This window comes from Hyaena hyaena, unplaced genomic scaffold (assembly GCF_003009895.1).
Source record: "Hyaena hyaena isolate Hyena2069 unplaced genomic scaffold, ASM300989v1 scaffold_33, whole genome shotgun sequence".
NCBI lineage: Eukaryota > Metazoa > Chordata > Mammalia > Carnivora > Hyaenidae > Hyaena > Hyaena hyaena.
The window spans coordinates 4386839-4516536 of record NW_024080666.1 but is presented as its reverse complement, the minus strand read 5'-3'; the positions used below and the strand labels follow the sequence as shown (position 1 = coordinate 4516536).

The following is a 129698-nucleotide window of genomic DNA, read 5'->3' as shown; positions in this document are numbered from 1 at the left end:
AGTCTGTGACTCCCTCTCTCTCTGACCCTCCCCTGCTCACGCTGTCTCTCTCTCTCTCTCTCCTAGAAATAAAAACATTAAAAAAAATTTAAAAAAAAAAAAAAGCAAATTGTTATCAAAGGGTTTCCTACAAAGAAAACTCTAGGCCCAGATGATTTCAATAGTAAACTCTATCAAACAGTCAAGGAAGAATTAATAGCAATCTTACAAAAACTCTTTTAAAAAACAGAAGAGGAGGAAATGCTTCCCAATGCATGTGATGAGGACAACATAATCCTAAAAAAGATACAACAAAAAATAATACATCAATATCCCTCATAAATATATATGTAAAAATCCTCAACAAAAAACATTACCAAAATAAATCTATCGATATATATAAAGAATAATACACAATGATCAAGTGGCTTGAAAGGGAAGAATAACAGTTCAACATTTGAAAACTAGGCCAGTTTAGACCCACAGACCATTCCTAGGCTCTGGGGCTAGGTCTAATTCCTGATTACCCCAAGGTGACAGCAAAAATATCAAAGCCATCCTACTCATCTGAAGGCATAAAGGGTTTGAACAAGTTCCTCCAAAAACATCAGCAAGTTCACAAAGCACAAAGGAACTACAGGTATAAACAGAGAACAGAGGCACCTTTTAGAAGATATGTTCTAAAAAACATTATGGTTCCAATTTTTATACTTAAAGTCAAGCATACCGCTGGGCCAGTTTACCAGAAGTATTATGACTAAGTTTAAAATGTAAGTGTTCGTCTGTTAGCCAACTTGACAACAAACTATATTAAAAATAAATAAGTAAATAAATAAAATTCATCCATATGGGAAAATTAAATAAAATTAAAATTAAGATAAAAATAAAGATAAAATGTAAGTGTGGCCAAAACCAAGAAGCCACTCAAGAGAAAATGGTGATGAGCTCAACCAAAGGGAGAGAATCTTGTGACCCACTGACTATTTCTTTGAACTCATTCCATTAGATAATCACTCAAAAATGAGCAACTAAAAATACGCTCCCATATACTGAATATAAAAGCCCTTTCATCTCAATATAATCATATCATATATCATGGTGGGATACAATGTTTTTCTTGAAAAGAAAAAGTATTACTGCCACTATGAAAACCCTATGGTGCTGCCTCAAAAATGAAAAATGGAATTACCCTATGTTCCAGCATTCTACTTCTGGTTATATACTCAAAACAATGGAAAGCAGGGTCTCAAAAAGACAGCTATACATTCGTGTTCACAGCAGCATTATTCACAACAGCCAAAAGGTAGAAGCAATCTGAGTGTCCATCAACAGATGAAGGGGTAAACAAAACGTGTTCTATACATGCACTAGAATATCATGCTGGCTTAAAAAAGAAGGAAATTCTGACACATGCTACGACATGTGTAAACACGGACAACAATATGTCAAATGAAATAGGCTAATCACAAAAGGACAAATGCTGCATTGATTCACTTATATGAGGTACCTAAAGTAGTCAAACTCTAGAGAGAGAAAGTAGAATGTTGGTTACCAGGGACTGGAGGGTGGAGGATGGAGGGACTATCTGCCATTAGCACACTCACACATTATAGCAGTATTACAGATGATGAAGAAAATCTTCATTAAGTGTATGTTTTTTAAAATGGTACATCCCCTGGGTGGCTCAACACATTGAATGTCTGACTTCAGCTCAGGTCATGATCTCACAGTGCATGAGTTTGAGCCCTGCATCAGGCTCTGTGCTGACAACTCAGAGCCTAGAGCCTGCTTCTGATTTTGTGTCTCTCTCTCTATCTGTCCCTCCCCCACTGATGCTCTGTCTCTCTCTCCCTCAAGAATAAACAAACATTTTTAAAAATTTTAATGGTACATCCATACAATAGAGTATTATTCAGCCATTAAAAGTCACGAAGTGCTGACTCCTGCTACAACATGGATGAACCTGAAAAATATTATACTAAGTAAAAGAGGCCACTCACAGACCACATATTGTATGATTCCATTTATATGAAACATCCAGAACAGTCATATTTATAGAGACAGAAAGTAGATTAGTGGTGGCTTATGTCTAGAGGGGATGGAAGGACAGAGTGTGATACCTAAAGGGTATGTGGTTTCATTCTGAGGTGATGAAACCATTCTAAAATTGAGGGTGGCGATAGTTGCACAACTGTGAAAAAATGAAAAACACCGCCTTATATCCTTTAAATAGATGAGCTATATGCTATGTGAATTATATCACAATACAGCTGATTTTAGCATCAACAGACTACAAAAGGGCTTGTAAATGACAGAAATAAACTATATGGGTCATTTGACTTAAACTACGACTTTTATTTTCACTTTTCACCTATGTAAGTAGGGCCTTCTTTCTTAATCATAGTTGTTTCTTCCAAGTATAAAATATAAAAATTATGAAAGCCAAACAAACTTTGAAACACAAACTGTTATTAACTATAGACTGTAATTAAAAGAAAAGCCTGTTAATGAGGGATGTCTGGGTGGCTCAGTCGACTGGTTAAACATCCCGACTCTTGATTTCAGCTCAGGTCATGATCTCAGGGTCATGGGATTAAGCCCTGCAATGGGCCCCACACTGAGTGAGCAGACTTCTTTAAAATTCTTTCTCTCCCTCTCCCTCTGCCCCTCCGCCATGCATGCATGTGTGCATGCATGCTCTCTCTCAAAGAAAGAAAAAAGAAAAGATATCTAAAACCTGTTATTAAGGGAGGTACAAAGTCACTTTGAGGAGACCGAAGAGAAACAATCACAGCTTTTTGTAAGAAGCTGCTAACCCCAAGCAGGCATGGTGAATGGCAGGGCCCGGGACACTGTACATGTTCTCTTCACCCTGCTGCACCCATCACTCAGTCATTACCAACAATCCGATTATTTTTCTCATTGTATTTCCATTACTCCAGGATTTAAGAGAACAAAAAAAAGCAAAACATACAAACAAAATCAGTGCTCTTACCATTCCAACCTGGTCAATGGTATCTTGAACTCTATCCAAAAGGATAGAAATTATCTCAGGGTGAACAGCTGTGATGGCCCCTAAGAGCTCTCGGCCAACCTTTGAAAAAGTCTCTCTGGTGGACAGGGTGACATAAGATACCTAAAAGTGGGAGGAGGTGGAGAAGGCACTTTTAATACCCATCAATTATCAGTCAAAACATAGTTCCATAATTTAGAAGGTTTTCAAGTAAAAGAGAAAGAGTCTCACACTGAGCCTCAGTTCACACCATGTTCAAAAAGATGTCAGAGAGCTAACTGCCTACCCCGAGGCTGAGAGTCAGGAGGAGAGGCAAAGGCACCTAGGTAATAACTTCAAGCACTGGGATCAGGAAGTATATCCCAAAGTCTGTCTAGCTACGTACCTTTGGTGTAAAAACTTTAAATTTCAGAAAATTGCTAAAATGATGAAAACCAGAATGCATTTCATAGAAATACCTATTTGCTCCCATAAAATAAGATCCCAACTACAAGAGCTTCTAAAATACCAATGTTTATTAACTCCTCTTAACATATTCCAAAGGACAGGTTATAGTCTACTGAAGCCAATGGCAAGCACTTTTTTTAAAAAAATACAATGTAACAGAACAGGAAAATAACAGAATAGAATAGAAAATTGTGAGAGTACATCTCATTTAGATTAAGCATTACTTCAATAGCACACATGCACATACACATACACACACACACACACACACACACACACACACACACACATACACACACACAAACACAATCAGAATGTAATACACAGTGTAATTTTTACTGTGAGTACTGACCAAATCCTTGAAACATTCAAGAGCATAAATGTTACTATTACATTCACAATAGACTTTAAGAATGCCACTTACTGTATGTGAAAATAGACCTTCCCTACACACCCACAATATTCTCATACCATGAAAATAGTTTGGAATTCCAGATCCGTTTAGGCCTTAACTTCACAAGTAAGGATAAAATACAAGTACAGGACTAGGCTGGTACTGGGACCTGGAAGAGAGCTTTGGATCATCCAGTTTTATCACTCTCAAACCAGAGTACTGAGGAAAAAGCATTAAACACAGAGAATCTTCTTCAAACATAATTTTACTTAAATGTACTTGACTAGTTTGGAAGGAATATTTTTTAATGAAGATAAACAGATAAATGACAACCTAAATCGAAAATAATACATATTTTAAAATATATAAAACTGCAATAAAAATCTTGATTAACCACTTTGGGTTCTGTCTCTAGATACTTAGGGTTCCAAAGTCCACTCTCTTCCTCCATTAGGGATGGCTCAATGAAGGATCTCATCCCAGCCTGTCATTTTACAGATGAGGCAGCTGAGCCCAGAGTGGTGAGGGGTCTTTCCTGCTGTGAGATGGGCAATTACTAGCAGAGTTTAGCAGAGTTCATTCAAACAACCCCAGGTCTTCTGGCTGTAGCACCGGTATTCTTCCCACCATCTCACTGACATTGGCTTGGAAGCCAGGCTTCCGCATAATTGGCAGTGTTGCAGGGCAGAAGGACAGCACACCATGAAAACCACAAGTGTCAGGCTGTGCCAGACTGCCTATTCCTCACCAAAACTCATGCATCAAATGTCAAGAGACAGTAGGAGGAAATAGAATGAGTATGATTCATATTTTCAATATTCCTTAGAGCAAAATGATAATCTGTGGATTTTCTATCTCCTTGCATAAATACAGACAATACAAGTCAGTCACTTTTTTTAAAGCAATCCCCAAAGAATCAATGCATGGATAATCCAAAAGAAAACATTTTTTAGCTGATTTCTAAAACTTAAAATATTCTAACCTCATATATCTCCAGAACAATAATTTTTATGAAGTCTTCATCCACATTGGTTCTTCTGGCCTGAGCCATCTGAGCAAATGTTGTCAGAAGGCAAATCTCTTCTGAGCTATTCATGGAAGAAAGACACTTCTCAAAGTTCACAAAATGTTCTGGGTCTGCAAGTTCATGGCAAGAAAATTAAAAATGGGTAAAGAATGAACATACAACATGTTTAATTATTCTTTCAGAGAGAAAGAAGATATAAAATTAAAGATATGTAGAAATATTTAAGCATCTTTGTTCCAGCATAGATTTCTACAGGCATTGGGAAACAGCCAGAGACCAGATAAAATTCCAACTCTACACACAATGCAGCCTCAGAGGGGACATTTAACATCTCCAATTCTCAGTTTCTTCATCTGCCTTAAACAGCTGTTGAAGATTAAATGACAGTAGTCACTAGTCACGGGTTCTGTCAACTGCAAAATGCTACTACTGCCACTAGGTGAGACATTTTCAAAGGCACACTTAAAACTACTCGCTGTCAGCCAAAGGAATGACCTAATGAAAGCTGCTAAGATTAGCCAAGCGCCCCACACAAACACAGCACTCAAACAAAAGAGATTTCCTTATAAATGAAAATCTGGGGCAAAAAATGAGTTATAACCATGACTGCAATATTGATACATGTGATAAATAGTACACAGTCTGTTTCACCAACTTCTCAGAGGATGCAGTATAAGCAATATTATATTTTGTCACTAGGGAGCACTATTGACAAACAGCTCTGTGACCCATGACAGAAAACTGAATGCCACAAAGACAAAGTTACAGAGGAATGATTTAAAAAAAAGAGCCTGTTCAAAAAAATGTATTCCCCTGATGGAATTTTCACAGTAAGAAGGCAGTAAGCCTACAAGTCTCTCCATATGTTTACACCTTTGAGAAATCAAAAGCAGTCTATCAAATGCCCTGTATTTTCAAAATAACTCCATGGGGGCATTTACAACCCACTTTTCATTTCCCATCCCCAAACTGGGATTATACCAAGTTACCACGCAGAGCATTTCAAGAATAGTGAAAACTGAAATTACCATTCTAGTATGTCAAAACAATAAAGCCGTCTTTCAAATTTCAAAATGTTTACTTATGAGTGCACAGAGTAAAATATTCTTAGTCCTTCTAAAAGACAAAAGGAATAAAGCCACAAGGAGAAAAGCGCACAGGTGGGAAAAGACCCACCGTGGCCCAGCCGTACCTTGGAGCTGCTTCTTGCACTCCGCAGGCAGGAGACTGAGGCAGAGCCTCTCCAGGTTCCCGCTCTCCACCTGGTGCATGAGGTAGAAGAGCTTCCAGAGCATCTGCACGGACAGCGTCCCAAAGGGCATCTCTGACATAAACAGCCAAATGCCAAGTCTGCATGTGTTAAAGAGTAGGAATAATTTCATACATCAGTCAGCTTCACCACACTGAGAAAGCAGGCAAACCTGCTTGGTAGAAAAAAAATTCTGAAATCACAGTACAGCAGTTTCTCTAACATGCTTTGGTCAACGCCTCAAGGATGGGTAACAATAACAGCAACACTCACAAAGCACTTACGCTGTGCCAGGTACAGTTCTAATCACCCTACGTCATCTCGTTCCATCCCCACAAGACCCAGGCAAGAACTAGTATTGATGCTATTCCCAGTTTACACATAAGGCTACCAAGGCACAGAAAGGGTAGCGAGAGCAGACCTGTGTTTTAAACCAAAGATCTTGTTAAGACCTAGGTGACAGGCTGCTGAGACGTGGATGTATGTGTGTAAGCATACATACAGGTACGTGTGTTCACACAGACACATGTGCCATGGGTGGGAGGAGAATCAAAAGCCCTCCAGTGACTCCCCATTCATCACTGAATGAAATGCAAACCCTTCAGCCCTGCACTCAAAGGCCTGCACTATACAGTTCAGACCCATGTTTCGAATCAGAGCCCTTGTTGTGTTCAGACCATTCCTGGACAAGACTGGTGAGAACCTCTTCCCTCCAAGTGGCTATCAATCCATTTGTGAAGCCCTCCTCTGATGTCCTCCTCAGCACCATCACAGAATTCTGCCCACACCTGACTTTGGCAATACCATACTGGAGTGGGCAGAACAATCACATTTTCCACTTTGGAAAATACAAATTCCAAGGACTGCCTACAGAGATCCTGATTTTGTAGATCACAGTTGGGGCTCAAGGATTTGCACGTTCTAGTTACCGCAGGTGACTCAGACTCAAGTGCTCCTCAAACCACACAGTGAGATATGCCTCAAGTTACTGTAGTTTACATACACATACAAACCACAATTTGAGAACAGAAACCAGGTTTTGTTTATCTTTGAATAAACCACAATGTAACCCAGAGTCTTGTATTTTAATTATCCACTACCTAAACCAGTATTTTGAAAACAATCAGCACTCAACAAATGCTCATTAAACTTTTGTGGTGTGAATTTTATTATCAAAAAAATCTTTGAAAAAACAGGAAGGCACTTAAAACTATTGCTTTATTTTGGGCAAAACTATAAACTGTCCAATTACAAACAAAACTTATTAAGAGAATAAGAAAAAAGTATTTAATTTTGCATGCCTGACCCACACCTATGCCCAAGAACCACCACTGACCTAAATTCTGAAAAGCAATAGCTAGACTTTTGAGCACAGGTAGAAGAAACTGTAACTTCAGGTGGGCCAAGCTCCTGTCTTATTAATTATCCTAACACCTCACATGGGACTGGACACTCTTGTATGACTTCTCCCAAAACAATGAGAGGAAACTACAGAGGTCTTAAAAGTAAAGTCACAGGACGCTGTATTTTAGGCTACAAAATTCCGCAGACGGCATATATGCAGTAAGTGCTTAGGCTTCTGTGGTCTTTTGGGTTTGTTTTGCTTTAGGTTGGAGGATAACCACTGTCAGAAATTTCTACGAGAGTGCCAAATAAATTTAAATTTCATGACTTTAAATACCTGATTCTCCTATATTTCTTTTCTAAAATAAATTCTACTCAAGAATAACAGTTCTTGATATTTTAAAGTTTAAAATGATTATCATCCGTGAATTACATATATAATCCTAGAGGAGAGTTCACCGCTCAGAATCTAAGAGCTAGCAGCTATGGTGAGAACTTTCTATCTCAGCTAAGCAGGTCCAAGAACAAGTGATGGGAGAGCAGAGATAGGACACTATTCCTTTCTCCCCGCCGGGTTCTGCTCAGGATCTGCTGCACCTCATGAGACCACTGAATTTACAGACAACACAGAGTGTATAACATGTAAGCTAAAGACTTCTAAGCCCAAGTTCTATTTATCTTAGAACCATGCCTTCTGAGTGCTTAAAAGTGCTTAAGACTTAGTCAAGGAGTTGATACTTCTCTAAGCAAGCAGTTATTCTATTCTTCATATGAAACCACAAAAGAACCACCACCACTTACACCTAAAAAGTCCTCCAGGGTTTAGAAAGTATTCCATGTATTACCGCTTCTTATCTTGGTAACTTGTCCATGAGGTCAACACAACAGGCAGTGTCATCATCTCCATTTTATAAATGAAGCAAGTGATAACACAAGCACTAGGTGACTTGCCCAAGGTGACAGTAAAGAGCATGGAAGACTCAAACCCACTCCACAACATATAACACATACAGGGCTGCAGCTAACAGGCCCAGGCCAAGAGGGAATATAGCTCACAAGAAGGCAGAGGTGGGGAAGAGAGGGCAGTTAATGAGAGAAGCTGAAGGCCAGCAAACATCTCCTAGCAACGGGCACAGTGCTGTCAGCAGAACTTGCTCCTTCCTTGGCCAGCTCAGGGAAGACAGTGCAGGAAGTACCAGTCTGGGGCGCCTGGGTGGCTTAGTCGGTTAAGCGTCCGACTTTCGCTTAGGTCATGATCTCGCGGTTCGTGGGTTCGGGCCCCGCGTCGGGCTCTGTGCTGGCTGCCAGCTCAGAGCCTGGAGCCTGTTTCGGTCTGTGACTCCCTCTCTCTCTGACCCTCCCCTGCTCACACTGTCTCTCTNGAAAAAAATAAAAACATAAAAAAAAAAAAAAAAAAAAAAAAAAAGGAAGTACCAGTGTGCCCCTGCCTCCACCTCAAGTGCATCCCAGGGTTATAAGCAACAAAGACAACATGATCAGAAAACAGCATTTACACAGCCAAGATAGGGGACCAGGACATATAAGAATCCTAGACCTTGAAACCCTCAGAGTAAGGCAACTTAAACAATAAAACTGGCAAATCATTTGCACTGTGCACTTTTCTTCCACAATCAGGCACTAAGATGGTGTGAAACAGAATTCATGCCTTGTTCTGGGCTACCCCAAAAGTTCAGGGATGGCAAAACTGAGATATCAGAAGTGGGTTATTTTAAGATTTAAAAAAAAAAAGCTTAAAAAAAGAGCATTTCAATCACCACTATAAATAAGGAAACTAAAGCCATGAACTTCCCCAAGATAAGAAATGGGTGAAATACACCTAGACATTATTATAAGACATTTACTATAGTCAATGACTTTCACGCCAATCTTTCTCACTAGCCAGAGAGTCACTTCTTCACAACTATCGTCATACTGCTTACCTTTTGGCTTTCAGCACATGTAGGACAGCTCTCAAAAACAGCTCATCAAATTCAACCTGTAGTTTCTCCACGGAGTAAGGCTGCTGGGCCAAACCCAAGCCTTGGTTGTGGCTCACAAACTGTGCCCAATGGTCACTCACATAACCAAGGGTCATCCTGAGCGTGAAGAAAGGCAATGTGGCACTTTTTGTTAATGCACTCAATCCTAGCACCTTTATATTATATTTGAAACACAAATTTATTCAGTATATATTTATCGAATGCCTACTAACTTCTAAATGCTGAAGAGAGTTCAAAGGGGAGGGGGGGACAAACACTACCCTCATGAGACTGACATTTAATGGAGGGCAAACAGACAATAAACAAAATAAAGTGAAAAATATAGTCTGCCACATGGTGATAAGTGACATTGAGAAAAATACGTAGGAGAGAGGAATAAAGTTTCTCTGGAGTTGGCCAGAGTAAGGGGGTTGGCTGGGAACAGGAAAGGTCTTACTAAAGAGGGACATGCAAGAAACACTGAAGGAAGTCACAGGGATATCTAAGAGAAGAGCATCCAGGTGGAAGAAAAAACACCAGGGGCGCCTGGGTAGCTCGGTCGGTTAAACATCCGACTTTAGCTGAGGTCATGATCTTAAAGTTTGTGAGCCGGAGCCCCACGTGGGCCCTGTGCTGACAGCTCGGAGCCGGGAGCCTGCTTCAGATTCTGTGTCTCCCTCTCTCTCTACCTTCCCCCACTCATTCTCTTTCTCTCTCTCTCAAAAATAAACAAACATTAAAAATTAAAAAAAAAAAAAGAAAGAAAGAAAAAGAAGAAGAAGAAACACCATGAAGGATCCAAGGCATGGTCAGCATGTTGGAGGAACAGCAAGGCAGCCACTGTGCAAAAGCAAGGTGAGTGAGAGAGAGACTGGCTGGGCAGGACATGAGAAAAGTGACAGGAAACCAAACCATAGAGACTGCTGGAGGTCACTGTAGAGACTCTGGCTTTTACCCTGAATGTAACTGGGAACAAAGGAATGACATGAGCTAACTCACCACTTACAGGGGACACTGGTTCTTGTGAGAATAAGCTGGGGGGAGAGCAAGGCAAAGCAGGAAGGTAAGTCAGGAGGCGATTATAATTATAATCAGGGAGAAGTATCTAAGAATGAACTAGAGTGGTAGCAGTGAAGGTGAGTAGAATTCCAGCTGGATTCTGGAAATTACATATATCATTGGTTCAAAAGGATGCACATTTCACATTTTCATGCCTGAGATTGGAATGTATGTTATATTGCTAACGTGACATACATTGGTAGCATTTTTTTCTTGCTTAGAGGCACATAAATTCATCTTCAGATTTGGTGGCATCTGAGATTTGATGACAGATGGTCTCTTGAAGGTAGAAATGACAGAACTGGCCTTGAGACCGGATGTGGGGTGTGAAAGGTCAGGGACAACACCAAATGTTCCGGCCCGAGGGACCAGAAGAATGAAGCTACCGTTTATTGAAATGGGAAGGCTGCAGAGAGCAGTGTGGGGAGCAGGAAGAGGGAGGCCCACTGGGTGTATTCAACTACAATGTTCATGAGTCATCCAAGCAGAGGTGCTGACTTGGCAGCTGGACTTACAAGCTTAACAGTTAAGAGAGAGGCATGGGCTGGAAATAGAACTCTGACAATCCTTACAGTATTTAGATGATATTTAAAGACATGAGAACAGATAAGGACCCAGGTGCAAGTTTAGAAGGTAGAGAAGAGGTCCAGGAACTGAGTCCTGAGGCATTCCGACGTCAAGAAGTTTGGGAGGTGAGGATGAAAACAACTGAAGAGTCAGAAAATGAGCAGCCAGTGGAATGGAAGAGAAACCAGGAGGATGTGGAATCCTAGAAACCAAGCAAAGAAGCATTTTAAGGAGAAAGTGAGCAATTCTGAGAGATCCATGTAAACTATGGGAGAGATGTAAAGGAGAAGGGAGACTCAGAACCGGCCACTGGATTAGTACAACAAAGTTCCACAGCAACAGCATTCCTAAGAGCTGTTTGGGCAGTACTGAGGGAAAGCCTGATTGTGGAGAGTTCAGGCAAGAACAGAGGGAAAAACCTGGAACCAACAGAGGACCTGAGGAGAGGGACCTTGTAGAAAGTGTTCTACAACTGGAAGATGTGAGAAGAATCTGTGATAGATACAAAGAAAAATAAGCAGATGGAACACAAAGAAAGAATAGTCATAATATGCTACAAGAATCAGCTGTAAATATTTACACAAAAACAATATAAAGAGGGAATAGAGACCTTAAAGTAATAACAACAACACCTTTCCTATAGAGTCACTGAGAGAATAAAATGAGGGCGTATATTCCTGGCACATAACGAGCACTGAATCCTACTTCATGTATATGAGCCCAAGGACAGATTTGACCTTATTTACACCAAGCAGAATCAGCAAATAAATGTCTGGACTTCTGATAATAAGTAGATAGGCTTTTAGCTTTTAAGACATTACTCTCCAAGTCACCAGCCATCCCTCCTCCCCCCATCTCATGTTCATTATCTTTCGTAAGCCCTTAAAAATCACCCTCCAGCCTTTCAGCGCATCCTATAATCATTTACCTGGCTTTACAAAGCAGATGGATACACATCTAAAATAAACTAATTAAAATCTATTTTGTTTTGGAAACAAAACTGGAGAGGGGAAGAAGTTTCAGAGGCTTTTTTTTTTTTTTTGGAGGGAAGGGTGGTGGGAAGAAATAAGAGCGTATTTATACGCCGTAGGGAATGACCTAGTAAATACAGAAAAATCAATGATGCAAAAGACAGGATCCGAAATTAATTCAATGAAAAGCAGTGCATATTGTCAAAATTTATTCGTACTTAATAATAAAAACATAAACTCATTTTTCAAATAAATGATAACGCTCTCCCTAGTTCAAATATAGTGGCCACTGAAGAAGTCTTTGCAACTTTCTTTAAAAGGTATTTAACATAAAATCAGAATAAGAGTAAAGAGAGAAAACAGGGAAACAAGGACACAAAAACACTGCTGCCACTCTTCACATCTAAGTGGCAATTCCAAGGCAAAGGTTAGGAGGTAGAAGGAAAGAGCAAGTAAAGGAAAAGGAAAGAGGCTTCATTTTCCTTGACCAAGTTCAGTTTCTCTGACCAAGTTCAATCCAGCAACTGCTTTAAGGATCTTGACTCTAAGGACAATTATCTAGCAAACCAGTTAAATCTGAGATAACTGACCAAATACCCTGACAGGAAGCATTTATAAAATTTCCATCTGCTAGGTGGTGGAAAAAAGAAATTCTTACTTTTATAAGTCAGATGTGAAGTATACACTAAAATGTCCATCATCCCAATTTTGCAGAATCTGCATCTGACCAAGATGACAGCAAATAGAAACAGATGTACTAACAGTGGTATTACCTGATCATATAACCAATTCGCTTCACAAACTGCCTATAGCGTGCTCTATTGAAGGTTTCTAACCCCACAGCCAGAAGTTCCACTAGTGAGTTAGCAAAGGCAAACATTTTCATCATCTCTTGAGGTCTTGTTGTTTCAGGTAAATAATCACCTAGAAGTTAATCAGAGGGGAAAAAAATTATAAATGCTATGAAAAAACACTGAAGAACACAGTTGTAAATATCTCAATGAGGAAACAAAGCCAAGACAGAAAAATTAACAATCCCCCTGTCAGCAAGAGATGGAAAATCTGAGACAAAGTGTAAAATGGAAACAATTCATTAAAGCCGGGTAATGTGCAAGCTTAGGTGACCTCTGCATTTCAGCACTAAGTGGGAAATTACAAGCACCAGAGAGAAAGGAAGGAAATCTCACTGAGGTCTGATGCAACCATCTCTGTACAGTACAGCCAGGCACAGAGGAACCTGAATCAGGAACCTGAATGAGCTGGAAGGCTGGATCCTGAGTGCCTGGGTTTGAACTTGCCACTATCATGTTTTACACAGGACAAAAGAAATCGGGTCTACCTTTTGCTTTAAACCCAAGAAGATGTTGAAAGAGCTCATGAAATGGAAACTGTGATAAAAGGATAACCAAGTCATCTTCGTTAAGGAGAAGCCAACTGGTCTCAGGGTCTTCATCCTAAGGGAAAAGATGCAAAGTCATGTCAACTGATTTGATGAGAATGCACCGGGCTTTAAAGTTAACAGGAGCTAAACTATCAGACATGAGTGGTACATCATGGACCATGTGTCTTCATGGACTTCTCCTCTCAGTATCAGTTCCATAGATGGGCTGTAAATCCCCCAAAATGGCAAGCACAATTTTATGTGTATCTGGGTCATGTCCATCCTTCAGTGGCCAAAACTGCTCTAATTAAATCTCCATCCCAAAGAAGATTTAAACAAAAAAATTCTTCTAGAGTAGGAAATCTTACTATGAAGCTCACTGCTTTGACAACATCAATTAAAGAACCACATACTGAGTCCAAGTTATTTTAGCTACAGGTCTCTTGCCCCAAAAGCAAGGCCTACTATAGTACTTAACTGTCTTAACAGCAAAACAATCTTTGCATCTGCCATAGATAACTGCAGCTCCATTGTCAACTGGTGCTGCTGAAGCAGGAGAGAGTAGCAGGCCATACGTAACAATTATATAGAGGAAATCTTTTGAGGTTTTTGTTTGATACACAAGTTTAGAAATCAAGTTGATCTGTGTCCTAAGATATCCTACATTCAAAAGGGAATGCTATAAAAAATTCAGAGATCCTGGGGCGCCTGGGTGGCTTAGTCGGTTAAGCTTCTGACTTTCGCTTAGGTCATGATCTCGCGGTTCGTGGGTTCAAGCCCCGCGTCGGGCTCTGTGCTGACTGCCAGCTCAGAGCCTGGAGTCTGTTTCAGAGTCTGTATCTCCCTCTCTCTCTTACCCTCTCCTGCTCACGCTGTCTCTCTCTCTCCTAAAAATAAAAAAAAAAAAATTTTTTTAAAAATTAAAAAAATTAAAAAAATTAAAAAAAAAATAAAAATTCAGAGATCCTGAGAAATGTATCGTCTCAACTTCAACAAGGGACTAATGTAATTCATTCATAATTTCCCAAGCCACTCATTTCCCCCTCCATTTTAGGTCCTAAATGACTAACAAGCAAGCCTCAGCTCTACTTAGAGCAGCAGCTCTCAGCTCTGGCTGTAGGTTAGAATCACCAAGGAGGCTTTTAAACATTTGGATGTCTGGGGATGGGCCTGGGCAAGGGACTTAAGTTCCCCAGGCGGCTGTAATACACAGCCAGCGTCAAACAACCACTGATGTGGCAGATCCGGCATGCCTTCCTCCCCACAGCCTTTTCGGAGCCAACAGCACCTCAACCCTCTCATCTACTCCCCCAGTTCTGAAATTCACTCAACAATCGGTGAGTGCTAACCAGTCAGTCACCACTGCAGGGTCCTCAATCATTATCTCTCTCTGGGAGCAAAGGCAGGGAAGCCTACCCCAGAAAAGACTTTTCTCTCAGGGGAGAACACTCTTGGGGGGAAAAACCTTTTCCACCACAATCTTTAAAAGACCGATTTGCACCAGCTCCTGAGAAACTCTCTTCAAGGTGACTGTTGAGTCTCTAGCAAAGATGTCTAAAGAGTAAGATGAGTGTGAAGGGGCTCCCCATTCCTGAATGAGCACATCAGCAAATACAGACATGATCCCCACACCTGCCATGGCTCTCATTCTGAGAACTGTCTGTTGTGATCTATTAACTCCTCTTAAAAAGGAGTCTTAGAAAAACTGGTCCCTGGCCATCCCGGACAGCACATCAAATCAGGATGTGGACCATAAAAAAGCACCAGGGCTGATAACTAGCCGGAGGGAAAGCTCCTTACAAATACACTAACCCTGTACACAGCAGAAAGAAAAATCAGTAAGTATTATCTTGGGAAACTGGATTTTGACCATTCAATTCTCATCACAAATAAAGAACCATCTTCTACTTTTCAAAAGAGAAAATCCGGATGAGAAGTATTTGTAATAGCTAAAGGGAGAACCTCAGTAAGACCCGGCTCTTTATGATACAGACTCATGTGACCTGTTAGATCTCGAGTCCAGAAACTTGTTACTACATAAAAGAAAATCCTAATATAAATTTTACACAGTATGAAAATATTCCCAGGCTCCAAATTCTCCCAGCTGAACAGGAAGATACTCTACACAAGGGCGTCAACATAGCAAACTGGCTCAGAGCACAGGCTCTAGAGGCTCCACCATTTAATGACCTTATGATCTGGGAAAAATCCTTCACACCCTGCACCTCAGTTTTCTCATCTGTAAAGTGGGGATCACATCAGTACCTGCCTCCTGTGGTCACTGGGAGAAGTCAACGAGATGCTATGTGAAAAGTGCTTAAAACAATGTGCAGCACATAGGAGGAGCTTAAAAATGATTAATCAAAAGACTGCAGACATGACGAGTTACCTCTTCTCCTCCCTCATCTACCAGTGTCCACGTCCCAGATGCAGGCCCCGAGGAGGATGGCTTCTGCTCACTGGGCTTCATGTGGCACAGGAACTCTGCTCGATTTCTACAGGACAAGGGAAATCAACCCATCACATAAATGCAGAAAGCCCACGCGCACGCACTCTGGACCATCTACTCACCCCAGAGAAGAGTCAGCCATCCACCCAGTCGTCAAAGGGATTTAAATTAGTAAATAAGAAGTAAGAACTGGCTAAAACTCAGGGAAGCTAAAAGCTCATGAATTTGGTGTGGAGATCTCCACCATTCTGAATCAGCCATGACGAGTGACTGCAGACATGCAGTTATGCAAGCACAGTCCCCACACTCCCTGGGACCACAACATGTATGGACTGCGGCGGTGCCTTGACTCAAGCCAGGCCTGCCGAGTGTTGCCAGGTACACGACTTTAGGAACCATCCTTTACTCGATAAAAACAGACAATTTGCAGGTAACTCAGAAGCTTCTTTAGGCAGAAGAGTACATCCAAATGCAAAAACATTTTTAAGTCAAAATCATATCTCCCACATGTCAGAGAAGCCCCCCACACCCAAGCATAGAGAGAGAACTGAAGAGAATTCCTGCCGGCCAGACTTCGCCAGGTATTGGCTAGATCTGAGGATCAGGACTAGAGAAGTTTCTCCTCTTGGACCATAATACAGTTCTCAATCCCCTGTTCCTTCCCCTCTGGCCGAGCCCTGAAAAACTCATCCCTTCCTTCCTGTTACAGAAACTCTCTCCCGTGACTTCCTGCTCTATCGGTCCACTGCTACCGTTCCAACCTGAGGAGCTCCAGTCCTGAAGCCCCCAAGTGTCCACTGGCATCTATCACGTGTATGCCCCCGATGACCTCAGACATTCCCCCTTATAAAACAGCTCTCCTTTCTATCTTTTCAGTCTCTCGGCACCAGTGCCCTCACAGTCAGTCACTCAGGCTCAGACATCTACACAGTTATGTCAGAACCACCCCCTTCCTACCATTCCCTTATTTATCCAGCTATTTAATCCCTTCCTCGGAAGATGACTCTAGGTACCCTCCTTCTCCTTCCCACCACCATGATCCCACCTCAGGCCCTGAGGCAGACAGGCTTTCTAGGACCGAGAGTCAGTGGTAGTAACACTGTTGAAGGTCACCTAGATAGACTGTGTCTTCTTCCCCGGTTAAGTGTCGTCCTGCTGGTGAGTTAGGATCCCGAGCCAGAAGAGCCAAAAGTCTGTACCTTAATTAATTAAGCAGAAGCACATCTTCTTCTGCCTTCGGTCAATCCTAACCTTCCTTGATATGACTTTTACCCTTGTTCAAAAGCCCTCAACTGCTGCCAGGCCCAGACCATATCAAATCTAGATGCCCTTGTCTTACTGTCAACACTTTCTATAATCAAGTCACCGTGGTCGTGCATCTGTGTGACCATCCCCCACACAGTCCTCCACTCCAGCCACGCTGATCTCCTGCCTGTCCTCTGCACAGCCATCTGTCCCTGTGCTTGGGGCCACTGCCTGCTCTCCCCACAGCCAGTGCCCTGCCTGCTCCTTCTCTCCTACTGAGACCCACCCCATTCTTGCAATCCAGCTCATGCAACTGGAATCTTCTCATGCTCCACCCTCCTCTCTTCAGCCTCTTCAGTGCTAGTGTGCCTATCGCAGCTTGGCAATTTGTGCTTTTTCCCCTCTGCCTCTAAATCTCTTCTTCTAAGGAAAAGATGATCTTTCTTATCTCCCCACAGCACCTTTCACTATGACATATGTGACAGGAGAGGCAAACCCACTGAAAAGGGGGACCCAGAAGAGCTTAATTGTTTATACATAAGCATTTAATAAGGTCACCTGGGGACAAAGGGTATCCAACCCAAAGAAAATCCACAATATTAAATTCTGGAATGCTGACTCTTCCCTTAGCAGTTCTTTGGATCTGGGCAGTTTAGGAAGCCAAGCCTTTGGTAGAAAGAAGCATTTCAATTTCTACTTCATAAAGCTCTTCCACACTTACTTGACAGGAGACATTAGCAGGGCAAGGGACTGCATAAAATGAAAGACCCCTGATGGGTTATTCAACACTTTGATCTGAAATCAGAAAAGAAAAAAGCATACTGTAGAAAGCCAACAACCCAAGTATCCACATTCTTAGTTCGCCAGCATTCTGACAAGGGGAGCGGTTATGAAAACAAAGATGGACTGGAGCCGAACCCAGAAGAGTGGAGCACTGCTCGCGGGCTACCTGGCAGTAGTGAGTTAGCTGTCCCTCAAGAGCAGAGCTCACGGAGCAACGTCCTTCAACCACCGTGACCATCCAGGAAGAAGGACAATGCTGCTGTTCTAATCCAAAGACAGAACAAAACAAAAAAATCCTCCTTCTACCCAAAAGGATTCAAACATCTCACCACCAGAAAAACTGAAGAAAAGGTAATGTGGAGAAGCTGAATTTGGCATGCACTTGGCTTCTAACCATGAGTGGTTTCTGTGAGTAACAAAACAACCCAAAGGCAAGCAGCAGAAAAGAGAAACTGTGAACCACATAATCAACACTGAAGGTGATTATGTGAGAGTTGATCATCACACAGATGTGGATCTCTGCTCATATTAAAGAACTCTGATATGCTCAAGGTGTGTGTGTCTTCATCTGTACCACTGTGGTGTGAGGTAGATTAATTTATGAAGTCCTAGTGAGCGTTCCTGCACAGAAATTTTACAGAATTAAATACTACTGAACCTACCAACCCAGACTACAAGGGAACTCTTACAATTCTATCTTAACTTCATCAATTAGGGTGGCTCAAGAAGTTTCAAAATAAAAACTCCTATGAATATACAAATATATATAGATATATTTTAAGAATTTTATTTTATTTTATTTTATTTTATTTTTTTAAATGTTTTATTTATTTCTAGGAGACAGAGAGAGACAGCGTGAGCAGTGGAGGGTCAGAGAGAGAGTGAGTCACAGACTGAAACAGGCTCCAGGCTCTGAGCTGGCAGTCAGCACAGAGCCCGACGCGGGGCTCGAACCACGAACCGCGAGATCATGACCCAAGCGAAAGTCGGACGCTTAACCAACTAAGCCACCCAGGCGCCCCAAGAATTTTATTTTAAATATTAATATTTTAAGTAGCTTTTTCATGGAAAAAAAGCAATTTTTTCAGGTAAAAATGTCTTTAAAAATGTCTCTCATCCCACTCAAAATCAGACAGCCTCATCATACCTGGATGAAAGGAACAGCCCATTTACTAACACCAGCCGGGCATCGAAGAATATGGTTTAAAAGGAAGAAGTGATCTCCAGGACAGCCAACTCGTTGTAACACTGATACCTGAACAGGAAAGAACATAGAGTTTCACTATTTATGAAGACGAAAAATGTACCTAAGGGCCTAGTAAGTCACTTAGCCAATGTTTAAACATGTGAATCTTTCAGAAGAATAACCAGAGATAGATCTACCACACACATACATATATAGCATACATGTAATATATAACCAAAGATATACTATGAACAGGTGAGTTTCTATCGCAGAGACACACAGAGGCCTATAAACCCATAAGTACTACAATCAAAACAGCCTAAGTACTTTCCTGCAAACTCAATTTTTATTATCTGGCAAAATACATATTAATATGTTCCTGGTCACATGTGAATAGATAGAAGTCAAGTAGTTTAATCTACTCTCAGTTTGTAATAGATTCTCAAATCCAAGTAAATATGCTTGGGATCTTATCACATATGTAAGAACTCTCATATGAAAATTAAAAAAACACCCAAGGCAGCCCTACTGAAAACCACAAGACAGACAAGCCTCCTTCTCTAATATTCTTAACATCGTTCTTAAATTTCCCAAATCCTGACACCTGTCTTTTTTCTCTTAATTTTTTAATGCAACATTAAATATAAGATAATAAAAATAAATTATACAGAAGATTTTAGAGCAGCAACTTATATTAAATACATACCTAATCTTTACTTTAGCATGTTTCCCCCATTTCCATTTCTTCCCAAGCTGAAGCCCTGAGATTATTTAGCTTAAACTTTATCAGAAAGAAAAATACTTTGTGCTTAATAACACACTAGGTAAGTGTAACTTATTTCCATGTGTCATGAACAAAGAAAATGTCACTAATTAACATATTAAATGAATTAGCTGAAGAAGCTGTTGAAAAAAAAAATTAATAAGAGATAATTCTTCAAGTATCTGTTTCCTTACCAATTTCTGCAGCCAGAGAAGAATATCATCATAGAACTGAGTATCTTCATTAACCCTCCTGGTGAACATGAATAAGACACTAATGCACTCCTTTAGTTGACACAGATCAGAGGAAAAGCTTTCGGTCTGTTTACAAGCTATAAGTTAAAAAGAGGATTAAATGAGCCCCATATAGGTGGTATTTTGGGGAGAACTTTTAGTGTCTCTACCAATAAATAAATAACTTCTCAAAATATTTAGTTCAGATAAAAATCCAAAGGAGAAAAAATTGCATCGAAAATATCGCAATTTGGGGCACATGGGTGGCTCAGTTGGTTAAGCATCCGACTTCAGCTCAGGTCATGATCTCACGATCATGAGATCAAGTCCCGTGTCAGACTCTCTCTGCTGTCAGCACAAAGCCCATTTCAAATATCTGTCCCCCTCTCTCTCTCTGCCCCTTCCCCGCCTGTGCTCTGATTCTTTAAAAATACATAAATAAACTTAAGAAGATAAATAAAAGTTTTAGAGTGTATATATATATATACACTCATGCGACTCATGAGACTTGGGTTTATGAGTTCGACTCCACGCTGGGTATAGAGATTACTTAAATCAACAAAACTTTTTAAAACATCTGAATTTCTACTAAATATGTAATCCAAAAATGTACTTAATCTTTTGAAGTATTAGAAGGGAAAATTAACTTCATCAAAATCGATTTTTCATTTAAAAATCAGCAGACCTCTGGTCTAACCCCGCTCTTAGATCACTTAACAAAATCAATGAGGGGGTAGGATTTTTTTCTTTAATATTCCTAATATCTCCCCCAGAAATAAAAACTGCATAATTCAATTAGCTAATTCATACTTAACACATCACACAATCAAAGCTAGTTTTGTAAAACCCAAATATGATGGAAAATGCAGAACATTATAGATTCTCTGAAGAAAGTTATATAAAACAGCCCAATAAACCAAACAAGCAAAAACAAAGTAAAACAGACGGGATGAAAAAGTATGCTGAGTATCAGCTCTACAGTCAAAATCTGCATTTGAACTCGATGTGGTTAACAAGCACATAAATAGGACAGTGGGGGCATTAACGATAGAAAGCAAGGTCTCTGGCTTCCCAGAGAAGCACAGACTGACAGCCCCAGGCAAGGGGGACCTGGTACAACTCCCAGGAACTGGTAGGAAGGCAGATCTCAATCCTACTTTGGGCAAGACAAGCACAAAACAGCACAAATGTTCTCTTCTCATACCAATTAGCACACAATCAATTCAACCAACCCCTCAATTCTTTTTTCACTGCAGACCACAAGAAAGAGTGAGACTTTCATTATTCACATACCTCGGCCTTGAACTGCTAAAGATCTCAGAACAGCTGAACTATTGAGTAAGGCATAAATGTAAGACTCCACCTGCAACTTTGAGAGCACAGAGGTATACGAATGCAGAGCGAGGGTCTGGTGGAGGTGCTCAGATTTGGCATCAAATAGCTTCTTTAGCTCCCCCAGTGCATTTTCATTCATCTCTACTCTTTGGTAGCGATGATAGCCTGAAACCTTCACTTGATCTGCACAGATACCCTAGCGGTGGACAAAAAGGTAAAATAAGAAACCAGTTAACTCTTTGCGCTTGAAATAACGAGACTGCAGGTATATGATGCATTGGCTCAGTACCACCTTCAAAGAGCTTATAAATCACGGTGAGGGGACAGTACTACCACACAGGGAAGAATAAATCAAATATATAATTAGGTGCTTAGAAGTATAATGCCAATCACAAGGTCAAAGGAGGAAAAACAAACAGTCAGGAAAAAATGATAAAACTTGCCCCAAAGACTCCAGCTTCCTTTCACTGCCAAACTTGCCAAGAGTGGCCTTCTCTTCCTTTCCATCCTTCCCAGGCCACTATGAAATGGCTTTCCTAATGGTCACCTTGGCCTCCATAGGGTCACATCTAATTGCCCTCCCTGTTTCCTCATCATCTCTCAAGCTTATTCCATGGATCATGGTCTCCTTGACACTCTCTACCTATTGGATGTTCCTGGCATTATGTCCAAGGTTACAAACTAAATGGTCCACAGGCTGGATGTGACCTGGAGACATGACTTGCTTGGCCTCTACTCTGTATTTTGTTGCCAATATTTACTATCAGGATCCCTCCCACAAAAATCTGCATTTCCAGATCTTCTTAGGAAGAAGCTGGACCAACATAGCCTCAAAGGAATAATCAGGTAGGACGTAAAAGCGGCTGCCCTCGCTGGGCCAGGCATGAGCTTACCCAGTGACCACTGTCCCACTCAGCCCACTTCACTTCTTTAGGTCACCTGCTTGGCCCCTGCAGGCATCTGACTTTGTGACTCCTCCACTGTACTACTCTGGGCTAGGTCGGGGCCAAGCGTGAGTATCAGCACACTCCAGACCTGGACAGCCTCACAAGAACAGCACCTCCACTACAAATCCGCCAGGCTCCTTAAATAGTCAAAATACCTGCACAGCCAACTGTTCCTCCTTAAAGTGCCACAGTCGACTTTTCGCATTTTGGCAATCAGATGTCAGGGCAAGCAGCCCAGCTTCAGCCAGCAGCAGCTGCTTCCTACAGCGGGAGTAGTTCAACAGCAGCTCGTAAAATTCGTGCCTGTCCTGATGAGCCATGCTGTCAAACTCTTCTAAATATGACTCCACATTTTCCAGCCACGAGCCAGGCTCAAAGATTTTTAGCTGTTCCTTAGTAAATGGTACCAGTTCTGGTTGAGATGGAAGCTCGGGGTAGAGTCGCTCGCTGCGGAACAAGGGTTTCGCCGCCACCAAAGCTGGTACTGCTCCAGCAATTTCCACTGGTAGCTGGGGATACAGTGTTTTCACTCTAGGTGGCTGAAAAATGTCTTTGGCTTCACAAGAACTCTGCAAGCCAACATTTTGTAGCACCTCTGAAGAATGACCCAAGGCTTGTTTGTCTTCTTTCTTTTTCAGAGTTTCTCTGACCTGTAAATTTTCCATTTCCTGCTGAGTATGAGAAACATCAGGTGGCAAGGTGCTTTCTGAAGGTCCACATTGTATCAATTTATTTCCCTCTGCTTCTGTAAAGTTCTTGGGGGTTTCTACTTTGGTTCCAGCATTGTCTCCAGGGCCGGCCTTCGGCTTTACCACATCGTCCCTCACACAGGCTCTGACCTCCTCCCCTTCCTTTGGGGTCTCTGTGTTCCGTGTCAGGGACCCTTCGTTGCTAATAGTTAAGGAGGTGAGTGGTACATCAAACATCTCACTCTCGTTGGGTCCACTGACAGCATTCTGGAGCTGAGAATCAGTTAACACCTTCAGATAGTCTCCTCTAAATTCACAAGCTGGAGCAGGGATTTCCGGCTCTCTGGAGGTTTTCAGAAGGGAGACTTCATCAGATTCTTCCCTCTGAAAGGGTTCCGATTTTTTCTTTTCCTAAAAACAAGATTTGTAATGTGAATTCATCTGTAATATAGCAATAATTGATTATTTCAACATAAGAAATTGTTAACTTGTATATAAAATCTAAATTTTATAATTTAGCAAATGGAATCTAAATAAACTTCATGAGCAATGTGTTTCATGTTTCCTATTATTCAGTTTTGACTACAGTAAATTTGGGAGATTCACTAGTATAATTCCAAAAAAGAAAGACATCAAAGTAAGCAGCAAATTATGATATGAGAACAGAGGAAAGTTTTAATTAGGTTGTTCTCCATTCTGCTAGAGGTCAAGTGAAACAGAACAGTCTCCAAGTAGTGTAAGCCTGAATAGATTTATCTTCATCTTCACAAACATAGTCCCTGAAAATTCATACAGAAAAAACCAAATAACTTCAGCAATAAGTAACTACAGTATTAGATTATAACCCACGGGATAAAATAAATATAAATGAGCAAATAATGCCATTCCTTCTTAAAGAATTTCAATCAATACATGCAGATGAAATGAGGAAAACAGAAAACTCATTATCACAACACCATGGTAATTACTGCCACAGGCAAGATCTACTAATGGATGCTAAACTGAGTGAGTGAAAATGTAAGTGGAAACAAGACGGCTGCAGAGAATCAAGGTATGTCCTAAATATTTAGTAATTACACAAGGGGAAATAGTAAGGTTTGGTGGAGAATTCTGGCAGGTAATACCTTAACCTGTGATCAAGGTTAGTATCACCAGCAGCACATCCCCATGTGTTCTGAGAAGGCCTATCACCTCTTCAGTAGCCTTTCCAATAACGTATAACCTCAACCTAATCATAAAAACACCAGACAAAAACTCAAGGAAGAATCTACAAAACAACAGAATTGTTATGGTCATCAAAACAAGACTGAGGAACTATCAAGAAGCCGGAGGAAATAACACATACAGGACAACTAAATGCCACATAGGACCCTGGATTGGATCCTGGGACAGAAAAAGAACGTTAGTAGGAAAACTGTTGAAATCCAAATAAGTTCTGTATTTTAGTTAAAAGCATTGTACCAACATTAATTCCTTGGTTGTGATAGGCATTCTAGACCACAGAATTTATGATTATGTGAGATGGTAACATAAAACTGCATGAAGGGCATATGGAACTCTCTGTATTATATTTACAACTTTTCGTGAAATCCCAAGTTATCTCCAAAAAACAAAGACAAAAAACCCCAGAAAATTAACCATTAAAAAATACAAGAAATGAGTTACGGTTATGAAAAAATCTCTGGCACTAACACACAAACTAGACACATAGGAAAACACGATAATAAAGAAGACAAAATTACAGGAAAATTACTTCAATAAAACTGTTATACACAAACTGAAAAAAACGATGAAATCAAATACTCCCCTTTCACTATGAAATTGTAAGGAAGACACACCTGACAAGTTATCAGTGATTCTGGACTGTGCCGTCTAGCAAATGTGCAGGGAAAAAAAAAAAAAGTTGATGAGTAAATAACCAAAAATGTAAGATGTTTATATGTACCTAATATTAGGAAGAAAAGATAAATGTTTTTGAAATGGAATTTGAGGTCATCTTGCTGGTAACGAATATGGCTACCAAACAGTTACAAATGGTGATTAAAGAAGCAATGCACTCCTCCAGAATTGCCTTAATCTACACTATGAGCCATGGACATCAGATTCAGATATGAGCCACACAATGCATACAAACCAGTCTGTCAAACTGCCTAAAATCAAGAATAAGAAGAAAGCATTGCACAAGTATTTATAAGAAAATGAAAAAGTGGGTCCAATTACACTGCAGTGATGTTCACCATGCCCTATAATAAAGGGAGGTCAGAAAGAGAAAATCAAGAGAGGGAGGCCTCTGGTTACTGCAGTGAGAGAAACTGGTCAGGGGAAAGGCCACACTTTTGCGAGCTGAACAATCAAAACATAAAATTAAGAAAGTTAATTCATTTATAATGAACAAAGAATAAAATATAGAGAGATCAATTTAACCAAAGAATTGTAAAAGTTGTACTCTGAAAATTGCAAAACATTACCAAAAGAAATTAAAGCATTAATATGTGAAAATACATTCTGGGTTCATGGGGGACAGCAATACTCCTCAAATTAATATACAAATCCAACATACTCTCAATCAAAATTTTAGCTGACTTTTTTGCAGAAAATAATAAACTGGATCCTTAAGCTCATAAGGATATGCAAGAGACCCAGAATAGACAAAACAATCTTGAAAAAGAAAAACAAAGGAGATCTCACAGTTTGCAACTTCAATACCTACTACAAAACTACATTGTATGTTTAATACTTGAGGAGGTCCTAGACATTTTTTTCAAAGGGGCCACCACACAATTTTACATCCCCACCAGCAAGATTTGAGGGTTCCAATTTCTGCACATCCTTGTCAACGCTTGTTATTGTTCATCTTTTTTTATTATAGCCATTTTAGTAAGTGTGAAGTGATATCTCATTGTGGTTTTGGTTTTGATTTCCCTAATGATTAATGATGTTGATGTGCTTTTAGCTATTTGCATATCCTCTTTGGGAAAATATCTATTCAATTCCTTTGCCTGCTATTTAAATTGGATTATCTGTTGTTTTTGTAAATAAAGCTTTATAGGAACACAGCAAAAAAAAAAAAAAAACTACATTAATAAAGACAGTGTGGTTCTGGCATACAAATAGATCAATGGAAAGAACTGAGAAGCCAGAAATAAAGCCTTATATTTAAGCTCAACTGATTTTCAACAAGGAGGCCAAGACAATATAACGGCTAATGAGTAGTCTTCAACAAATGGTGCCTAACAAGATATCCAAACACTGAAACTGGACCCTTACCTTCCATCATATACAAAAATTCAAAAAAGGATCATAGACCTAATGTAAGAGCCAAAACTTTAAAACCCTTAAAACACAGGAGTAAATCTTAATGACCTTGGGTTACACGTGACACCAAAAGTACAAATAACAGAAGAAAAATAGATAAATTGGACTTCATAAAAATCAAAAATATTTGTGCTGAAAAGGACACTATGAAGAAAGTGAAAAGATAAACCACGGAATGGGAGAAAATAGTTGCAAATCAATTATCTTATAAGGGACTTATATTCAGAATTTAAAAAGAATTCTTGTAACTTAATAATAAAAAGATGAATAATCCAATTTAAAAATGGGCAAAGGACGTGAACAGACATTTCTCCAAAGAAGACATACAAATGACACACAGAAAGATGTTAACATCATCAGTCATTACAGGAAAGCAAATCAAAACTCCCAGGCACCATGTCACATCCCCTGGGATAGCTATTTAAAGTAAGATAATAAGTGACAGCAAGGATGTGGAGAAATTAGAACCCTTATACATCACTGGCGGGACTGTACCGTGATGCAGCCACCACGGAGAACAGCTTGGCAGTTCCTAACTGGTGATGCCTGCACAACCTTATAATCATACCGAAAACCACTGACTTACACACAATGCATAGATGAATTGTATAGTGTGTGAATTACATCTCAATAAAGCTATTAAAAACAAAAATGAGCGATTTTTAAAATTTATTGAGCTGACAAATAAATGAGAAGGAAGTAAAGATTGGAATGTGAAACAGGGAAGATTTTTATTTCCTCTTCCTTAAGCCGGAAGAGACCTCAAGGGGTGTTAAATGCCAACTGGAGGACAAGACAGGGGGCTGGAAGCAGCCACAAGATGAGCCACATGATCAAGGGCAAGGTAAGCAACCACACCTCCTCCAACAGGTAGGCCTCTGGAGCTTTCCTCCCCAGCCCTGATCAGGCAGTTTTGAACTTCCCCGTGTCCCATCTCACTCCACTCCAACCTTACCTCACTGCTCCCTCTCTCCTCATTCCAGGATTGCCCTTGTCATTTCGAATTCTTCCCCTCCACGAAACAAAATGAAGTCTCCAAGTGCTACTCCCAAACTCCCCTGCCCACTCCCAGCAGCTCTAGCAACAGATAACGTGGCTAGAGAATCAGGTGAATTTTTTAAAAACTTCCTAGCCTCTCTGGGAGGAACACGTAAGACTTTGTTTAGGCTTTTATTCCCCCTTGGGGTGGAATCAGTGCTTCCATGGTGTTCAAAAGTGGAATCAAAGAAAACTCTCCACCTGTACAGTGACGGAAGTTAGGTCCAGAGAGGAATTAGCCTGGAGTTTGCCCAAGGAGGGAGTGGAGGCAGGACAGACAAGCTGGTGCTTTGATTCAAACGGACCATCCAGACCAGAGCAGGTAACCTGGAGGGAAGGACAGACAACTGTTTGAGCCGACAGCAAAGGCCTGATACGGCTCTCTCACAGATTCTCGGCAGGGGCGGGACCTCTAGGGCGAGAATGTGGAGGGAGAGGGGATTTGCTGAGATCATCATCAAAGTCAAGGCCTCAGGAGCAGTGGTGGCTGCCTGGGGCTTATTTCACTTTTCCAAAGCACCAAAGAGGGAAGCAGGTCCTGGTCTCCAAGCTGCCAGCCTCTGCCCCACCACCAATTCATCCCAGAGGCCATTTTAACATTGGCCTCCCTAAAACACCACTGTGAACACCACAGACACAGCCACAGCTCTCCACTTAATGAAAGACTGACTCTTAACTCTGGCACTCAATGCCTCTGATGACTCAGTTATGATGGTGTCCCAAGACAAAATCTCCTTTCAATGGCTCTTCCACACGTGCTTTACTCTGAACTCCTGCTATATATGTACTTGTCACCTGGCTCTGGTTACAGATTTAGACACATGGTTATTTATGTTCTGTTTCCCTCCACATAAACCATAATATCTTAAGGCCAGGGACTATATCTTATGTCTTTAGATCTGATCTGCCTCTGATTTTCGACAGTGTTCAATATATGTTTCTTGAGATGACCTGTAATGATTTACTGAGTCCCAACTGTGCTCTGAGCTCTGTCTTAGGGACTAAAAGAACTTCAGGTAAAGACATTATTTGATTATCCAACAAATATTTACCCTATATTCTGGTACATTCATTTTATTTTTACACACCTCTCAGAAAGCAGCAGGATTTTCCAATGAATGCAGAGGAAACTCAACTTTTAGACCAAAATCTGAATCTATTCTTACACTAAAAATACAAAATCTCACTTAAAAATAAAAAAGCCAGCTTCCAATTACTTTCCCTACTTGAGTTAACTCGAGATAAAGGAGAACATACTGTATATATAATAGTCATTACAGATCACAAAATAAAATCCAAACAGAATTCCAAGTGTATCAAGTCACATGTGCAAAAATTCATACGATTTTATTTTAAACAAAAGACAAGTTTCTTACAACTAACTATGGCCAGGAGATTAGGAATCCGTATTTCTTTATTTTTGATCACATAAGTTACATATGGATAGAGAACAAATTTTATTTTATTTTATTTTTTAAATGTTTTATTTATTTCTAGGAGAGAGAGAGACAGCGTGAGCAGGGGAGGGTCAGAGAGAAAGGGAGTCACAGACTGAAATAGGCTCCAGGCTCTGAGCTGGCAGTCAGCACAGAGCCCGACGCGGGGCTCGAACCCACGAACTGCGAGATCATGACCTAAGCGAAAGTCCGACGCTTAACCGACTAAGCCACCCCGGCGCCCCGAACAAATTTTAAAATAATCCCACATAAAGAAAAATAATCAAGCATTTATACATACATGGAAGAGTCATTAATACAGAAAACCACACTTGACTATAGCTCAAAGTAAATAAATATGCTCTGGAATGTTGTGTACACATGGGGAAAAAACTAAAGAACACACACAAATGCCACTAACAGTTATCTCCAGAAGACAGAATTCAGGGCATTTCATTTCTGCTGCACATTTGTGTGTGTGTGTGTACTCTCAGACATACATTACTTCTTTAAGCAATGAACACTTCTGTAATCAGAAGAAAAACGAGAGTTCAAGTTCTGGGAAACAAATGGAAGTTTCCTCATTTGCAATTCTTTCCTTTTGAGCTGGAGTAAGTAAAAATAATTAGGACTCCTTTCCTTCCATTAAAAATAACAATGAGCTGCTTCTTCATGAATAATGAAGGTTCGATTTTACACATTTCACAGAATACTTTCATGAGATTATTCTGAAGGCATGGTCTGTTTATCAATAATATCTGTATCCACAGCACTTAGCACAATGTCTGGCACAGAACAGATAAAAAGGGCTTGGACACATGGGTTTGTATCAGATCAAGAGCTCTTGGGGCAATTTTACCAGCTCTCCTTGCAGGGGGGGGGGGGGCAGATACAGGGATGCTGCACAAGTAAAAAGACTTGGGAGAAGGATGGGGCCTCTACATTTTGCTTTGAGTACATCGGCTCTTGACGGCCACCTGTTTCCTGTTGGTCATAACAATCTTACTTCACGTATCAGCATTTTTGCAGGCTTGACCTCATCCTCCTCCTTCATACACTTCCTTCACCCAGCTTCTGGGACCCTGCCCTCTCAGTTAAGACCACTGGGGATACGTATTACCTCACTGGTAGCTTCTCACTTCTTGGTTCCACCTATTCTCCCTAAACTCTTAAAATTGGAGTGCCCTGGGTTATTTTCTTATCACCTTTTTATATTATACTCATTCCCAAAGTAACCTAATTCAGTCTCTGGCTTTAATGTTAATGACTCCCAGATCTTAACCTTGAGCCTGGAGCTCTCTCCCAAGCTCTAGATTCCCATACCCAACCCTACTCTACATCTCCATTTGGATGTCTAGCAGACACATGTTTCTAAACTAGCATATTCAAAACTGAACTCTTGATCGGCCCCAAACCTATTGCAGCCACCACCTCCTCCATCTCAGAGTCATCCTTGACTGTTTTCTCTCACACACCACGTCTAAACCATCACCAAATCCTCTTGGCTCTAGCTGCAGAAACTCCCAGACTTCAAACACTTCTCACCACCTTTGCTATATAAGTCTGGTCCAAGCCACTGTCACCTGTTGCCTAGATTACTGCAACAGTCTTAGAAGGTATCTCTGCCTCTACTCTTGCTCCTTTACAATCTATTATCAACACTGAAAGCACAGTGATCCTTTAAAGCATAACTCAGATCATATCACTCCTCTGCTCAAAACCCTGAGGCGCTTACATTTCACTTGAAGTAGAAGTTGCTACAATGGCTGACACAGCACTGCATAACCTAGCCCTGTGTTACCTTTTTGACTTCCTCCCACTACCCTCCCCTCCCTCACTCTACCCTATGCAGACTGCCTCCTTGGAGTTCTTGGGTCAGGCTAGACAGGCCACTCCCTTAGGGCATTAGCCTGGAACACTTCTCCCCCAATATCCATATGGCTAACTCCCTCATCTTTCTGTCTTCACTATTTTAATGTCACCTTGGAAAACTGCAACCCATCCTTATTTCTCACCAGTACTCCCCAACTCTGTACCCTGTTCTTTTTCTGTTTTCCTAACATTTATCATCTCCTAACGTATCATATATTTCATTTCTTTTTTAGGGGGATTATTGGTTTGTTTGTCTTCTCCCTTGAGAATGTAAATTGTGTTAAGACCAGGTTCTTTGATTTTCCTGTTATTTCCCAAGTACCTTGAACAGTTTCTAGGTGACCAATGAGTGTTTGCTCAACAAATGAGTAACTCTTAGGAGACACAAAAGGAACTAAATAATACATAGCACCCCCTACCTTCACTCCTGTAACTATTCATGGGAAGGAAGGACTAGCAGGTAGAAATCATCCAGGTGAGGGGCACTGGGGGATGGCGACCTAAAGGTCTTTCTGTTTCTGTGATCAGCCTTCTGGGCCACATATCAGTCTACCTTTAGCAGTTACCATATATACATTGTTACTATTAATGAGTTGTCGGCATTCAGAATCTGACTAATGTTCATATACGTTCCATGACTATAAAATACACTGCACCTGTAGAATAAATCCAAATCTGAAAATCTACTGTACTTAACTTCTAATCTACCAAGATTACCAAAGTCAGGGTCCTCTGAGGTGGGGATAGTCTAGTAGAAGATGGTACTAAAAGAATGAAAAAGTTATTAGGATGCTCTCTTAGGTATGAGGTGATAACCACAACCTAACAACATGAGGTCATCTACCAGATGATTAATATTGAGGAATGCAGATCAGCTGCTGGGTAAAAAATCCACAAGCCAACCAAACTATCTAAAGGCAACAACACATGACACTACTCACTTCCTGAACTGAGCCTTGGAACTGCTTTATGGTCCATAAATACTTGCCCCAAACTATATTACCGATAATAAAGGTTTCATTAACGTAGAACTTTATAATTATGGCCCAACTACAGCCAGCACTATTTACTCTAAAAGAATAATTTTTTTCAATGACAAATATGAGGCCCTTGCTGGTGTTGTGGACTTTTTCCATTTGTTTTTTTCTCATGCTACTCAGAGGAAATTTACTGAATTCTTCTAAGTGACAAAGCTTGGAAATACTCTTCAACACTAGCATCTATTCCTTTATTCAACAAACACGACCAAGTGCACAGAGGGGGTGAAGGGTCCTGGGAACAAGACAAGGCCTTCCCTCATTGAGAAGGGAGAAGAGCTGTTGACAAAACAACTCCGGTGCAGAGTGCAACTGCAGGGGGGAGGAATGTGAGGGTGATGAGGGAAAGAGGACTGTTTAACTAGAGACCCCATGACTGAGCAGTAGCTAGCTAGATGAAGAGGGGCAGGAAGAGGTGTCAGGGCAGAGGAAAGAGCATGTGCAAAGGTCCCGAAGCAGAAGAAGATATATATAGTTGGGAACCAAAAGAGATAATAGTGGTAAACTTGAGGCTGCAGAGAAAGATAGAAGCCAGACTATTTAGGGCCCTGAGTCCATGCGAAGGGCTCCAGCCTCCAGCCTCTGGGCAACGGGGAACCTCAGAAAGGTTTTAAGGAGGAGAGTTAATCAGTTTTGGTTTTTGTTTCTAAAACTATCGATTGGCTTTAATTTACAGAATGGGCACCAAGAATGAATTTGGAAAAGCCCATTTAGCAGAAATCCAATAACTCTCCCTTGGAGGATAGTGGTGGTAGGACGGAGAGAAATGAGCAGAATTAAGACAACATTTAGGAAGCTACAACTTATTGACTGATTAGATTTGGAGAGTGAGAAAAAGTATGCGGCCCAGATTTCCGGTTTGACCAAATACCTCTAGAATGAAGGTCTCTTCAAATAAATTAACATAGGTCTGTGTAGGAAAACTGCCTAAAATATGTCGATAAAATAAGCAACTGGTTTTTCATGATGGAGTAAAAGTTTAGGGTTTTTAGGTTATTTTAGAAACCCTCTTGCGAACAAAATAACTTGACACAGAATTCTCTTAACTGTTTTTAAGTACTTGTAACATTGTACCATAGACAGAGACATACAGATAAATGAATTTATTAAGTTCCTTGATTGCGACATTTGGCGTTAACTTGAGTTGTCAAACTGCATGACTCTGAACTTAAACACTTAACTTGTCGCTTCATCACTCATTTGAAGAAAAAAAAAAAACAAACCCTACAGATTAAGATTCAGGCTTCTGTTCTCTACATGACTGATGTTTACATGTTACGCACTGCCATATTCTAGATTCAGAACCTTATGCATGGTTAACCAAGCACTGTCTTCTTCCTCCTCTGTCTAGCTAGTTCTTTACCAGCCTAATACATAGCAAAGTTATTTCTCTTAAATATGCTTCTTAAATTAGATGGCAAGATGGCATTCGCCCCAAAGGGTAACTCCTCACAGGCCTGGGTATACTGATGTGCACAACTCCATTACAGCCTTTTTTAAATGCCTCATATTGAAAGACAAGCACACAAATCCTTTATGGGTTACTAGATACAGTACCTTTGAACGCCTGCCTTCTGTCAAACCTTTGTTCCCATGAGAAAATCAGGTTTTGATACCATTTTTAAGTTAACCCTTACTCTGCACATCACCCACTTGTAGGAAAGGAAATTTCCAGTAATTATAATACCATCAACATTATTTCCTTAATGTAAATTCAGTTCTAGGTAAGCCAGAATAATCTAGGTCCAGCCATCCAGGGCCAGCATTTAATCTGTCCGCTGTAAAATAAATGTCATTTCAGAAAACATATGGGAGAAAAACCCAAGCTGCATCTGAAAACACAGCACACTAACATAAGAAACGCAGAAATTTCAAATCTATCTCTACTGTGTGAGCCCTGCCCTAGTTTCATTTCTGAACATTCATCCCCCATCATAAACGACCAGGATAATGAAAAATAAACAGTGGCAGCACCACAATCACACTGAATTTCAAGAGTGAAGAGGTCCATCACTACAATCTACTTTCTATCTGTCGCTATCCATAAAGCTCTGCCTGAGAGTACATGCTACGCGTGGAGGAGAGGTCCCTTTGTGCATGAGGGGACTGAAAATGTTCCTAGGTTTAAAGGAGAAAAGAGACAGAGTCAAAGATGAGGCTGGAAACTGAAAAACTGCTCCACGGCTGGAATCTAGACCCAGGTGAGAAGTCAAGAAAGAAGCAGAAAATGAAGAGCCCACAGAGGTCAGAGGAGGAAAAGGAAAATAGGGGCTCCTGACAAAATCCGGCAGGGGAATGTGGAAATGGAATAGATAAACAGGGCTAGTGTCCGTGGGCAGTGGGATCAAACATTGGGAGCTGCGGGCGGCAGCGGCCGTGGGCTCAGGGGACGGGTAGCCCTGGCTAGAGAGGTCCAAGAGAGGAAAAAGGAGACAGGGCGCAACCTCCAGGGTCTTGGGAGGGTAGCGGGGGAAATCCTCACCTTGGTTTTAGTCCGGGTGGCCTTGGCCTTGGCCCGGCGCGGGGGCCGTACCGCCTCGGCCATAGACCCTGCCGCGGCGCCGTCGCCGTTTGTTTTTGTCAAAACCCTGCGCGTCCACACAACCTGCCCAGTTCCGGCCTCCGGACTTATCACGTGAGGAGACCTCCACCACTCTAGGAGAAGGGGCGGCACCTCAGGGACGCGACGGGCCGCAACGTAGGACAAACTGTTCCAGAAGGCGTTTTCACTGAAAGATGGTAGCCCCGCCCCCTTCCGTCCAGGCTCCACCCCTGGCCCGGCGTGCGGAGTCTCCAGGTGCATCCCGCAGGTGGCTTCCAGAGGGTTGTGTTGCGCCCGGGAGCGGACCCTCCGGTTGACAAGTCGCGTCGGTCTCCCTGTCGCACACTCATTTGGGGCTCGCACGCCTCAGGCCCGCTGGCCTTAAGGAGCCCGGGGAGAGAGGTTTGTCAGTCTTGTTTTGACCTGTACTTAAGTGAGTTAGCCTCAATCTCTGGTTTGCGCTCCTGATGTCCCGTGAGATATGCACCTGAGTTTCCTTTTTGTAAAGGAGACCGATCACGTTTGATGAAGATTAAATGGACTAATCGTAAAAGGTACCTGGTACAGCTACAGGCATTTCAATAAATGGTAATTGTTATCATTACTGTACAAATGATATGATGAATGATATGTCCAAATGAAATGGACACCTGACCCAAAAAGGGCAAAGAAAAAATAAGACCCATAAAAGTATTCTTAGTATAGATTGTATGTATCTTGCTTCATTTTTAAATTCCAGATGTTAAAAGCTTGGCCCCATCTCCCTTCGCCAGCTGTTCCATTTCTTTTTTCCAAAGCACTTAGTGCCTCTTAAACTCTTATATGATTTGCTTTTATGTTTATATCTGTCAGCTCCTCTAGAATCTAAGATCCTAAAGGGCAGAATTCTTTGTTTTGTTCCCTGTTGTATCCCAAGGGCCTGTACAACACTGGTCAGCATATAGTAGATGCTCAAATATTTGATGAATGGAACAAATGATTGTGAGTTGTTTTGTCTGATGGTGGGATAAGACAGTTAAGATGGCGTGTATGGGAGCAAAATAAGGCCATCCACCCACTGGTAGCATATCCCAGAATGAAAAATCCTGGAATTATAATGTGAGAAATGAAAAGCACTTCAAAGATGTACACTGAACAGTGACTTGTTTATGAGCTATTCGATCATATAAAGTACAGATTCATATAGTTGGATCTCAAATCCTCAACAATAACAAAAAAGTTATCAAGCTCAGAATGCACATACATCTTGTATGCCCTGCTGTGTGTGTGTGTGTGTGTGTGTGTGTGTTTGTTTATAATGGATGCGACTTGGCAAATATGAACAAAATATTTATACCACCATTACTACCAATTACTTTTGCTGGTATTTCTTCAGGCCTGGAATACCCTTTCTGGTTTTCTGGTTTCCACCGATTCAAATCCTTTTTGGACTTCAAAGTTCTCTGTGTGTTAGTCACTACTTAGCAAAACAGAACTGACCCTACCTTCACTTCCTGTGGTTTACAACTTATTTGGAAAGCACACACGATGTATAGATAAACTGCCATAAATGTAATATAGCCAATGGGGAAAAGGGGGGAAGCTTTATAAACTTTTTATTAAAAAATATTTTTTTATAAACTGAATTTGTTAGACCTTAGTACTGTAAGTAGTTGGTTTTGTTGGTCAGTTCAGGCAATAGAAGAAATTAATCTATGTTAAATTTAATATTGTAGTTTAAAATATTTGAAGGAATTTAAATCACAAATGATACTGATTCTTTGACAAAATTTGGTTTATTAAATTTGAGTTGACCAAATGTTAAAGTTTGCCCTTGAAAGTGATTATTAAAATTTATTAAATTTATAAATAGAATGTTGAGATTCATATAGATAAAAACTAAATTAAAAAAAAAAAGAAAAAGAGGGGCACCTGGGTGGCTTAGTAGGCTAAGTGTCCAACTTCGGCTCAGGTTATGAGCTTGAAGTCTGTAAGTGTGAACCCTTCATCGGGCTCTAGCTGACAGCTCAGAGTCTGGAGCCTGCTTCCGATTCAGTGTCTCCCTCTCTTTCTGCCCCTCCCCCGCTCTGTCTCTGTCTCTCTCAAAAATAAATTTAAAACTTTTTAAAAAAGAAAAAGACAAATTTAAATTTAAAATGTATATGACAAATAAATTGAGCATTGATTTTAACATAATTAGTTTAAAGGATTCATTTCAAAAAACAAAATAATGGTGGCACCTGGGTGGCTCAGTAGGTTAAGCATTCAACTCTTGATTTGGCTCAGGTCATGATCTCCGGTTCATGAGATGGAGCTCCACGTCTGCCTCGCACAGAGCCTACCTGGGATTCTCTCTCTCTCTCCCTTTCTACCTGTGCACTCATGTGCTCCCTCTCTCTCTCTCTCTCAAAAAATAAATAAATAAGCTTTTAAAATGAAAACCCACAAAATAATGACAAATGTATTTTCTATATATAAATTCTATCTGTAGAAACTCTAAAATATTTACAGCAAGCACAGTTAATCACTGGCCTAACTGAACAGTGAAGGTTTTGCTACTACTGATCTTTCAGCAGTAATAATCTACATTTCCTGAGCACTTACTAAAAGCCAGAAACTATTCTGAGGATTTTTCTTTTTTTTATTAATTTTTAAACTTACATCAAAGTTACTTACCATATAGTGCAACAATGATTTCAAGAGTAGATTCCTTAATGCCCCTGACCCATTTAGCCCATCCCCTTCCCATAACCCCTCCAGTAACCCTCTGTTTCTTCTCCATATTTAAGAGTCTCTTATGTTTTTGTCCCCCTCCCTGTTTTTATACTATTTTTGCTTCCCTTCCCTTATGTTCATCAGTTGTGTATCTTAAAGTCCTCATATGAGTGAAGTCATATGATATTTCTTTCTCTAATGACTAATTTCGCTTAGCACAATACCCTCTAGTCCCATCCATGTAGCTGCAAATGGTAACATTTCATTTTTTTTAATTGCTGAGTAATACTCCAGTGTGTGTGTGTGTGTGTGTGTGTGTGTGTGTGTGTGTACCACATCTTTATCCATTCATCCATCGATGGACATTTGGGCTCTTTCCCTACTTTGGCTATTGTTGATAGCACTGCTATAAACATTGGAGTGCACGTGTCCCTTTGAAACAGCACACCTGTATCCCTTGGATAAATACCTAGTAGTGCAATTGCTGGGTCATAGGGTAGTTCTATTTTTAATTTTTTGAGGAGTCTCCATATTGTTTTCCAGAGTGGCTACACCAGTTTGCATTCCCACCAGCAGTGCAAAGAGATCTTTCTCCACATCCGCACCAGCATCTGTTGTTGCCTGAGTTGTTGATTCTAGCCATTCTGACGAGTGTGAGGTGGTATCTCAGTATCTCAGTGTGGTTCTGATTTGTATTTCCCTGATGATGAGTGACATTGAGCATTGTTTCATGTGTCTGTTGGCCATTTGGATGTCTTCTTTAGAGAAGTGTCTGTTCATGCCTTTAGCCCATTTCTTCACTGGATTATTTGTTTTTGGCATATTTAGTTTGATAAGTTCTTTATAGAGTTTGGATACCAACCCTTTATCTGATATGTCATTTGCAAATATCTTCTCCCATTCCATCGGTTGCCTTTTAATTTTGCTGATTGTTTCCTTTGCTGTGGAGAAGCTTTTTATCTCGATGAGGCCCCAATAGTTCATTTTTGCTTTTGTTCCCTTGCCTCTGGAGATGTGTTGAGTAAGAAGTTGCTGCAGCCAAGGTCATAGAGGTTCTTGCCTGCTTTCTCCTCGAGCATTTTGATGGTTCCTGTCTTACATTTAGGTCTTTCATCCATTTTGAGTTTATTTTTGTGTGTGGTAACAAAGTGATCCGGGTTCATTTTTCTGCATGTCGCTGTCCAGTTTTCCCACCACCACTTGCTGAAGACACTGTCTTTATTCCATTAAATATTCTTTCCTGCTTTGTCAAAGATGAGTTGGTCATATGTTTGTGGGTCCATTTCTGGGTTCTCTATTCTGTTCCATTGATCTGAGTGTCTGTTCTTATGCCAGTGCCATACTGTCTTGATGATTACAGCTTTGTAATACAGCTTGAAATCTGGGATTGTGATGCCTCCTGCTTTGGTTTTCTTTTTCAAGATTGCTTTGGTTTTAGGGGTCTTTTGTGGTTCCATACAAATTTTAGGATTGTTTCCTCTAGCTCTGTGAAGAATGCTGATGTTATATTGATAAGGATTGCATTGAATATGTAGATTGCTTTGGGTAGTAATGACATTTTAACAATATTTGTTCTTCCTATCCAGCAGCATGGAATATTTTTCCTTTTTTGTGTGTGTCTTCTTCAATTTCCTTCATCAGCTTTCTATAGTTTTCAGTGTATAGATTTTTCTCTTTTTTTTCTTTCACAGTTTATTGTCAAGTTCATTTCCATATAACACCCAGTGCTCATCCCAACAAGTGCCCTCCTCCATGCCCATCACCCCCATTCCCCTCTCCCCCTCCCCCATCAGCCCTCAGTTTGTTCTAACTATTCAAGAGTCTCTCATGGTTTGCCTCCCTCCAACTCCCAACTATTTTTTCCCCTTCTCCTCTCCCATGGTCCTCTGTTAAGTTTCTCCTGTTTCACTTAAAGGTGAAAACATATGGTATCCCTCTTTCTCTGCTTGACTTATTTCACTCAGCATAACACCCTTGAGTTCCACCCACATTGCTACACATGGCCAGATGTCATTCTTTCTCATTGCCATGTAGTTTCTATTGTATGCATATACCATCTTCTTGATCCATTCATCAGTTGATGGACATTTAGACTCTTTCCATGATTTCGCTATTGTTGAGAGTGCTGCTATGAACATTGGGGTACATGTGCCCCTATGCATCAGCACTCCTGTATCCCTTGGGTAAATTCCCAGCAGTGCTATTGCTGGGTCATAGGGGAGTTCTAGTGTTAATTTTTTGAGGAACTTCCACACTGGTTTCCAGAGGGGCTGCACCAGTTTACATTCCCACCAACAGTGTAGGAGGGTGCCCATTTCTCCACATCCTTGCCAGCATCTATAGTCTCCTGATTTGTTCATATTAGCCACTCTGACTGGCGTAAGGTGGTATCTCAGTGTGGTTTTGATTTGTATTTCCCAGGTGAGGAGGAATGCTGAGCATCATTTCATGTGTTTGTTGGCCATCTGGATGTCCTCTTTGGAGAAGTGTCTGTTCATGTCTTCTGCCCATTTCTTCACTGGGTTGTTTGTTTTTTCAGTGTGGAGTTTGGTGAGTTCCTTATAGATTTTGGATACTAGCCCTTTATCTGATATGTCACTTGCAACTATCTTCTCCCGTTCCATAGGTAGCCTATTAGTTTTATTGATTGTTTCCTTTGCCATGCAGAAGCTTTTTATCTTGATAAGGTCCCAATAGTTCATTTTTGCTCTTGATTCCCTTGCCTTTGGGGATGTGTCAAGTAAGAAATTGCTGTGGTTGAGGTCAAGGAGGTTGTTTCATGCTTTCTTCTCTAGGGTTTTGATAGTTTCCTGTCTCACATTCAGGTCCTTTATTCATTTTGAGTTTATTTTTGTGTATGGTATGAGAAAGTGATCTAGTTTCATTCTTTTGCATGTTGCTGTCCAGTTCTCCCAGCACCATCTGTTAAAGAGGCTGTCTTTTTTCTATTGGATACTCTTTCCTGCTTTGTCAAAGATTAATTGGCCATACATTTGTGGGTCCAATTCTGAGTTCTCTATTCTATTTCATTGGTCTATGTGTCTGTGCCATTCAGTGTATAGATTTTTCACCTCTTTGGTTATGTTTATTCCTAAATATTTTATTGGTTTTGGTATTGAGGACTTTTCATGTAACTCATTTGATTTTCATAACAACCCTACAAAACCAATCGTTTTATTGTTCTCATTTTATAGACAGAGACTAAAGCTCAGAGAAGTTAAATGATTTGCCTACAGTCACACAGCTAGGATATGGGATAGCTGGGATTTGAACACATGCAATTTTACAGCATAAGTAGACTTTTAAGATAGGAAGCCAGGTTTACTCTCTCTGTATTTGCAATACTCTATACTTATACATTGGAGCCAAGATGAGTATCAGAAATATTTCATTGAAAGATACTGGGTTATTCAGAATAGTCACAGCATTGACTTGGGCATTGATTTTATATTATTTTCTTTCCTTCAAAAATTTCCATGTAATAGTTTTAAATTATAATATTTTTAAAAGAGTCCACAATCATAGAAATACAACATAGAAGAACATGTAATAGAAAGTTAACCTGTCTACCTTGAGTTAATAATTATTAACAGTTCACTATGTATCCTTTCAAACTTTCTACCCATGCACAAATATCAGATTCTAAAATACTCAGTGTCTACATGTATATTGCCTGTGACCTTTTTATTTATAAATCTTGGAGATATTTGCTTCTAAAGAAGATAGCTCGGGGCTCCTGGGTGGCTCAGTCGGTTGAGCATCCGACTTCAGCTCAGGTCATGATTTCACAGTTCGCGGGTTCGAGCCCCACATCGGGCTCTGTGCTGACAGCTAGCTCAGAGCCTGGAGCCTGTTTCAGATTCTGTATCTCCCTCTCTCTCTGATCCTCCCCTGCTCATGCTGTGTGTGTGTGTGTCTCTCTCTCAGAAATAAATAAAAGATATTTTGAAATGTTTTTAAAAAATAAAATAAAGAAGATAACTCTATTTCCCTTTTTTTTTTTTTTTGAGAGAGAGAGAGAGAACACACAAGTGGGGGAGAAGGGCAGAGGAGAGAGAGAGAGAGAGAGAGAGAGAGAGAGAGTATCTTAAGCAGTCTCTACGCTCAGCATGGAGCCCAACATGGGGCTTGATCCCACAACTCTGGATTATGACCTGAGCTGAAATCAAGAGTCAGATGCCCAACCAACTGAGCCACGCAGGCACCCCAATATGTCTATTTCATTTTTCTATTAATTAACTTAATATTCCCTAACTTTATTTAAACAGACTTCTGGGAGCCATTTAATTGTTTCCAAATTTTCACTATAAAAACAATGCTTAGTGGAGCCAGTCTGGCTCAGTTGTACTCATGATCTTGGGGTTGTAAGTTCAAGTTCCCCACTAGGTATAGAGATTAGTTAAAAAGAAATAAAATCTTTTTAAAAATTATTACAAATGACCCTACTTGTATATTTTTGTGCATGTGTACTTCTATAAGATAGATGCCAAGCTACAAAATTGCAAATGAAAAACACATTCTCATTTTTTTCTTGGGTTTTTAAGTTTTATTTATTTTGAGAGAGAAAGAGAGCACACAAGTAGGGAAGGGACAGATCAAGAGGGAGAGAGACAGAATCCCAAGCAGACTCCACACTGATATAGAGCCCAACATGGGGCTTGAACTCACCAACTATGAGATCATGAGCTGAGCTGAAACCAAGAGTCAGACGCTTAACTGACTGAACCACCCAGGTGCCCTGAGACATTCTCGTTTTTAATCTTAATAAATATTTACCGAATTTCCTTCCAATGGCTTATATTAATTTTCATTGCAGCTTTAAGAATTTAAAATAATCTTCTATCTCATGAGAAAAATCCCAACTTAAAACAATTACCAGGCATTCATAAAAGGAGTATAACTCATATAGTACATTAAAATATTCCAAAATTTAATGGGCATGATTCCTAATTCAGCCAGCGTCTGGAACAGTATTTGCCATAACAGGGGTTCAATGAAAGCAGCTGGACTCAGGAATGAGCCCTGGATAAGCCCTTCTTAAACTCCCCTACAAAACTGGATTCCAAAGTCTCTGTTGCCATCTGGCGGCAACTCCCCACTGATGAAACCTCCAGTAACATGATTTCTGAGAAGTCCTTCTTCTACAGTTAATTACTTCCTCACTCTGTAGGAAGCATTAATGATTTCACCATTCACGATTACTAAACAATTTTTTTAATTGTAAATAACTCAGGTTACTTCTAAATTTTTTCATCTTCTTGAGACAATTAGCTGGCAGTGTAAGTACCAAAAATAGCCAGCCTACATTTTTTAAGAAGACTTATATAGGACGGAATCTCTCCTATTAACAGACTTTCGCTTCCACAGGAAGCAAAACATGTAAAACTTATCTTTTTTCTATTATTTCCCCTCTCATAATCTTCTCCACTTAAAAAAAGTTAAGTGAATCAAGGAAATGATTAGTTATTTGCATCCACAAGTATCAGATATTGCTGGTATCCTACTCATATCTCCCTGGCATTTCTCCTTTCTGAGTATGCTAACCCAAGCTCCAATGATCACATCTTTGTCTCCGAGCTCCATTCGGCCACATGTATGACAGGCTGAAGGTGCCAGGGAAACACTGCATTGCCCTAAACTGAAAGCAGCCCTCAACCAGTGACAGGTGGAAGTTGGCATATAAATACAATTATAGGTTGAATTGTATCCCTCAAAATATGTATATTGGAGCCCTAAGCCCTCCATAATAGAATGTGACCTTATTTGGAATTTGCCCTTACTTGGAGATAGGATCTTTCGGTAATCAAGTTAAAATGAGGTCATGAGGGTGAGCCCTAATCCAATAAGATTAGTGTCCTTATACAAAGGTGGAAAATGGATACACAAACATGCAGAGGTAAGATGGCCATCCACTGGACAAGGAGAGAGGCCTAGAACAGCTCCTTCCTACACAGCCCTTAGAAGGAGTCAACTCTGCCAACACCTTGATTTTGGACTTCTAACCTCCACAACTGTGAGACAACACAGTTCTGTTTTTTTAGCCAGCCAGTGTGTGGTGCCCCATTACAACTGCTTTAGCAAACTAACACTAACTAACGTGAATGCTCAGCTCCCTCACACCTGGGGTGGATTAATACTGCGATCTGATCTCTGTTCTATGCCATTCCCCAGGGTTCCCCATGAGACTCAGCTCCAGTTGCCCACAGTGGTAACTTCCTTGATAACATAATCTTTACTCATTTTTTTTTCTCTTCCCTTTTTCAGTTCCCATTTCACTACTAGTATTCTCTGAGAACACCTCTTAAATGAACTGCTTGATCTCAAGTCCAGGCCCCCAGACTAAGACAGTGTCAGAAGTGGTATTCAGATGTCAAGATGAGACTCGAATTAGACTCCTTCCCAGCCAGATGGTAACAAGGATCTCACTGCTTACAAAAGTGGAACAAAAGGTAACCTCCAAGCTGAAGCATCACAGTGATTGGAGGCCTCATCTGTGGTGACTTAGTGCAGGATTCAGTAGGACAGTCTTATATAACACTCCTGATGTTTGAGAGATATGGGCCAAATGTAGTTATAAGGACCATAGGTGGGGTGGCTGTCAACTGCTGTTGGTGTACCAAAGAAAATTACAAGCTCAGATCACGAAGGACTAAGAAAGCCAGAAAGCCTCCATGGTAACATTTACAGATATGCATTTTGTAAAAGTTATAAAGGAAACATAAATATTGAATAGAGTTATTACTGAACTATTTTATCCTTAGTTAGACCCCCTGAGTCAGGTACAGAAGGCATTCCGGAATAAGTGGGGTATATTCTGGAACATGTGGTACATTCTGGAACAGGTGAGGGCAAATCCAGAAGGCCAGTGCATCACTCAAACAGGCAGTGCTGATACCTCCCCCACCTTCCTCTGCTGCACCTATGCCTCTCCTTCTGGCTCATACCTGTGGCCTCAGAGGAGGCTTCCTTCAACCCTGTGGATGGAGAAGAGCAAAAGAACTCATGCCTGGTTCAAAAATAAATCATCTCTCTATGTTAATTGTTCATCTATATGCATCTATATGTGGACTGCTGCTATATTACAGCCCCACCTAGGACGAAGAGAAGTGCTCCTAGGGGGCAATGCATCAAGTAACACAACTGGTCATCAGGCTGATGTGAAAGAAAGAGAAGGTCAAGGTAACTGCTGGGCAATGCCGCATGACTTGACCGATTGACCAAGGAATAGGATCAGAAGACCAAAAACAAAAGAATGGGCAATGAAATGTAGAATCTTTGTGTCTTACATCAGTGCCCACAAGAAACTACTCGTCAAAGGAGGCACAGTGCAATCAAGTGACAAGGATGATTTACCCAGTGGCATCTAGCCGATCTCTGTCCTTGGCCACCCCAGTGCTTCCTCAGTGGACTCATGAACAGAATAGCTATGGTAGCAGAGATGAAGACTCTACAGTCCCCCTACCCCACTCACCAGGCCTGCCCTAGTGGCTAATGCTAAGTGTCTGACCACTTAGCCCCTGAAGCTGAAGGTGAGCCCTAAATATGTTATCATCCCCCAAGGAGACCAACCAGCCACTTTGTAGAAAAGTGATTCCATTAAACTCTTTCCACTCTAGAAGGAGCAGAGATTCACCTCTACTGGGATTGATTCCAAGAATAGATTCTTCTTTTCTGCTAGCAGTGCCTTGGCCAGCAACACTATCAAAAGGCTGAAAGAATGTCTCATGTATCATTATGAAATTCCACATAACATTACCTTAGACCAGTATTTGCCCAATTGTTTTTCATTACCCTATGGAGCCTTTTAAGACATTTTTTTCTTAATTGCCACAACCATGAAATTCTAATACCATAGATATACCGCATCTCTGTATATGTGCCATATGCGTATCTGTGCTTTAAACATAAGAAGAACAGTAAGACTTGTTTTGCCCAAAAAGAACTAATTTTCACCCCCTTATGAGCAATTCTGCCCCCACTGAGAATGCATATCTTACACCAAGAGCTTCACTTTACAGTGTAGTTGGTACAACAATGGGCAAATGGCCCTGGGCTCCACTTTGTCTACTGTATACCACGTCACCTAGAAACTGCTGTCCTGATAGAATGTTGGAATGGCCTTATTAAGTGTGGCAGCTTGAGAATACCTTGCAGGGTTGGGGTGCTGGTCTTAAAGATGAGGTCATATATGGTGTTTATATGGCTGCAAAACGGTAATATATGTTGACTCCAGTAGGTAGAAAACACAGGCCTGGGAGCAAAGAGGTAGGAATGGTCTCTGTAAGGGTAAGAATGGACCCTTGAATGCTGACAAAAACTGAGGACTGATGGATGTGGGGGGGAGGGGGGGTGGGCATGGAGGAGGACACTTGTGGGGATGAGCACTGAGTGTTATGTGGAAACTAATTTGACAATAAACTATTTGTAAAAAAAAAATAACAAATACTTTCTACTCGGTAAAAAAAAAAATTAAAAAAATAAAAAGAATGGTCTCTGTCACCATAGATCACACTGACCCACTTGGGAAATCGGTGCGTCCTATGTCTTTAACTTTAGGTTCTGCGGAACTGGAGCACCTAGCTCCATGTGGTTGCCAGGAGATGCATTAACCGGGGGACAGGGAAAGGGTTCCACTAAAATGGTGGCTGGTGCCTAGTCATGCCAGCAAACCAGCAAGAAAAGAAGGGAATAACTGTCCCAGCAGGAGTTGGTGATCATCATCGGGAGAGTAGGGAGGGAGGAATGTATCTGGAACTCAGCAGTTTCACTGGGGTGCCTCTGGGTGTTGCCATGCCTGTGATAAACATAAGTTGCCAATTTCAGCAAACAGGGCCTGACAACCAGAGACTTATAACCACGGTCTAAGACCCCTTAAGGACGAGGATCTATATTATCCCACCCAGTCGAGCAACCTAGACAAGCAGTAGACTTGCCAAGTGTGAAGGGAATCTAGAATGTGTGGTATGAATTTGCTGGGGCTGACATCTGCAAATACCAGAGTCTGGGTGGCTTAAACAATAGAAAGTAATTTTATGGCAGTTCTGGAAGCTGGCAGTCCAAGACGAAGGTGCTAGCAGGGTTGGTGTCCTCCAAGGTCTCTCTCCTCAGCCTGCAGATAGCCTGCCCTCTTGTTTTTTGCAAGGTCGTCCTTTGGGCACACTCACCCCTGGTATCTCTTTCTCTTCTTAGAAGGGCACCAAACAGACTGGATTAGTGGCCCCCCACCCCACCAGGGATCACATTTCAACTTAATCCCCTCTTTAAAGGCCCTATCTCCAAACACAGTCACATTCTAAGGTAGTAAGGGTTGGGACTTCAATATATACATTTGAAGAGGGCTGTGGGCAGAATACAATTCACTCCCTAACAGGCTGCTAGAGGAAGGACATGATGAATATCAGTTAGCAACTCAGGACCATCTGTACCAAGGGACCATAGCTTGTCCTACTAAACTGCCTAGGGTGTGTGTGTGTGTGCGCGCGCGCATGCTGGAAACCGGAACTTGAAGAAGTAATGGCAGGCTGTAGTAAAATCCATGTGGGGCACAGCTGGATCTGAGCCATGCAGGGGTCAGACACTGCCAGGGCACCATCCACATCCCTTCAGTACTTACCATTTCCTTAAATATCAGCCCAACTTCCAACTTCCAGCTGCCAGGAACTGCTTCTCCCAAGGGCTCTCTCAGCATTTGGGATCCCACTCTGCTGGCATTTCCACATTTCCAGCAGGCCAGAAATGCCAGGGGGTTAGTGCCTCCTGGGGGTAGCCCTCAACCAGTGACTGGAGGGAGCTGGGGAATGAATACCACAGCTCCCTCTGCAGGGAGGTGTGTGTGCCCCCTGTTTCCTAGGAGTCCCCGCCAGACTAAAGTACCAGTGCCTACGGTGCTGTCTTGATAATACATGCTTTTTTGCTTTCCTTCCGTCCTTCCTTCCTTCCCTCCTTCCACCTCCTTTACCTCCCCTCTCCCATACTGGTGCTTTCTGAGATCACCCCCCAGAAAAAGTACCTGCACACAAAGCCTTATCTGAGGGTCTGCTTCTGGTGGAATTCGAACGAAGATGCCTCCAGTCTTCAGGGTAGATCATATTTACTAAATTTAACATGTATACTTATTTGACTGGCTTCGTTCCCTTTACACTCTCAACTGGTTGTTTCTCCAGGTATGGTCTCTTTCTAGCCACTAATTCTTTCATCCTCACTACAATGTGCCAGGTGCTGGGGATACAGCAGTCATTAAGATCACTGTCTAGGAGAGAAGACAGACTCTAAACAATTAATCTCAAGAGTGAATCATGGACCATCACAAGGAAAATTCGGGAGAGGAGAAGGACACAGCAGTGGGATCCAGGTGGGAGGGAAGCCTCCCCAGGGGAGTGACTTTGTCGTGATACCTGACTAAGGACCAGTAGGAAGTGATGTGGCAGCTCCTCTACTAACAGTCTGCCCTTCCGCCATCTGACAAAAGCAACTGCTGTGACAAGGACCAAACGGCTTGGAAGAGAGGATGTAGTTAACACAAAAATGCAAAATAAATCCTAAATCACCAAGAACTTTTATTTTACTTCATATCAAACTGAAAGAGCAATAAAATAAAAATAATTTCAATTCATAAAACACGTTGACAGCGATTGCACCGACCAAAAGAGAGAAAAGTGAAATCCCTGAGGAATTGCAAACAATAAATAAAATACCTAAAAATAGAATGTTCTGAGTTTGAAGGAAAATGTCCTGAGCCTGCTCAATTTGGGGAAGTCAATGGCCCTTTGCAAACTTCAGTTTCTCAAAAGGATATCCAACTGATGCAAGCTTCCTGTCATGAGGAGAAGCCGCCACTTTCAGTAACACCTTAAAGGTTGGGAAAATAATCAGTCTTGTTTCAATTTGTACATAGTTCTGAGAAAGCGACTACACAGGGCAGGAGAAGAAAATATGTGTTACAAGGCCAACCACATACTGAATAAGCACCAGTGCTAGTTTAGTTTGTCATTAACTAAAATGTACCATTTTCTCATGGTGTATGGATATTATACAAAAGGGACATTGTCTCCTTGCTGTTTGTGGGTAATAAAAAGAAAGACTCAAATACCTGTGAAAGGGTAAGATTGACACTTTAAAAAGTTCCAGAGTCTAGCAAGGGAAAGAGTCTCTGTGAAGACCCAGGACTGAGGACTGGCTTTGGAGCTCTAGAACTCTCTTTAGGAATTGAAGTCCAAATACCCTATTGTACTGATTGTAGGATGTAGTCCCCCCACACACACACAGTTTAGGAAATCAAATTCAAATGGGCTTAACCACTAACTGTCACAATTTTCACTCCTTTATGAGTAATTCTGCCCCTACTCAGAATGTCAACTCCCTTACCTAACTGTCCCAGTTGTATGTAAAATAATGACCATGCTTTATAATCGGTGGCTTCTTAGATTAAATTAAATAGAGTACTCTGAAGTTCAGGACACATAGGGAGTCCTATAAAAATAAATCTGACATTTAAACCCTGGTTATTTTCCCAACTGAAAAGATGCCGGCAGAAAAACATTTGGCGTCTGAAATTTCAACACAAGCACCAATGGCCTCTGGAAGGATCAGTAAGAATGGCGATGTGAGGTGAGCTTGCACTCCAGTTTGGATTCTGTCCCTAATCATTAAGGAAATTGATTTCACACTTCTGGGCCCTATTTCCTCATCTGTAAAATGAGAAAGTATAATCAGATGGCCTCCAAGTCCTCCAGGCAAAAAGGAAGGTGATTTAAAATGGTGCGCCACCGAGGGTGTGTTCCGCTGTGAACATTCCACAGCCATGCTGTCCCCACGGCCAACTAAGCCCCTCCAGGTTCATGGCTCAGACCCCTCCACGGCCACCGCTGTCCCCCCATAGCAAGAGTCAGGGCTCCATGTAGATAACACAATTCACTCTCAACGTTAGTAACCGCCTGGGAAAGAATAATTCTTCGGTCTGGGACAATTTGTAAACTTCTTTTAAGAATTTCAGAACTTTACTAACCTAAGTTGATCTAAATGTCTACAATAAATTTAAAATACCAAAAAAAAAAATTATAGCAAGGTTTCACTTGGAAGTTTCACGAATGACACAGTTTGGCTAAGGATTCTACTGTTCGGAGTGCCTCCTCCCACGCTGTAGAAGCATCAGCCCAGAAAAGGTTTGTTTTCTGAAAGAAAATAACAAAGAAATTTCATTTGAATGAACCATCACATCAGCTCCTCACTCCTCTCCTTGCCATATTCTTCAATGAGAATAAGTATGCTTTGGCCAAAGAAAACACATAGTGAGGAATAAGTATTACAAGTGAAAAAAATGAATTGTGATAACAGCATTGCTTATGGTAAATAATACATGTATTTATAGTTTTTGATACTCAAAAGTTATAATGTCTTTCCCTAAACATGTTAGAATTAAAAACAAGCATAGCAGCTACATCAACAATGCTAAGCAAACCACAAATTCCTGCCACCTTTCTATTTAAATTCCCACATGTTCCTATTTCATTTCCAAAGGCTCAAGCTATTTTTAATATCATGATACATTAGCTAGGTTATTAACTAAGATAGGCTTCCTTCCGTAAAATTCTCTTCAACTCCATCAATGATACCTGTGTATGTTGAGCCCTGTTGGTTGAGCTTGCACATGTTAATGAACCCCATGAAGTGACAGAGCTCACATGTGTGGGCACTAGCATCTTGCACCTGAGCAACAGGTTCTTGAACTCAGAGGAACTAGAGTTCCTGGGTCAAAGGTTGCTATTAAGCAACTAGAATGTGTGCTTGATGCAAATAGGTGAGCGTAGGAAAGGAAGCAGTTAGAAAAAACCAAACTCTCCTAGCTACCAATGGCCTACTTGCAGCCATCATCTCCATGGTCCTGTTCCTGAGGGCAGATTTCACCTCGGAGTCCCAAGTCCCTGTTTCCCCATGTCCCTTTCTACCTCTACTATGGGCCATGCCTCTTTTCATGAGAAAAAGGGAGCCTTATGAAATGAAGAAATGATGGCCAGTTGTAGAGACTCCAATTTGTGTGCAGGTCAGAAAGTTATGTATAGTTAGAGGCTGAGGTATTTTAGGTCTTCCATTTCCATTAGCTTTCACAGCAAAGTTGCTTAGATATTAAACACATTTATTAAGCAATTTAAGGACGTATGTTTCAATATAAGCACATACTAGCTGATCATTTCTATCTGATCAAAACAACATGGCTCTGTCCCATCTAGGTAATGGCCTACTAGTCACAGACACTTGTGTCTGGAAGACTGAAGATAAGCAGTATTTGATGTGCTCACTTGAAGAACCTTTCAGTGTTATAGAGCACTGAAGGAAACCACCATGGAGCATTATTCAGACCTGTTTTGGGGGCAGCTGGATGGCTCAATCAGTCTAGCATCCAACTTTGGCTCAGGTCATGCTCTCGTGGCTTGTGAGTTTCAGCCCCACATCAAGCTCTGCGCTGTCAGCATGACTCTGCTTGGGATTCTTTCTCCCTCTCTGCCCCTCCCTCATCATCATTCTCTCTCTCTCTCTCTCTCTCTCTCTTTCTCTCTCTCTCTCAAAAATAAATAAACATTAAAAAACAAAACTTGTTTTGTTTTCTAAATTGCAGTAACAGCAAACCAGGAAGGGTGGGGGAGAGAGACGGGCGCAGTTCCTGAATCCCCTGGACTCCTGTCACCCCTGGGAACATACTAAGATCAGGAATGTGCAAGACGATCAACTCTTGGAAACAGTCTTTTACTAAAGAAGTAATGAAGTTTCACTGCAGACAAACTGGAAAACTAAGTAAACAAAAAAAAGAACTACTACTTGCCTGGGAATATATCCTCTCAAGCTGCTTCTTTGCTCATCTATCTGTATATTGTCATGTCCCCAGACACACCCGTTTGGATTAAAACATTTATACTTCACAGAGTTCCATTTAGTATTGCTGTTTTGGACTCGGAGGCATTCACTCACATTAGTGAAGGTGAAGATGGGCTCAGGACACGTTACAAGTGCCTGAGAGGCAAAGACAAGCACCATCTCGGCAGCGATGGCTGACCTCATACTTTTGCTCTAGGAATCCCTGTGGTTTGCTAGCTTGGAGCAGTCATGATCTGATACCGGATGACCCCTCTAATGCCCTCTGTGTGATAGGGGAGTGTGACAGTGTTTGCCTTGACTTTTCCCCTTTGGGTGATGGGGGAGTACACTAGAGGCTAAATTACTCAAACAGTGAGGATCATGTGAGTTGTGTGAGCATTGCCTTAAGTGAGCATCAATCATTCATAATTGATGAAGGGAAAATCTCCTCATTCAAGTAGGTATGGCATGGGCTCCAAGCCCCCGGCCATTACGGGACCCAGAGAGGCCATCCAGCAGGACCACACTGGGGGTCAGCCTGAGGCAAGGCCTTGCTGCCTGCAGTGGTGTCGTAAAGCTTCAACATGAGAGACTCTTGAATGCTGAGAATAAACTGCGGACTGATGGGTGTGGGAGGGAGGGGAGCGATGGGCATGGAGGGGGGCACCTGTGGGGATGAGCACTGGGTGTTCTATGGAAACCAACTTGACAATAAACTATTTGTTTAAAAAAAAACACACACACAATCAATACTCTAAATGCAACTTGCAAATTACATGAAAATTAAAGGTTCTTACCACTGATGTTACTGATAGATCAGACTGTAGTTATCAACCAAAGAATAATCAGGGTCATCTGCAAGGGCAGAACAGAGCAACATTAAGCTAATACTGCTTAGTGGTAAGATTCTTAGTCCTTTTCAAATCAAGACCTTGCACTTTAAGATTCTAGTGACTGCCCTTTTGTAAAAAGAAACATACCTGCAAACCTACAAACGAAAGTCATGACTACACACGGAAGATTCATGCATACATTCTGGAAATCACCATCATGATTTCATTGCCCTTTTTCATCCATGTGCAGATAACAACACTTAGAGTAAAGCCATCTTCAAGGCTTAACCTAGATTTCAAGCTAAGACATAGGCAAAAATCAGTCCCACATTATCAGGTGGTAACTGTTTTATAAAAATAACATAACTTAGGGACGCCAAGGTGGCTCAGTCAGTTAAGCATCCAACTTCTGCTCAGGTCATGATCTCCCAGTTCATGAGCTTAAGACCCACATCGGGCTCTACTCTCAGCTCAGAGCCTGCTTCAGATCATCTGTTCCCTTCTCTCTCTGTACCTCCCCCACTCACATACTCTCTCTCATCCTCTAAAATAAATAAACATTTAAAATAAAATAAAACTTAACTCCTTATATTTTTACAAAATAGTATAATTTCAGCCCCTAAATTTCTTTTCAGTCACTGAAGTTTTATTAGGCCGCTACATGCAGCATAAGTTCCCTCTTCCCTTGAACATAGATAAGTAGACCTTTCTTTTACTCAAAATATGGATATTTGTTGAGCACCTACTATGTGCTCAGGACTGTGTTAGGTGCTATGGGTGATACAGGAGAAAACCAAGTACCTACCCTCAAGGATCTTATAATTATCCAAGGAATAAAATTAACAACAACAACAAGAAATGCTAAAATGTGTGGTTGTCCTAGAGGTATCATAGGAGTTCTGATTTAAAAAGAGACCAGCGTGATGATAGACCCAGTTATGGTCAGTATACAGATATATACTATTAGGTTACATGTTTCTAGACATAACTTCTATCAGTTATGTTTCTGTGTAATCCAAAGGAAACTATACTTTTCTGTTCTGATGGTTCAAGTTGAAATAATCTCTTAGGTCAGACTGCCTTATAATAAGTTTCTTTTGGTACTCCAGGAACTGAATTCTCTTTGATAAGCTATAAAGTAAACCATTAATTACCAAAGTCCACTCTGTGACAAACAGTATTACATTAAGATCCTGTTACAGGCTCATTCTCTTGAGAATTTATTTCTATTTATTCCCCTTTCCCTTTATTTCATCATTCTAGCTATTTGACCTTAAAGAGAACCTGACATTAGCATTCTGAAAGATCTTTCTTGACATCATACCTGGTAAATTTTTAGGAACTGGGAGAGGTCCTCTCCTGTAGGAAATGAAAACCAAAGACTTTCAGATAAGTTCTTGTTAGTTTTCTAATTTTTGTCTTCACACCACAATCATATTGCACCCGAACCAGATCTAGTTTCTCTTCTGAAGAGTCAAGAGAAATTCAGATGAAACAAAAGCCTGCAACACTGACCTACCAGAGTCTAGGCTGCTGACATACTATTATGCTGTCGAGCAGGACACACAGCAGTCAGGAAGCACAGAGCCCCATCCCTGCAACCCAAACAGGCAGGAGGAAAGTCTTTGCTGTGAGTGTGTGGTTTCTTCATCTCCTGGTACCTCAACATCTTCACACATAAGATGAAAAAGCCAAGCAGCTCCCGCCTCACTGGGAGGATGAAATGAGCTCATTCACATGACCTGTTCTGAAAGGCACCTGGCGTTCTTAAATATTGATGATGACCATGCAATTCTCCCTCAAATACTCCCTTCTCTTTTTAAAAACTGGAATGGAAATTCAACAGCTTAGATTTCAAGGTGACTGTGTGTGAAATAGAAGCTTCTCTTCTCTAGGGATTCTTTGGCGGGGGGTGGGGGGGACACACTCTTTCTGCAAAGGGTCAGACAGTAAACAATGTAGGCTCTGCTGGCCAGTCGGGCAGCTCTGTCACAACTCTGCTAACTCTAATGCCAAAGTAGCCACAGAAAAAATGTAAACGGATGAGCGTGACCAGGTTCCTATAAAACTTTATACGAACACTGACACCCGAACTTCCTATCATTTTCATATGTCATAAAATAGTATCCTTTGTTTTTTCAGCCACTTATAAAAACCATTCTTTACTCTTGGGTCCTACCAAAACAGGTAGGTCAGTTGACTCACGGGGGGCCAGAGTCCTGCTTTCCACATGCTATACAAAAAGTATAGGATTCATGTGTGAGTCATAATAATCACACTCAAACATGATAGAGTCCTACTTAAACTATGACTGGTAAAATCCACTTAACATTTGTCCTAAAAATGCTACTTCTCCAAATCTAGCAACCTTACTTAAGCAAATGCAGTGGTAGATATATTCCAATACCTCTTAGAACACTAATGATAACAACATTTATTAAAAGTATTTTCTTCAGGGCGCCTGGGTGGCTCAGTCAGTTAACTGTCCAGCTTCAGCTCAGGTCATGATCTCACAGTTCATGAGTTTGAGCCCACATTGGGCTCTGTGTTGACAGCTCAGAGCCTGGAGCCTGCTTCGAACTCCATGGCTCCCTCTCTCTCTGCCCCTTCCCTGCTCACATTCTGTTTCCCTCTCTCTCAAAAATAAATAAACATTTAAAAAATTTTAAGTATTTTTCTTCATGTGAAAGGTAGGTGGTTATTACCTTGGTAAGCTGGGCCCTGGAGACTTTCCCTGTGGGGTTGTATTCTTCTGGGGGGAGTAGAAATTCTCATACACAATGGGTGCTAGGGGAATCGAGAAACAAAATATTAAGATGCTAGTGTCTTCCATTCTCAATGACATGTGCACAAAAGGCTAGCAGAATTGCTTTAAAAAATGCCCAGCCCCACCACTCCATTCACCTGGTGGAGTCTGGCCAGTTTTTTGCTGGTTCACAAAGTACTCAATGTCCTTCTCAATGCTGCATACCTCTAAGCTCTTACGGACTTCTTCATACATCTGACAAAAAGAAAATAAATCGTGCATAGAGGTATGTCTGTGAATAATTGTGGCACAGATTATTAAAACAGGTTTGATGAATGGCTGACTCTTCCAAATTTTGCTTTGAAAAGAAAAAGAGACATTCCCAAGTCTCAGACTCCCTATATAAAGGGATTTCTCTGATGCATATCTGCTATTAAAATTGTTTTAAAGATGACAAGAAATGTGTCTCTGTGGCTGCATAAAAACCTTTGCAGAAAGATTTGTTTTTAGTACTGATGGGACAAAGAAAATAGAGACCAAGACCAAAGCCACAAACAAATGCAAAAATGAATTAACTTGGAAAAAAGCTCCTCTGGTCAATTCCATAGGTGTTCTAAGTGTTTAATTTTTCTACTAAAGTGAACGTCCCATCCAAGTGAGGGTGGCTATTTCTTAGCAAAGAAGGTTGTGATAATTTGATTCTACCCTCTGAGGTCTAAGAACCCCATGAGGATTCCTGTGCACAAGTTAAACCTGGATATTGGCTCTGGGAATGCTGCTGAAGTAAATCTTGAGCCCTGGCATGACCATTAGCCTGGGCATATGGGTCAGTCTCCTAGTGCTTGGTGATGTCCCAGAGTGACCCTCTGTATGACATCTCTGTCTTCCATAAATTAAACTAGATTTGGGTCTCCCTTCTCTGCTCTCCTGCCCTAACTCTGAAATCCTTAAAGAGAAAGTCATGGTAGCAAAGCAGATCAGGAGTCAGGCAGTTAGGTGTTTATTTGGATCTTTCTATCAACTCACTGTGTAGGCTTGGGCAAGTCACTGTACCTCTCTGGGCCTCAAATGAGGAGGGTGGACTAATAAATGTCTATGGTTCCTTCCACTCTAATGAATCCTCTGTGGATGTTTCTGACTTACGTTATCGTTTGTGACACATTGTTGTGACAGCTGATTCACGTGTAACCACAATGCATTCCGAAAGAATTTAATTCGTTCACATTCTTGAGCTTCAAACATCTGCGGAAACATAACACATGTCTGTACATATACAGAGAAAGGTGATATTTGTCTAGACTGGCTATGACTTAAGAAACAATTTCAACCCTCATTATCTGTAAGCCTATTGTCCCATTTAACATATTCCCCCTGCTACCAAGGAAACTCATAAACTCTTACCACAGGCAAAGAATGCAAAGAGTATTCTAATATAGTATTAACACAAACAGGATTGGATATAGTTCTGAAGGTACTGATGAGCCCAGATGCCAAGGTTCTAACCTGAACTCCAGCTAACCTTTCCAACTGCCTGTTGGGTATCTCCCCGTGGGCAGCTTGCCAGAGCCTCACAGTCAGATTCCCCTATGACTGAATTCAATTGGCAGGATGGTTGTAATCACGGAAGTTCAGGAGAACGTGGGGGAACCTGCACTTCCATCTCCGTTTATGTTAGAAGTTTTCTTTTATAAAAAAAAGTTTTTTAAAAAAGACACTGCCTGAACAATAGCTTCTTGTACATAAGCAAGTATCAGTTTTTGGAAAATCAATCTATTATTCTATAAAGTGGATGCTATTCAACAGCGGATGTTACATATTAATGTATTTTTTAAAGGTTGAATATAACACCATTACATTTTAAAACTTTTTATAATGTAAATCTTCAAACATAGACAAGAATAGAGAAAATGGTATAATGAAAGTGCACGTACCCATCAGCAGATTAAACATTTGTCAACTCACAACCGATTCTGTTTTATGATATCCCTACCAACTTATCTACTCCCTAGAGTATTTTGAAGTAAATACATTATTTTACCTGCAAACCTTTTAGTATTTATATGTAGCATATATTTTAGTATTTATTTAGTGTTTAGTATTTAATATATTTAGTATTTAGCATACTTAGTATATTAGTATATGTAGTGTTTCTTATATTTTCTTTTTATGTAGCATATAAATAGTAGATTTCACATTATTTTTATTATAGAATACTTTGCATACACAGAATCATAGAGAGCAATATAACGAATACCCACATACTGACCACCTTGCTTGGTCCACAAGTTTGGCCATATTTGCCCTAGATTCTGTTTAAGCACCTTATATGCTTTCTCCAGTCTCGATCCCCTTTCTCCTTCCCCATGGATAACCATTCTCCTAAATTTTATCATTCCCATGCAGGCTTTTATAATATTTATGTGTCTGTAAAAATGTATCTGATATTGCTTTGTATGTTTTTAAACCTTAAAAAGAGGGACTTATTCTAGGCTTTCCCATGAGCGCGGAATTAAAAATGTAAAGCAGAAAAGAGTGTTTTAGGAAGGGGATAGTGGCCTCCAGTGTTAGATAGTAGAAACAGGCCAAATAAGATCAGGAGCTGCAGAGGCCTGCTGGACCTCACACCACGGAGATCTCTGGTTCCTCAGCAGGCAGCGGCGGGGGCGACAGACCCCAGACGCAGCAGGCTGGGACAGGCAGAGGCAATGAGGATGTGAAGACAACTCCTTCAAGAAGCCTGGCTGTGAAAAGAGGAGAGGGTAGCAGAGAGAAGCAACAGCCAGTAGGTTCTAACACCAAGAATGAGCTGAGTAGTACAAATGACTATATAGGAAGTTCACACTGAAGGGAGTTTTGCACGGGCATAAAGCAAAGACAGCTGGATGATGGGATCTTGAGCCCAGGTGGCAGGACAGGATCTTGATAAGGTGGGAGCAGCCCCTTTTCAATTAACAGGAGAAAAGGAGGGGAGGGGAGTGTAGATCATCAGTTCTCAGGCTTGAATTTGGACCAGAGGACTTATAAACACAGGACTGCACCTACTTCAGCAGCTGGTCTGAGAATTTGCATCTCTATCAAATTCCCAGATGATGCTGATGCTACAGGTCCTGGGACTTCACTTTGAGGACCACTGGTAAGAAAAACTATAGACAGGCTGAAAGAAACTTGAGGAAGTTTCTAAGTTATGTCTTTATTGTCTCTGGGAAATTGTAGGTAAGGTCACATGCTAAAAATGGAGTGAGGAGGTAATGGTGAAATCAAAGGTGTAAGGAGAGTAAAAACTTCCCTTTTTTAATGTTTATTTATTTTTGAGAGTGCCAGCAGGGGAGGGGCAAGGAGAGGGGACAGAGGATCCGAAGTGGGCTCTGCGCTGACAACAGAAAGCCCAATGCAGGGCTGGAACTCTCGAACCTAGAGGTCATGACCTGAGCCGAAGTCAGATGCTCAACCAACTGAGCCACCCAGGTGCCTGAGTGAAAACTTCTAGTTCACTTTCTGTCTATCACCTTGCATTCTTCTCACTGGATAGAAAGTTCAGGCAAGGCTCTTGAAAAATAATCACTTAATCAGCCATGAACTGATTCAGCTATTTCATGTTTTCACTAACTAAACATTAGAGGAAGTCCTTGAACAGAGTCGGACACATTGGTCAGGACTGGGATGGGCAGAAAAACGAGGTTTGGAGGAAAACATTCCGGTACCTTCCACCTTACACTTACATTTCTGATTTTTAAATTTGGCCTGAAGCATTTCTCTGAGAACTGGGGCCCTGTAATAAGGTGGTGCATCTCTGGCAAAGTGGGCTACCCAATTTCTCAGAGGAAGACCCATCCCCTCCCAAGCAGCCGGTACCTCGCAGGCCTTGATGTGCTCGCTCTGCCAGTCTTCGCGGACTTTGTCCAGAAGGTTGATGTGCATCATGTACGCCTTGTCTGCAGTGGAGGGCAAGGGCCTGGATTCAGAAATCAGGCAGGTGCGCGCCGCGCAGAACTACTGCCCAGCTCACCCCAGATGGCAGACAGCACTCGCCAGAGTCACACTTAGCTCACAAGACCCCACGGAGCTCTGAACAATGGGAGGCCATATCCATCTCTCCCTCTCATAACATCTTTGTAAAATAAACACTTTCTTTTTAGACATTAAACCAAGTCAATTAGCAAGAAATGGGTCAAAGGGGAAGAAAAAAAAAAAGGAAATGCTTCAAGGAAGGAGAAAGAATGTTGACAGGAACTTCAGCCAGGGTTCTCTTTGGCTAATTCAACCTCAATAGTTTCCACCCATTTCCATTTTCAGGAAGATTATTCAGTGAGAGGTACAGAGAACTATCAAGTTACTTTGGCTTTGGATTTAGAGATTTCTTAAGTAACCATGGTCATGAGAGCCTTGTCTCCTGCAGGGTACTCTGGGATTAGAAGGCTCTGCAAACACCTGGCTTGGATCCCAGACTTCATCCATGACAAGGCCTCGAAACATGGCTGTTTCCTTCATAGTAGATAAGACTTATCAGGGCTGAAATGGGTTTTTTAGACAGATGTTCCTAATAAATCAGAGTGAGCATCTGATTACAAAGCAGCTGTCACATGACCACTGCCCCCCCCCCCCCATTCAATTACAAGGCCCAAGACCTAAGCAGACAGTGACCAGAACCTAATGGCTCACTTTCCCAGGTCCTAATATACCTTATCTCCCTCCGTGTCCTCCCTCCGTATCTTCCCTCCTGATATTTTGTTAATCCCGCTGTCTGTCCATCATTCTTATATGATATATAAAAATACCTTTCCAGACAGATTCAGTATAATGTCAGCCCCCTCCCCACAAGTTTCCCCCATCCCTGGGAGCAGCCCCCTCACCTGAGTCTTCGACTGCAGTCTTCGAAGTTGCCAGTTTCACGAAAAGCTGTGAGGACACACAAAGAACGAGAGAGATGAGGAGTGCTGGGTGGAGCTCCCTCAGGCAAAACAGACTTGAAAGCAATGGCTGTGAAGAGATCCGTGTAATCCTCATCTTACCTGTGTTTCTCTCAGCAAATCATTCAACTTGCCCTCTAACGTTACCATTGGAAAAGGCCATCAAGCATCTTGCCCTACGGTTTCCTAAAGACACACCCCTGCTCTCTGGTTGCGGACAATCTTCAGCAGATTCCATGGAATGAACAGTGCAACCAAGCAGGAGGTGGCCTGCCTACAAAGAATACTTCAGTTTTGTAGAAAGATGAAAAAACCAAAATCCTCTCCCCTACTTCCTATCACCCCAATCCCTTCCCCATGGCCGTGCTTCTCCAGCTCCTCTCGAACCCCAAAACTGTGACAAGGGACATTTGGGGTCAGAGGATCCTGACAGCCCAAAGCAAGATATTGCCAGGGACTCAGGATGCAGATCTTTTTCATTAACGTTAGTAATTGGCTTTAGGTTCAAATACACAACTCTCAGATTTTTCAGGCTGTCGGCTCGCACAGGTACCTTTTCCTGCTGCTTTGGGTTCACTGTGTTGGCGCTCCGATGGACAGCCTGTTCTGCTTCATCTTTGTCTCGGCATTTCTGCACATAGGTCTTCTTTGCCTTTGTTGTTATGCATCAAAAGAGGAGCAAAACAGGTAAGAAGAATGTGAGTCAGCAAAGCAGCAGCCCCAGGCCACTGAGTCCAGCAAAGGACAGGGCGCTCAGGTTAGCGCCGTGATCACTGCTAGATGGTGGGCACCCCAGCAGCAAAGGCTCTTGCTTATCTATGTGTGGAAGGGCTCTCTAGCCCTTTTCCAAACTACGCATGTGGTGACAAGCCGATCAAGGAAGTAATAACTCCAATTCGGCAAACACGAAGTAAAAACCCGTTTAAAAACTGACTGGAACAAAAGATGGGATTTGAAATACACAAAATCAAAATATGTATGTAACTATAAGGTGTATAATCTAGGGGCGCCTGGGTGGCTCCGCACCTTAAGCGGCCGACTTTGGCTCAGGTGATGATCTTGTGGTCCATGGGTTCGAGCCCTACGTCAGGCTCTGTGCTGACAGCTCAGAGCCTGAAGCCTACTTTGGATTCTGTGTCTCCCTCTCATTGCCCCTTCCCCACTCATGCTCTGGGTTTTCTCTCTCTCTCTCTCTCTCTCTCAAAAATGAATACACATTAGAAAACAATTTTGAAGAAATATGTGTAATCTACCGTTTATGTAACATAACTCTCAGAACTTAGATGCAATCACTTGACATAGTAATTACAATTATGCTTCGACATTCTAATGTATCCACTGTAGCAGGTGACAAGGGCATGGATCCCATCAACTCTGTCACTCAAGAATAGCCATGCTCCTTTTTGATTTAAAGAAATCTGTTTTAGCTAGTTTACTTTTTTATTTTTATATTTTAAGTTTATTTTGAGAGAGAGAGCATGCATGGGAGGCGGGGAAGAGAGAGAGAGAGAAAGAGAGAGAGAGAGAGAGAGAGAGAGAATCAGAAGCAGGCTCCACACCAGCAGCACGGAGCCCGATGTGGGCTTGAACTAATGAACTATAAGATCATGACCTGAGCCGAAACCAAAGATCAGGCACTTAACCGAGTCTCCTAGGTGCCCCTGTTTTAACTAATTGAAAAGTAGACCCCGGAGGCACCTGGGTGGCTCAGTCGGTTAAGTGTCCAACTTCAGCTCAGGTCATGAGCTCACAGTCCATGGGTTCAAGCCCCACGTCGGGCTCTGTGCTGACAGCTCAGAGCCTGGAGCCTGCTTCAGATTCTGTGTTTCCCTCTCTCTCTGACCCTCGCCTGCTCACACTGTCTCTCTTCTCTCTCACAAATAAATTTTAAAAACATTAAAAAAAATTTTTTAAAAAGTAGACCCTGGTCTATCCTATGCTATCATTACTACTATTAGTATGAAAATAGTTCTCAAACTATATAGTTAGCAAATCAAATAATTTCCTGTTTCAACTACTGAAGTGAAGACTTAACTTGTTCAAACAAAGGAAAGCTGTGAGTCAGCTAATAAATAAAAATGCTGATGCCCCCAAAACTGCCTAAGAATGAAGACTCCTTTGCAGAGATGGTTTGTGCTCATCAAATATTTCATGTGTGTTCTTGCATTTCTCGGCATCCTCTGTAACTCAGCTAAAGTTAACCTTCCAGTAAAAAACCATACCATTCTCTATATATGCTACACACACATAGAAGATTCATAATTTTTCAAAATTGTAAGCACATAAGATATTCATGAAACAATTTCTTTTGTAACAATATATAATAGACATTTCTCTATATCAAGCATGATCCTTATAGCTGAACATTTCAGTGATTGTAAATACACACACACAAACACACACACACCCACACATATGCTATAACTTTAACTCTCTATCGGTGAATACTTATCTCGTTTCCCATTTTTTAAAACATAAAAATATTCTGATTTTGTTTTGGGTAGTATGAATTTATCTATATGGGTCAAATTCCTAGACATGTAATTGTTTGGTAAAAGAATATGTATATGTCCAACTTCCTTCCAAAATGACCACACCAGGGGCACCTGGGTGCTCAGTTGGTTAAGCGTCCGACTTTGGCTCAGGTCACGATCTCACGTTTGTGGGTTCGAGCCCCATGTCAGGCTCTGTGCTCAGCTCAGAGCCTGGAGCCTGCTTCAGATTCTGTGTCTCCCTCTCTCTCTGACCCTCCCCTGCTCATGCTGTCTCTCTCTTTCAGAAATAAATAAAAACATTAAAAAAAAAAAGACCATACCAACTGATACTCCCACCAGTAGTATAGGGAGTAAATTTCCTCACTTTTACCGACACCAACCTTGGACAGTATGCCTGAGTTTTTATATATCACAGGAGAAAATGTCAGAAAATAAATGAAATTGTTTTATTTGTATTTATTTCATGACCACTAAGGTGGTATGTCCTTTCTACTTCATGTCTTTTACCTGCTTTTCTATTGCAGCATTCTTTATTTTCAGTGGATTTTTGTTCAGTTTTTTAATGCTTATTTTATTTTTGAGAGAGAGAGACAGAGCACGAGTTGGGGAGGGGCAGAGAGAGAGGGAAACACAGAATCTGAAGCAGGCTCCAGGCTCTGAGCTGTCAGCACAGAGCCAGATGCAGGGCTTGAACCCATGAACCACGAGATCATGACCTGGGGAGAAGTTGGATGCTCAACCAACTGAGCCACCCAGTCACCCCTTTTTCCATTGGTTTTTAAGAGCTCAGTCTATATCAGGACCACTATCCAGCTATCAGCTATATTTGTATATATTTGAAAAATATATACAAATATTTTTCCCCATTTGTTATCTCTCTTGAAACCATGTATAAGATATTTTTCCTTTTGCTCTAAAGTAGTCTTAAATATTAATGTTGTCAGTTATCAATCTTCCTCTACCCTGCTTTATTTTTTAATATGCCGTATTAAATATGTTTTCTCTGTTGCTACATATTCATAAAGGTCATATAACTAATCTTTCTCCATTTTTTTAATGTTTTATTTACTTCTGAGAGACAGAGAGAGACAGCATGAGCAGGGGAGGGTCAGAGAGAGAGGGAGACACAGAGTCTGAAGCAGGTTCCAGGCTCCGAGCTAGCTGTCAGCACAGAGCCCGACACGGGGCCCAAACCCACAAACCATGAGATCATGACCTGAGTCAAAGTTGGATGCTTAACTGACAGAGCCACCCAGGTGCCCCTCTTTCTCCATTTTTTAGTCATTGAATAATTTATAATTTTCCTGACTTTAGGAGTGAATAAGTTCATGCCTTTACTTTTCGTTTTTAGGATGATTTCCTAAACATAGAGTCTTAGATTCTTAGTATAAGATTGAGGGGATATGATCACATTATGGCTCTAAAAACATATCACAAAATATTTTTTTAAAGGTTATACATACAAGCTTCTGAGAAGATGGAAAGACGTAATTTTCCCTATTCCTCCACATAAGAACAATTACAAACCCTGGACATTCTGTATAAAACAAACATAAGACTCTGAAAGGCGGAGAGAAGGCAGACTGGCTGGCAACCCTGGTCTGAGAAGGGTGACCCACCAGTAAGTTCTCTCGGTTTTCTTTTTGCCTCATATGTCACAGACTGAGTGCCAAAGAAGCAGGCAACCAAAATGGCAATGAGTAAAAACAAGAAGTCCCAACAAAAACCTGCCCACTCTAGTCATAAGACCAGAAAAGGGACAGGCTACCAGGAGAGAAACTTCTAGCAAATAACCATTCTACTGCAGCCAAGCACCACCTAAAAAAGCCGAAGCCTCCCCCACCCACCACACATCCAGCAGAGGACAAACGGGAGTCTAGACTTCCACTCTCACCGAGCTATAATGAGATGCCCCACTTCCCTGCCAACATGGTGTCAGAGAAGGACAAATAGGGAACTGGAACCTCCATTCCTACCGGTAGGTAACAGCCCTACACATAATGCCTTGGAAACCATGTCAGCAGCCCGGAGTCCTACCGCCCCTGTCTGGCAGTCACAGGGGTCCCCTCTGCCTGCTGGGCTGGTGTCAAGAGAAGGTCTAGTGGAGGGTCAGAACTTTACCTACTTCCCCGTAGTAACACGGCCACACTGACCCTGTGCTTTCAGTGGAAGCCAACAGGGGAAACCTGGATTAGTACCCCTATATAGGAGTAATGAGTCAAGGGACTTCACTGTCACCTGCTAGAGGTGTCAGAGTCATCCAGCTAAAACAGAATGTTTAAATAAGATCTAGAGTCATGTAACATAATACCTAAAATGTCCAAAACCAAATTACTATCACTAATCATACCAAGAACCAGGAAGATCTGAAACTGAATGGAGAAAAAAAGGGCCTTCAGGGGCACCTGGGTGGCTCAGTCGGCTAAGCGTACGACTTCAGCTCAGGTCATGATCTCACGGTTCATGGGTTCAAGCCCTGCGTCAGGCTCTGCGCTGACAGCTAGCTCAGAGCCTGGAGCCTGCTTCAGATTCTCTCTCTGACCCTCCCCCGCTCACACTGCCTCTCTCTCTCTCTCTCTCTTTTGTGATTTTATAAACAAAATCATAACAAAAAATTTAAAGGTCTTCAATAGATGCCAACATCAAGATTTCAGAGATTGTTAAAATTATCTGACAAAGATTTTAAAGGAGCCATCATAAAAATTCAATAAGCAATTATAAACACACTTAAATGAAAAAATAGATGATCTTGGCAAAGAAATAGAAAAACCCAGCAAATACATAAAAGTTATAAAGAAGAACCAAATGGAAATTACAGAACTAAATAAATACACTAATGGAGATTAAAAAACTCAATGGATAGGCTTCAGAATGGAAAAGATAGAAGAAAGAATCAGTGAAGTGGAAGATAGAGCAATAGAAATTACCTAATCTGAACAACAGAGAGAAAAATAGTCTGAAAAAATGCATAAATGGGACATGCAGGTGGATCAGTGGGTTAAGTGTCCAACTCTTGCTTTCAGCTCAGGTCATGATCTCACGATTCCGGAGATCGAGCCCTGCATGGGCTGTCAACATGGAGCCTGCTTGATATTCTCTCTTGCCCTCTCTCTCTGCCCCATCCGGCTCATTCTCTCTCTCCCTCTCTCAAGAAAAGTGAACTTCAAAATAAATGCATAGAGCCTCATGGACCTTTGGGACCATAATAAAAGATCTCACACATTCATGTCCTTGCAATCCAAGGAAAGGAGGGTGAGCTGAAAAAGTACTTGAAGACATAACAGCTGAAAACTTCCCAAATCTGACAAAGGATATAAAACTACAGATTCAAGAAACTGATCAAACCCCAAACAAAATAAACCCAAAGAAATCTATGATAGGATACAAAGGTGAACTTCTGAAAACTAAAAAAACAAGCAAAAACAAAAAAATTTAAAAAGAAAGAAAGAAAACATCTTAAAACATAAATGACACTTCACTTTTTCCTGTAAGGAAAAACCTATAACCAGTAAAAACAGCCTTTGACACTGAAAGGGAAATCAAGACATTCTCAGATGAAGAAAAACTAAAAGTATTTGTCACTAGTAGACCATCCTGAATATGGCTAAGTCCTCTAAGCAAAGGAAACTATAGAAGAGGAAACTTTGGAACATCAGGAGGAAAAAAAGGACACAGCAAGAAAAAAATGAATTAATACAATAGTCTTCCCTTTTCTTGAGTTTTCTAAATAATTTTTGATAGGGGCACCTGGGTGTCTCAGTCAGTTAAGCATCCAACTTCGGCTCAGGTCATGATCTCGCGGTTCGTGGGTTCAAGCTCCGCGTCAGGCTCTGTGCTGACAGCCAGCTCAGAGCCTGGAGCCTGCTTCAGATTCTGTGTCTCCCTCTCTCTCTGACCCTCCCCTGCTCACGCTGTCTCTCTCTCTCCTTCTCAGAAATAAATAAAACATTAAAAAAATTTTTTAATAAAAAAATAATTTTTGATAGTCGAAGCAAAACTTATAACACTAGCATGGCTCTGCAGGCAGGCAGAAGAGATAGTTAAGAAACTTGTATTTCACTAGGGCTTTCTGCTGAATTGTGAGAAGCCTCGCCCCAGATTACTCAAAACATAGAAGGTGTGGGAACATCCATGTATGGACCGATGTTATTTCTGTAATTACATTAACATCATTCCCTATTTCACAGTTGCTTTGGATGTGCCATGCATCACAGAAAAAAAAAAAATGACACAAAGCAGACTGCATATGCCATCGACATTGGTGACATTTTCTTTTGTAACTGGGTTACCAGACACCATGTCACAGTCATAGAACATCATGATGATACTTCTGTACAAATATGGAATCATGGATGTTTCAGTAACAGAGGTCACTGTGTCCAGAGTGAACAGATTCAGGAAAGCTAGAGGGAGGGCCCTGTAATTTGTCCTAGCTCTGTCTTGTTTAGTGTTGTTGTGTTGTTTTTTTTAATAGATTACTTAAGGAAGGCTTTTACAGTTTTCAGATCTTGAAACAGGAAGGGCTCACTCAGTAAAATAGGTAAGAAACCAAGATTCAAAATAGTCACAGGGGGAAAAGCTCACATCCAACAAGGAAATGGCATGTGGTATAGACGCTTTTGTGTCTTGACCTGAAATATTTAAATTGACTTGTAGACTTTCCCATGTTATCAGAAAGTCACCATCATTCTGTTTCGTCTCTCTTGTTCCATCCTTAGTCTTTCCAAGGCCTTAAAAAGAAGGAAAGTCAAACTTCTCGAGGTTGTTTTCCCAAGCCACTGCACCAATCCATACTATTATTTAAGTATTATTTTCAGGAATATGCTCATATACACCACAGGATTTCAGAAAATGTCACCATGGCAAAAAGAAGGCAATAAACTGAGACTCACATCCATAGTTTTCTTGAACTGTAAGTTCCTTTGTTTATGGGCAGCATCCATTATAAGCTCTGTCTGTGAAGAGAGGACAAGCACTATTAATAAAAACAAGTTACTGTTACTGCCAGCTTATCTTGAGGACTAGGTGTTCAACATGGATTATCTCACTTAGTCCTCACACACCCAGAAGGTAGATGTGCTATTTATTATCCCATTTTTACAAACAAGGAAACTGTAGCAAAGAGGATAAACAAGCTGTCCAAGGTCTTCTGGCTGCTTAACGACAAGGCCCGCCCTTGAACTTGGGCAGTGACCATTGAGAATCATTGGTCATCCTTGGATCTGTCTCTTCAGTAAACTTGGAATCAAGAAACTAAGGTTTCAAAAAGAATTTTAAAACTTTTGTTAAGGCGCCACTCATATTTACTTATTCTGTAAGTCTATGTCAGCCCAATAAAATTAGGGACTCATAAATATTCACTCCTCCAGTAGCCATCAATAACACACCCTAAACCAGCAAGAAGCCCAGGCAGTATGCAGAGAAGAAATGTTTGTAGGACAGCCTAAAAAAGGTATTTTCCCCTTTATCCCAGCTAATCCAGGAAAGGTAAACTGCTCTGTTGAGTTCACATGGGAGCAGTGTCTTTGTTGTGGCTGTGATATTAACCCTTTCATTACTAAAAATAATGGTGCTAATATGTCTCAGACCTAATAGTAGTTGCTATTTATCAAGCATTATTATGTGCTAATCAGTTTTCATACATCACAACCACTGTGAGTACTCTTATCCCCATTTTCTTAATAGTAAACTGAGGTGGATTAATTTACCCAAGCAAGTAGTAGAGTTGGGATTTGGGCACAGCCTGACTCCTGTGCCCTTGTTCCTAATCATTACCCTAACCCACCATTATTCTTAGGATAGCTCTATACAACCAAACGGGTATACAAAAGACCAAGAGGTGCAATGATTCAAAATGAGCTATGGCATTGCTCTTGTGCAAAATGATACCATGCAAAATAATAATACTGAGAATGATGTTCAAGTGTGGTTTCTAAACTTCTTGTGGAGATTAAATTTTTGTCTGTTACAAACACAAACATGGTTGGATGGATTTTCAAGATATCTGGATGGAATGTCTGGGATGGTCTCACTTCAAATATAAGCTTTGTGGAATACATGAAATTCTGTTGGGGATCCCCAATGGGGCCTTCCAAGAACTGAACAGCCATCTTCCAGCCCAGCTGAAATTGAGGACTAAGATGTGGCCATGCATCTGCTAACAGTGAAGATACTGTAGACACAGAGAACAGACATGGGCCCCACATGCAGAGACTCCTAGGAAGGCCCTTGTCATCACAAACAGGAAGCTGTGCGGTTCACATGAGCACCTCCATTCCTCTGCCGGGAGGAGGAGCTGGGTTTATGTATTAACGGTCCCTGATTTCCTCAGGCTCCATGGAGCAGATCAGTCAGCAATGTTGGTCTATTCTGTGGTCCCTTCCAGTCCAAAAATATACATTGCCTTTCTTCCAGTTTGGGAGCTACCACTATTTCATAGTTTACAGCCCCAGCCAGGCTTCCTTATGTCCAACTTGTACATAACACCTGCTTCCAGCACCTCTCAGGCGGCTACAAAGTTCCATTAGCCAGAGCTTATCCCTTCATCTTCCTCTCTGCCTTCAAGGATCCCTGGCATCTGTATGTGAACAGGACCCTAGAGAGAGGTAGTCTGGCTCTAACCTGACAGGTGTGATCCCTGGGGCCCACGAGGTGATATTGCTCAAGGCCATTCAGTGACACCAAATCCAACTCTGTTACCCCACTTTGATTCAAGTCTCCTCAAGTCTGTATTCACTTATAGAATGGCCTACTCTTGGCAGGTCTTGTAAGGCCAAACCCAGTGGAAATCTAATTGTCTCATTACTGATAACACAAAGTAGTACAAGATGTATCACCCTCTGCTCTAGGTGGGGAGAAGCAAAAGGGGAGGGGAAAGGAAGAAAAGGTATATAAATGACTCAGATGGACCTGCAGTAAATGATTGAAATAGCTGCTTAGTGGTCTGTCTGCATTCACACTGTTAAAGCTATAAGCGTCACTCCGTGTAACCAAGGACATTCCTTTCTTTGGAGATTGCTCGCTACACAGGCAGAGCACCATTCTGCTGTGCTCAGCTCAGTATCAGCAGAGAGGGTAGAACAGGTAGAACAGAATGTGGGCACCAGAGGAGAGTGACTGAGCGTGTGCTGCCCCGTCAGCCTGGCACACTCTGGGCTAGGGAAGCAACCTCAGTACCCTAAAATGCCCAGCCTCCTGAAAGTGGCTCTTCCCCCAACCTTGCCAGCCCCCAGAGACGACAGTCTGTCTCTCATCAGCCTCACCTGTGCCGTCACTCACACTGATGCTTGTCGTTTCAGGGTCTCCCCCCAGGAGCCCCTGCCCCATGTGAGGTGGCACCTTCATCTCCCCTACTATTTAAGGTTTATCACGCTTTATCATAATGACTATGTCACATCATTCTCTGACCATGCTCTATGCTCTGTGAGGGAAGAACGACCATGTCTGTATTGTTCACCACCTTTGGAAATCTAGCTGTCCAAGTGAGTAATCCACCACTAACTTCTGAGCTATATTACCTGCCCTTCCCCTTCCCCAGTTTGCGAAAAGGAACCAATGGTTTTCCTTGACAAGTGGAAATGGCACAATTTCCAGAAAGTGGAAGCCCAAAACATGCAGTGAAACTGAAAAGCTAGCACTGACACATTTTCTCCCAAAGTTTGATTTAAAAAAAAAAAAGGTATCTAAAAACAGAAGTGGTACAACCCAGAATTCACTGTGACATGAGTAACTAGAAATTTATTTACTAATAAACTTTAGACTTCTTCGCGAAAGTTCAGAAGGCTTTTCGCTGCTGTAGAGAGCACATGGCAACGAACTGAGCACAGCCTCCTGTATTACAGAATTCAGAACACAGTCTTCCAGCTATGAGAACTTGATCTTTGTAACTTGTTAGGAGGGGAAGTTTCAGAAGCCTTGCAAAATTAACAAAACTCTCCCTGAAATGACCAAGGCTACCAAAGGCACTTGGAAACATGAGGAAATGACCTTATGCTCCTCTTACTAGAAATCACATGCATATAGACTCTTGTGTATTTTGCCCCTGAAAAATTGTTATTTCTCTAGGTAGGTGGGCAGTGCTGGCAATGTCAGGCCTAAACAGGTTGATTATCTAATGGGTGGGTATAATATACATATTATTTCTGCTCTAAAAAATTATTGAGGCCAGATGCATCTCTCAAACCTGATACATGAATTGTGAGTGTGTGTGAAACCACCGATCTTGTATTCCTTATATATTGGTCTCCACCCTTTCTTCCTACAAAGAGGCATAGATGTAAGGCAGGCAGGATCTTAAGTCCGCCATCCACTCCAAATGCCAAACGTCACCAAGGAAGCTGGAATTAGACTCTGGCTTAGAACCATAGTCAGAGGTACTAAGATTGGCATATGGGTAGACTCAGCCTTAACAGTTGGAGCTTTATTGGATACACACACTACAGACAATAACCTTCAGATGGTCAAGGGCCAGGATGAGAATGGATTTCCAAAAAGTTCATGCAAGTCTGTCGGGGATACCTGGGTGGAAATCTTTGGGCACCAAACAGAGAAAAGCTGGCCCCCCATGTGAAGCTGTGGTTCCAAACTTGTAGACCAGATGTAAAAAAGGAGATATTCTAGAAGAGCTCTCATTGGCTGTCAGGCCAACTTGAATGTATAAGTCATTTAGCAACCAAATAGAAGGGAGTCAGAATGGTGGCTGGTCTCTTCTGAAGAACACTTTACTACTATAAATCTGGACTTCTTTTCTTGATCCTTCTAACTTCTCAGACATTTGCCAGTTTTATTAACATTTGTTACTCCCATCTCCTTCCATGTAGTTGAACAGAGTAAATCCCATCAACGAAAAACAGCCTATGCACATCTGCTTTGAAGACAAAAAGGACTTGGCTTTTCCCCTCAGTTTCCCAATTTGTAAAACAGGTTGAACCACATGGTCTCTGGGAGAATGTGGGTCTTCTCTACACCCTACCCTTCTCTTACTGACTTGTCAAGGAGGAGGAGTGTGGTCTGGGAGCTCACCAGGTTACATGCCCTAGACTCTACCGAAGACAAAGGGTTTCCCCTTGCCAGTCATAGTCTGAATAGTGGCAGCAGATATGAAAAGAAGAAGAAGACAGCCAGACCCATAAATCTTACAAGAATTCAGAGAGAGCTGGCCTGGGTGCTTATGGGCACAGAGACAGAACCATCTAGTTGGGTCTCCACATGGTTTCCCAATAAATAATCTCATAGTTTAAAAGAGGAGCATGGCTGCATGAAGGCAGGTGTGAGCCAAGGAGTTTGGGGAAAAAAACAAGCCCGGAGTTTTCTGCCATGGGAAAAGCAACATCTTAACATATATGCAAATCCAACCTTTTTCCGTTGTAGCTTTTGCTTTTCCCTGAATTCTTCCATCTTTCTGGCCTCTTCTCTTAGAGTCTGGGCAAGCTGAATGTGACATTGTGCCACATTGTCTACCTCTGCGAAAAGATTTAAAAAAAAAAAAGTAGTAAATAAGATCTATGTATGTCTGGATTGAAATCTACAAAAACCACACAAAACTTATTTATGGAATACCGGAGCAAGTGGTAAGATTAACCTACTTCACTTGGTCACCAACGTTTATCAACTCCCTCCATTTGCCCTGCCTTGCCTTGGCCACCAAGACGAAGGCTAGCAAATCTTTACCTTAACCTCCGACCGCTAACTGTTACTAACCTAGTAACAGGCCAAGGCCCCAGCTCATGGAGCTTACATGCTGAAAGACATCACTAAACTACAATCACTACAATTTCAAATTCAATACTTATTTCTCATTAGATGACTCTAATAGTCATTTCTATCTCTAACATTTTCTAAGCCTGAGCATTTGTAAGAAAGGTCACACACAAAAATTATGGCTATCAATGGTTATTTCTAGACAGAAAGATTATTGGTGAGTTTTCCCTTATTTTCTAAGATCTTTGCAATGATCATGGTTTACCTTTGTAACAGAAAAAAAAATTCTTACTTTACTCGTTTTAAGAAAACAAATTGAAGCATGACTTTAAGTCTAGAAATACTGACAGATCTGACCTAAGAAAACAATTTGAACTTGTGTGTCAAAATAACCTTGAACAAGGTTCAAAGATACATGACAAGTTGAAAAAATATTAGCAATTTATGTAAAGGAATAAACCACTATATTAAAAGAGTTTTCACAAATCAATGTATATATACATATATATTTTCCAGTATAAAAAATTGGTCAAAGAATATGGTGTTTTTTAAGAGATTGGCTAAATAGCTAATAAACATTTGAAAATGTATTCAACTTTAAAGCTATTGGAAAAACTGCAAAACCTTAACCCCCAGAAATGTATAATTTTTACTTTTCAGTTGGGGAAAATTTTTAAAGTGTGAAAATTCTTCATATTGGCAAGTATGTGGAAAAATAGCACTTTTGGTGGGAGAGAAATCAATACAACCTTTCTGGAGGAGGTCTGGCATTTTTTATAAGATCAAAACTTTCAAATGTGAAAGAATGAGGCAGATCTCTAGGAAGTGAAATGGAAAGATGCTTAGATAATATTATTAAGAAAAAAAATTGTAGGAGACAGGTATAGTATTATCTCATACAGAAACTCACATCTATGTGGGTGTGCCTACAATTTAAGAGAGAATTGTAAATGTGTACGAAAAGCCTGGAGAGATATATCCCAAACTCCTAGTGTGACAAAATCACTGATATTTTCATTTTAAAAATGATTTTAAAACATATGCTCTGCCTTCACCCACAGATTCTGAACCACTGTCATGGTATCATCTTATTTATTTATATGAATTGATCCATTTACATATGTTTAATTTCATAAAAATATCTGGAGTCACATTCACCAATAACTGCTTATCACTAGGAAATCAATGTTTAGGTATTTACTATCTTCTTGATAGTTGTCTCACTTGAGTTTTTAAGATAAATATATTTTTTTAATAAGAAGGAAATAAACTATTGTCGGGGGCGGAAGTAAGTCAAGTAATAGCAAGTACATAGGCTTAGGAATCCCAGTCTACACAGAAGCTCCCTTGGTCCCATGGTTAGCCTTGCAGGGCATATAAAAAACATGAAACAAACATTTCTACCTTTAGAAATGTATTCATTAGTGAGTTCAAGAGGGAAGAGACACCTTCCATGGAAAGGTTAAGATGAATATCTGTTTAGCTAACATTTACAAACGTCTAGAACCAGTCAGCTAGCTACAGAAACACTTTAAGCACATATCATACATATGACACCAGGTTAAAATCCTTAGCTTGAAAGCAGCAAGTACTGTTGAAAAACAGAAAGCCTTAAAGGCAGTTTCTGACTACCAGGACTGGGGACTATTAGAACTGAACAGGAGGGTGCCCGGCTGGCTCAGTTGGTAGAACATGCAACTCTTGATCTCAGAACCGTCAGTCTGAACCCCATGTTGTGTGTACCAATTACTTTAAAAAGGAGCACCTGGGTGGCCCAATCAGTTAAGTGTCTGACTCTTGATTTCAACTCAGGTCATTATCTCACAGTTCGTGAATTCAAGCCCCACATTGGGCTCTGCACTGACAGTGCGGAGCCTGCTTGGGATTCTCTCTCTCCCTCTCTCTCTGCCCCTCCCCTGCTCGCTCTCTCTCTCTCTCTCTCTCAAAAAATAAATAAACTAATTAAAATTTTTAATAAATTAATAAAAAAAGACCTGGACAGGAGCCTTTGAAGATCAAATTGTGAGGGCCTCGGCCTGGATTTCAAGTGTGAGAACCCCTCCTCAAAGTAAGTCAAATCACATCATGATGTGAGAGTGTGGAAGGTAGGCTCTCCAGCTCATTTCCACTTTGCAGAGCTACTTCTCCCCTTGGGAGCTGCTCTAACTTTTTTCCACCCAGTTTGATGGCTGTTCAAATTAAAACCCACAGAACTGGCCAAGGGCAGCAAACATAGTTTAAAGAATCACTTACGCTTCTTGAAGACCTCAAGGGCCTGCTTCAGAGTGCTGAAAAACAAGCACATATATAACTTCAGTTCTGGAAATTGTTGTACAATCCTTTTTTTTTTTAAGTTTATTTATTTATTTTGAGACAGAGACAGTACAAGTGGGGGAGGGGCAGAGAGAAGGAGACAGAGAATCCCAAGCAGGCTCCATGCTGCCAGCAAGGAGCCTAATACGGGGCTTGAGCCCACAAAACCATGGGATCATGACCTGAGCTGAAACCAAGAGTCGGACACTTAACCAACTGAGCCCCCCTAGGAACCCCTGTACAATTTTATTATAATGTCATTGCCTGCTTCTCTCTGCCCAAGTGTCATGTCCTGTAAACTCATCTCTGCATGTAAGCTTGGGAAGGCAGCAAAGGATCAAGATTTCTTAAAGTCCAGTTTTCCTCTTTCTTGCTCTCTCAATCCCAGGCAAAGCATTATAAATTCTTTACTGTCCACCTGGGTAGAGCAAGGCGCCCAAATTCCTTATGTTTCATTTCCCCCAATGATTATATAGGAATTATGATCACTTTCTGATAAGAATACCAGTCCTTCTTTAAAGTGTGATAATTAGAGGGGCACCTGGGTGGCTCAGTCAGTTAAGCATCTGACTTCAGCTCATGATCTCACGGTCTGTTAGTTCGAGCCCTGTGTCGGGCTCTGTGCTGACAGCTCCGAGACTGGAGCCTGCTTCAGATTCTGTATCTCTGTCTCTCTCTGTCCCTCTGCCACTTGCGCTCTGTCTCTCTCTGTCTCTCAAAAGTAAATAAAATGTAAAAAAAATTTTAAAAACAACTTAAAAATAATAAAATACAAATATAAATAAATAAATTATATTATATTATAATATAAAATCTGTCCCATTAAAGTGCCTAGAAACGGTGACATCTCTGTGACAATGACCAATGCTAGAACTCAGGGTTTCATCTCTACATACAATTAATCACTAAAAGGAACTAAGTACTCTTGGAGAATATTCCAGGTTTAAATTTAAAATGTTCCAATTTAAACATTTTCACAAAAAAAAAAACATGTTAAGAAAATATGGCAAACATGAATAATTATTAAATCTAGGTGATTTGGGTATACAGCCATTCTTTATGTTTGTCTTTTTACCTTTCACTGATTTATGTATTTAAGTAAATACATAAAATATAGTATAATCAACGAATTTTTCTTGTCCCAATGTCTGATATCAGGGGGTAACACATTTTTTAGGCTTATATAACTATTAATATTTTAAATCGTTTTCAATGTTTCTTTTCTATAAACCAGCACATTTCTGGAGTGGGGTGTGTGTGAGTGTGTGCGTGTATGTGTGTGTGTTAGAAGCAAGAGAAGAGGAAGGTCATGTCTTATTTTCCCCCATTAGGACCCCTGCTAGGACACAGACCCCAGGGCATCTAGGCGGTCGTCTATAGCACAGCCCAAGCAGGATGCAAGTCAGTATGGATGTGATTAGGTCTGCAAAAGCCTGTAAAGTCTACCTGAGACTATTTCTCCCAAGCCTCCCTCAACATGCTTATTTTGGAGAAGGAATCTAGAAATTTCCATATGAGTAGGATGGGCTACGAAATTTGTGAGGTCCACCACACAATGAAAATGTGGGACCCCTTGTTTATAAATTAAGAATTTCAAACTGGTGGGGCTCCTGGGTGGCTTAGTCGGTTAAGCGTCCAACTTTCACTTAGGTCATGATCTCGTGGTTCGTGGGTTCGAGCCCCGCGTCGGGCTCTGTGCTGACTGCCAGCTCAGAGCCTGGAGCCTGTTTCAGTCTGTGACTCCCTCTCTCTCTGACCCTCCCCTGCTCACACTGTCTCTCTCTCTCTCTCTCTCCTAGAAATAAATAAAACATTAAAAAAAAAAAAAAAGAATTTCAAACTGGGGATAGCAAAGAGCACCAAACCCATTGTGAAGCCCTTCAAAGTGTAGGCTCCTGTATGACTGCCCATGAAGCCAGCCCTGTAGATGAGAGGGAGTGTGTTCCTAAGGCAGACACCATGTCGGGGCCATCCCTGTATTCAGTGAGGGACAGAAGAACATGTACAGAAACCTCTCATCAGTGGTGAGAACTATAAAATCATACAGACAATCTCTCAGAGCTATCACAAACCGTGGGGGGGGTGTGTGTGTTTGTGTGTGTGTGTAAGCCCCTCTGTTAAATGTCTGATACAAAATCATATATAATATAATCCTACCTATGAAAAAGTATACATAGGGGTGCCTGGGTGGCTCAGTCAGTTAAGCGTTTGACTTCGGCTCAGGTTATAATCACATGGTTCGTGGGTTCGAGCCCTGTGTCGGGCTCTGTACTGATGGCTAGCTCAGAGCCTAGAGCCTACTTCAGATTCTGTATCTCCCTCTCTCTCTCTGACCCTCCCCTGCTCATGCTCTCTCTCTCTCTCAGAAATAAATAAAACATTAAAAAAAATTTTTTTAATTATACATAGAAAAAGACTTCAAAGAAAATCTAGAACATTTTACAAATGGGCTGTGGCTTTGCAGTTCATTTTAGCCTTCTTTCTATTTTTCTAGATTTTTAAGAACTCAAAATAAGTAATAAAACAACAGTTAAAAACTGTTTTCATGCGACACACTTCACCCTGGGGGCCAGCTCTGCTGAAGGGCTGGAGCTCCTGGCATTACTGGTCAATCTGGAAACAGGAAAGAAGCGTGGTACCTACTTGATCTCCAGCTGTCCACATGGCTTCTTCCTGGAGAGATTTAGCAGGTCTTTGCCATATTTCTCTTCAATTGATGCCCTAAAGGGAACATAACACAGAGCTCTGAGTCTTTCTCCAGACTGATTCTTAGTTAAAACGCATGGCACTCCCCTGGAGGGAAAAATTGCACTTCTGAAAAGGAGAAGCTCAGATATAATGGCATTCTCTAAAATGCAAAACTCCCACAAAACTCCCTCTACATGTGAGGGGGAATTGTGAGAAGACGGATGGACTTCCTGTCACAGTCGCCAGGATGGCCGTCACATCTTGGCAAAACCCAACATGGCCCCCTGACCGGCACAGGCCAGCGCATTACAGACTAACTATTCAAAACTATGACCCAAGGATTAATTTGCCAAAAATGTATTTTTATTCATATATATTTTTAAAGTGGAGTAAGAGATAATTCCACTAAACGCTGCACTCCTGAGGCCCACCCCTCTTCCCATGTTCTCAAAGAGTATCCTTTTTACCACCCTACATAGTTCCTCATTCACAATCAAATCAATGTTTTATGATTTTTTTGTTTTGGTTTGGTTTTGTTTTTTTGAGTGAGAGAGAGAGAGAGAGCATGAGCAGAGGAGGGGCAGAGAGACGGGGGACAGAGGATCTGAAGCAGGCTCTGTGCTGACAGCAGGAAGCCCAATGCAGGGCTCGAACTCATGAACCGTGAGATCATGACCTGGGCCGAAGTCGGACGCTTAACTGACTGAGCCAATTCAAAAACACAACTAAACTGCAGCAAAGAGAGGAGAATTTCAGAATATAAACTCTGCAGTTGGCAGGTCTCACAAAAACAACTAATCATTACTTGGTGTAGCATGGTCTGTCTAAGGCGCCAAATAACCCCTTTCCCTACCACTCAAGGTGACCCAGGTACTGTACCAGGTATAAAGAAGAGGGTTCCAGGGACCAATTTTCCTAGGTTTGAAAGCAGATCTACCCTGGGGCGCCTGGGTAGCTCATTCGGTTAAGCAGCCGACTTCGGCTCAGGTCATGAGCTCGTGGTTCGTGGGTTCGAGCCCCATGTCGGGTTCTGTGAAGGCAGCTCAGAGCCTGGAGCCTGTTTCTGATTCCGTGTCTCCCTCTCTCTTTGCCCCTCCCCCTCTCATGCTCTGTCTCTGTCTCAAAAATAAATAAACTAAAATATTTTTTTAAAAAAAGAAAGCAGCTCTATCCTTTATTGGCTGTCTGACCTTAGGCAAGTGACATAACCCCTCTGAACCACGGGCACCCCACAACACCTACCAGAGCAAGAAGAAAGGCCAGGCAACCAAAACCCTGAAGAGGTGCAAAACCCTGCACTTCTTCACCCAAATTATCCCTGAACAGGACACAGGGAAGGAATGCACACCCCCTCAGTGACTGCAGCCTCCTCCTGGCAATCATACCACCAGATAGGAAGCTCAGGGCCCAGGCAGGCCACTTGACCAAAGGCCTCAAACCTCCACATACAGGGCATATGTATCTGACAATCTGGCCTGATGCCAGCAGATTCGTTCCCAAAATCAGAGAACACAGGACTGGTTTCTATTGCTATAAAACTCCTGCAGAAAAATGACCATATACTAGAAATACAGTATAGGGGCATCTGTGTGGCTCAGTCGGTTAAATGTCTCACTCTTGGTTTCGGCTCAGGTCATGATCTCACAGTTTGTGAGTTCAACCTCCGTGTCAGACTCTGTGCTGACAATGCAGAGCCTGCTTGGGATTCTCTCCCTCCCTGCCCCTTATCCATTGTCTCTTTCTCTCTCTGCCCTTCTCCCACTCATGCTATCTCTGTCTAAAAATAAATAAATGAATGAATAAATAAGAAACTTTAAAAAATACAATAAAAATATTTACCAATTTTTAATTTCCATATATTTCCTTCTCTTTTCCATATATTTTTGTGAGATATTTAAAAAGTGAGAACTTGGGGCGCTGGGGTGGCTTAGTCGGTTAGGCGTCCGACTTTCGCTTAGGTCATGACCTCGCGGTTCGTGGGTTCGAGCCCTGCATCAGGCTCTGTGCTGACTGCCAGCTCAGAGCCTGGAGCCTGTTTCAGTCTGTGACTCCCTCNCTCTCTCTCCTAGAAATAAATAAAAATATTAAAAAAAAAAAAAGTGAGAACTTAGCTTCTGGGATCTATCTGCACTTGTGTTTTTCAAACTGTGGGTCAAAACTCACTTACAAACCGGGGTGCCTGGGTGGCTCAGTCGCTTAAGCGACCGGCTTCAGCTCAGGTCATGATCTCACAATTTGTGGGTTCGAGCCCTGCATCAGGCTCTGTGCTGACAGCTAGCTCAGAGCCTGGACCTGTTTCAGATCTGTGTCTCCCTCTTTCTGACCCTCCCCTGCTCACGCTGCCTCTCTCTCTCAGAAATAAATAAAACATTAAAAAAAAAAAACTCACTTGCAAACCATAAATCCATTCAATGGGCTACGATCAGCCATTTTTAAATACATAGAATTAAATAAAATAATAGGGTAGTGACGTGTGTTAACTCTTGTTTTATGCATGTGTGTACTGGACAGAGGTAAAATTTATTTCTTGCTGAGTGTTACATTTAAAAAAAAATGTAGGCACTGAGTTACACCACCATCTGCATCATGTCAGGGGACTCTCAGATGGTCCCACCAGGCAGCAGAAGCTTCTGTCATGGGTGTTTGGCACAGCTTCTCACGGAGGTATGGCAAGGCTAGTTCACTCCCAGCCGAAAATCGATAAAAGCACTAACTGGAAGAGGAGCACCAAAATCAAGGGATATTCTATAATATGCATGCCCTGCAGTTGTGAAGTTGTGCATGTTGCCTCCAGAGCTCTGTTGAGGAATGGAGGAAGCCTACCTCCAATGCCCATCAAGGGAAAGAAAAGTGGTAAGGTGGTGTCACCACTGTCAACCAGCTTGGGTGGAGGAGGGAAGCTGAGCCTGGAAGGAAGTGGTGCATGGCCAGCTTCCTGGAGGCTGACAGTGGAGAGACCTCGCTCCGCCCACCCCTCCTGAGATCCATAGTGTGGCAGTGACAGAGGCCTCTTCATCTGGGGTGGACAACTATGTAGGTGTGATCTTGCCCAATGTTCTCTTGAAAAGAAAATTAAAAGACGATGGAAAAATACTTTAATGTCTGTATCTCCAAGCTCTAAACCTTCCCCTGTGTTACAAAAAGAATCTGTTCATTAGTTTGGGTCCTGGCAACAACCCAGATCTTTGGCGAAAAATCCACCTAAAGTCCTCCTTCATCCAGAATCACTGGGAAATTGAGTACTCTGGACGAATACGATTTTCCACTAAACTATCTTACCCCATTAAGTATGGAATTACAAAAAAACAATGCCTTATCCATTACAAAAAGAAAAGGAAAGGCACTTGGTGGCTCCGTTGGTTAAGCGTCTGGCTCTTGGCTTCAGCTCAGGTCGCAGTTTCATGGTTCATGAGTTTGAGCCCCCATTGGGTTCTGCACTGACAGTAGGGAGCTTCCTTCAGATACTCTCTGTCCCGATCTCTCTGGCCCTCCCCCAACCTCTCAAAATAAATAAACTTTAAAAATCAAATAAAATTTAAAAAGGAAAGGAAAGGAAATCTCCTCTACACCATGCCAGTCACCGCCCTTCCCCACCAAGCTCCCTGCCATCTGCAGTGCTGTGACCCACCCACCCCCATCTTTCTCACTGCTCGGTCCCTCCCCGCCCATGGTCTCTGAATCAGGCTCCTTAAGTCATGCTCATCTCCTCCACCTGCAAGTTTGCTGTTCTCCCACAGACACCTGGCTACCCCTCCGCCTATCAAACCCACCCCACCCTCCGAGGGCCGCTCCTAGGTCCTGTCTGCTATGAAGCTGCCCCTCTTTATGTCCTAGTCTTTCACGGTCCCCCTCCCAGTGCTGTGGGTATCAGCTCACTTAGCATTTTATTATGTTTTCTTTGCTGTTTCATTCATGAATCTCATCTGTCAAGCTGGTTTCTAAGAACTTTAGGACAGAGATACCATTTACTTGCATAGCCTAGAGCACAGGGTTTTGCGAACACTTAGAAACAAACAGAAAGTAGAAAATTGTTTCTTTGTGTGGAAGTGTTTCTGTCTTCCCCTCCATTTTCAAGGAAGAACAGTGTGTACCTTTCTTTTAAAAAGTCTTCAAACTCCTTGCAGTTCTTGCGGCCGTTGTTCAGGTGCTGGATAATACTGTCGTAGCCAGCGGTGCTGAGGATGTCTGAGCTCTGGTGAGAAAGGACATTTGTCAGGGCAGGGACAGTGATGATGGCAGCCCCGAGCCTGGAGAGTGGACAGGGCAGAGCACAGGGGAAGCCAGCAGTGGGGAGTTTCTGAAGAACGTCACCTCCAAGACGTATGTGACCAAAGCAAACAAAATAGAAGAACTAAGAGTCTCTGTGGCTGTGGGAGAATTTTCAAAGTTATGAAACCGAAGGGCCATGAAACAGGAAGGACATGACAGGAAATGGAGAGCACATGGATGAGGGATCCGGCCGGGCTCTGTCGCTCTCTGCCCCGACCCACCATGCCTCATCACATCAGGACAGGGCAGGAGCCCCTGTGGAGTGGAAACCCACCCCCACCGCAGGGCCACATTAACCAGGGCTACACAATTTTCCCTTTGTCCTCAAACTTGTCACAGAGCTTGACACTGGCACTTCCCACAGCCAATAAGGCTGGTCTGAGGGTCAAGGGTCAAGGGTATCCCTGAAAAGGGCAAACAGCTCTGAGCCAGGAGTCAGGTCCCTGGAGTAGAGGGGAGGGGGCGGCTTCCCACTGGGAAACATGAAGGGGAGTCGGCATGATCCATCACATGGTCACTGGCTGGCCCCAATCAGGGAGGGTTGGGGACGAGGGATATTTTCTCATTTTAAATTAGCAATTTATGCCCATTTTTATTTTGTTATGTGCTCTGAGGTTGGAGGAAGCTACTTAAGTCCCCAAAGGAATAGCCCCAGAGGCAGTACATTTTTAAAATCGAACTCCCCCATGGGGTGCACCTGGGTGGCTCAGTCTGTTGAACGTCCAACTTGGGCTCAGGTCATGATCTCACGGTTTGTGAGTTTGAGCCCCATGTCAGGCTCTCTGCTGTCAACATGGGGTCAGCTTTGGATCCTCTGTCCTCCTCTCTCTCTCTCTCTCTCTCTGCCCCTCCCTGCCTTCTCATTTTCAAAAATAAGTAAAGATTTTTTTTAAACTTTAAGATCAAAGTCCCACAATTCCTCAAACCTACAAGTCAGGAGATAAAGAATATCTTCTATTAGGTATCCTAATCTGGCTGGTTCCCTGATTTCTACCTCCAAAGGCATATATTAGGTTGCCCGATTCGGACTCCAGTCCCTTGGGGAGATTGGTAAGGCTGCCCCGAGTGTGCCCTGGGGAGCTCTAGACTCACCCACCCCAGCCCAGCCCAGGCGGACCACCCCTCCCCAGCCCCCGGTGGGCTGAGGGAGTACCACTCTGCAATTAGTGGTGAGTGGGGGACACCTGAAGATACCTCTACCCAGCCCTGAGCACTGGAGAAGCAGAATTTCCCTCTTCCATGGCCTGGCCCAGCAGGCAGGGTCCCAAGAAGACTAGCAGGACACGGCTTGAGGCTGATTTCTTTTTTTTCTTTTTTCTTTTTTTTTATAAATAGTTTATTGTCAAATTAGTTTCCACATAACACTCAGTGCTCATCCCCAAAGTGCCCTCCTCCATGCCCACCCCCCCTCCCCCCCACATCCATCAGTCCTCAGTTTTTGTCAGCATTCAAGAGTCTCTCATGGTTTGCCTCTCTCCCTTTCCCCCACCATTTCCCCCCTTCTTCTCCCCCTTGTTCCTCCGTCAAGTTCCTCCTAATCCTCCTATACGTGCAAACATATGATATTTGTCCTTCTCTGCCTGACTTATTTCGCTCAGCATAACACCCTTTTTTTTTTTTTTTTAATAAATAGTTTATTGTCAAATTAGTTTCCACAGGCTTGAGGCTGATTTCAATGTGGCCTCCAGAAACCCAACTGGCCACAGCTCACACCACATTTTTAAAGATGGATTATTATTGGCAGAGTCAATTTTACATGTGGGCATATAAATAAATCTAAGTTAGAAAGGCATTTTGTTCCAGGAATTCTGACTCTTGTTTCAGCATAGATCTAGGCCCCAGGAAGCCTAAAGAAACAGCCTCCACCAGAGCTGCATTTCTCTACCCACCCCCTCCATACACACTCTTCTGTCTCAGCTAAGGGGCCTTCTTCCTGTCCCCTGCCACGCAGCACTCAGTGGCAACTCTATGACAGTGTTTACATTATCCCCTCCTGAATCCAGATCCAGTCCCTCAATCCCCAGGTTTTCTGGAAGCCTTCTCTGGGGGGCCCCAATGCCCAGCTTCGAATTTGCTGGCTGGTATCCACCACGTGAGGAGCCTTGCTGTCCCAATTCTACGGCAAGTTCCTGCAGCTGCTTGCAAGTCTTGGATTGCTGCTGCACACACACACAACCAAAGAAATCTAGCTTCGGATTATGGACACCAAAGATCCACAGTAAAATTCTGGAGGATGGAAACGCCTCTGCTGTTCCAGCCAGATGCATCAGAAGGGAGAGATGAAGACAGACTCCTGAGTGAATGAGTGAAAGGGCATCAAGGCACCAAGGGCCACAATCAATGCCAGTTTGTAGAGAGAGCACTTTGCCCTTTCCAGAGAAAAACACTTGGGTTCTCTGTTCTATGCTATTCTTTTGAAAAAAGTGGTTTCCTTTTTCTTAATAAAGGGTGAAAACAGACACTCTTTAAGCTGAGCAGGAAGGGTGGAGCTAAACCAGGGTTCATGGAAACAAACCAAATCACTAGGCTTCCCGGCTATCAGCTTAAAAAACCAGAATTGCTGCTTCAGAGCAGTGACTGGGCTACAGAGGCAAATAAGCAATGAAATCCCCAAGAGAAAACAAACAGTGCCCATGACCAAGTTCAAAATAGTGGAAGATTTGGCCTGGGAACTCCTTCGAATGCTGCTCAGAGAGCACGGCTGGTAAGCACTGACTGGCATAAGCAAGAATAGAAGGGTCAAGTAGGATAGAAGACTGCATGAGCACCAAGATGGTATCTCAGATCTGCCATCAGAAGTGACAATCCCATAACCTCAATAGCCTCAGCTTTTAACTGGAGCCCTCTACACAATATCCCTGACTTCTCTTCCTCAGCTTTTCCACACTGGTCTCTTTCCTGTCTTCCAAATGGACAATTTACATTTCTACCTCAGGACCTTTACACATGCTTTTCTCACAGAAGGAATAACATCTCCTCCTCTGGTTTGGGGCCAGTTCAAATCCCACTTCCTCTCTGGAGTCTTCCTCAAATAATTCCCTCTAATGTCTTCTCCTCCCCTTCTAAATGCCTGTAGTGTTTAATGCCCATTCCTCTATTTGGCTCTTATTATACATTATTTCATGTCAGTAGTTAACATATTTTTAAAAATTAGTTAACTTCTTGAAGAGTATCTGGATTATACCCAACTTTTATCACCCACAGTAGCTTCCATGTTAATGGTGCTTGAGAAATATTTGTTAATTGTATGCCAACTACAGACAAGATACTAAAAGGTTACAAAGCCCTCATTAGATTCAGTTCTTGCAATCAAGGAGCCTATTGTTCATTTAGGGAGTCAGTAAAAGACAATTACATAAAACAAATGTGTATGCACAAGGAAAATTAGAGACTAAGATGATACACGAGACTACAAAGAGAAAATATATAATGAAAGAAGTAGAGAACAAAGAATAGGCTTGAGTCATCAGAAGAGAGAAGAAGAGAGAAGAGGGGTGTCTGGGTGGCTCAGTCAGTTAAGAGTCCAACTTTGGCTCAGGTCATGATCTCATTGTTTGTGAGTTTGAGCCCCCGTCAGGCTCTGCGCTAATAGCTCAGATAGCCTGATTCAGATTCTGTGTCTCCCTCTCTCTCTGCCCTCCCCTGCTCATGCTCTGTCTCTTTCTCTCTCTCAAAAATAAATACACATTAAAAAAATTTTTTTAAGAAAGAAAATAGAAGACATAAAATTTAAATTGAGTCTTTTAAAATGACTGGGATTCACACAAGAAATCAGAAGATACTTCAAACCAAATGATGGTGAAGGAAACATCAACATTTGTGGGACACAACAGAATAGTGCTTATAGGGAAACTTGCAGCTCTAAATGTTTGTATTCGGGAAAAAAATGTTTTAAAATTAATGATCTAAGCTTTCACTTGGTGGAGCTGGGAAAAAAGAACAAATTAAATCTGTAGTAAGTATAAAGAAAGAAAGAAAAATAGTGGAGCAAAATGAAATAGAAATGAACAAACAAAAAAAGAAAGTTAATGAAACTAAAAGTTAATCTTTTGAGAAGTTTATTAAACTTCTTTGATTTTATTAAAATCAAAACCCATAGCTACAATGATCACAAAACAGGAGAGAGATAGGGAGCCTTAGGGGGATAAGAGATAGGGCACAAAATAAATAAATAAACTTTAAATTAAAAAAAAAATAGGAGAAGGATGGGATGCCTGGCTGGCTCAGTCGGAAAAGCATGCTACTTTTGACCTTGGGGTCATGAGTTTGAGCCCCATATGGGGTGTACAGATTACTTAAATAAGTAAAACTTTTTAAAAAGTTGAGAAAAAAAAAAGAAGAAGGAAAGAACACAAATTACCAATATCTTCAATCTAAAAAAGGGCATCTACAAAAGCTATGCCAAAAACCTACTTAATTTTGAACACTTAAATTTGAACACTTTCCTCCTAATAAAGAGGAAATAAGGCAAGAAGTAAGTCACGGGTCAACTGAGTGGCTCAGTTGGTTGAGCATCTGGCTTTTGGTTTCAGCTTGGGTCATATCTTGTGGTTTGTGAGTTCAAGCCCCGCATTGGGCTCTGCACTGACAGCATGGAGCCTGCTTGGGATTCTCTCTCTCCTTCTCTTTCTGTCTCTCTCTCTCTCTCTCTCTCTCAAAATAAGTAAATATAAACTTAAGAAAAAGAAAAAAGTCAAGAAAATAAACAAAGTGCATACCTATTGGAAACAGTAAAACTGCTTTTATTTGCAGACAACATGATTGTGTACGTAGAAAATCCTAAGGAATTTTCCAAAAAATGACTAGAATTAATAAATAAACTTAACAAGGTTGCAGGGTACAAGGTCCATATACAAAAATCAATTATAGTTCTATATACCAGCAGCAAAAAAAACCCTATACATCATTTGCAATGGCATAAAAGATATAAAATATTCAAGAGTAAATACTTAAGAAGTTATATAAGATTTTTCCATTCAAAATTGCATGCATTGCTGAGAGAAATGAAATTAAGACATCAGTAAAGGTAGATACATACCTTGTTTGGGGATTGAAAGAGTCAGTATTGTTAAAATGTTAATTGTCCCCAAATTGAGCTATAGATTCAACACAATCCCATCAAAATCTCAAAATCTTTGCTGCAGAAATTTGCTAGTTAGCCTAAAATTTGTATGGAATTACAAAGGATCTAGAATAAGCAAAACAATTTTTTTTAAGCTGGAGAATTCACACCAATGACTTTAAAACCTTCTATGAAATCACAGTAGTCAAAAAAGCATGGTACTGATCTGAGGTTACATAAACAGACTATGGAACAGCATAGAATCCAGAATAGACTCTCCTGTCAACTGACTTTCAACAAAGGTGCCAAAGATTCTCAATGACAAAATGATAGTCTTTTCCACAAGTGGCCCTGACAATTGCATAAAACACAGGGAGAAAAGAACATCTATTCCTTCTTCATACCATAAGCAAACATTAATTGAGATGGATCATAGGCTTACATGTAAAACTAAAGTTTTCATTAAAAAAATAAGGAAATATCTTTGAGACTGAGATAGGAAAAGATTTCTTAGAGAGAATACAAAAATTATGAACTACAAAAGAAAAGCCTCAAAAAATGGACTTGATCAAAATTAAAAACCTCTGTTCATCAAAAGAGATTGTGAAGATGGGGTGCCAGGGTGGCTCAGTCGGTTAAGCATCCGACTTCAGCTCAGGTCATAATCTCACGGTTCAGGAGTTTGAGTCCCGCATCGGGCTCTGTGCTGACAACTCAGAGCCTGGAGCCTACTTCAGATTCTATGCCTCACTCTCTCTTTGCCTCTCCCCTGCTTGCACTCTCTCTCTCTCAAAAATAAATAAACAGTAACAAAAAAAAAAGAGAGAGAAAGAGAGAGATTGTGAAGAAAATTCAATGGTAGGCCATAGTCTGGGAGAAACTATTCACCTTACATATCAAGGGTAGAGCATTTGACCACATATATCTGTCACAGGACTTGTATCCAGAATATATAAATAACTCCAACAAAGTCATGATAAAAATGTAAGCAACCCAATAAAAAATGGGCATAATACTTAAACTTCATAAACACTTCATAAAAAGACACTTCATAAAAGATATTTTGTTTGGCCAAAACGTTTATGGAAAGTTGCTTACTATCACAGGAAAATTCAAATTAAAGTCACAGTCATATCTACTCCATGCCCACTAGAAGAGCTAGAGTTAAAAAGTCAGCATTGAGGGGCGCCTGGGTGGCTTAGTCGGTTAAGCGTCTGACTTTCGCTTAGGTCATGATCTCGCGGTTCGTGGGTTCGGGCCCCGCGTCGGGCTCTGTGCTGACTGCCAGCTCAGAGCCTGGAGCCTATTTCAGTCTGTGACTCCCTCTCTCTGACCCTCCCCTGCTCATGCTGTCTCTCTCTCTCTCTCTCCTAGAAATAAATAAAAACATTAAAAAAAAATTAAAAAAAAAAAAAGTCAGCATTGAATGTAGGCAGGAATATTGAACTACCAGAATTCATGCATTCTGATGGGCGTGTAAAAATGGTACATTTTGAAAAATGGCAATTTCTCAAAAAGAAAAATACACACATATGCTCTGGCCCAAAGTTGCACCCTAAGCATTTGCCCAAGTGAAATGAAAACACATGTCCACAAAAAGACTTGCACAAGAATGTTCATAGGAGTGTTGTTCACAATAGCCTCAAACTGGAAACAACCCAATGTCTAACAACTGATGCAAGGCAAACAATCTGTGATAGATTCATACAATGGGATACTAGTCAGCAATAAAATGACAGCTACTGACACATGAAACCACATGGATGAATCTCAAAAACATTATGCCAGTGACGGGCACCTGAGTGGCCCAGTCAGTTAAGCGTCTGACGCTTGGTTTTGGCTCAGGTCTTGATCTCACAGTTCATGAGATCAAGCCCTGAGTCAGGTCAGGCCTGCTTGACTCTCTCTCTCTCTCTCCCTCTCCCTCTCTCTCTCTCAAAATAAATAAATAAACATTAAAAAAAAAAAACAAAAAACCTTATGCCAGTGAAAGATGCCAGACACAACAAAGCATTTACTGTGTGATCTCATTTACATGACATTCTAGGGCAGGTGGCAATTTTAGGACTTACTTTCTACAAGAAAAGAAACAACAGCGATTGCCTGAGCCAGGGGAGAACCTGAGGGTGGAGTGGGAAGGGCCCCTTGGGGAACTTCCTGGAATGATGGAAATGCATACACCCATGTGACCCACATTCTTATCAAGATCTTTCTATAGAGGTGTGGGTTGCACAGGTGTGTGTAGTTTTTGAAGCTCCTCGATCTGCACATTTAACTTACATAAATTAAACTTCAATAAAATTCAAAGGCAAAAAAAAAAAAAGGAACAGGATTCAGAAGGAGAAGGGGCAGGAAGCACAGTGGGAGGAACAGAAGAAGCAAAGTCTTGGAAGTAGATCTGGCCTGGGAGTCCTGCGTGAGGCAGGGCGATGAAAATGAAGGGCGAACAGATCCAAGCCCCCAGCAACCCTCCCAAGGACCCAGAATGTAAGGTTTCATAAGGCTCAAATTATAAAGAGTTAAAGAGTATTCACATTTCAGTCAATGGGTTAGTTCTTTGACCACAGACATTTCAAGACAAAAAATTTGCCAGACGCAGCAGTAAGCACATGTGTGCCACATCAGCAGACATGTGAACCAAAGAAGGGTAGTAAGTCTTGTGAGCACACAGGCAGGCAGTCCAGACCAGGTCGAGGTATGGGTTCAGAGAAGGAGGAAGTCTCTGTGGGCTTCCTGGTGGAGGGTAACTCCACTGCCCACCAGCTCCTCATCCCAGATCTAACACTCAGATCTGATATCAGTCGCTCAGTCCAGGCACATACACTCTGCTTCCTGCCCAGCGCTGAGCCCCATGCCTCAGGGGCCTCTCAGAACTGGTTTCCAGGGTCCTTTTCCACCACGTGGCCTCTGGGCAGAAGGTATAAGGGCAGAGGGGAAGCAAAGCATACCTGCAGCCTCCAAAGCTGCCATCGCAGTTACAGGCGCTGCCGCAGAGCATCCCCACATCTGGGTCTGTGCTGCATCTCACGCCCGCCTCATCACGGTGTCTGCTATGCCCCAGTTTCCCTAGCTGTGGGCTCCAAGGACGACCTGTGCCAGAATCACTCAGGCAGACCCCAGGTCCCACCCGGACCTGCTGCGTTCTGAGACTGGGGCAGGAGAATCTCCACTTTTTACACTCCTTCCAAGTGACTTAACGTCGTTTGAAAACTGCTGCCCCAGAAATGATAAAGACAAAAGAACAAAGTCCCCACGCAGAGGAGCTGAGCACGAAGGAAAGCAGGATACATGCCCGCAAAACTAGAGAACATGGCAGACTGGGGTGGCGGGAGAGTGGCTGCTGGGAAGGGGCATGATAAGAGGGAGGAGAAAGACTCAGGGTTTGCGCTTCATTTTGAAACCTCGGATTTCTGAGGCACCTGAGGGGCTCAGTCGTTTAAGCATCCAAGTCTTGGTTTCAGCTCAGGTCATGATCTCATGGTTTGTGGGCTTGAGCCCCACATGTGGAAACTGCTTAGTATTCTCTCTCTCTCTCTCTCTCTCTCTCACTCTCTCCCCTCCCCCCCGTTAAAAATCAATAAATAAACTTAAAAAAAAAAACACCTCTGATTTTGAGTAAAAAATGCAAATTAACATTGATGCCCTCTGGGGCCCCAGGGGTAGGGGCAGCTGACTTGGTGTGACATGCAAAGGCCGCGTTTGTTTGCGGCCCGGGCAGAGCTGCAGACCTGTGCCACACTCTGCATTACAGGCCCACAGCATTTCCCATATGCACAGCAAGATGGGAGCTATTTCCATGTTTTACAGCTGGAGAAAAAAGGAGGTGATCTCCTTATCACTACCTCCAACCACAGTGAAAGATCTTAACCCTCAACCTACAATATTATTCAAATCTCTGTTATTCATTACAAGTTATACAGCCAACAACAGACTGGGGGTAAAGATCAAGGCATTCCTTTTATCTCCCTATGCTCTCAACCCGGACCTTTCTTTCTTGCTTACTTTCCAATCCCTTTTACCCAGAGATGTAAAGGCAAATGGTTCAAATTCACCTTATCAGAAAACATACATTAATTATTGTTAATTAATTTTAATAATTCGGTCTAACATCCATTGAATGCTTGCTATATTCCAAATAGCATGCCAACTATTGTGCATGGAATATCCTCCTGTTTAATTCTTATAACAATCCTACGACAGAGGGATCATTATTATCTTCATTTATAGGACAAGAAACTGAAGAACAAAGTCCATATTCATAAACCACTTGACCACACAGCTTCTCTTCCTGGAGGACAAGAGCCATAGTTAACTTTCTGTCAGTCTGCTTCCCAGCAATTCTAAAGATTTTTATTTATTTTTGAGAGAGAGAGAGAGAGAGAGCATGCCTGCATGAGCTAGGGTGGGGCAGAGAAATAGGGAGACAGAGGACCCCCAGCAGAGGCTAGAACTCAAAAATCGCAGGATCATGGGCCACCAGAGTGGCTCAGTGAGTTAAGCCTCCAACTTTGGCTCAGGCCATGATCTCATGGTTCATGGGTTCAAACCCTGTGTTGGGCTCTGTACTGAAAGCCCAAAGCCTGGAGCCTGCTTTTAGATTCTATGTCTCCCTCTCTCTCTGCCCCTCCCCTGCTTGTTCTCTCTCTCTCTCTCTCTCTCAAAAAGAAATAAACATTTAAAAAAAGAAAGTGATCATGACCCGAGTTAAAGTTGGACACTTAATCAACAGAGCCACCCAGAGGCCCCTAAAGATTTTTAAGTAATCTCTACATCCAGTATGAGGCTCAAACTCACAACCCAGAGATTGAGAGCGGCAGGCTCCACCTGCTGAGCCAGCCAGTTGCCACCCCAATCCCAGCAATTCTACACAGGACACGCCCAGGCTTTAACACCATACTTGGGTCTGAGTCCAAATTCTACCCCGTGACAGCTATGTGACCTTGGGCTGAGAGCTCAGTCTCTCTTCATGTTAATATACAAGACTGTTAAATGGGGATTCTTGTAAGGATCAAATGAGATATTGTGCTTTGAGTTTGTCAAGTGCTTCATAAACTAAAGGAATTAAGAGAGACACACTCAAATCTCTCAAGACCATGCCACAAAAACAAAAAATCAAATGTATTTGGACTGTGTGAACTTTTTCACTAAAAGCAGACAACAGTGAAAGAAATGTAGCCTGTTAGCTATTCAAAGATAAGTATTTCGGGACACCTGGGTGGCTCAGTCAGCTGAGTGTCTGACTTCAGCTCAAGTCATGATCTCCCGTTGTGAGCTCCAGTCCCACATTGGGCTCACTGCTGTCAGTGCAGAGCCTGCTTTGGATCCTCTGTCCTTCTCTCTCTGACCTTCCCCCATTTGCGCTCTCTCAAAAATAAGTAAAACATTAAAAAAATTTTAAATATATGTCATCATCAGAGGAAGCAGCCAGAAAGGTGTCAGAGTCACCTCAGAAAGGGATATGGAAACTGCTGTTTCAGCCATGCATTCCTAAATCTTTTTTTTTAATTTTTTTAAATGTTTTATTTATTTCTAGGAGAGAGAGAGAGAGAGCGTGAGCAGGGGAGGGGCAGAGAGAGAGGGAGACGCAGAATCTGAAACAGGCTCTAGGCTCTGAGCAGGCAGTCAGCACAGAGCCTGACGCAGGGCCCGAACCCACGAACCGCGAGATCATGACTTAAGCGAAAGTCGACGCTTAAGCGACTAAGCCACCCAGGCGCCCCATGCATTCCTAAATCAAAAGTCAAAATTGGGGCACCTGGGTGGCCCAGTCGATTAAACGTCTGACTCCTGGTTTGGGCTCAGGTCATGATTTCACAGTTCGTGGGTTCCAGCCTCTGGGATGAGAGCATGGAGGCTGCTTGGGATTCTCTCTTTCTCCTTCTTTCGCTCGCTCTCTCTCTCTCTCTCTCAAAATAAATAAATAAACATTAAAAAAAAATAAAGTCAAGATCATATCATGGTTGCGTCCTTAAGCCTTCTCGTAAGCCACAGCAGGGGACTGTGAAGGCAAGAATGAAACCCACCCCGGTTCCCACCCCTGGTGTGCTCTGCCGGCCCACAGGGTGCGGCCCTCACGGCCTCCAGCCTTCAGTCAGACATCCCCAGCTCTGTCTGGCCTGGGTCCACACTTGACATTTTCACATGTCTAAGTCAGCAGGTCAGTTAAAAAGGCAACTCCACTCAGCTGAAAATACACTTGGAAGTAACTGTGTGATGCCAAACCCTTGCATCAGGGGGGAAAAATGGTTGAAAGGATGTGCACCAAAAATGTTGAAAGCAATTCTCTTCTTACCACACGTCTGTATTTTCTAAATTTACTATAAAATATTTATACTGCTTTTATAATCTGAAGTCTTCCTCCCTACCTCCATCCCTTAGAGGTGGCAAATCGATGTCTTTTTGTTTCTCTGTCCTGTATTCCCAGCCCCACTAAAATAACAAAAGATCCGTAAGGACAATAGAAAGTAGGGAAGGGCCCATGGAGGAAGCTGGAGATTTGTAGGAATGTCCGTTATAAAAAAGCCAGCGGGGCTAGACGCACAGAGGACAGAAGCCAGTGTGCCAGCCCATGCCAAACAGAAGAGATTCCACAGGCTTTCCCGGCAAAGCCCTAGAAACCCTGAAGCTCAAGTCAGCAGGGGCTGAAACTGAAGCAACCGCGGAAAATCTGCCGGGTGTTTGCAGCCGTGGAGCCCAGCCAGCGCCCTGCCCGCTCTGAGCTGAGACTTTTGTGCCAAAGCCACAACTGGTGAGGACTCCGCCCTGCAGCAGGCTCCTAGCAAGGGCAGAGAGAGCAAAGAGCAACAGGCTACCGTCCCTTGGCACCGTCAAAGCTCCCACAGTACAGCCTGAAAGAAAAAGAAAGTTACGCACAGTTGTCAAGCCCTGAAAATGCCCTTCGCTTCCAGGTAGCACCGTTCCCACTTTCTCACTCCGGACAGGCAACAAAATATCAGACATTGTCATGATTTCTAGATGATACAAGCACCTATTTGGAAAACCAGGCATTTTATCAAATGAAAAGCTAAGAGTCGAATGAAATATTTTTTGTGTTAAGCATTAGCTTTCGTACACATCAACAATAACCGCTTAAGAACGTAACTTAACTGCTCACACTCTGTCTCTCCTCTCAAAAATAAACGTTAAAAAATTTTTTAAAAAAGAACATAACTTAAAACACAAAATCCTATTCACAGTGCCAACAAAACATATAAAATACCTAGGAATAAGCTTTTTTGAAGGAAAAAGACATTTAAGACATTACCAAAAAATACAGATAGAATCACAATACATCTAGGAATATATCCTAGTCTAATATCTAGGAAAAAAATCTAGAAAAGTCTAATACTGGAAAGATTCAGTTCTCCTCAAGTAAATCTATTAAGTTAAAATAGGTTTCAATCAAAATCCAAATCTTACTGGAGTTTCTTTTTAAATTTAACTTCATTTCAAAGCCCAAAGGGTAGGTGAAGATAAATAGTTCACAAAATGTTGAAAAGTAATGAGTGAGGAACCCACCCCACCATATGAAAAACAGAATAAAGTAACAAAAAATTTAAAAACATAGTACTGACATTGTGAACTGACAATCAGGTAAATAAATACAAACAACAGTCCAGAGATAGTTTTATGTACACAGAGGATTTAATATATGATAAAGGAAGCATGAAGCCAGAAAGCAAAGGATGGCTTATTCAATTAATGTTACTGTGACAGTGACAGTCCATTTTGCCAAAAACTAAATATAGAGCCCTTTCTAACATCACACTCTAAAATAAGTACCTGATTAATTAAAGGTCTAAGCATGGAAATCATAAACAGGTAAGAAGAAAATATAGGACATATTTTTTTTTAAATATTAAGATTTTTTCTAGACTGCAAACTTAGAAAACGTTTTTAAAAAGACAAAATTAGCCTATTCTGAAAATACAGTTGAATAAAATTGACCCCATTTGACACAGAAAGTTTCAGCAGGCCAATTCCCATAGAAGAAGCAGGAAGTAATCAAGGAGCAGAAAACAGTAACCAAATTGGGTGTTTCACAGAACATGGAATTCCACAAAACCGTCAGGGAAAAAAAGTATTCCTAAGGTTCCAAAACTGATTGGAAATGAAAGAAAATGCCCTAATTCACCCTGTAAAGCAAGTATAACACAATATTTAAACTCGACGGAGTATTTAAAAAGTTACAGATCAGTATCACTTATATATATTAATCAAAATGTTCTAACTAAAATATTAGCAACGTAATTCAATAACACATTCTAAAGAGAATGTAACAAGATTAAGTGGGATTTATTCCAGGAATGCAAAGCTGGTTGAATATTAATCTAATATTTATTAATCTAATAAAACATTTTAATAAATCTAAGCTGAAAAATCATTATTTTCTCCATAAATGCCTGCGGTAGGCTAAATAATAGATCCCAAAGATACCCAGGTCCTCATTCCTAGACTCCATGAACTTGTTTCATATGGAAAACAAGTCTTTGTTGATAGGATTACATGAAGAATATTGACATAGACGGGCTCTGTGCTGCCTGCCAGCTCAGAGCCTGGAGCCTGTTTCAGAGTCTGTGACTCCCTCTCTCTCTGACCCTCCCCTGCTCACACTGTCTCTCTCTCTCTCTCTCTCTCTCTCTCTCCTAGAAATAAATAAAACATTAAAAAATATTTTGAAAAAAAGAATATTGGCATAGAGGGATTACCCTGTATTATTTGGGTCCTAAACGCAATCACAAGTGTTCTTATAAGACAGACGGCAGAGGGAGATTCAACACCAGGGAGGAAAAGCCATGTGACCACAGAGGCAAGACTGGAGTCATGTGTCACAAGCCAAGAAACACCAGCAGTCACCAGAAGCTGGGAAAGTCAAGGAAGAGATTCTTTCCTACAACCTCCAGAGGGAGTATGGCTCTCCTGACACCTTGATTTCATCTTAGTGATGCTGATTTTGGACTTCTGGCCTCCAGAACTGTGAAAGGATACATTTCTGTTGGTTTAAGCCACAAGTTCATCATAATTTATTACAGCAATGCAATGCAAGACCAAAAATATCTTCAATAGTACTCAATACCCATTGCTGATTTTAAAAGAAACTCAAGAAAAAAGAAATTGATGGGACACCTGGGTGGTTCAGTCAGTTCAGGTCATGATCTCACTGTTCATGGGTTTGAGCCCCACATCGGGCTCTGTGCTGACAGCTCAGAGCCTGGAGCCTGCTTCAGATTCTGTGTCTCCCTCTCTCTCTGCTCCTTCCTTGCTCTCTCACTCAAAAATAAATAAATATTACCCAAAAAAAATTTTTTTAAAGAAACTGATGGTACTTTCTTAAGATGATTATATATATTTATGTGTCTTATGCCTAAAGCCCACATCCTACTTAAAGGAGAAACACTGCAGATATTTGTATTAGGATGAGGAACAAGGCAAGAATGCCCCCTTTCTCCACTCCTTTATACTAGAGGTATTAACCGATGCAATTTGAGAAGGTAAATTGATTAGAAGCATAGGAGCAGTGAAAGAAATAAAGCTATCTCTATTTGCAAATGATATAATACAAATGGAAAGATATCCTTTGTTGTTGGGTAGGATGACTCACTGTCATAAAAATGTCAGTTCTTAGTTAATTTATAATTGTAATGCTACTTCAATGAAAATACCAACAAGTTTTTTCTTATGTAGTTAAATAAAGTTCATATGGAAATCATAAAAATGCAAAAACAGCCAGAAAAATACAGAGAACAAAAAGTTCTGAAAGGAAGCCAGTCTTATCAGACATTTAAACACATTATAAAGCCTCTATAATTAACACACAGTGGGGCTGGTGCATAAACAGCCAAACAGACCAGTGGAATAGAAATGAAGCCCAGAAGTAGACTCAAGTACACATAGAAATTTAACATATGCTAAAGATAGCATCTCACATCACTGGGGCAAAAATGAACTTTTTCATAAGTGGTGCTGGGACAATTCTTAGCCGTTTAGAAAATGGTAAAAGTAGATCCAAACCATACAACATACACAAGAATAAATTCCAAATGGATCTGGGGCACCTGGGTGGCTCAGTTGGTTAAGCATCTGACTTCAGCTTAGGTCATGATCTCACAGTTCGTGTGTTCGAGCCCTGCGTCAGGCTCTGTGCTGACAGCCAGCTCAGAGCCTGGAGCCTGTTTCAGATTCTGTATCTCCCTCTCTCTCTGGCCCTCCCCTGTTCACGCTGTCTGTCTCTCTCTCTCTCTCTCTCTCTCAGAAATAAATAAAAAACATTTTTAAAAATTCCAAATGGATCAGAGATCTCAATGCAACATGAAACCTGCAAGTGCTGCAGGTAAGAATGCCAAGAGGTTTTCTAACTATGACTTAAAATCCTAATGCAACAACAAAAGAAAGTTCGTACATCTGACCACCTAAACATAAAAACTTTTTCATAGCAAAAACTAATAATAAACAACATTAAGCTGACAAAGAGAAAAAACACTTGCAATTAAATCACAGCTAAAGGGCTAATATCACTGACATAGAAATAATTCTTTTAAATTGATGGAAAAGTACCCAGAAAATGGGCAAGAGATATGGAACAGATGATTTACTCTGTGCGTATGCATTCCTTAAACATACAGAGATATATACAACCTCACCTATTAGAAAAGAGAAGTGCAAATGGAAGCTGAACCCCGCCCATTGGAATGGCAACATTAACAAGCACAAAATACATTCAGTTGACAAGACTGTGGGCAGCACCCACTCTAATGCATTGCTGGTGAGAATGAAGATTGGTTCAAACTTTAGGAGAGGAGATTCAATAATAACCGAAGTACATGTGTGTTTACCTTTTGATCCAGGTATCCCACTTGTAGGAATTTACCCTGAAGATATACCTCCAACAAAACCAAAATACATACGCACAAGTTATTAATGGAAGTGCTATCTACAATTACAAAGTTTTGTAAACAACCTAAAGTTCATACACAAGGAGAATGGTACAATCTCACAGTGAAGTTCTATGCACCTATGAAAAAGAGAATGAGCAGCACCTGGGTGGCTCAGTCCGTTGAGTGTCTGACTCTTGATTTTGGCTCAGCTCGTGAACTCGTGGTTCATGAGCTAGAGCCCCGCATTGGCTCTGTGCTGGTAGTGCAGAGTATGCTTGGGATTCTCTCTCTCTCTCTCTCTCTCTCTCTCTCCTTTCTCTCCTCTCTCCTCTCTCTCTCTCTCTCAAAATAAATAAATAAACTTAAAAAAAAAGAATGAGAAATACCACTAAGAACTGACATAGAGTGGTTTCCAGTCTTTACTTTTTATCTATTTATCTATCTATTTATTTTTTTTTTTATTTATTTTTGAGAGAGAGAGAGAGAGAGAGAGAGTGAGCATGCGAGTAGGGAGAGAAGGGGCAGAGGGAGAGGGAGAGAGAATCTCCATGCTGAGAATGGAGGCTGACACAGGGCTCCATCTCAAGGCCGGGGAGATCATGACCTGAGCTGAAATCAAGAGTAAGACACTTAACTGACTGAGCCACCTACGCTCTCTCCGCCTATATTTTTTAATGGGAAAAAAGCAAAGGGCCAGAGGGCAGCTGCAGTGTGGTCACAAAGTCTGGAAGCATAGGCAAATATACATAAGAAATGATTAAATGCTATTACATTACAAAGCGTTCAATGATATCATATGATATGTTGAACATGTTGTCCTTTACTGGCAATGCATAGTTTAATGCATTATGCAAAATTGCTATGAACATAGCTTATTAACACAGCATTTCTATCAAGCCCTGCACATGTGCCTTTGCATTGCTTCAAGGGATTCATGTTTCTGCTTTTCATGGGATACACCTGTCATTAGCATGCCCCAGAAGTAATCGAGGAGTTTCAGTTATAAAAAAATAAAACAATAGCACACACATTTCCAGATTTTGTGGCTATTCTATATAATATACTGCCTTTTGCATTAGAAAGAGAAGAAAATGAGAGTATATATATTTATACTTGTGCAAAAGAAACACAGAAAAGGTAAACCAGAAATTAATGAAATTAGTCACTTACAAGGGGTAAGTGGGACCAGAGAGGACAAGACAGGAGAATTGGGATAGAAGTAGTGGGTGAAAGTGATGCTTCTCTGGGTACACTTTTTTGAAACTTTATTTACTGGGGTGCCTGGGTGGCTTAGTTGGTTGAGCATCTGACTTCAGCTTGGGTTATGATCTCACGGTTCATGAGTTGAAGCCCTGCGTCGTGCTCTGTGCTGACAACTCAGAGCCTGGAGCCTGCTTCAGTTTCTGGCTCTCCCTCTCTCTCTCTGCCCTTCTCCCATTCGCTCTGTCTCTGTCTCTCTCAAAAATAAATAAAAACATTTTTAAAAATTAAAAAAATAATAATAAAGTTTATTTATTTATTTTGAGAGAGATCACTTCTCAGCCTCTTGGCTAAGATTAAGTGTATTTATTTTGAGAGAGAGAGCATGCACATGTGCGTGCAGGAGACGGGCAGAGAGAGAGGGAGAGAGAGAGAATCCCAAGCAGGGGCTCAGATCCATGAACTGTGAGATCATGACCTGAGCCAAAATCAAGACTCAGACACTTAACCAACTGAGGTACCCAGGCGCCCCTGGGTATACCTTTCTACGTTGTTCTAACTTTTGAAATTATGTTAATATTTGGGGCTCCTGGGTGGCTTAGTCGGTTAAGTGTCCGACTTTCGCTTAGGTCATGATCTCGCGGTTCGTGGGTTCGGGCCCGCGTCGGGCTCTGTGCTGACTGCCAGCTCAGAGCCTGGAGCCTGTTTCAGAGTCTGTCACTCCCTCTCTCTCTGACCCTCCCCTGCTCACGCTGTCTCTCTCTCTCTCCTAGAAATAAATAAAACATTAAAAATTTTTAAAAAAAAAGAAATTATGTTAATATTTTACATAGAGGAAAACACTAAAAACATACACAAGGGAAACGTAATGAGTGGAATACAAAGAAAAATAAACAAACTTAGGCTCATTGAATGAATAAAATCACCACACTGGAGGAGAGGGAGGGAGAACCAACCCAGGTTACTTTGTCCACCCTATTCTGACAGTGCACTCTCAGCCTTAGCCAAAGGAGTTAGACGCGTTAAACTCTAGCCTGTTTCTCCCAATAGTATTGGCTAGCAATCCTGAAACTGCTTTCTATGTGTCTTAGGGCTGAGGAAATGAGTAAATACATTGTGGTCAATAGGAGTCCACTCTCCCTACAGTGGCACGCTAGAGATGGCTCACACCAGTGAGGGCCGATTCTGCACATCTCTTCCTAACTCCCTGTTCGGTGACGTCATGTTGGTGGTTTGAAAATGGCCATGGAGGGAGTATTTACACCACAGAAATTGGCAAATGCTGCGAAGCAAAATGTTTATCTACTGGAGAACAAGTTGTTAAACATTTATCAGCATACCCCTGGAAAATACAGCAAGTAGAGGAAGGCTAGAATAACCCGGTGGTGTTGAAATGGAAATAGTTATGCATACATGTTTCCTCACTCTGTCTGTTGAAAGAGCCTAGAAACAATGAATTCCAGGTAGCAATGAGCACATCCAGAGCACAAATACTGGTTTCTAAATCCTATTCTCTACTAAAAGGAACCAGGGCTCTTTGGAGAAATGGCAGATTCTAGGACTGGGGCAGAGAAGTTATCTATTAAGTCTGTAACATCTTGTCTCACAAAGCTAGGACTGCTCAGAGAATGATGGGAATATATCTGAAGGACACAGGATCTAGAACACATGATCCAGTTTAGAGGGACCCCTTGCTATCCAAATCCAGAAAAATCTGAGCATCAAGAGAAATCATGATAGTAACATATTATATCCATTGAGTAAAATAAGAATCGGGGCACCTGGGTGGTTTAGTCGGTTAAGCGTCCGACTTTCGCTTAGGTCATGATCTCGCGGTTCGTGGGTTCAAGCCCCGCGTCGTGCTCTGTGCTGACTGCCAGCTCACAGCCTGGAGCCTGTTTCAGAGTCTGTGACTCCCTCTCTCTCTGACCCTCCCCTGCTCATGCTGTCTCTCTCTCTTCTAGAAATAAATTTTAAAAAACATTAAAAATTAAAAAAAAAAGAATCATTGTGTGCATACTAAGAGAGAAAGAGAGAGACAGAGACAGAGAGAGAGAGAGAGGTGAGAAAGCTCTTCCCTACATTGGAATGCCAACTTCATTATATAGATGGAATCAGAAAATCACCATACAAAGACTTGTACGTGAATGTTCATAGCAGCTTTATTCACAGTAGCTGAAAACTGTAAACAACTCAAATGTCCATCAAAGGATCAATGGATAAACAAACTGTCACATGTTCACATCCATAAAATAGAATATTATTTAGTAACTAAAAAGAACAAACTATTAAAACAAACATGGATGAATCTCAAAATACTTATGGTAAATGAAAGAAGCCAGGCCAAAAGAGAGAGAGAGAGAGAGAGAGAGAGAGCGCCTTACTGTGCTTAGATTATACAAATTCTAGAAAACACAGCTCATCTACAGGGACAGAGAGCAGAGTAGTCATTGCCTGGGGAGAGGTGGATGAGGTTGGAGGAATTTCAAAGGTCTGTAAGGAGACCTTGGGCAGTGATGGATAGGTTCACAAGCTTAATTGTAGGGATGGTTTCATGGGTGGTAGACACTTGTGAAAACCTGTTAAGTGATATACTTAAAACACAAGCAGTGTATTATGTGTCAATTATTCCTCAACAAAGCTGTTAAAAATTTTTAATGGTTTAATAATTGATTCAGGCAAGAATCACCAATGGATGTTAAAACTAAGGGATAAAAGTTTGAGGAAAGCAGAATCTTTACATAATTTCAAAGTACCCCCCTTAAGATACTTATTAATTACATTATTATATATAATTTATATCATTTTATATAATTACATTAGTTACTCATTGCTTACAAAAAGAAAAGCAGTAATTTTACTATGGAGACACCTAGAAAAACTAATATGATAGGCTGAATAATGACCCCAAATGATGCCCCCATCTAAGTCCCAGAACCTGAGAACATATTTCCCTACATGACAAAAAGGATTTTGCAGGTGCGATTAAGTTAAGGATCTTGAGATGAGGAGATGATCCTAGACTATTCAGCGACCCAACATAATCACTAAGTTCCTTAGATATTAGAATAATACATAGTAACAAAAAGATATTCACAATATACTGTTAAGAGAAAAATGAAAGTTGCCTATATGAGCCCATAAGAAATGAGCCCACATGAGTTTGAAAAATGCATAACTACGTTGTATATAACTACCAAGACAAAAGTCTGGAAAAGGAGCAGGCCACACATTTATTAGTGGCAACCTCGATTTCTGAACTGTTTGGACTCCTTATCAAAATTGAACATAAAATAAGGAGGGGGGCCCGGATGGCTCAGTCGGTTAAGTGTCTGACTTCAGCTCAGGTCATGGTCTCATGGTTTGTGGGTCTGCGCTCTGTGTCAGGATCTGTGTTGACAGTTCAGAGCCTCTAGGCTGCTTCAGATTCTGTGTCTCCCTCTCTCCTTCTGTCTCTATCTGTCTGTCTCTCTGTCTCTCAAAAATAAACATTAAAAATTTTTTTAAAAATAAAATAAGGAAGAACGTCACATTTTACTACATATAAATTTGTATGGTGAGACCATCACTTTGTGAAAGATGAATTATCTCTCTAAATTTAACATAGAAGGCATAAGATTTAGAAGATATCAATGTTCAGAAAGCTGGCTAATGTTCAGTATTACCCACCCAACCTTCAACATGATCCAAACCACCCTCTCCCCACCCTCATCTCTCTCTCTCTCTCTCTCTCTCACACACACACACACAGAAACACACACAGAAACACACACACACACACCTCAAAGACATGAGAAATTTGATTTACAAATCCACTGGGAGAGAAAAATCTAAGAACCGAAGGTGGGTCTTTCAATTCATGAGGAGCATTAGACCACACCTAAAGGCACTGCTATTGTTAGTGCTAACACTTTTCCAGTTAATAAAAAAAGTTGAACTTCTAGAGTTTACCCCTGAGAGGTGCATGACTGTATATATCACAGGGTAAAACCAGTGGTGCCTTGTTCCAATTTTAGTATATGTGCTGCCAAAGTGAGCACCAATCAGTGGTACATCAACGAGCGGGAACAGAGACTCAAAAGTCTTCCTCCTGGTCCACAGCATTCCCTAGAGAATCCTCCAGACGTGCCCGAGACACTGCACAGGCTGGAAAAGCAAGCAAGTGCTAGGAAGTGGTTATAGCTAAAAGTGGACATAGGTCCTCAGATAGGGCACCAAGGGAACGGGACAGTGTTTCTCTAAGCCCCAGCAGTCCAGCCAGCGGAGCCAAGAAAGCCAGCCAGATCAAATACCCAACGAACAACCACCACTGTCAAAGCAAATAGGAGAACTAAGCCAGGAATCCAAAGTAGGTCAAGCTCAAGGAAATGTCCAAAGTCACCACACTAGCTGACATGTATTCCCTCTGGCTCCACATCGGAAGTTGGAGCCCAGTCCATAACAATTCCCTTCAGCCTCTGACACCCTTTATGTCACATACCCACTGAAATACAATTTTGAAGGTTTTTAGTCTCTATCTATTATGCCCTGGTTCACTCACTAGGCAAACCAAATACTCAAAGGAGAATAAATCTCAAAGTCTTCGGACACTACATAACTGCGATGATGATTCTTGAGCAGCCACACCCCTGCAGAACTAATGTCTGGGATGCACCTCCCAGCCACTAACTGGGAAACCTCAACTGAACGCCTTATCTTATACTCCAGTAATCCAGAGAGTCAACTGATTGGATTTTTTCCATGAAAATGTACCTGAAGTCAAGAAACTGCAAGTTAATAGAAAATAAGTAATGCCGATGAAAACAACTTTTTCTACATAAAAGTATATTCATCCCTATTCAATATCTTTAATCTTTTCCATCTCCATTTCTGAAACCCCAGCACCTAAATCAGAAGAATCCTCAAAAAAATTCTCTTACATTCTCTGGATGTGGATTCACCAAGGCAAACGTGGATTTGTAATTTCTAACAAATTTCGAACCAAAAACGAATCAGGGTTAATTATCAATTGATCAGAAAGTGGAATTAAGCAGAATATCCCATGTCCTAAACATTCTAGGTAATCAAAAGAGTCTATTTACTTTCCCACAGCATTCTAGCATCTTAGAACTCAACCACATAATTCATTTCCATCGTTTTACAAATGATGGAATGGAGGCCTATGTTACAACTTGACTGATCATTATATTCTTAACATGAACAGAAGTACATTAATGCAAAAAGTGTTACCCAACCAACAATATGCAAATAAATCCAATAATCTCCAAATGTGCCCATCAGGACGATTAAACTTGGTTGTAGGGATAATACCAAGTAACACATTCTTTTTTATTCCAGAAAATTACTCACCCTTCATGTCTCAGTGATTCAGCCTTCCCTGACCCCGGAAATATGTGACTCTTCTTTCTACTTGTTCCTAGTGACTCTATAATAAACTGATGACAATTTGTGTTGTCTTTGAGGGGTTTTTTTTCCTCAAAATTTTTATTTAGATTTGTTTAAATTTTACTTTTAGTTTATTTTTGGCTTCACCACTGCCATGTCACTAGGCCAGCCCAAGTTCAGTATGTTTTGGATTTTCTGCACTTTGGGTCCATGACTTTTGGGAATGAGAATGTCTTACATATTTAAATTTCAGATTTAACACATATCTTAAATGTCAGAATTCTAGAAGCAAATAGGAAGTTTTCCTTCCAGGACCTATTCTCCTAAGTGCACTGACTTTTCCCCTCTAACCCACTGATTTCTTACCCAGCCTTATCCAAGGAGCATTTTGCATGAATTTTGAGCACAGAGGATATTCCGGCATCTTAGATATGAAACACATGTTAAAATGACATTCATTTGAACTAGACCAATAAATCTGATTAATTGAAACCATATTTTAACTAAAGTGAGCTGAAAACTTGTGTCCATACAAACTACATATGAATGTTTATACCAGCTTTATACTTTTTTTAATATAATTTATTGTCAAATTGGTTTCCATACAACACCCAGTGCTCATCCCAACAAGTGCCCTCCTCAATGCCCATCACCCACTTTCCCTTCTCTCTAACCCCCCATCCACCTTCAATTTGTTCTCTGTATTTAAGAGTCTCCCTCTCTCTGTTTATAACTATTTTTCCCCTTCCCTTCCCCCATGGCCTTCTGTTAAGTTTCTCAAGATCCACATATGAGTGAAAACATATGGTATCTGTCTTTCTCTGACTGACTTATTTCACTTAGCATAACACCCTCCAGTTCCATCCACGTTGCTGCAAATGGCAGGATTTCATTCTTTCCCATTGCCAAGTACTACTCCATTGTATATATAAACCACATCTTCTTTATCCAGCTTTATTCTTAACTGTGCCAAATTGGAAGCAACCAACATGTCCTTCAGTAGGTAGATGGATAAACAAATTGTGGTATATCCACACTAGGGAACATTATTCAGCATTAGGAGGAAGTGAGGTATCCAGCCACAAAAAGACATGGAGAATCTTAAACACATATTGCTAAGAAGCCAATCTGAAAAGGCCACATACTGTATGATTCCAACTATGTGACATTCTGGAAAAAGTAAAACTGGAGACAATATAGAGGTCAGTGGTTGTCACAAGTTCAGAAGGAGGGATGAAAGGATGAACAGGGGATTCTTCAAGTCAGTGGAACAATTCTGTATGATACTATGATGGAGGATATATGACAACACATTTGTCCAAACCTATAAAACACAGTGAACCATATAAACTATGCACTTTAGCTAATAATAATGTACCCATATTGGTGCAGCAGGAGTAATAAATGTACCACCCTAATCCAAGATATTAATACTGGGGGAAACTGCGGTGGGGAGGAGCAATATGGGAACTCTGCACTTTTGTTCAATTTTTCTATAAACCTAAAACTGCACGAAATAAGAAATTTTGTTAATTTTTAAAATTCTTTTTTTAATGTTTTTTTTTTTCTAAAAGAGAGAGAGAAACAGCGTGAGCAGGGGAGGGTCAGAGAGAGAGGGAACTACAGAATCTGAAGCAGGTTCCAGGTTCTGAGCCGTCAGCACAGAGCCTGACGTGGGGCTCGAACCCGCGAACCGTGTTTTCATGACCTGAACCGAAGTCAGACGCTTAACTGACTGACCACCCAGGCACCCCATAATTTTAAAAATTCTAGAAACTACTCTTGATAACACAGCATGCGTTACTTTCTAGGTAATTACTAGAAACAGGATTTTAGTGACTTGATCATTTCAGCAAACTGGCTTTTGTCAAACTGATTCTCAGCAATCTGGCCTGCTTCCTGCTGAAGCCACACTGATCTTTCTGTTCCTCAAACATACCAGGCCTTTTCCAGCCTTCCTGTTTTGTTTCAATCCTCTGGAAGGCTGGCTGGACCATATCCTTCACATCTCAGCTCAAGTGTCATTTTTTCAGAGAAGCCCCCAGTGATCACTCTGTCCCCCAAACACATGGAGTGACTATCTAATCACCCTATGCTGTAGGCAGAGCAATGGCCCCCAAAGATGTCCAAGTCAGAATCCTAGGAGCTTGTAAATACATTACCTTACGTGGCAAAAGGGACTTCGCAGATATGCTTACATTAAGGACCCTGAAATGGAGAAATTATGCTCCATTTTCTCTCTCTCCCTCACTCTCTGCCCTTCCCCCACCCATGCTTTCTTTTAAAAAAATTTTTTTATTAATGTTTTTTATTTATTTCTGAGAGAGAGAGAGACAGCATGAGCAGGGGAGGGTCAGAGAGAGAGGGAGATACAGAATCTGAAACAGGCTCCAGGCTCTGAGCTGTCAGCACAACGACCAACGTGGGGCTCGAACCCACGAACCGTGAGATCATGACCTGAGCCAAAGTCGGACGCTTAACCAACTAAGCTAGTCAGGTGCCCCCCTCATACACACACTCATGCTTTCTTTCTCTCTTAAATAAACATAAAAAAATGAGGAGGTCTAGGGGCGCCAGGGTGGCTTAGTCGGTTAAGCGTCCGACTTTCGCTTAGGTCATGGTCTCGCGGTTCGTGGGTTCGAGCCCCGCGTCGGGCTCTGTGCTGACTGCCAGCTCAGAGCCTGGAGCCTGTTTCAGTCTGTGACTCCCTCTCTCTCTGACCCTCCCCTGCTCACGCTGTCTCTCTCTCTCTCTCCTAGAAATAAATAAAACATAAAAAAAAAAAAAATGAGGAGGTCTTATTTTACAAATTGATGTAACTTTTTCTACATTAATATATTACAAATACCTTTCCTGCTACTTGCTGTAAATCACAATTTTTAGGGATTAGGGACTATATTTTACTTGTTCCAACAATTCCTTAAAAATTTTTAAAGTTTTCTACTCATTTTCATTAAATATCTCAATCTTTAAAATTAACTGCAAAAAAATGCTACAATATTGACATACAAATGCATTACTGATAGTTCTACCTCTTTAACACAACTATAATCTATCTTGGGGCACCTGGGTGGCTCAGTCAGTTAAGCGTCCGACTTCAGCTCAGATCATGATCTCAGGGTTCGTGGGTTGGAGCCCCATGTCAGGCTCTGTGCTGACAGCTCAGAGCCTGGAGCCTGCTTCGGATTCTGTGTCCCCTTCTCTCTGCCCTTCCATTGTTTCTCAATGATAAATGTTATAAATTTTAAAAAAATAACAAAAACCCAACAATTATAATCTATCTTATCATCTGACACACAGAACGGTCCTAGTTTTAGGCTGGCCAGAGAGTACTGTCCTCATTGTACAACAGGAAGCTCAAGCTCAGAGTGGTTAGCTGAGTGGCTTTGGGCAAGGCACTCACTTAGTCTGAGGTAGTGCGGGGTGTAGACCCCAAATGATATGGAGCCACATCCGGAGGACTGCAGCTACCCTTGGCTGATGGCCTCTCCCTCCCCACTTCCTGTTCCCAGGAAATCATTCACAATTCCATCTGAATAAATGCAATCTAACACCCTCAGCCTCTCTTGGGCCCCTTGGTATTTCCAGCTTCCCGATCTGAAACCCCGTCCACAGGAGTTTCTTTGCCCTGGAGAGCAGACAGGCTTCTAGCTTGCTGAGCCCTTGGGTCCTGGGGCCCCTCAGTTCGGTGTCTGCAGAAGCAGCCACATGGCTCAATGGCGGGTGCCTTGATCTGCATCACGTTTGCTGCCTTTGACTCAGAGCAAAGGATATCTAGGATATTTCCATGCAGCCCAGGAAAGGGCAATACAGCCGGTGTCAGCCAGGGAGAAGCCTGTGGGTCAAGATGGTGGCCCTGAACAATGACTGGTCAGAATCAAAGCCAACCACTCTTCTGGCAGGAATCACATGGGGAATCCTGATTAAACAGGTAGGTGTTAACATAGGGCAGCTGGATGAAGAAGGTTGAGCTGGGGACAACCCACAGGACTGGTCAACTATTCAGATCTCCAGATCTGACCATCAGTAGAAGTGCTGACAAAGGCCTAGAGAAATAATTTTAATCCCAGAGAGCTAAGGGCTTTTTGGACCCCTTGTTCAGGACCTGGCTGCCTTGGGATGGAGAAAGCTTAGTGTCTGTGTTAGGTTAAAAAGGAATATATCCTCAGAGCAGCTGCCAAGCAGGGCAACCAAGACCTAGAGCAGTAAAGGGACCGTATTTCTAGGGTTTTCAGACATTTGTGGTCATTTATGAACCTGTCACTTCAAGCAGCTATTCTTTAAATAGAAAAACGAGTGTTCAAATTGGAGTGGAATCAGGTCGGCACCATAAGACAAGAGTGGAGAGGAACGACTATGCTGTTTCCACAGTGTTGCCTCTTGCATCGTCATCCAGCAAAACTAAGGCCGATCCCAGGCTCCAGCCTGTCAGAGGGCATCAATCTATCAGCCGTTGTCATTCAAGCAGGGCCCGCAGGTGAGTAGAGGGCTCGGTCCCCCTACCCTAAGCAGCTTATTTAAGTATTCCTTCCAGCCCTGTACCAAGCCTTACCCTTCCTTGAGGTGTTCTAGAAACACAGATTTCCCCATCTTATCACATGCCCAGTGCCATCTTAGCACTTTTTAGGGACTGGTGGCCCATGGCACCCACCCAGGTGGGCCTACTGCATAATCCTACGCTGCTAACCCATGCCTTTTCCAGTGGGGAGGGCAGGTCAGCCTACTTCCCATCATACATGTGTGTTTGTCTCCTAAGAAAAGTGTAGGCCCACTGAGGGCCGGGGTCAATCTTCTCCTGACTTTAGAGGCCCACACAGATCTCCAGCTTATGCAAATGTCAGAACACCTGGGGATCATCGAAAAAGATGATTCAATATTGAGTAAAACTTTAACTCTAGAAAAGTTCAAAGAAAACAAATTAAATGTTTATCAGACATGGGAGAAGTTCTTAAACTTTGGTATACAATAGATGAAATCACAAAAGATTAGCTCTAACACACTTGACTGTACAAAGCATTCTCAAAATACGTATACATTTTAAGCATAATGATCATTTTACAGAGGAGGACACGAAACTTAGGAAAATTGAGTAATCTGAACAAGGCATACCCCTCAGCTTAAAAGAAGCGGAGCTGGGATTCCAACCCAGGAAGGTCTGACACAGAAGCCTGAGTGTCTCAGGACCGCCCTCACTACTGCACACTGTATTTACTGGATGCCAGAACATGTGAATTACATGCACAACACACATATGTATGCACAGACATATGTAGGTAAACGAATGTGCATTTAAATATTTCTAGTAAATGACAAAGAATACCTTTATCATTTTTTAAAGCTTATATTGATTCATAAGTAAAGCACAAGGAAAGAAATAGAACAATTCATAAAAGAGGAAATAGAACAAGAAAATAAACAAAGGTTCACTCTCTCCGGTGATAAAAACACAAATGCAAGTTTAGAGAGGCACCTGTTTTTGCTTATTAAATGGGCAGGGAAGAAACCACACTGGCCATGACTGATGTAGTGAAACTAGTACCTTAGATATTATTGGGGGCACTGAGAATGTATCTGCCCTCTAGGAAATCATTTTTTGTATATATCGAAAGGTTTTAAATGTCCTACTGTAAATGAATAGCATTTTCATTCAACAGATAGTACTATGAATCTGAGATAGGGAAATGGAGTAGCTCCATTTTTAAGAAGTCTCATCTCTGCTCTTTCTCTGCTAGGCCCCCTTAACTCATGTTCTGTATTTCACCTTGCCCACTCCAAGAGAGAAGCAGGAAAGTTAATCATTCCCTGATTCTTGTCCTAGGCCCCCAAACACCTTATCATCTAAGAACTGAATCCCAAACATGTCCCAGAACATTAGCTTCAAACCAACCTCTGGCGAAGCTGACATCAACCCCCCTACCTTCAGTGATATATGAAATAGCACCTATTATTCACCTGATACTTGCCTTTGAGGAGACCCTGGCCTGGATTCCTGAAGGAACACGTACCTTGAAACCCTTTCCAATATAAGTCCCTAACCCCAAGCAATGGAGAGATTCACTCTCCTTTCTTTTCCAAGTCTCCCAGAAACTCAATCTGCTATAAGCTTTTACTTGCGGTATTCAATAAACTCTGCTTTCACTTCCTCACTTCCTCTCACTTCATTTGATTTCTTTCCTTTTTTTTTTTTTTTTATAGTAATCTCTACACCCAGCATGGGTCTTGAACTCATGACTTCGAGATCAACAGTTGCATGCTCTTCCAACTAAGCCAGCTGGGTGCTGATTTCTATCCTGCACAAAGCCAAGGACCCTCTTGGCTGGTCTTGTGTGACCCCCTCTGGGTCCTCAGACCCAGCCTGCCTACTTCAGATTCATGATGTACCAGGCACTGAACCAAGTACAGCTGGAGTAAGCAGGCAGAAGTGTGGGTCGTGGCCACGCCAGCTCTCAAATGACTGGCTGAGGACTTTGTGTGTGTGAGATAGGAATAAACACTGTCTTTGTCTAGGCCACTGTTGTTTTGGCTTTTTTGTTACTCATGGCTGAACCTAATCCTACTTATACAGAAGGTAAATGAGCTTTCACCAGCTGGTGTCCGGCTTCTCCATGGAGGAAGAAGCAAGATCATCAAAACAGAGTAAGCATATGGGAAGGAAGTAGAGGTCTGAGTAGCGTGGAAAAGGTATGAAATTAACACAGTAAGAAGAGAGGGAGTGATCTCATCAGAGAAACATACTAAAACAGTTGGGCAGTGACAGGTTCCTTCATGAGTTTCCAGAAACAGATACTTAAAGATTCCATTTTTTTAAAATTTTTTTTAAAAAATTTAATGTTTGGGGCGCCTGGGTGGCTCAGTCAGTTGAGCGTCCAACTTCAGCTCAGGTCATGATCTCACAGTTGGTGGGTTCGAGCCCAGCGTTTGGCTCTGTGCTGACAGCCAGCTCAGAGCCTGGAGCCTGTTTTGGACTCTGTGTCTCCCTCTCTGACCCTCCCCTGCTCATGCTGTCTCTCTCTCTCTCTCAGAAATAGATTAAACATTTTTAAAATTTTAAAATTTAATTTAAAAATTTAAAAATGTTTAATCTATTTCTGAGAGAGAGAGAGAACACAAATGGGGGAGGAGGACAGAGAGAGAGAGAGACACGGAATCCAAAGCAGGCTCCAGGCTCCGAACTGTTGGCATAGAGCTGGACACGGAGCTCAAACTCACAAACTGAAATCATGACCCGAGCTGAAGTCAGATGCTCAAACAACTGAGTCACCCAGATGCCCCAAAGATTCCAATTTTTAAATATCCTAAATAAATTAAAATGTGCAGCACATTATTTATTATAGACAACTTCAGAAATTATATAAATGTCAACCAGCAAGAAAAGTTTTATCAATTATGATATTTTAATGATTGTTGAGAAAAGTAGATAGCAATAGATAAATTATACTTTTGATACTTTCTTATACTTATATTTTACTTATTATTTGGGTACATACAGTACCCAAATAGTACATACAGTATGATTCTACCTATGCATGGAAGGAAAAATGGGGAAAAGTACCAAATCACTAACAATATATTTTTAATGTCCTTTATTTTATTATGCTAATATTAAAAACCTGTTTAAATAGTCTCCTATCTTTAAATAGCACAGGAGACTCATCTCACTGAGTAGATAACAGACGCTAGAAGGTGAAATGTCTCATGTCTCTGTGACCCACAGCAGCTTCTACAAGGCTGCTGCTCAGGACTTCACAGATAGTTGAGCTGAATTGCCTCAGATGGTGTGATGATTAGGGAAGAATGCTCTCTCTCTCTTTCTCTCTTTCTTTTTTTGGTCTGAGGAGGAGCTCACTTTATTGGGGGAGAGCACTGCACGTGGCCAACAGATGAAGGCATCCCAGTGGGCATCCTCCATATGCATCAGGCTCAAAACGGTACACTGGAGGTTTTGCTAAGAAAGATCAACTGGAACATGGGTTCCTCTGGGTACCTACCCCAACCTCTTCCCTCCAAGGAGTCGGCATCTTCTTGACCATTTCCTTGAAGGCAAATGTGGTCACTTCAGGGATACCTGCTTGTTTTTTATAAAGAATATTTTCTTTAGATTTTTTTGAAGTCATTTATTACTTCCATTCTCTGTTCTCTCAAGGTGATCAGACCAGCTTCTGTACAGATTGCCTTGATGCCAGCCCCGGAGAGGTCATCTTTAGCCATGATCAAGTTGTTCAGGGTACACCATCGGCCAGCGTCATCTTGCTTGTGTGGATGTGAAAGATACACTTCTTAATCTTTTCACTGGGCAGGGGAACACAATTTTCCTGTCAATGTGGCCTGGTATGGTAAGTGCTGGATCCAAAGTTTCTTTCTATTCGGTGTGTGGACATGATAACTTTCACATCACCCCTTGAATCAAATCCATCCAACTGGTTCAATAGTTCCAACATTGTTCGTTGAATTTCTCTCTCACCACCTGAACTTGAGTCATCTTTTTGTTCCAATGGCATCAATTTCATCAATAAACACGATAGATGGTGCATGTTCTTCCGCAACTCAAAACAATTCCCAAACGAGTTTGGGCCCTTCACCTAGATACTTCTGATTAAGTTCAGAGCCAACCACTCTTGAGAAAGTTACTGAGGTTTGGTTTGCTATTGCTTTGTCTAATAAGGTTTTACCTGTGCCAGGTGGACCATAGAGAATAACCCCCTTTCGGGGTTTTATCCCCATCTCTTCATAATATTCAGGATGAGTGAGAAGAAGCTCCACAGATTCCTTAATTTCCTGGATTTGGTTGTCCAATCCCCAATATTAGCATAGGTTTCCTGGGAGGCCTTTTCTACCTTCATCACTGTGACCAAGGGATCTGTGTCATCCATGAGCACCCCTATGACGGCATGCACCTTGTGGCTGAGCAGGACCTGCTTCCAGAAGATCCTTGTCTACAAAGGAAAGAATGCTGACGTAGTGTTCTGAGCCCACAAATGTAGACACAATGGCATGGTTGTCATCAATGATCTCTTCCAATGTTCCTACCGACATTGGGGTCCCCCTCAGATCATCTACCTTTGATCTTTCCTCCTCTTGCTTTTCTTCTAAAGCCTTCATTTTTTCCTGATTTCTAATGAATTCTTCCTCCATGAGAAGAGAGTCTTTAATTCTCTCTACCTTCGATAATTTTAACCTGCACTGAGTGTGACGTGTCACCAGTGGCAGCTTGCTGGCAGCATCTGGTCCCCCTGTTTTCTTCTTCTTTTTCTCCACTCTAGTTGGTACAGGAAGTCCATATTTCTTTTTCTTCTCCTTGTTATCCTTTTTGCCACCTCGAGGGCTATGACCACCACTCGGACTTTGACCCATCTTGCTTTGGCCACTCAAACCAGAATGCTCCTCTCTCTCTAACCAGTGTTGTGTTCTCTCTCTTGGTCACAGGGCCTCTCACCATGTGGTCAGCACTTAGTGTGTGGACCTTGCTCTGTGCCCTTCCTTGAGCATAAGGCTTCCAGTAGAGCCAGAGCCCATCCTTGATGACAGCATTCTCCCAAGCACAAGACAACCAGCCAGTCATAGTAGAACAGGCTCTTTAGAAGCCACCAAAAGGGAGTGTGAAGATGGAGCATCGACTTGGATGAGCGTCAGTTCGTTTGCTGAGGGTCTGCTGCAAGCCAGGCACCATGCTAGATGTGGGGGGTACAGTTCTGAACAAGTCAGACCCATCGCATGGAGCGTATGGTCATGGAAATCAGACATTAAAGAGGTAATTACAGTATCATGGGTTGTCTTATGGGCACAGGATGCCATAGGAACAGGCAAATTGGCTGGTCAGAAACAATAATTCATCATCTGGTAACTGACCTAGAAGTGCCACAGTAGAATTGATGAGCAGGAGAAGGTAAGTGATACACGCAGAGGGGCAGGCTAGTCTGGGGCTGGCGGAGCTGTGTAGGCCATGGTCAGACTTTTAGACTCCAAGTACCATGAGAGGCCACTGGAGGAATTTAAGCAGGGGAAGGATATGAACTCATTTATGTTTTTGAGAGCTCTCTGAGTGACATAGGATCTGGAAAACAGTGGCTCTGACTCAAGAGAGCACTGAAGGAAAGGCCAGGGTAACAGGTGTGCAGCAGGCCTGACTAGGACAAAGGACAGAGGGCTCCAAAAAGGGGGTCTCCAGAGGAGGATGAGAGTAAAGAGGACTTTTAAAATATACCTACTATGCTGGAGAATTTTTTTAAAAAGAGTCTCTGGTTTAAAAAAAAGTCTCTGATAAAGGTGAATAATTCACAGAAATAAAAACGCCCATCTTAAAATTCATATGGAATCTCAAAGGACCCTGAATACTAAAACAATCTTGAAAAGGAAAAACAAAACTGAAAGACTCACAATTGTTGAATTCAAAACTTACTAGAAAGCCACAGTAACCAAAACAGTGTGGTACTGGCATTAAGACAGGCCTTTGGAATAGAACAGAAATACAGATGATCATACATGGTTAAATCACATTTGACAAGGGGGCCAAGACCATTCAATAGAAGAAAGACTGTCTTTTCAACAAATGGTACTGGGAAAACTGGATATCCACACACAAAAGAATGAAGTTGGGCACCTACTTAATACCAAATACAAAAATTAACTCAAGGGGCGCCTAGGTGGCTTAGTCGGTTAAGCGTCCGACTTTCGCTTAGGTCATGATCTCGCGGTTCGTGGGTTCGAGCCCCGCGTCGGGCTCTGTGCTGACTGCCAGCTCAGAGCCTGGAGCCTGTTTCAGTCTGTGTCTCCCTCTCTCTCTGACCCTCCCCTGCTCACACTGTCTCTCTCTCTCCTAGAAATAAATAAAAAACATTAAAAAAAAAAATTAACTCAATATGGATCAAGGACCTAAATGTAAGACCTAAAACAATAAAACTCTTAAAAGAAAACATAGGGCAAAAACTTCACGACACTGGATCTGACAATGGCTTCTTGGATAAGACACCAAAGGCAGAGGTAATAAAAGAAAAAATAAACAAATTGGGCTTCATGAATATTTAAAAATTTTGTACAGGAAAAGACACTAAAAACAGAGTAAAAAGTCAACCCGGAGAATGGGAGAAAATATTTGCAAATTATATATCTGATTTTTAGAAAGGTTAATATCCAGAAAATACACAGATAACTCAACAATAATAACAACAACCTGATTCAAAAGTGGGCAAAGGACTTAAATAGACATTTCTCCAAAGAAAATATACAAATGGCCAACAAGCACATGAAAAGATGCTCAGCACCACTAACCGTTAGAGAATTGCAAAATGAAACTACAATACTACCTCAGACCTTTAGGATGGCTACTATCAAAAAAACCCCAGAAAACAACAAAGTGGTGATGACAATGTGGAAAAACCATAACCCTTCCATACTGCTGGTGGGAATGTAAAATGGTGCAGCTGCTGTTGGAAACATATGGCAGTTCTTCAAAAAATTAAAAATAGGGTTACCAAATGATCTGGCAATTAACTTCTGAGCACATGCCCAAAAGAACTGAAAGCAGGGTCTTGAAAAAATATTCACACACCTGTGTTCATAGCAGCATTATTCACAAGAGCTAAAATGTGGAAGTGACCCAAGTATCCATCTACAGATGAACAGATATGCAACGTGTAGTATACACACACAATGGAATGTCAGTTAATATATTTATTAATATGATAGGAAATATAATATAACACAATATAAGTTAGGAAATTCTGACACTGACTACGATTCCATTTATATGAGGTACTTAGACCAGTCAAAATCATAGAGACAGAAATGCGATAGCTGCCAGGGGCTGGGGTAAGGGAGATGGGGAGTTTGTTCGATGGGTATAGACTTTCAGTTCTTCAGGTCTGGAGACGGATGGCGGTGATGATCGCACAACACTGTGAACGTATTTAACACCAATGCACTAAGATGTTCACTAAGATGATTAAGACAGCAAATTTTAAGTGATAGCTCTTTTGCCACAATAAAAAAATATATAGTATCAGACTAAAAAAATGAAAAGGAAACACAACTAGTTAAATATGGAATTCAGTTGCATGGCCCTGAATATTACATACACATAAGAAGGGGGTGGGTGGTAAAGAGCAGTGGATGCCTTTTTTTCTTTTTTACATCAAATAGGTGAGATTTCCGTGTTCACTTCTTCACATGTTCAACATTTGTTGAACATATACTCTGTTCTCAGAACTGTGTCAAGCTCTCGGGACATAGAGGTGAATAGGACAAAAGGCGACAATAGCCTTGTAAAGAAGACAGGCAAAGAAAATGGTGATTAAATACTGAGTGATAAGTATACTGTTAGAAATATGCAATGGGCTGGAGCACCTGGCTGGCTCAGTTGGAAAAACTACCGACTCTTAATCTTGGGGTCATGAGTTGGAGCCCCATGTTGGGTATAGAGACTACTTAAATAAATAAATAAAATTTTTTAAAAAAAGAAGAAGAAATACAATGGGCTTTCAGAAACCCTCCTAACCAAGACCTGACTTCTGCAGGAGCAAAAGTCAATGCAAAGGCCTGGGGAGGGGGCCAAGGGAACATGCCCCACCCACGTTGGAGTATAGCAAGTAGTTTTGTGTGGCTATGGTTCACAGTGTGAATTTTGTGGGTGTGAGGCAGGGGTCAGCCTTCCGCTGCCCTTAAAACTTTTCTTGTTCTTTATTTTTTTTCTCTCTCTCTTTGCTAAAATATAGTTGTGAAAACGGTTATGTCCTTGAGCTAGGTGAGAATTTTAGTGTCATTCTTGAGGGTTTATAAAAGTACTTGAAACTGTAATCCACCCCCATAAAAAATAGTATGTGTAAAAAGTGAATGGTCTTCTGTGAAAAAAACATTTAAAGTCATCACAGCTTTTTTTTTTTTAAGAATAGTGAGTATTTAATATCTAAGAGTACTCTTTTGTTTAACTTTCAAAAATAGTTACCTATGATCATTTCTGTTTTAAAAAGAAGTCTTCAAGGTGTCTGGGTGGCTCAGTCGGTTGAGCAACTAACTCTTGATTTCAGCTCAGGTCATGATCTCACAGTTTGTCAGTTCAAGCCCCCCATTGTGCTCCACACAAGGGGCACAGAGCCTGCTTGGGATTCTCTCTCTCTCAAAATAAATAAATAAACTTAAAAAAAGAAAAAAGAAAAAAAGAAGCCTTCAACTGGTTTCTAATCTATAAATGTAATCCACTGTGACCTAGTCGATGCTAATGAAACAGCCATATTTGAACAGAGAGTTTTAAGGTTTTAATAGTTTTAAGTTTTAATAGTTCCCAAAGATAGAGAATAATGAATGTCATGGATTGTGCACTGGGGCTTAAGATTGCCCTGGGCTTCTCTTAGCCTCCTTACACATACAAATAGTACAAAGAAGGGGCGCCTGGGTGGCTCAGTCGGTTAGGCATCCGACTTAGGCTCAGGTCATGATCTCACAGTTCGTGGGTTCGGGCCCCTCATCGGGCTCTGTGCTCACAGCTAGCTCAGAGCCTGGAGTCTGCTTCTGATTCTGTGTCTCCCTCTCTCTCTGACCCTCCCCTGCTCATGCTGTCTCTCTCTCTCTCTCTCAGAAATAAACAAAACATTTAAAAAAAATTTTTTTAATAGTACAAAGAATTTAAGACAGGGGCATTAAGGTCCCCTGGGGAAAAGCTTTCCTATTCTCAGGAAGAACAAACATCTATCAGGTATGTCATAATCTCCTATTGACACTTGGCTAAACTTCAGCCCAAAATGCAAAGTAAAGTAGAGCTAATTCCAGAAAGCAAGTTTAAACAAACAAGCCACCAGTCTACTATACCTTTGAGAAGCCTGATTTTCCTACTTAGCTCACACATGTGTTGTTTGGGAAATAGGAATGCCACAACTCTGAGACAGGTGACGAAGCCCTTGTTTTGAGAGGCTGTAAGGCTCACAGCAGCTATGTGAATATTGGTATTGAAAATATCACGAATTCTGTTGCCTGACTTTTCTAGAGCGAGCTGTATGGTTCTGCCGTCTTCATGGGTTTTCACAATATATGAGTTCAGGGGTGCCTGGGTGGCACAGTCAGTTAAACATCCGACTCTTAATATCTGCTCAGGTTGTGATCTCATGGTTGTGAGATACAGCCCCGCATGAGCATGGAGCCTACTTAGGATTCTCTCTCTCCCTCTCTCTGCCTCTCCACCCCTCTCAAATTAAATATTTAAATTTAATTAATTAATTAATTAAAACTCCTGGAAAGAATATAGGACTTAATTAACTTAAATCATCTTTGTTTATTTAGTTAGAAATTTTTAATGGTTTGATTGATTGATTTATAAAGTAAGCTCCCTGCCTAGCATGGAACCCAACATGAGGCTTGAACTCATGACCCTGAGATTAAGACCTGAGCTAAGGTCAAGAGTCAGACACTTAACCAACTGAGCTACCCAGGTGCCCCTTTATTAGTTTCATATTTTTAAAAATTACAACTAAAGGGATGCCTGGGAGGCTCAGTTAAGCGTCCAACTTCGGCTCAGGTCATGATCTCACAGTTTGTGAGTTTGAGCCCCACATCAGGCTCTGTGCTCTCAGCTCAGAACCTGGAGCCTACTTCAGATTTTGTGTCTCCCTCTCTCTCTGCCTTCCCCTGCTCTCTCTTTCTCTCTCTCTTGCTCTCAAAAATAAATAAATTGCAACTATAAAGCTAACAAACAACTCCTCTTATTTAAATCTCTTCTTTTTGTTAAAATAGGAGATTTGTAGCTCAGGTAAAGAAAAACAATGTCATGGGGCACCTGGGTGGCTCACTTGGTTAAGTGTCAGGCTTCAGCTCAGGCCATGATCTCACGGTTCGTGGGTTTGAGCCCCTCATCAGGCTCTGTGCTGACAGCTCAGAGCCTGGAGCCTGCTTCTGATTCTGTGTCTCCCTCTCTCTCTGACCCTCCCCTGCTCACGCTGTCTCTCTCTCTCTCTCAGAAATAAATAAAAACATTAAAAAAAATTTTTGATAAATAAATAAATAATTTTTTAAAAAATCATAATAATAAAAATACTGGAGAATCTGAGTGAATAGTATATGTGAATTCTTTACACTCTCAAGATTTCTGTAACTTTAAAATTGTTTCTAGGGGTGCCTGGGTTTCTAGGGATTCTCTCACTCCTTCTCTCTCTGCCCCTCCTCCCTCTCTCAAAATAAATACACTTAGAAATTCGTTTCTAAATAAAAAGTTAAGATTAGTGACATAATTTTACAGGGAAATAGAGGTGATGACATAAGGAAGCTAAAATCTTGATTAGAGCAGTAACTCAACAGATAATTTTAAAACTGCTCTGGCAAGAAAAAGCAGTATAAACATTTTTTTGTAAAGTGGTGGTAACTACCAGAAGAATACAAGTTTCTGCACAATGATGTTGAAAAACGCTGTAATTTTTTATTTTCCTTAAAGAGAGGCCCCATGCCTCCCCTTAAATGTTTAAGAAGATAAAACAAGAAAAAAGGCTTTCGATAATTATTTTAAAGATAGATCCCATTGGCTGCTCTAAGAAGAATGAATTACAGAAGGGTAATTGTCAATAACTTTACCTTGCCTTTTGCCACTAGAGAAAATAATACATAATAGCCCTGTGGTAAGTTTTTAGGGACCGTTTCCCAAGAGAGAGTATTAAAGACATAAAGCAGCACCCTACACATTGTATAAACTAGCACATGGAGTCAGCATGATAACCTGGTTTTACCTGCTTACTTAAGATTAAAAAAAAAAGCAGCTTCCCATACCGATGTAGGTCACTGTACAGGAAAAGTCACTGAGCAAAGCCTGATATGGCACATGCCCAAGTTCTAGGAAGGCCCCAGGATGACAAGATTCCACACTGACCAAAGATTTGGAGCAGAGGGACAGCCCTGGGTCCACAGTAAGACAACGAGCAAATTCCAACAGCCCCAAGACTTCCCCTAGTCACTCTGCAGGCCGAACAGAGAGGCCCTACCTACTGTGGTCACAGGGGAGGTCACAGGGGAGGGCTGGGACGGAGCCTAGGAAGCTGGCCTAGACCAGGCACTTTGAGAATCAGAAAGCCCTGATCAAAATTAGGATGTAGACAATGTATAGAGACAGGTTGGGTTGCATACCCAAGTGAGGAGCATGAGAATCTCTTAGAGTGGGAGGACTTCTATCTCTTCTGGAACAGGTTCTATCTCACCTGTGCATGCCCACATCTGGAAGACATTGATTCTGTCAAAGACTGGGATTTTTCCTCTACTGTGTCCTAGTTGCTTCCCTGGAGTTCTGGAATCCACATCCATGGTCACTCTTATTCTGGCAAGGTAGTATTTACATTAACATGATAAATTACACAGCACTGCTTAACCATGCAGGCACAAATTGGGTATGTGTAAGGAAGGGTGGGAAAGAAACAATACACCTATGTGCTTCACATCGGGCAAACTCAGTTAGGGGTCATTATTTTTATTTTTTTTAATGTGTTATTTATTTTTGAGAGAGAAAGAGCACACACAATTGGGGGAAGGGCAGCAGAGAGAAGGGAACAGAGGATCAAAAGTAGGCTCTGTGCTGACAATAGCAAACCTGACGTGGGGCTCGAACTCACGAACCGTGAAATTATGACCTGAGCCTAAGTCGGCGCTCAGTCAACTGAGCCGCCCAGGCGCCCCATGGGACGATCCCAATTTTAAAGAGCACTGAGTAGGGGCGCCTGGGTGACTCAGTGGGTTCAGTTCCGACTGCTGTCTCTCCCTGTCTCTGCCCCTCACCGCTTATGTTCCCTCCTCTTTCTCAAAATAAATAAACTTTTAAAAATGTTTTAAAAATATTAATAAAGAACACTGAGTATTCTCTTTCAAACAGATCCACGGAAAGTATTTCCATGGGACATTTGAATAAGATTATGTACAAAGTGTGTACTGACTCCTACCTTTTCTGGAACACCTACTTAATTTGACCACAGGCCTTTCCACTTCTATGGAACATTTCTCTCTCGGGCGTGTGACAGCCCTTTCCTGGTTGTATCCCTACATGTCTGTCTTTATTTCTCTGTCCTCTCTCCTCTCCTGCCTAAACAAAGGTATTATTCAAGAGTGCTTCCTTGGGAACTTCCTATCTTTTCATTCTTTCTTCTTGAGTGACTGTCAACCACTGCCTTTAATTGTCACCTCTGTGCTGACAGTAATAACAGCTGACAATCGCAGGGACTCACCACCCACCGGGCTAATCTCTGTACTAAACTCTGATGGGGTAGACGTGGTTAATATCCCATTTTCATGGAAATGAGGAAGAAGCACTGAAGCTTGGTGGTGGGGTGGGAGGAGGGAGGTTAAAGTAACCTGCCACCTAAAGTCACACAGCTAGTCAGGAGCGCAACAGGGATTCAGCCCCAGCCAGTCCACCTCACAGCCTCCACTGGTAACCAATGCCTTTCGGTATTTCATGCTGTTCTCTGTACTCTCTCACCCAGACAGCTCACAGGGGCCAGGGCCATCTCCTTCATACCAGCCCCTGAGACCTAGAATGCTGACCACCAGTCTACTACCATAGCACCCTGAATGTGCCCAGTGCCCTCAGCATGTTGACCACCAGACATCAGAGAGCACTCACTGCCATGTTTGCCCTGGTTACTGAAACAGAATACTTCCAAACCCTGCTGCCTCGTACCCTGTCCCCTTACCAGGACCCTCCCCCTTTCAAGACCTCCCATGCCCACTAATCCTGGCCTGGTGCTGGCGGGTGGGTGGGGGCAAGGGCTGGGTTGGAGATTTCAGGGTGCTGCTGGCCTTGGTCCTTGCCATTGCTACCCCTGTGGTTAAATATTGTTAATATCGGCTCTTCCTCTTCCTCCTCTTCCTCCCTCTCTCCCCACAAACCAGTTCCGCCTCCTGACTTCCTTATTTCTGGGCCCCCATCTCATTCTCCAGTTCCTATTACATGGAGCCTCCCCTGAGCCCCTGCACCCCCTCCTCTACTGCTCACCTTCAATTGGTTGCTTTGCCCTGTGGCTTTGACCTCTACTACCCCCTACTCCTCCTCCCTCATCTCCTCCTTTCTCTTCCCTATGGCGACCGCTCTGGAACAGACCCCCCGGGCCCAGTTTCCATGGCTCCTGCTAGACTCTTCTTAACCCCGCCCCTTCCTCCTCCACAAACTTGAGGCCAAAGCCTGCCCTCCCTACCTTGATTCCTCATGGGAATATACCTGCCAACCAAGGTGGTGACCTCACCTCTGCAAATGCCATCTCAATTAGAAATCCTTATACAGAAAAGGTATTTCATAAATATTTATTAAATTCAGTCAGATGACACCCACTTGTGCTTCCAAAGTTTTCAACCATATCTGATCACAACCTTCTTGTCCTTGAAACATGAAAGTTATTCCCCTCTCTGCTAACCACAGCCTTGCCTCCTCTATCCCGAGTGGGTGGAGGCATCACAGGAGGTCTCCAGCAGGTTCCTTTCTGCCCATTTGCTCCCAGGCCTGGCCAACAATCCCGTCTGCCTGATTCCCAAGCATTCACATGTAAGGCACCATGCAGTGCTGAGGGCTCAGCTGATGGTAACACCCCGCAACTACCCTCCGGAGGCTCATGACTAGAGCTGGAGGAGAAAGATAGTCACACGAAGGGTCAAATGATGACCCATCATCTACTTCTGGCTCTACAAAGGACCCACGCAGACAGCAGTGCTGGGACAATCTCGCTGGGCCCCAGCCTCACCGAGGATTCACAGAACTTTGGGTCCGCGCAGAGTCCTGCCCCACTGTTTAACAGCTCTAGCAGCTCGGGATTGTTGCTTAACAGTCTGCCACTCAGTTCTCATCTGTAAAATGAGATAGTAAGCAAGCTGCCTCAGAGGGTAGTTGTGAGGCTGAAATGAGTAGTGTGTGTAAGCATTTAGAACAGGTGTGCAGTCTGCTAGGAATTTACCCAAGGGATACAGAAATGCTGAGGCATAGGAGCACATGGACCCCAATGTTCATAGCAGCACTCTCCACAATAGCTAAAACATGGAAAGAGCCTAAGTGTCCATCAACAGATGAATGGATCAAGCAGATGTGGTTTATCTATACCATGGAATACTACATGGCAATGAGAAACAATGAAATCTGGCCATGTGTCGCAACATGGATGGACCTTGAGGGTGTTATGCTGAGCGAAATAAGTCAGGCAGAGAAGGACAAATATCATATGTGTGCACGTATAGGAGGATTAGGAGGAACTTGACGGAGGACCAAGGGGGAGAAGAAGGGGGGAAATGGTGGGGGAAAGGGAGAGAGGCAAACCATGAGAGACTCTTGAATGCTGACAAAAACTGAGGACTGATGGATGTGGGGGGGAGGGGGGGATGGGCATGGAGGAGGGCACTTGTGGGGATGAGCACTGAGTGTTATGTGGAAACTAATTTGACAATAAACTATTTGTAAAAAAATAAAATAAATAAATAAATAAATAAAATAAAATAAAATAAAAAAATAAGGATAAAAGTCACCATAAAAAAAAAAAAAAGAACAGGTGTGCAGTCACCGAGTGTGCACAGTAATGTCAGCTATTATTGTTTCCATCATTTGACGTAAAGTATACAGAAAATTGGAGGGGAAAGATACCTTTGCAAAATATCTCTCAGGATCTCAGATACCTTCCGAAAGTAGAAGGCCAGAGGAAGGGAAGAAGTATAAACAGAAGATTCTTTCCCCGCTGACCTTTACGCAGCCCAGACCTCATTTCTGCCCTTGGCCCCAACCACTCCTGCAGGTAAGCATCGGTGGCTTGGACCGGTCTGAGGACGGAGGCTGCGGCTCTCACGCCGCCACAGGCCCCTTCCGCTGCACAGATGCGCTTACTCAGTCAGCAACGATTTGCACCCACCCTGCATCAGCCTCGTGTAAGGGGCACTGGCCCCACTGGCCCCAAAGTCGGCTCAGTAGCTGTCCCAAGATGCTCATGAGCTTGCAGTCTCCCCAGTTCAAACCCACATGCTGACAAATGTTACGAAGAAACAGAACGTGTGACGTGTGAACTAGTGATAGGGGCTATTGGGCACAATCAGGAAAGGCTTCCCTGAAGAGGTGACATTTAGACTGAGATCTGAAAACTGAGTGTCACAACGCGAGGAGGGGGAAGGCAGGTCTCTGGATTACTATTCCCCACAATGCGGGCCATGGGACGTGCAGGTGGGCGGCGCCCCAGGGGAACTTCAAAACCTTCAGGAATAGGGGGCGTCACAAAGCGGTATCCAAACTGGGTCCCTGAGGCCACAGGGCCAGGCTTCTCCGCCCAGCAGCCCACGACGAGAACAGGGGCTGGCCAGGCAGCCGGGAAGCCGACGCAGGCAAGCAGGATCCGAAGTAAGGAGTCTGGAGGTGTGCTGACTTCCCGCTCCCGCCTTAAAGGGATGAGGGCAGTTCCTCCGAAAGAGGGGTTACAGACCCCCTGAGGGGCCCCCGGGGAGTGCCAGGACTGGGGGAAGGGGTCTGGGAGGAGGAAGGGGGCCAGGCAGCCCTTGGACGCCGCCAGCAGCTCTGGGCTGGGGCTAAGACCTGGGGAGGGGGCTCCCGGAACAAGGCAAACTTCTGCGGGGCAAGGCTGGGACGCACCTGGAGAAGACGATCCCTGGGGGGTGCCTGCCGAGTCGGCCGGCAAAGCTCACCCAGGTCCCCCCAGACCCGCGCCTGGCGCAGCCTCGGGGGCACTAGCCCCTCTCCCGGGACACGCCGCCCCTCGCCTGGGTCTCGGGATCCTCGGCGGTGATACTGGGGACCCCGCGCCGCTGCCGCCCGGACGGCAGCGGCGCGGGGACGCGACCCGGGGACCCGAGGGCGCGCGGCGGGCTGGGGGCCGGGCAGGGAGGGAACACGGCAGCGGGAAGGTCCCCAAGCTGCGCGGACTTACCCAGAAGTTCGCCTTGAACAGTGCGCCCGTCATGGCCGGCGCGCGTAGCCAGGGCCCAGAGCAGAGCGGAGCGGCGGGTAGGTGCCAGGAGGCCGGAGGGTGACAGCAGGCGGCGGAGCAGCCCGGCCGGGGAGTCTCGGGGCCGCGGGGAGGTGCCCCGGGTCCTAAGCCACGCCCTGCTTCGCCGGCCCAGGGCACACCACTGCTCCGCCTAGGCCTCCTCCCCCTCCCCCTCGCGGGTCACTGGCGTTCAGCGCCCACGCGCGCACCCAGGGAAAGCCCCGCCGCGTCCCGCAACCCGCAATCAGGGAGCCGGGAATTGTCCCCTCATGCAGGAAGCCTTCGAGGATTGCAAGGAACTGGTCCTGCCGCCTTCCCAGTTCGGCTCCCTTCCCGCCTACGTGCTCCCTCCTCCCTCGACCGAATTCCTCGAGGAGAAATCCTGGCCCAGCAAGGTGCTGGATGGAGCCCCACCTGATCAGAGGGTGGTCTCGGGACCGGAGGTCAGGTCCGCAGTGCTCGAGGACTGACGATGCTAGTGGTCACGTGACGTGCAGACGCTTCAGGGAGTCCTGAGTACGAATCCAGATGCACCCGCTACAGATCAGCCCCTGAGCAGGTTTTAGTTTAAAAGTCAAGAAACACCATTAATACTGTCAGCCCTTGACTCTATGTCCCTTAGTGGAGCCTTTTAAAGGCCTGCAAGAGCTCAGCTCCTCTCCGACCTGCTCCCCATTCTCAAGACTCCAGACCCTTTTCCACCAAGCACACTCCAGCAGCAGCCAGAGCCTCCTTCCTCTCTATGCACTCTGCCTCCCTAAGGACACACCATAACCCCAGGAAAAGTCAGACTCATCCCTCCTTGGTAGTAATATGGTACTTTGGGACAAAGGACTGCTCCATACTACAGGCTCTGAGCCAAAACTGTGGCAGACAGAGGCTTGAACGTTTTGCCCAAGATCTCAGGGTATTAAACAGATGAAGAACCGGGTGGAGTTCTGTTGTGTTTTTTTTTTTTTTTCATTTTTTAAAATTATTTATTTATTTTTATATGAAGTTCTGCCCTTCCAAACAGGGCCAGGGCCAAAGACAGATGTCACTCCTGGAGCAAATCCACCCTGGGCAAAGAGTAGGTGCTCAAGGAGGAGAAGATGAAGGTCAAGGGTACCAAGACCGAGTGCTGATGGCCACCTGTAACCACAGGCCTGGAAAGGCAAGCATTTGCCTCTCTCGCAGGTTCTACCTCTGTCCAGACACAGTGAAAGGGCAATTCTGGGGCCATTTGAAGGACAGCTAAAAGGTTCTGCCTGGTAACCACCCGGGTCCCACTGTGATGAAATCCCACCAGCAGAGTTATCCACAACTAGGAAGATGAAGAGATGGCCTCCAGCCCGGGGTCACTCCAAGGCTACACAGCCATTCATCTGGTTGTTCATCTCTTTGGAAAGCAGTGAGGTCAGAAGGAAGGGGAGTCAGGCAGCACCATCGGGAGACAGGAGAGGCCTCCGTGGACACCAGGAGGAAGGCGAAACTGCAAGAGAGACAAGAAATAGCACCAGCTGGGGAGATGAAAGAGGCTGAAGAAAGACGGTACCAAGATGTTTCCCGGAAGTTTTTAATATTTTGGAGCACATACTTTATTTCTTATTATTTATTTTGAGAGAAAGAGTGGGGGAAAGCATGCAAGCAGGGGAGAGGGACACAGGGAGAGGGAGAATCATAAGCAGGCTCTACACTCAGCACCAAAGCCCACGCAGGGCTCTAGCCCATCACTGTGAGATCATGACCTGAGCCGAAATCAAGAGTTAGTCACTCGACTGACTGAGCCCCCTAGGCACCTCAGGGCAGATATTTTGGACACAATTCTATTTGTCTAAGTTTTAACTTTTAATGTATATATTTTTTTAAGTCTTCGAAAGTCTTCCAAACTTTGATGGTACATAATGCTGGATCCAAAGATCCCTGAATTTTAACTCTCTTCTACCACCTGGTGGCAGGATTGAAAATTGCAAATGCTTCTCCACAGAAAATTGAGGAAAATCGTGGATTGCCAGTGACTAGTTCTGCAAGTGTTTCACAAGAGAGCAAACATTTCTCAAAGATTTTAACTTGATAAATGAGCAATGTCTCCATATGAGTAATATGTGATGCCGAACCACATGATTATACTGAGCCAATAGTTCTCTCTCTATATATAGAATAGTGGGTATAGTCTTCCATGCTCGGATGCTTGCTCAGTCTCAGGCCGTGTGTTTGGCAAAAATCCGTTATTTTTCAGGATGTTGGAAAGTGCTCACAACTGGCACAACTGGCACTAGTGTATTTTTTGTCACTTCAAAGTACCTATGGACAGTCCTTGGCTTTTCCCAAGAGTAAGCTTAGGAATGCTTTGCTTCGTTCTAGGTCAGGCTGCATGCAGATATAGACCCTTTCCTCTGCTGTCTTACTGCCAATTACATTAAATACAGTATGTGACAAGAGTTTATTAATACTGTACTGTGGTCAACATCTGTGCAAGTGTATACAGTGGCCCCCATGCAGAAAAAGATTCCATGAAGCCAATAGATAGCAGTGATTCCTACACAATAACCCTTCTCTATCTTGTCTCCTTCACCCAGTCATGAAGGTTTTCAAAGATAAGTGCAGGTTAATTTGTCTTTATATTTTGATTTATTATTTTGTATTTATCACAGAATCATCTGTGTTTCCATTATTTCTTAATGGAAAATTTCTTAATGGGAAATTTGCTTTGATATACAAGTGCTTTGGAATACAATCATGTTTCTGGAATGAATTATGCTCACAAACCAAGGATTTACTCTATAACTCATTCATTCCTCACACTTATTAAAATCATCTCCTAGACAAGGTGTTGTGAGTAAAAAGACAAGTACTGTATAAGGGTCTAAAACCAACTGGAGAAATTTTGCTGACAAAGTTAAATTAACACTGCTACAGCAATTTTGAAATAATAAAATTAAATGATCAATACTTTAGAAAAGTAAATGACTCTTAAGATAACTGCTGGTAGGGATATAGAGATGCTGAGACATAGGAGCACATGTACCCCAATGTTCATAGCAGCACTCTCCACAATAGCCAAAACATGGAAAGAGCCTAAGTGTCCATCAACGGACGAATGGATCAAGAAGATGTGGTTTATCTATACCATGGAATACTGCATGGCAATGAGAAACAATGAAATCTGGCCATGTGTAGCAGCATGGATGGACCTTGAGGGTGTTATGCTGAGCGAAATAAGTCAGGCAGAGAAGGTATGTTTGCACGTATAGGAGGATTAGGAGGAACTTAACGGAGGACAATGGGGGAGAAGAAGGGGGGAAATAGTGGGGGAAAGCGGGAGAGGCAAACCATGAGAGACTCTTGAATGCTAACAAAAACTGAGGACTGATGGGTGTGGGGGGGGAGGGGGGATGGGCATGGAGGAGGGCACTTGTGGGGATGAGCACTGGGTGTTATATGGAAACCAACTTGACAAACTATTTGTAAAAAAAAAAAAGATAACTGCTGGTAATTTTTTGGCATAATTTCTTCCAATAATACACATTTGTTGTACATAAAATTTTGAATCTTGATTTTTAACTTCACATTTCAGAAGTACTTTCTAAAGTCATTAAATGCACTTTTCCTAACAAAAAGTTTGATAGTACAGAGTAGTGGCCAAATAGACACTCTTGCATGTAAAACTTGAAAATCCCTATATAGAGAAATTTGGTCATGTCACCAAAATTTAAAATGCACTTATATTTTGGAGCACCTGGGTGGTTCTCTCTCAAAAAAATAAAAAAAATTTTAAAAATAAAAATAAAAAAGCTTTTAAAAGACAAAAAACAAGGGCACCTGAGTGACTCAGTTGATTAGGCATCTGACTTCTCTGGTCATGATCCCAGTTTTTGCATTCAAGCCCCACATCAGGCTTTGAGCTGTCAGCACAGAGCCTGCAGCTTGCCTTCTGTGTCTACTTCTCTCTGCCCCTCCCTAGCTCCCTCTCTCTCTCAAAAATAAACATTGAAAAAATTAAAACAAAACACTGCTTTCTTTGCATCTCTCCTCTCCTCACAAAGCTACCAAGTTTCCCTATTGCCCATTGGAATGAAGTCCCAAACACCCCTGCCTGACTTTCAAGAACTTCCTGGCTCTGGCTCTGTGCTGACCTTTCTGATCTCCTCGCGCAGCTTCCTGCCCTCCCCCAGCGCTAGCCCATCAGGCTCTTCCCAGTCTTGTCACACCATCTTTGCTCACACTTTACCAGCCACCTGGGCTACTCTTCCTCCTGCTAAAATTCCACCTCATCACCACTTGCCCAACTTCTCCAGCCCTTGTTGTCTTCTCACTTCTCGAATCTCTGGAACTTGTCACCCATATCACACACACAAGCCCCTAATAATGTATTACTTATGTCCTTATGTTCTGTAATTTCTTATATCCTTATGTTCCTCTTGGATATCTTACCTCCCCAAGAAGATTGCAAAGCACTGCAAGGTAAGACTGACATTCTCTTGGGCGTCCGGGTGGCTCAGTCAGTTAAGCATCTGACTTCAGCTCTGGTCATGATCTCATGGTTTGTGAATTCGAGTCTCACATCGGGTGAGCTCAAGCCCTGCTTCAGGTGAGCTTCGGTTTCTCTCTCTCTCTCTCTTTCTCTGCCCCCCACTTACTTGCACCCTCTCTCTCTCAAAAAGAAAAGAAAAGGAGGGAAAAAAAGACTGATATTCTCTCATATACGCTCGTGGATTAGACAATGATGGACCCAGCTAGGGAGTTCAGTGAACTCTCTCTGATCATCAATAGCGCTACCAATTTTTCTTTCAGTCCCCATAGTCTGCTCCCTCCATTCCAGGAAGCAGGGGCAAACTTGGTGGGAGTACTGGCCAGGTAGCTAAAGCCAGATGGGATCCCTGGACCAGAACCTGACCAAGCAGAAGCCACGGTATGAAAGCCCCAGAGGGCAGGAGAAGGCTGTTTCATTGGGTCTGCCAAGTCAATGTCAAAATAAGTGGCTAGATTTTTGTCACTTAGTTGGAAGCTGAGTAGATTGAGGAATGGAGGAGAAAGTCAGGACAGGACAGGAATAGAATACAAGGGACAAACATCAAAGAGGAGCCTGAAGTGGCCAAGGGTTAGTCACGTGGTGGGTGAGGAGCTCTGGCCTGCATCAAAGCAAGGGCTGGGTGGATACCATCAAGATTTGAATTTTCATAAGTTAATGTGAGGTAAGGGACTCAAAGGGTCTGTTCCTGGTAAAGGAACAAAGGAGTATAAAGATGGGGAAATTTTTGGTATCCTATTGTCACAGAAGACAACCAACTGCACGTAGGGGCTTGTGTTTCCATCAAAAGCCACCATGAGAGAGTGAAAGGCAAGCCACAGAATAGAACAAATTTATAGTACATTTGTCCAAAAAGGATTCATATCCATTATTTATATAAGGAACTTATAAAACTCAAAAGAAACAAACAAAACCAGACAACATGATTCTTAAAAAAACCCAAAGAACCGTAGGACTGTTTCTAGGGCTGGGGCCGA

At 42.1% G+C, this 129698-nt stretch overlaps 2 protein-coding genes and 1 long non-coding RNA gene across 3 annotated transcripts in view; 1 reads left to right on the top strand and 2 right to left on the bottom strand.

The window, feature by feature from the left end:
* The window catches only part of EPG5 (ectopic P-granules autophagy protein 5 homolog), a 113047-nt gene extending 78733 nt beyond the window's left edge, over nucleotides 1–34314 (bottom strand). Inside the window, exons 1-13 of the mRNA XM_039228820.1 lie at nucleotides 34221–34314; nucleotides 22507–23451; nucleotides 21363–21600; nucleotides 20031–20167; nucleotides 19035–19142; nucleotides 17826–17899; nucleotides 15800–15905; nucleotides 13369–13483; nucleotides 12803–12953; nucleotides 9394–9549; nucleotides 6053–6210; nucleotides 4816–4970; nucleotides 2975–3115 (exon numbers count right to left, since the gene is read on the bottom strand). Of these exons, the coding sequence (XP_039084751.1) occupies nucleotides 2975–3115; nucleotides 4816–4970; nucleotides 6053–6210; nucleotides 9394–9549; nucleotides 12803–12953; nucleotides 13369–13483; nucleotides 15800–15905; nucleotides 17826–17899; nucleotides 19035–19142; nucleotides 20031–20167; nucleotides 21363–21600; nucleotides 22507–23451; nucleotides 34221–34283 (2547 nt within the window). The 5' untranslated portion in view covers nucleotides 34284–34314. The remainder of the gene's footprint in view (nucleotides 1–2974; nucleotides 3116–4815; nucleotides 4971–6052; nucleotides 6211–9393; nucleotides 9550–12802; nucleotides 12954–13368; nucleotides 13484–15799; nucleotides 15906–17825; nucleotides 17900–19034; nucleotides 19143–20030; nucleotides 20168–21362; nucleotides 21601–22506; nucleotides 23452–34220) is intronic.
* A 13903-nt stretch (nucleotides 34315–48217) lies between these two features.
* PSTPIP2 (proline-serine-threonine phosphatase interacting protein 2) lies at nucleotides 48218–124290 on the bottom strand. The gene is made up of 15 exons (XM_039228825.1): nucleotides 124152–124290; nucleotides 80595–80695; nucleotides 76459–76536; nucleotides 73756–73790; nucleotides 71158–71264; nucleotides 66696–66758; nucleotides 59862–59960; nucleotides 59252–59297; nucleotides 58254–58333; nucleotides 55545–55643; nucleotides 54560–54656; nucleotides 54361–54442; nucleotides 52980–53014; nucleotides 51620–51677; nucleotides 48218–49144 (listed from the first exon to the last, which is right to left on the bottom strand). The coding sequence occupies exons 1-14, from the start codon at nucleotides 124182–124184 to the stop codon at nucleotides 51628–51630; spliced, it is 1005 nt and encodes a 334-aa protein (XP_039084756.1). The 5' UTR covers nucleotides 124185–124290; the 3' UTR covers nucleotides 48218–49144; nucleotides 51620–51627.
* LOC120229680 lies at nucleotides 123547–125138 on the top strand. The gene is made up of 2 exons (XR_005527809.1): nucleotides 123547–123607; nucleotides 124487–125138. It is a non-coding gene; the product is annotated as an uncharacterized LOC120229680 (long non-coding RNA).
* Nucleotides 125139–129698: the final 4560 nt, after the last annotated feature.

What these genes read in the sequence shown, in the direction of transcription:
- PSTPIP2 (XM_039228825.1), bottom strand. Translation starts at nt 124,184, where the DNA reads ATGACGGGCGCACTGTTCAAGGCGAACTTCTGG. An exon ending in GAAGACTTTTTAAAAGAAAG is followed by an intron (nt 76,537 to 80,594) that starts GTACACACTGTT and finishes TGTTCCCTTTAG; the next exon opens with GGCATCAATTGAAGAGAAAT. An exon ending in AAAAGCTACAACGGAAAAAG is followed by an intron (nt 66,759 to 71,157) that starts GTTGGATTTGCA and finishes CTCTCTTCACAG; the next exon opens with ACAGAGCTTATAATGGATGC.